Source organism: Panthera tigris, chromosome D2 (assembly GCF_018350195.1).
Source record: "Panthera tigris isolate Pti1 chromosome D2, P.tigris_Pti1_mat1.1, whole genome shotgun sequence".
NCBI classification, from domain to species: domain Eukaryota; kingdom Metazoa; phylum Chordata; class Mammalia; order Carnivora; family Felidae; genus Panthera; species Panthera tigris.
Genome location: NC_056670.1, coordinates 57,676,161 through 57,820,339, shown reverse-complemented (window position 1 = coordinate 57,820,339; position 144,179 = coordinate 57,676,161). Strand labels below are relative to the sequence as shown.

At 39.6% G+C, this 144,179-nt stretch overlaps 4 protein-coding genes and 1 pseudogene across 9 annotated transcripts in view; 1 reads left to right on the top strand and 4 right to left on the bottom strand.

Moving 5' to 3' along the window:
• The window catches only part of ABCC2 (ATP binding cassette subfamily C member 2), a 64,829-nt gene extending 30,109 nt beyond the window's left edge, over positions 1-34,720 (bottom strand). Inside the window, exons 1-15 of the mRNA XM_015536686.2 lie at positions 34,311-34,720; positions 32,020-32,193; positions 18,750-18,875; positions 16,404-16,538; positions 16,086-16,193; positions 15,571-15,626; positions 14,181-14,415; positions 11,921-12,081; positions 10,938-11,115; positions 6,786-7,040; positions 5,636-5,701; positions 3,179-3,316; positions 2,511-2,657; positions 773-857; positions 1-59 (exon numbers count right to left, since the gene is read on the bottom strand). The exon at positions 1-59 is cut by the window's left edge and continues 8 nt beyond it. Of these exons, the coding sequence (XP_015392172.1) occupies positions 1-59; positions 773-857; positions 2,511-2,657; positions 3,179-3,316; positions 5,636-5,701; positions 6,786-7,040; positions 10,938-11,115; positions 11,921-12,081; positions 14,181-14,415; positions 15,571-15,626; positions 16,086-16,193; positions 16,404-16,538; positions 18,750-18,875; positions 32,020-32,193; positions 34,311-34,343 (1,956 nt within the window). The 5' untranslated portion in view covers positions 34,344-34,720. The remainder of the gene's footprint in view (positions 60-772; positions 858-2,510; positions 2,658-3,178; positions 3,317-5,635; positions 5,702-6,785; positions 7,041-10,937; positions 11,116-11,920; positions 12,082-14,180; positions 14,416-15,570; positions 15,627-16,085; positions 16,194-16,403; positions 16,539-18,749; positions 18,876-32,019; positions 32,194-34,310) is intronic.
• On the bottom strand, positions 17,075-18,816 carry LOC102970600 (annotated as a pseudogene).
• Positions 34,721-50,776: 16,056 nt separating the features above from the next.
• Positions 50,777-76,469, bottom strand: CUTC (cutC copper transporter). Of its 4 annotated transcripts, none has more exons than XM_042961244.1 (9): positions 75,508-75,963; positions 73,475-73,546; positions 70,574-70,633; positions 66,630-66,839; positions 65,884-65,919; positions 63,090-63,223; positions 54,430-54,457; positions 52,697-52,802; positions 50,777-51,706 (listed from the first exon to the last, which is right to left on the bottom strand). In XM_042961244.1, the coding sequence occupies exons 1-9, from the start codon at positions 75,512-75,514 to the stop codon at positions 51,592-51,594; spliced, it is 768 nt and encodes a 255-aa protein (XP_042817178.1). In that variant the 5' UTR covers positions 75,515-75,963; the 3' UTR covers positions 50,777-51,591. The 4 variants fall into 4 exon arrangements, with proteins under 4 accessions (XP_042817178.1, XP_042817177.1, XP_042817179.1 ...); XM_042961243.1 differs by lacking the exon at positions 75,508-75,963 and adding an exon at positions 76,392-76,469 and having other exon boundaries at positions 50,778-51,706; XM_042961245.1 differs by lacking the exon at positions 75,508-75,963 and adding an exon at positions 76,166-76,350 and having other exon boundaries at positions 50,779-51,706.
• A 105-nt stretch (positions 76,470-76,574) lies between these two features.
• LOC102972456 (cytochrome c oxidase assembly protein COX15 homolog) lies at positions 76,575-88,744 on the top strand. Of its 2 annotated transcripts, XM_007080161.2 has the most exons (9): positions 76,575-76,842; positions 78,084-78,274; positions 79,978-80,100; positions 80,388-80,574; positions 82,370-82,537; positions 84,044-84,125; positions 85,457-85,611; positions 87,341-87,454; positions 88,424-88,744. In XM_007080161.2, exons 1-9 carry the CDS (start codon positions 76,753-76,755, stop codon positions 88,553-88,555), a joined length of 1,242 nt encoding a protein of 413 aa, XP_007080223.1. In that variant the 5' UTR covers positions 76,575-76,752; the 3' UTR covers positions 88,556-88,744. The 2 variants fall into 2 exon arrangements, with proteins under 2 accessions (XP_007080223.1, XP_042817176.1); XM_042961242.1 differs by lacking the exon at positions 78,084-78,274 and having other exon boundaries at positions 76,758-76,842.
• A 6,880-nt stretch (positions 88,745-95,624) lies between these two features.
• Positions 95,625-142,558, bottom strand: ENTPD7 (ectonucleoside triphosphate diphosphohydrolase 7). Of its 2 annotated transcripts, XM_042960752.1 has the most exons (13): positions 142,337-142,558; positions 141,977-142,079; positions 140,667-140,849; positions 122,063-122,268; positions 121,661-121,811; positions 116,830-116,933; positions 113,937-113,993; positions 109,921-110,054; positions 106,518-106,684; positions 103,904-104,228; positions 101,983-102,068; positions 101,003-101,164; positions 95,625-99,557 (listed from the first exon to the last, which is right to left on the bottom strand). In XM_042960752.1, exons 2-13 carry the CDS (start codon positions 141,982-141,984, stop codon positions 99,326-99,328), a joined length of 1,815 nt encoding a protein of 604 aa, XP_042816686.1. In that variant the 5' UTR covers positions 141,985-142,079; positions 142,337-142,558; the 3' UTR covers positions 95,625-99,325. The 2 variants fall into 2 exon arrangements, with proteins under 2 accessions (XP_042816686.1, XP_042816687.1); XM_042960753.1 differs by lacking the exon at positions 141,977-142,079 and having other exon boundaries at positions 142,337-142,557.
• Between the last annotated feature and the right edge of the window lie 1,621 nt (positions 142,559-144,179).

The following is a 144,179-nucleotide window of genomic DNA, read 5'->3' as shown; positions in this document are numbered from 1 at the left end:
TGTAGCTTCCAGATCCCGGTCCCAGGTAAAGGAGGCCTCTGAAAACTGCACAGCTTTGTCTGTTGAGAAAAAGGCCCTCTCTTTTAGTCAGATGTAGGTCCTCATGTGTCTGTCTGCCCCTTCTCAGCCCTCCTGCGTCCCTCCTTCAGCAGATCCCAAGATCACCTATCAGGTGCTGGCTCCTACATTAACAGGAGGCAGAGGAAAGTTCCCCTGGTGAGACCAAAAGTGGCCTGCAAACAAAAGCGGTTCTGGTTGAATTCCCAAGCCTGTTAGCCAGATTCCTGACCTGCAGACACCTCTGCAATGTCTGCCTCTGGGCACATTCTCATGCCCTCTGTTGCCTCATGCCCTGGTAAAAATTCTACCTCTATATACAAACTTGGTCACTCCCTGGATTCCAGGTCCACAGGTCCCTCTGGCTGTGTCTGCCCCCCAATCCTTAGATCTTCAGACCTTGCAAATGTTCTTTCACTCCAGCCTACTTTCCCCAAGTTCCCATGCTTGGCTCCATCTTGACTTCTCTTTTCTAGATCTTTTGCAGGATTCCCTGCTTATCCTCAGACTATGGTTTAGCCATCTGGCTAAGCAACCTATTCTAAATGAAAACGTCACTTAAGTAAAAATAGTAAGCTTGTTATGCAAATGTAGGTTCAAAGTAAATCCCTTAGCTCTCCCTTTCAATCAGTTTGCTGCCCCTAAGCCCTCCTATGTCAAAGTTCTGGTGCCAGCACTGTGAATAAGTTGGGGAAGCAACTTCCAAATTCATTACCAAAATTGTACTCATGTCGAATGGCGGATGTGTCCAAGTCATCCCCTCCCAAGTACTTTTCTAGCCGTTCTGTAGAAACGCTGGCCTAGAGGGGGACACAAAGGATCTCAAGAATAAAAAAATCCAACGACAAGCACGAGCAGGGAGAGGATTTTGACTTTGTCATCAGCCCCAGATGTGGAAGCAGAGAGTCAACCTGCCAGGCCTCTTGTCGGTGGTTTACCATTTGCTACATCTGGAACCTCTGGACACCCCCATAGACTCAGCCACATTTCAGCCCTGGAAGACATCCCTCTCTGCACAGAGGGAAATTAAGATGCTGTTTCAGCCCCTTAGAAAACTTGTGGTGCTGGGGTCAACTCAATTGCCATCTCTTCAATCTTTGGACCCAGTTCCAGAAACTGTCTTCTGCCTTCTTCTAAGACAAAATCCTAATTTCTATCTGCTTTTGGTAACTGGGCCCCTGGTGTGCTCTTCTTTAATGGAGTCTATGCCTTGGTCCTGCCCAGTGTCCTAACTGAGCCACTACTGGGACCCTTTATACAGGAATTGGCCATGGCACCACAGTGACCTTAGAAAACTCCACACAGGCCAAGTTTAAACTGCAGCTGACCTAAGCATTGGCAGAACACCCTGTGGTCTCCTGAAACATGAGAACTGGGGAGAGATCCTAGGAGCTTTTACAAGGACGTTTCTCACTTGCCTGTTTTCAGGAAGCCTGTCAGAGAGATCGTTTCTCATTACCACCTGGGTTCTGATGAAAGAGTGGACTTTCTGTCTTGCCTTTCCTTTGAGTGCAGTTGCAGGCTACAAAACCACTCAGCTGTTGCATGGATCCACCCCTCAGAAACAGAGTGCCTCACTGCCCATGTTACATTATCATCTGGCCCCTTTTGTTTCACAGTCACCCCGCGAGATAGGGAAGGGAGGGAGCAGATACCTTTGCTGATCTTGCTCTTGCAATTTATGTACTAAGCTATTAGAGTCTAGAAAGAGCATACTGTTTCTTTATCAGCCAAATCTGTCAGTCTTTCTTAACCCCCTCCAGGGTAGTGAGGTCTGAAACCCATCCTTCCTATGGCCTGAGCGGTCTAAAGCATGCCACTCTTAGTGTAAGTGCACATCACCATACTCTATCTTTCTGATTACCTCACTAGCCTACCACCTGCCCTGTGAATATCCTGAGGTCTGGTACCTAGTCCATCTCAGTGACTGTGCTCACTTTTCAGGAACCAGACACTCCCTCTGGCCCATCCGAATCCTCTTGAACTCCAAACTCACTTTCTGACAGCTTGAAGCTTGAGAGCTGTATTCAGTTCCACCACCACATGGCTTCATGCAGAGAGGGTCTTCTCTTTCCACGTATGCTGCATTTCCCTAATGCTATATAAATACCCCAAGAGCCTTGGTAAAATGTGGGGGAAATTGGGCTGGGAAAAGGGCTTAGAAATGGTCCAGGTATCAGCTAATCATCATAATCTCACTAAATGCTTTCACAGGCACTGTCTCCCTGTGAGGTAGAGAAGATTGGTATGATTATCCTCATTTTAGAGTCAGATAAACTAGGGCTCAGAGAGCTTGTGATTTTATTAAGATCAAACTTGGTCTCCAGAGACCAAACAAATCTAATTGAAAGTTCACCAGCAGAAGCGAGAAGTAAGATATGATAGGGCAGTCATTTTGGGATGTAAGCCTTTTAACCAGAGATAATCAGTTAGCAGTGAGGGCTTCTACCCACCTGTAACATGGAGGTGATTACCATCGGAAACATACCCAGGGGGAAACGCAGGATATTGAAGAGGGTGATGGAGGTGAAGGCCTTTTCTGCATCCAAAACATTATTGCTATTCACCAGAACGTAAACTGAAAATGTGATCACAGACACCTGGAAAAGCAAGGTCATGAGCAATTCATTTCTAAAAAGGGTTCAAACACTTATGCTAAGTTTCAGGAACACAGTATATCAGAGTTGAAGGAGCCTTAGGGATCATTATTTCAACCTTCTTGTGTTACACAGGAAATATTTTGCCCGAGGTCACAGTCAATTAATTGTATTACTGGGACCAGAGTTCGGGTCTCCGGGCTCCTATATTGGTGTTCCTCCCCTCTCTAGACCCACACAGCCTCCTCAAGAAGACAAGAAGCTCTCCTATGCAAACCATTCCTGATTACCACATTCATGCTGACTATCCTGGAAACTTACTCTGGGCTGCCGGATGACCAAATTGTACACAAGGGTGAAATTAGAGTTGGGGGCACCAGGTAGGAATAGCAACTTTGGGAAGTTGAGGAGGGGGATAGATTTTCCAGGATTTCGGGGTTAGGCCTAGAGGCACTGGGCAGTCTGCTGAGAACAGACCTTCCTCTTCAGGAAGCTGACCCAGTCCATTGACTCCTGTCACTCACCAGGACTGGACTTAATTGTAAGAGAAATATCATTATAGTCTGCATCTGACCGAAGATCAGCAGGTTCTTGAGCTCTTTCTTCCGAAGTTCACGGACTTGCTTTTTGAATGAAGGTTCCCAGGCAAAATACTTCAGGATCTAATAGGGTAGAAAACAGCACAGCTCACACTGTTGCCCCCAAAGGACACCAGACAGATCTCATCTACCCAGGTTTTAGGATAGGTTCTCCAAAATAGGGGAGTGGGGGGGGGGGTAGAAATCCAGATTATAAAATATGATTATAGAAAGGTAGGTTACATTTGTCAGAAACCTACTATGTACAGAACATTTTAATTTTTTTAATCTTTATTTCTGAGACAGAGAACATGAATGGGGGAGGGGCAGAGAGGAGAGACACAGAATCCAAAGCAGGCTCCAGGCTCTGTCAGCACAGAGATCTTGTCAACCACAAGATCATGACCTGAGCCAACATCGGACGCTCAACCAACTGAGCCACCCAGGCGTCCCTGTACAGAACGTTTTAAACACATGATCTTACTTAATCCTTATAACAACCTTTGTGTGATCAATGGTCCCAGTTTGCCTGGAACTAAGAGGTTGCCCAGGACATGGGGCTTTCAATGCTAAGCCCAGAAAGTTCTGGGAAAACCAAGGAGAGTCCCCTACTTTTGCAGAATTATTGTGTCAGTTTTAGTGAAGAGGAAAGAGGCAGAAGATACCAGGTAGCTTACCCAAAGTTACCAAGCTAGCAAGCATTAGAAAGGAGACTCAGGGCCAGGGCTACCTTTTCATTTTGCCACATTTAGCAAAAAGGCATATCAGAATTCTGCGTAGAGAAATATCAGAGAGTTAAAAGAGGCCTCTGCTTCATTTTCAAAAAGTTTAGGGTGATGTTTAAATCCTTGAATTCAAAACAACACATATATTAAAAATTAACTTTCTGGTAAGCTTTGCAGGAAGAAATGCGTTATTTTGAAAGCTGGCCAAAAGAGGGGAAAAAAACCAGCATTTTTCCTGCCTGTCCTGCACAAACTTTATTTTAGTGTAACCAACTAGCTAATCGATGCTAAAGGAATAATAGAATTCAAATTTCACTCTTTTGCAACTCCTAATGATATAATAGATCAAGGCAATGATCAGCAGCTGCAAGAACTTCTAGGACAGTTTTCAAACTTGGCTGCATATTAGAATCACTTGGGGGAGATTTTAAAACCTATGTATGCCTAGGCCTCAACCCCAGAGAGTCTAATTTAAATGGTTTGAATTAGGGCCCAGGCCTCACTGAGAGTCAAACTTCCTGGGGGTCAAACTTCCTGGGGGTCAAAATGTGCTGCCAGAGCCACAAATCACTGCTCTGGGGGAAAGAGTGGCAGGAAACCTAATAAGGGGTGAATCAACTGGACCCCCGAACACTCACCATTGCTGGTGTTTGGAAGCACATGGTACTGCCTGAAAGTATCTGTCCTCCCTACCTCCACCAAAAATCAAAACAAAAATATCCCCTATCTAATCAAGCCTCTAGATCTGATTACTAATTTATAAGAAATATAGGAAATAAGACAACGCAGTTTCTCCAACATGACAAAGATAAAAAGAAAAGGGGGGGGGGAAGAGTCAATTATAGATTAAAAGCAGTAGCAACTAAATGCCACGTGTGGATTTTTTGGATCCTTATTCCAACTAATTAACAGCAAACAAATGACATCTGAGGCAACTGGGGAAATTTAATGGTACCAAAAATGACTAATTTTTTTTTAAGGTGGGATAATAGTATTGTGGTTATGTTAAAAAAAAAAAGTCTTTTAGAAACACAAAGTATTTATGTGAAATACAAGATACTACATCTGGGATTTGCTTTAAAAATAATCTAGCAGAGGGGTGCCTAGGTGGCTCAGTCGGTTAAGCATCCAACTCTTGATTCCGGCTCAGGTCATGATCTTGTAGTTCATGAGTTGGAACCCCACATCAGGCTCCTTGCTGACAATGCAGAGCCTGCTTGGGATTCTCTCTCTCTCACTCTCTGCCCCTCCCCTGCTCTCTCGTGCTCACTCTCTCTCAAAATAAATAAATAAACTTAAAAAAAAATCTAGCAGAGCATGAAGTGTGTACATAGATGAAACTAGATCATGCTGATAATTGCTAGACCTAGGTGAGAAGTCCATGGGGGTTCATCACATCATTTACTCCACTTCTGTGCACGTTTGACAATTTCGACAGTAAAACATGAGAAGAAAAGCAACCATTTAGGGTAAATAAAGAGAAATGAAGTTTTGAAGGAGGGCCTGAGACCACTGGGAGGAGAAGCAGGAGACCTGCTAACAGGGGTTGGGAGTCCTGGGACACACCACAGGCCCAGAAGTGGGGGGGGACCCGCAAGCCCTGCCAGGCCTTTTGAAGGCCAAGAACCCTCTGCTGCTGGCATTTTACACCCGGGGCCACCTGTACTCAGCTTCTCACCTTGATCCCACTGAGAATTTCATTCATGATCTTTAAACGTTTGTCTTTATTCTTCATATTTTTTACCTGCCAGGAAAAAGTCAAACAAAACACACTTCCTCGTAAGAGGGTCCAGAGTTGCTGCAGATGCTAGGTCCTAGTGATGGCACTTGTGGCTGTCACATGGGTGCCTGGTGATGGGATGCATCCCTCCCTGCTCTGCTCAGGCTGCTCCCGCCACACCCATCTGCTTTCTGATCCTTAACTACACCCAGTTCACTTCTGCCCCCACTTCTGCAGGCTTTGCCTGCCTGCGCCTCTTCCCAGGCTGTTCTTCCCAAGGCTTCCTCCTGCACAGTCAGGCTCATGCTATTCAGAGCCCAGTTCACATGTACCCTCCTCACAGAGGCTTTTCCTGACCCCATAATCTAAAACCACCACCCATTCACTTGCTCTCATATCACCCTGTTTAATTTTCTTCATAGTACTATCATGACCTGATAGTTTTCTTCTTCACTTCTGTTTATGGCCTGATTCTCCACTGCAAATAGAATGTAAGTAAGCTCCATAAGAGCAAGAGCTTTGTCTAATTTGCTGCCATATTCCCAGAATAGTATGTACAGAAAATCTTTTAAAAGTAATTATTTGGGACTAAAGGAATGCAAAGTGAATGCATGAATAGATCATGTACACCATTGAGTCCCCCCACCCAACCTATGACTTGCGGCAGAGCAAAGGACTATCGGCATGGAGCCCCGCCACCTGGTAGGAGCAGGGATGACTGCCAGGATTTAGGCGTAATGTCTGGGTCACTCATGTGTCTGCTCTGCATGATTAGTTTGTATTGCTATGACAGAGAAGCAGGGCCAATAATCACTACTTGAAGAACAGTCCAGCAGAGCAGGGTGGGAGAGTTATGTGCTGGGTCCCTGGGAAGCTCTCCCCTCTCCAATCAGGCTCTGCCATCTAACATGAACGAAGATGGAGTATATAAACCTTAACAGTGCTCAAAAGATGAGAAGGGAATCCAGAGAAAGCCACAGTCATTTGGGATGGTGGAAAGTCTTCCATTAGCATTGCCTGCCCAAATGCTCAAGAGTTAGAGTAAGCAAAAGACTTTAGACTTTGAAGAGGGTGTAGAGATCTCCCCAGGGCGACTCGGTTTCTTTACCTGAACAGCTCTACTCTTGGCGGCAAGTATCCCATTAATTGGGATTAGAAGTACCATCACCCCAACACCTGCTAAGACTGAGGGTCCCAGCTCTGCCCATAGGAAGGAGATAGATAAAGTAATCTGTAGAATATTTGACCACAGCAAATGGATGAAGCTGGTCACATCCATGAGCTTCTGGGCATCCACAGACATCAGGTTCACAGTTTCTCCAATGGTGTATTTCTTTCTGCTCTGGTTGGATAGGGTCAGCGCCTAAAGATAAAGATTGGAATTGGGATCTATGGATAAGTCCAAGAACAATGGGGAGTAAAAGGGAAACTCAGGAAGTAAGAACACACTAGAAGGATGGGCTCCATATGGACACAACTTTTCCAAGAGGCTAGGCCTTCTTGCCTCCAAATCTTACAGTGTTCTCTCATTTTTGACTACCCTTTCAGGCTATTCCCACCTCCCTGAACCCCCTACCACTTCCACCCCAACACACACACTTCTTTGCCCAGAAAATTCCTAATTATTCTTTAGTGTCAGTTTAGATGGAATTTATTCTGAGAAGACTTCCCTGGACTCCAGAGTTTGGGGTAGATACCCCTCCTGTGTACTCCCATAACACTCTGGACTAACCTCTGTCATTATGGTAGTGACACTGAACTGTAATTGTTTTTCTATTTCTCCACCAGATGCGAACCCGGGAGGACAAGGGCTACATCTGTTCATTTCACTCCTGTATCACATGGCACACAGTAGGGAATCAGATAGTGAAGGATAAAAGGAAGGCAAGAATCATGAGTGGATTCTGGCTGTGCAGACTTCTGACGTGGCAGTTTTATTGGAAGTCATATTCTTATGAAGAAGTTGCAACCGTTTCCAAGGACAGAGATCTGAGAATGAAGAGGAAAGCTGTAGGGTTCACGCATTTGAAGCAAAACCATTTGTTTATGGTCAGGAATTTGTAGGCAATATCTAGATGCTGACTCATACAGCATGGGCCCCCATTCTCATGTCAGAGAGACCAAAAGACTACTGTCCGTCCACAGGTCTGTCACTTATACCAATGCCTTGCACAAATGCACCTTGCCAAGGGATTGGGGTGGGGGCACTGAAACCAATTCACACCATGCCCACCAAACCACCTCCTGAACATTCTTCATACCACTACATCTTCCTGGAGGAAGGAGAGCCTTCTAAGCCCCCCAAAGATAGAGTATGGGCTAAGGTTAGTTCCAGGGATCCACCTCCAGCCACTTCCTAGAAGCTGTACTGTCATCATATCCACAAGACATATTTCTTTGGAACATAACACGATTCTTGTTTATACAGTAAAATGAGGACGTTCCCCAAAACGTTAGGCCACCAACATTCTAGAGAAATCAGTTCACTGCTATGCCTCCCCTTTAGTATGGAAAAGCAAAAATATGCCCTCCCCCACAAAAGCCAAACCAAAAAACCAAACAAATTGCCCTTCAAGGTCATCACTTTTCTATTCTCAATAAATCTCAATACAGTAGAAAAGACATTGGCTTAGTCCCAACAGCCCTTATCTGAGGGCAAGTCCTGGCTGTGTGATTATAGGCACTGAAATTATCTAATCCTTACTTCTCTGTAAATAATGCTGTTCCTTCACAGGGCCATGGATTTATAATGGATATGAAAAAAATGTTTTATAACCTTTCATAAATGAAGCACTGCCTAAACATATAAAGTCAATTTTGAATTCTATTTTAGTAGCAATATTAATTTGAATGAAAGTCTTATTAAAATCACCATTTAAAAAATTCTTTGTGGATTGTAACAGTTGTAAACTTGGAATATACTAAGAATCAAAAATAGTGGGAATGTGGGGCGCCTGGGTGGCACAGTCGGTTAAGCGTCCGACTTCAGCCAGGTCACGATCTTGCGGTCCGTGAGTTCGAGCCCCACGTCGGGCTCTGGGCTGATGGCTCGGAGCCTGGAGCCTGTTTCCGATTCTGTGTCTCCCTCTCTCTCTGCCCCTCCCCCGTTCATGCTCTGTCTTTCTCTGTCCCAAAAATAAATTAAAAACGTTGAAAAAAAAATTAAAAAATAGTGGGAATGAGTCAACACAATTGTAAAAGTGTACATTCATAAAAATGGCTGAGACAGCTTGGTTATTGACCTCATATCCTGCAAACAGAAATCCAGTATCTCCAGAAGAAATAAGGGGATTAAAAATTGAGGCAAGACATGGGGCGCCTGGGTGGCTCAGTTGGTTAGGCATCCAACTTCAGCTCAGGTTATGATCTCACAGCTCATGAGTTCGAGCCCCACATTGGGCTCTGTGCTGACAGCTCTGAGCCCAGAGCCTGCTTCAGATTCTGTGTCTCCCTCTCTCTCTTTGCCTCTCCCCTGCTCACATTCTCTCTCTCTCTCTCTCTCTCTCTCTCTCTGTCTCAAAAAAGAATTAAAAACATAAAAAAAAAAAAAAATTGGGGGAAGACCAATCCCAGTGTGAGGGTATTCAGGAATTCAAAAGACTTGACCAGACTTCTGGGTTAAAGACATTTGGACTACCTGTCTGGGTTTCTCTCTCTCTTTTTTTCCCCTTTTTTTCCTCTTTTTTTTTTTTTTTTTTACTTAAAGAAAATTTTTTTAATGTTTATTTATTTTTGAGAGAGAAAGAGACAGAGTGCAAGTGGGGGTGGGGCAGATTGAGAGAGGGAGACACAGAATCTGAAGCAGGCTCTAGGCTCCAAGATGTCAGCACAGAACTCGACGCGGGGCTCGAATTCGCAAGCTGTGAGATCATGACCCGAGCCAAAGTCGAATGCTCAACAGACTGAGCTACCCAGGCGCCCCTCCTTTTTATTTTTTTTTTAAAACGTTTATTTAGTTTTGAGAGACAGAGACAGAGCATGAGCAGGGAAGGGGCAGAGAGAGAGGGAAACACAGAATCCAAAGCAGGCTCCAGGCTCTGAGCTGTCAGCACAGAGCCCAACACAGGGCTCAAACTCACGAACTGTAAGATCATGACCTGAGCTGAAATTGGATGTTTAACCAACTGAGCCACCCAGGCACCTCACCTGTCTGGGCCTCTTGGTGAGTCAACATCTGCTTGGGGAAGACAGTGACACATGGGTTTTAAGAGACAAATGCAAAGGAGAAAACCAAGAACTATAAAAGAGAAATCACTATGATGGAACTCTCTAGTGGTACAAGAAGGAGGGGAAGAAAAGGCAGTTGATGTTTAATGTTCTGTTCTATAAAAAGTCCTATCTCCTTATGTCTGAATTTTCTCCTCAGGCTTGTAGTCACTGACTGTAACTACTCTATTTTCAATCCTTTTTATTTATTTATTTTTTATTTTTTTATTGAGATATGATTGATTCTATTTTCAGGGATGAAATGAGATTTCACCTTGGTATCTAGGACACAAGGAAAATACGGTTGCCCTGAGAAAGCAAAATGTTAAAAGCAACGTGTTAGAAGATTAGCAAAATCATCATAAGGAAATGGAAAATTTCAAGTCTGCAGAACTCAGTAACCAAAGTGACTGTATTTATAAAATGAGAGAAGGAGTCGGGCAGAGATGGGGTGGTCAGATGCTAAAGGTTAGAAAAATCAGTCTCTAGGCAAAAGTGGGTCTAGGGAGACAGAGTCCTGGCCCATAGAGAATTCTAGTCTATAGCAACATTATAATCTGAGATGGATGCACCAAGTCTTGTCAACCCAGCTTCATGTAATACCCAGTTTAAATGTTGGTGGTTTTAAGAGTTTGCCCTTGGCCAACTTCTTTTCTGATCTTACATTCTTTCTGATTTTAGTATATGTGCTGCCATATACAAGCACCCTGATCTTACATTCTTTTCCAAGGTGTTCTCACTTTGTCAGGAGAGGCAGGAAGAGAGGGACAGGCATGCAAGCCTTCAAGGGTGAAAGGCAGATCCTGGGCAGGGGACAGCTTGCCAGCTCTCCTCTGGAGAGTATCTCCCTATGTCCCCAAAACACACACACCCTTTGTCTGTGAATCTGCTTTTCACAGTTTTCAAAGGAACAATTAAAGGAAGCTATCTAGTTAGTCAGAACCAAGTGTTAAGGGTCAGCTAGCATTTCCATCAAATTTTTTTTAATCTTGGGATAAGTGCTCACACCTACTAAGGGGATTTTCTGCGGTGAGGTCTGACACAATCCACTTACCTTCTTATATATGGAAGCCATGATGGTTGCCCGCACACTTGTCCCCAGCATGAAGCACAGTTGAAAGTAATTCTGAAGGCAGAGAGACTGGATGAGGACCACAACAAAGAAGAGGACTGAATAGAGATATCCAGCCCACACATACGCGTCTCGGTTATTTGCAAAGGAGATCAGCAATCTGCCAAAACAAAAACCATGTAAGTGATGCTCATGAGGTCTCCAAGGACCCTTCACATTGCTCAGCCAGAGCCAGCTACCCTACCCCTGCCCTGCAGTTAACAGAAGTGACCAGCATTTTCCAATGCCTTTGGAAGACCTGAACTCCACAGTTATGCCAGTGTTCTCACTTTTGCTTGGAGGAATAGCAGCGACAGCTTAGAGTTGATGAGCCATGGCTGTGAACAGGGTTAATGAGAGAAACTCTACTTACAGCTGCCACTGCTATGCTTTGGCCCATTCTTCCCCCAGCCCCTGGTAAAAGACGTCATGTGGGATAAATGGATTCGTTCTTGGACAATGCAAGCCCAAAAAGTATCCAGCATGAGTTAGAACTTGTCCCAGAGGTCAGCTCATCCCATAGATTCTGGCAGACCGTGAAGTCTTGTCATGATTCACCTGACCCTCCCACCGAAGGCAGTGGCCGGAGAGATGGAGTTACAGACACTAGGTACAAGGCTGTATTTGATTTGCTGCCCACTTCTTGGGCACGGCTCTTCCTCTATCAGTTCTGTTTACAAGAGCCCCTAACTAGTATCTGGCTTCCTAGGAGGAGAGAGATGTGGAAAAGAGGAAGGCCAAAAGATATAGCATTTTAGAGCTTGAAAATGGCCTTGCGTTTTTCATGAACATAGCACTGCAAGGTGGAAGGCTATCAGGAGCATTTTAAAAAATGGGAATTTAATATTAAGCCCCTGCGTGCATATACAAGGGGCAAGCAAAAGGCAGAGGAGGTCCTGAAAGGATAAGGAAGGCCCAGGACTCACTTCAGCAGCTGAGGATTCAGAAACATGAGGAGGTCATGCATCAGCTTCAGTAGGAAGGACTTCAAGAGTAGGACGTAGAAGGTTTTGAAGAGACTCTTGACCAACCAGGCCTTGGGAAAGTTTTCTGTGGTGCCAGACTTTTCTTTCTTTTTAACGTCTTCCTAGGTACAAAACCAAACAACAGTGCCCACAGGGCTATGTAGTGTAAAACTTTGTCTTGCACTGCACAGCTCCAGACTGTTAAGCCTCTGAGTCCTGTCACCTTCTTTGTACAGATTTTGCTCTTCTCACTGCTTGGTTACCATCCACCCTTTCAGCCGCCATCACTGGTTCCCCTTTCCCCATCCTAACTGATACTTGTAATATATTTTGGGTGAGAAAACCAGGCAACTAAGCTGGTGAGAATACCACATAAAAACAAAGAATAGACTCCAAGTGGCAGCCTGGAGGGTAATCCTGAGAGTGAAGGGTGACAGTATATTTTTTTGATGTTCAGAAGTCTTTTTGGTTTTTTCTCATTTATGGTTGTTGTGGGTTCAATTATGTCCCCCCAAAAGATACGTTGAAACCCTAATCCCCAGTACCTCAGAATGTGTCTTTATTTGGAAATAGGGCCTTTGCAGATGTAATCAAGTGAAGATGAAGTCAAGAGGGGGTGGGCCCTACTTCAATATGACTGGTGTCTTCATAAGAGAAGAGACTCAGATACAGAGAGGAGATGGTCATGTGATGACAGAGGCAGAAATCGGGGTGATGCATCCACAAGCCAAGGGACAGCAAAACCGGAAGGTAAAAGAAGCAAGGAAGGTTTCTCCCTTACAGGTTTTGGAAAAAACATGGCCCTGCTGACACTTTGATTTTAGACTTCTAGATTTCTACCTGTGACACAAAAAGATTGTGTTAATTTTGTGTTTTGTTAGGGCAGCCCCGGGAATCTAATACATGGGGCATTACCACTCACTTGCCAGTGTCTTCCTTTTCCTATGATTTGACCTCTTTATTACGTTCTTCAGGGTCCCATCAGGCCCCAAACCCCAGCTTCTCAGCCTCAGTTTCCAGGTTTTTCTACCAGTGACATCCTCTTGTAATTTTGTCACTGAGATCCCATCTGATCAGTCTCTTTTGCCCCCGCCTGCCTCCCAGCTTCCACCCTTGCCCCCCAACCATCCATTCTCCCAGCAACAGCCCAAATGGGCTTTTAAGAGTGTAAATCTGGTCACATTACTCCTCTGCTCAAAGCCTTCCCCTAGCTGTCCATCTTTGTAAAATAAAACCCAGATTCCTAACCATGGTCCCTAAAGGTCTACACAGCTCAGTCCCTGTCCACTTCCCTGAGCTCATCTCACCACCTGCTCAGCCTCTCCCTCCATGCCCCAGAACTTTCTTGAAGCTCTCTGAATAAATAAAGTGTGTTTCCCTCAGCCTCACATTCCTGTTCCTTTGGACTGGATTACACTTCTTTCTGATGGTCCCCCAGGTGGATTCATCTCAGACTTTGGGTCTCTGCTCAAGTGCCAGCTCCTCTGAGAAGTCTCTCCTAGGACCGTAAAGTCACTTCACACCAAATACATTAACATGTTTTGTTTTTCTTCTCTTTTTTTTTTTTTTTTTTTTTAGAGAGAGAGAGAGCATGGAAGCAGGGGAAGGGCAGAGGAAGAGAGATAGAATCTTAAGCAGGCTCTACACTCAGCATGAAGCCCAACATGGGGCTTGATCCTACAACCCTGGGATCATGACCTCAGCCAAAGTCAAGAGTCGGATGCTCCCCTGACTGAGCCACCCAGGCACCCCAATGTATTTTCTTAATAGCATTTATTACTCTCAAGGAGTAATATGTATTGGTTTATTATTTATTTTCCAGCTCTCTAAAGAGGACTCTTTCAAGCCATTCCTTATGCCCAGTGCCCAAAATAGTCTCTATTACTTGGTACATGATAAATACTGTTGAGTAAATAAATAAATGAATAAATTACCTAATGCTAAAACCCACCAAGGTGCAAATTCTAGTAATGCTAAGATATTATTTTTCTATTTTTAAAGACATAATAGAAAATTTCAAACATACCCAAAAGGAGAGAGAATAGCACATTATATTCAAATGTTTCCATCACTAAGGTATTATTATTATGAATACTACAGATAATATAAAATGCACTGTATAAAGTGATATCAAAATGTAAGGAGAGAATCACTATGCCACTGATGTCCTTCTGCTTGAAGACATAAAGCACACTCACACAGACACTCATGGGAAAGTTACCAGGACAAGGATATCTTGGCTTTGACTCTGATTCTTGTTCAAGCCATGCAGCCTGTCCCCGGAGTTCCCCTGTGCTCTCCCCCGCTGTCGTCTCTGGACTGCCTTCCTGGCCTTCTGCAGCTCTCGTGCCATACATTTTTCAAACTTGCTGACCAGTGTCTTCGTTTTAATCTTTTCATCAAGATCCCAGACATCTTCGAGTGTCAGAGGTTGCTTGTAGCCTTTCAGAACAATGCTGGAACCAGAGTGACCCATAGGCTGAGACCATACATGTGGAGTTGGCGGGGTGGGGGGAGGGGTCCCTTGTTGCTTCTTTCAAAACCTGCTCCCTGGTTCAGAGATGGAGGGGCAGAGGATGGGAAGAGGTCCACTGCCCCATCTCCTGGCCCTATGAACTTGGCAGAGGAGCGGGGAGTGCGGAAAACATATATGAGAGGTGGTGGAACATGGAAGATGAGAAGGGAAAGAGGGGCGGCACTACTGAATTAAAAGCCAAAAGAGCATCACTTCCTCCCCATCCTTCCTCCTCAAACACTGGCTGCCTCTCTGCCACTCTGGAATCTCCTTGAGGGGCTTTCATGCTGCCCTTAAGGAACTGAGCAGCCCTGGAGGCCTCCTCTCTACGGTCTCCCTAGATCAGGGCCCATCAGCCTGGTATTTGAGGACATGGATACAAAATAAATTATATCTTTATCTTTACTAGCTTCTAACTGAATTTTAGCCTTTCCTTAGGACATGAACGTAGGCTACCAAACAGTTGTAAAAAGGACTGCCTGTTCCTTGGACACCAAGAGACATCACAGTGTTTTCATGGCTCATTTACATCATCATTACTTTGAAGTTGTGATCGTGATTAGCCCCATCACTAGATCTTGTTATTTAATGAATTCTTAAAGAAGCACTTGGGTTACTACATCACAAATTTGTGTTTTTTAATATTTAAGTGATTATATTTCAATACATTCGGTTTCCTTTGTAACTCTATATCTTTTACATTATACATTTAAAACATGATTTGAGAAAGGATTCATAGACCTCACGAGCCTGCCAAGAAGGTTCCAGATCTTTTGGTAGCCCAGCTATTTCACCCCTTACCCTCCAAATCATGCCACACTGCCTGCACCCAAATTCTCCTTTTCTTGTCCTTCTGCCTCTTTTTCCTAATGTCCTTTGTTTTTCCCTGTGGAACCCCCAGACCACCAAAAGAAAATCCCCCTCCACCCTCTCCTCCACATCCTCTGAAATAAATAGATCCATTACATTAACATTCTTGGACTCTAAGAGGAGAAATGGAGGCCTCAGGAAGCATTTTTAAAATTAAGATTTCCATCACTTTCAGAAGAATGAAGGGGTAGGGATACAGATAGCCCATACTCCAGGCATTTCCTACCTGTCATACCAACTAAAGGTAATGCTACTCAGAAATGAAGCCGTGAATGATGGATTCTGTAAGACACACACACAAAAAAAGAAAAAAAAAAAAAAAAGAAAGAAAAAATTAAAAAGTAATTCAATTTGAAACAGGAACTTTGTGGGACTCTATAATCAGAAACTGATTTTTATAGATATAATGTTATGCTAAAAAGTAGATATAATACTGAAGTAGACTGGACAACATAGATTTATCTGGAAACCCTAAAGTCATTAGTAAAAATCAGATTTTCTGGCATAGATATATGATGAATTGTCTATGCTAAAGATTGGCGGGTCAATGTCAAAGTATTTCCACGCACATAAAAGAGTATTTCCACATGCTAGTCACTCTATTTCCTTAAGCCATAAATGGTCCACACTGCTATATTGTGGGCTCATGTGTCTCCATGAGCCCTGGGCATCTCAAAGTTATAGGTGTCAAGATACCATCCAGTTAAATACTACATGAGGTAGGCATATTTAGTGTCTCACATTTGAGGAGTCATCTTTTTCTGAAAATGCTGAAAGTATCAGGATCAGGACGTTCAGTGCATAGCAGATGAAGAACAGGCAGGAATAAGCCAGATTAGAATTGTTGCCCTATGGGGGAAAACAAACAAACAAACAAACAAACCAGAAATAAATGGGCCTTTTTCCAAATTAAGTCTAAATGTCCCATATGTCAATGTTCGTGATTAAAACCTATCATCAAATTCCCCTATTCTATCCCAGAGTTCAACTGACTGTATGCCATTTACTCTTAGAAGGTGCTCACCTCTACCTCCTCGTGTCACCCTCTTTCCTCCTTACCTTTAAGAGTGTCCGGATCAGAGTCTGAAACTGGAAGACGCCACAGAGTACTGAGAGAATCCAGAATAGGGACAGGAACCAAGAGTCCTTCCGCACACACCATAGTCTGCTGTGTTGGAACAGCAAAACCAGGAGCTAGAGAGAAGTTCACATCAGGTTCTGAAAAATACAGTCACTAACTGAGGACAAGAGGCAAGAAAGAGGCCAGAGAACAAGGGAGCAGTGGGTCAAAGGAGGAGATTGTTATAACTAATCTGGCCAAGCAGAAAATACACAATGCCAAATTGTAGACTTCCTCCCTGATACCACCCATCTTCCTCTTTCAGGGCCTCAGCCTCAGGGCTGTCCTTGAGACCCCCTTCCCCACCCCTATGTCTGTTCTCCACACTTGGGTGGGGAGTTAGCCAAGAATACAGAGGGTCCTCTACTGGACTCAATGGAGTTACTTTGGGAGCCAGAGAAGTCTTTTCAAGACCCAAGGAAGTTAATGTCAGGCACTACAGTAGTCCATCTGGGGAAGCAGATTCTGCTGGACAAGTGCAAGCTGTCTATAGGATTTTCTAATAATATCAAACTAAGTAATAATAATAATAATAATAAAAAAAACCACTTGCCTTGTAACAGCTCACTTAAATATAATTAAATGTTTGTTTCCTAGATTCTGTGCCGAACGTGTAAACTAGCATTCTGAAAACAAAGCCACGATTAGTAGCATTTGCTAATTTTTGTGGTGTAGCGATTACTACCATGGTAGAGGTCAAGCCCCAACATACAGTCACTAAACAGCGTCGGGAAGAGATGCACACGGCCCTGTGAGCGGGCTCCAGCACACCATGCCGACACCCTTCTTGTTTTATAACAATGGTAGCAAACAATAATGCCTGCAGGGGCCAGGCCATGTTCATTCCCGAGTGAAGTAAAGGTGGAAGACTAGGCTGAGCAGATGTGTAATCTATCAGGGATGACTGCCACTCAGTGCCAGCTGACCATTGCCCTATGGGGACACACGCCCATAAGTGCCAGGCATGCTGATTTTCCAAGGAAGTTTAGAAATCCACAGAGTTATGTGGCATCTTCCTCTTTTAAAAAATGGTGGCAACTAATTCAGTTGTTGTTCAGACACTGCACAGGCCTCCCCGCAAAAACAGCCTGTTGGAGAAATAGCCGTTTCTGTTATCAAGTTTATACAAACAACCCTGGACTCAATGATCCATTGATAAGACTACTGGTCAATTTAAGAATAACATTTACATAATTGGTTTTTTGTTTGTTTGTTTAACTTCTGAAACACTGTTTATTTCACTGAAACCTGGAGGCAGGGGAATGGGTATGTGAATGTCTGGGACACCAAGCCTAGGAGTGCATGTTGACAACAGGAACATACAGGGCCAGGGTGCGAGGGCCAGCAGTGCTGTCCAGCTGTCCAGGGAACAGAGGTGGACAAAGATCTCTACGACAAAGGTCTTGTAGCACTAAAGAACACCAGTAGAAGTACTGCTGGCTGAAAAGTGTGGTACGGGTCATAGCGTGCAATCATCTAGACCCGGGCGGATGCATCGATGTAATGGACCAGACTAATGTTGGAGTCCATGCTCTTCTGGATGTACTTCCAGTCAAATTCAGTGCCCTGGGCTCCCACTCAGAGGGGGATGTGGCGGGACATAACGAGCATGGTGGTGGCCCAGCCCCGGGAAGCACCCATGACCTGTCCTCCCCCTTGCCTGCATTCTGGGACATGACAAGGTTTAGGCCTATCAGGTCTACCACATCCACGCTGGCCTTCATGAACTCCCCAGTGAACTCATACATGCCGCCTTCCCAGGTGAGGAAAAAAAAAAAGTGGCCAGAAACAGCATCTTGCACAGCTGCACGAAGAGGTGGGTGACCCTGGCCTGCACACATTTCCAGAAGGCATTGTACTAAGGCCACTGCACTTGTAGGTGATGAAGTAGGGGAAGTAGCCCAGGGCAAAGCCATTCCTGAAGTAGAACAGGGTCATGGTGCTGACCTCCTGCACCCACCAGAGTGTGGGTCTCTGCCTTGGCCAGACCGACATTCTCTCATGTATAATTATTAGATGGAAAGATAGGAGGGCATAAGATACGTACCTTTGTCATCAGAGCTAGTATTTACACTAGGGAAAAGGATCTAGAAGTTAGTGTTCAAAAGAATATGAAAAGCTAAAATTTGATTCAACTCCATTACAAACAAGTTTTGCCTCATCATAGGCCCCTCAAAAAAAGGTAGAGGAAACTGGACTTAGTTTTATTCCAAAAGAGTACATTTCAACCAGATGACTATGAATAGGGAGAGGATAAACAGGGCAGGAGTGGGGATACGCCTTACCCATGTGCCCAGGTAAAGGCTTGGATTGGTATATCTAATGGCAGGGACCGTGGCTTGTCCAGAGTCTTCTGTGAGTACAAGGGCCAGTTCTATGGCTGCTAGAATAAGAAGGAGCCCAACAAGCACCTGAGAAGGAAAAAGACCACTGTTAAGAAGATATCATTCTTTAGAATAGAATGAATTATCCTGATAAAGATAATAAAGATGGTATGCAGTGATTCAGAGAACGTGTAAGTAATACTGGCATCAACGAATATATGTAGTTCAAGTAATGGAATAAAGATCAATGTATGTTAGGACAGGTTTTCAAGGAATGTTGAGTATGGTGATTTTAAACTCTGTTCATAAATTCTGATATCTTCCTTCAAAAAGATCTGGGTACCCCTTTTGTTGACTGTGAGCTTAGTCACTCATTTCTGAAGAGTAGAATATGCTAGAAGGTCATAAAACACAATACGGCTTCCTCGTTCTCTTTCTCAGATCACTTACTTCAGGGAAAGCTACCAACATCATCATGAGGACATTCAAGTAGCTCTATGGAGAGATCCATTGGGTAAGTAACTGAGACCTTTTGCCAACAGCCATGTGAGTGAGTCATCTTAGAATTAGATGCTCTAGCCCCACTCAAACCTTCAGATGACCTTGGTCTCTTCTAGCATGTCAGCTGCAACCTCATGAGAGACCCTAAAGCAGAACCCAGGTAAGCTGCTCCCAAATTTCTGACCCACGGAAAAACTGAGAGAAGAAATGTGTTTTTAATAGCTAAGTTTTGGAGTAATATGTTACACAATAGGTAATAAAAATAGATTTGAAAAGGGAATCCCCCTACCCCAACTGGGATTTCTAGTTTCCTTGGTCATATTCTCTTTCCTTGGTTATTTATTATTCCCCACCTCTTCCCCATATAACCTTTGAAGTTAACATTGCAAACGAGTGTGACTATGTCACCCTAGGAAGACTCCAAGCCAATCAATATTTGTCCTATGAGTTCATAGGACATCATACACGTTGCATTGTTCTAAAGAATCACCCCCAGCCATCAGAATGAAAAAAGTACTACTGCCACTGAGGAAGTAGCAATTCTCATTCTCAGAATGAAGATCTTTAGTACCCTCTTCTACCCGCATCCCTTCCCATCCATCTCTCCCTACTCATTCCCATGTCTCATTCATCCAGAATAGTTCAGGCAGAGATACTGGGCTGCTTGTAATGAAAACCAACCAAGGAGGGAGGTGAATCCATCTGTAGTAGGACCAGTGTTGTTATTTAGCAAGGCATAAAGTCAAAGACATGTTGATAAAGAGAATGTATTTCTCAAGTAGATTAATACATGATGTTGTGCTTTCCTCACCTGAGGCTGTGGGTTTTTTTCTGGAAAAACACAACAGCTTTTGAAGCATTTATGTTTACCTTTAGGTGAACTGGAGTAAAATAGAGCAAAAGGTGGAGCTACAGCCCCCAGTCAAGGATGACTTTAGGTCAGGTGAAGGGAATACTAACCAGCTCCTCAGGCCAAGGAAAAAGAGCAGACCCTGCCACAGGCTCACATACATTAAATGCTCGCAAACTGATTAGAAATATACTGAGCAATCCACATCAAAAAGGACAATTTACATTATAAAGAACTCCCACAAAGCAATTTAAAACAAAAACAAACAGTCTAGTGCAAAGGGCATAGAATGGAAAATTTGAAGAAAAAAAAAGCCACACATGGCTTTTAAGCACAGGAACAGATGTTTAACCTCACTGATAATTAGTGCAATTTCAAATGATAACAATATGCATTTTTTCATGTAACTGATTAGCAAATATCAAAAAGTTTGATAAAAATTTGGTGAGACTGAGGAAAAACCTCTATGGAGGTTAATTTTCACCATATATAAAAACTTTGAGCCCATATACTCTTCATCCAGTAACTTCACTTCTAGGAATTCATGCTACAGACACACTCATAGGTACAAAGTTATTTACTGCAGCACTGCTTATGACAGCAGGTTAAAAACCACCTAGATTTCTATCACATGGGGCACATAAGTTATGGGACACCCAAGTAACAGCATTGTTAGTAGTCACTGAAAAGCAAACAGATTCTGGGGTATCTGGGTGGCTCAGCCGGTTAAGCATCCAACTTGATTTTGGCTCAGGTCATGATCTCAGTGTTCATGGGTTTGAGCCCGCATTGGGCTCTGTGCCTAGCATCTTATTCTACGTTTCATAACAAGGTCAATTAGGTCAGTTCAGTTAAACAGTGAGTGGTCTTATTTCAGGAGGTGGTCCTGCAGGTGGGCTTTCAAAGTCAGGCCCACAGTGTGTAAACAACCAGGTAGATAATTAACCAGATATACAAGAAAACCAGAAGAATTCATGATCCAGGCTAGTTTTATAGGTAAACAATAAATATTCAAGGACAATTAATCAGAACTAGAATCTAATACCATAAAGGTAATACCATAAAGGAATCTAACCATAAAGGTTTGTTACTGAAACATTTTTTTTCCTTTCCGAAATCACCGTCAAATGTAGCCAATTAAGACTAACTTGTTTATAGAACAAGTCCGGTTTTAACAAACTTGGCCTGTTTACATAAGTGCAGCAAGAATAGTGGCTGGCCATTTAAGTTCTTTTAAATCTGGTTTGCTGGAACTTTTCATAAGGAATTTCAGGTTGAGCCGTTAACAGCCTTTTAAGGCTAAGATACTTGCTATTAGACTCCCCTGCAATACCTATGGATTTGGGTTACTTCCTCTTCTTGAGGCCCCCAAAATATCATGAACCTGCTAGGAAGTGACCTTTCTTCCTTACCTGGTAAGGCTCCCAGGAACCCTGTAAACAAGGTACCAGGCCAATTTTTTCCCAACAGGCATTCATTGGCTCCATAAAATCAACCTTAGTTCCTTAAAGCTGTCTGGTCATATTGGAGTCTATGCATGTCTCTCTCAAATAGGACATTCCAGTCAAGGCCTTGATAATACAACTAAATGTTTCCAATGGTGCCATGTTACAAGGAAAAAAGATTTTCTTTTTGGGGGGAGGAGAGAGAGAGAATGAATGAATGAATGAATGAATCCCAAGCAGGTTCTGTGCTCTTAGCATGGAGCCCCACTTGGGGCTCAATACCACAAACCAAGAGATCACCACATGAGCCAAAATCAAGAGTCGGATGCTTAACTGACTGAGCCACCCAGGTGCCCCAGAAAACAGATTCTTATTGAACTTCTACAAATAACTAACTGATTTCCCTTATGACAGATTCTTCTAGCTTCACTTAAGCCAGCCACCATAGCAGCTACTATAGCACTGGGTTGATTAATCATAGGGGCAGATACTAAAGTCCTGTACCATGCTCCCAGGGGTCTCTTGTCCCCCAATATCTCACAGTCGCAACATGCCCACTTTTGCTTAAAGCAGATCATTAGCTACACTAATTCACTTGCAGAATATGCCCTAATAGCCACTCTCTGACTAGTAGGAATTCCTTCTCCATCATCCCCAGGCTCAAGAGTGGCCTAGGTCTTTGTTTGAATCAGAGGGCTTGCCCGTAAATCCTTTTCCTTTTCCATGATAACATCTTCCTTGCCAGAGAAGTCATCACCCCAGGGATCCCATGCTTTGGGGGCACAAGTCTCTTGAGACAGAGTAGCTCTCACTTGGGTACACCGTGGTCTGTGCCCATGCATCTTTGCCATCTTATTTCTAACCCTTACTCCTAACCCTGAAATCTTGCAGACCTAATGGCTGCATTAGAGGAAAACGCGGCTCATTCATCCTTTTCCAAAGCCAACGCTTCTCTGGTCTGTTCCAATTCTCTTCCTTATTCCTAATTCCCAGTCTGTGACCTATCACAAAGCACAGATCAACTACCAAGCTACCACCAAAATAGCTCGTTCACTGTCTCTGTTTCCTTTCCCCACCATTGCAAACAGGATATCTGACAATCCCTGGGGCGTTTTCAGGACAGCCCCATACTCACATGCTGATCCAAAATGCTCAAAAAACCTGGCCAAGGCTCTTCACATGGAGGTAGCTGACCAACCTGGGGTTCCCCTGAGGACAGGCTTTCCCCTGGCACAGCCCCTTTACCCACGCTGGGGTCATTTCCGGTATCCTGCAAACCACACCAATCGTCAGCGGGTGGAAGAGGGTCAGTAGTGCATCCTTCAGCCTGAAAAGCACTTTAATACCGAAAAGCAAAGGAAGCCACTCTATACCATTCACACAGAATTTCGTTCAGGGTAATCACTTACAGACAGGGACTAGCAGGCGGGCGCCAGCTGATGACCCAGGGCGGTACGCAGCTCTTCTCTACCACCTCCCTCCCCGTTCTCTGCAACTACCTGGACCTTAATCCCCAGCTCTTATGGAGCAAGGGGCATGATGGTGAGGTCACAGGGTAGTTATCTAAAGTGGTGCCACCTGTGCACCAGAGACGAGCCCAAGGTGAAGGACCAAAGATGGAGTCAGTGTTGTAAGCATTCCTACAGTAGTCACCAAAATTAAGAATAACGTTAACAACAATGGGAAATTCTTTTTATATCATCTTAAGCAAAAAGCATAGATTATGAAATTGCATATGCAATGAGCTTAATTATGTTTTAAAAATATGCATAATATGTAATCAAGTTTGGGATCTTGAGATGAGATCATCCTGAATTAGAGTAGGCCTTAAGTCCAATGACAAATGTCGGTCTTACAAGAGAATGGGAGAAGACACATAGGCATGGAAGACACAGGCAGAGAATGGAGTCATGAAGCTATAAGTCAAAGAATGCCAGGGATTTCTGGCAGTCCCCAGAAGTTAGGGGAGAGGCATGGGATAGACTTCCTCAGAGCTTCCAGAAGGAACCAACATTATCAACACCTTGATTTCAGACTTTTACCCTCTAGAATGTGAAAAAATAAATATGTATTGTTTAAAAAAATAATACACACACACACGACAGGAATTTCCAGTTCAAGATACCAGATTTAGTATATTTATCTCCCATCCTTCTCCATTCCATTGATCTGCTTTATTACCACGTAATAAATCCGTAACAGCACTGAGAATATGAATGGAGAAGGGTAAGCTCAGTAGACCAGAAAAGTTCTAGAAGACAAAAAGCAAACATGTCAATAGTGACAAGAAAAAGAGCAGAGAAAACCATGGCCCAAAACATATAAGAAAAGGCAGCAGTGAAAGAGGAGCCTGATGCAGACATTACTGGTTGCTGTGTTTGTACCTTCTGTCTGTCCGGGATTCACCCCCTGTTCTTGCCCCTACAAGCCTAGAGTGGTAACAGTTGGCCACTAAGCTCCAGGTCCCCTTTTAGATACAATCTTCTCACGTGATCCTTTTTTCCCTCAGCCACCTGTTTCCCATTTGGGCCTGACTGGTAAATTGCCTACTCAAACAATTGGAAGCTCTGTTGGAAGCTGGACCCATTTCCAACCTATGAGATGAGTTAAAACCAATCATGTTGGTCCCATTCTCCTGGCCTGTAATTGCTTTGGCCGTGGGCTTGCAACACAATTCTGGCCAAAGAGAACTGGGGAACAGCTTGTGGGGGCTAGTTTGTGGGGGCTCTGGGGAAGTTTTTTTCCCTCAGTGATAAATGTGATACATAGATCCAGAATATATAAAGAACTCTTTACAACTCAACAACAACAACAGCAACAAAACATACAGAACTCAATTAAAAAATAGGCAAAGGATTTAAAGAATTTTTTATTTCCTAAGAAGGTATACAAATGGCCAAAAAGCATATGAAAAGATGCTCAACATTATGAATCATTAGGGAAATGCAAATCAAAACCACAGTAAAATACCACTTCACACCTACTCTGATATCTATCACTGAAAAGATGAACAGTAACAATTATTGGTGAGGATGAGTATTAGAACCCTCGCACATTGCTGGCAGGAATGTTTAAGGATGCAGCCACTTTGGAAGACAGTTTGTCATTTCCTCAAAATATCAAACATAGGGCTACCATATGTTAGCGGTTCGACTCTTAAGTATATACCTAAGAAAATTGAAGACCTATGTCCGCCCCAAATAAACACAATATAGGAAATCTATCCAATGGTATATTATTTGGCCATACAAAGGAATGAAGTATTGATAGGTGTATAACATGGATGAACCTTGAAAACATAATGCTAAATGAAAAAAGCCAGACACAAAATGCTATATATTGTATGACTGCATTTATATAGGAAATATCCAGACTAGGCATAAATAGAGACAGAAAGCAACTTTGCAGTTTCCAGGGGATAAGGGGAGTAGGACAGAGTGGGGTGACTGTTTAATGGTACAAAGTTTCCACTTGGGGTGATGGAAAGTCCTGGAACTGAAGAGTGGTGATAGTTGCACAACACTGTGAATGTATTTAATGCTACTGTATCTTACACTTTAAATTGGTTGAAATGGTCAACTTCACGTTCTATGTATTTTCCTATAATAATAACAATAAAAAAGGAGTGAATTACTGACTCATGCTATAGCATGTATAAATTTTGAAAACATTTTGCAAGTTAAATAGGTCAGGTGCTAAAGGCTACATATTGTATAATTCCATGTCTATAAAATGTTCTGAATAGGCAACTTCATAGAAAATTGATTAGTAGTTGCCAGGGGAGAGGGGACAGGGGAGGGAGGGGAAGGGAATGGATTGTTACTGCTTCATATGTCCTGGATCTCTTGGAGTGATGAAGCTATTCTGGAACTAGACGGTAGTGATGGGCACACAATTTTGTGAGTCTTCTAAAAACCACTGAAGTGTATACTTGAAACAGGTGTGTTTTATGGTATGTAGACTATATGTTAATAAAGCTAATTTTTTTAAGTGACACACAGGGGCATCTGATCTCTTTATTTGCCTCTGGACACTGACTGGAGGGTGTGATACCTGGAGCTGCTGCAGCCATCCTGTAATCACATGCTAGCTTGATAATTGGTTCGACAAGCTGAGGCAATCAGAAAAAAGATGAAAATAATCAGCCATCTGCTGAGGTTGCTGAGTCTCTAAAGTAATAAATCCTGGAGCTGCACTACCTCTGGTCTTCCTGTTCTGTAAGATAATAAATTCCTTATTTTTTAAGCTAACAGGTGCAACTCACAGATGAGTCTCCCACTGATAGAAATCTATTCTCTATAGTCAGCCTCCGCCTAGAGTAAGACTGGGAAAAAGGACAGAAATGACAGTCCTAATTGAAGTTCTGTGTACAGAACTGGTACAGTTACGCCAGGCATGTCCTTCTTTCCCCCACTTGCAAATCATCACAAATCCACTGACAACTGTATTTGCCACTGTTGCAGGCTGAGTCTGGAGTTCTTTCTTGTCCAGCGAGAGAGCAGACGCAGAACTGAATACGAGAGGGGTTGGGGGGGAGGGGGGAGGAGACAAGAATCCCGAACAGGGGTTTCATCTCTGTATTAATTGAGCTCACAAGATATTACCCACATGGTGAACGTGAAGAAAACAAGATCTTACACACGTGAAAGTGGAGAGAACAATCAGACAGTAATCGTTAACTTGTGTGTGTAAGAAGCAAAGGGTCAGGGGGCAGGCGGCAAGTGGTTTGTGATCAAAGTACAATAGTATATTGGTGTTCAATGGAAAGTAACTTCCTGCAGGTGTTATAACAAGTTACTCATGCTTCCATTACAACATCTCACTAGCTAACCTGGGATGCTTTTACCAGGTGGTAGCAGCTTTCTGTCCTAAGCTTTTTTTCTAACCCATTTATATAAGCAGAACCTATTTCCCCACATGCCACCACTACTCCTAAGCAAGCTAAAACAGATGTACTCTCCAAAGAAATGGAATGCTTAAAAACAAAAATGAAAAAGAAGTGGGGGGGGGGGGCGGCGCCTGGGTGGCTCAGTTGGTTAAGCATTGGACTTTGGCTCAGGGCATGATCTCTGGTGCATGACTTCGAGTCCCAAGTCGGGCTCTGTGCCAACAGCTCAGAGCCTGGAGTCTTCTTTGGATTCTGTGTTGCCCTCTCTCTCTGCCTCTCCCCAACTTGTGTGCTGGTGCGCACATGCTCTCTCTCTCTCTCTAAAACTGAATAAACATTAAAAAACAAAACAAAAAAAACGGAATGCTTTTCCTGAGGAGGGGTAGCAAGATAGTATGTGTCTTGGTGCCCCAGAGTAAAACAGTCTTCATTTGGTACAGCACAGGCTACTGCTCTTGGGAGAAGCCAGTAGGTCCACACAGTTGTCCAGCTGACTCAGACTCAGAGGCAGTCCTGCCCTCAAGAAGGGACAGCTGGGGAAGCTGACTTACATAACGGCAGAGGGACCTACTCCAGCCACATATATTCATTAACTTAGTCCCTCACTTATAATTGCAACAAAGAATGCTAATAGCCATAAGAAAGTTGAGAAAAGCCAATACCAGCAAAGAAGATAGCCAAGATAATTAAACAGAACAACTGATTCTGGGATAAAACAAATTATTAAGTGAAGAGAAAATGATTTTAAATTATTTTGAAATTAATGTACTAAGAGAGATTTGAGAATACAGTGCATCCATTAATAGGTTGATGTTTAAAAAAAAAAAAAAGGTAGGGGTGCCTGGGTGGCTCAGTTGGTTGGGCATCTGACTTTGGCTCAGGTCATGAGCTCACAGCTCATGAATTCAAGGCCCGCGTCGGGCTCTGTGCTGATAGCTCAGAGCCTAGATCCTGCTTCAGATTCTGTGTCTCTGTCTCTCTCTGCCCCTCCCCTGCTCTCTCTCTCTCTCTCTCAAAAAAAAAAAAAAATTAAAAAAAAGTATATTCAGAAATTAAGAATAATTCTTAGAAACCAAACCTATGATTGTGAAAATAAAGGCTCGTTACGATGACTGGAAGAAAAAATTGGGGAATATCTTAGAACTTAGGTGAAGCGGGGCGCCTGGGTGGCTCAGTCGGTTAAGCGGCCAACTTCGGCTCAGGTCATGATCTCGCGGTCCGTGAGTTCAAGCCCCACATCGGGCTCTGTGCTGACAGCTCAGAGCCTGGAGCCTGTTTCAGATTCTGTGTCTCCCTCTCTCTAACCCTCCCCCATTCATGCTCTGTCTCTCTCTGTCTCAAAAGTAAATAAATGTTAAAAAAACAATAAAAAAAATAAACATTTAAAAAGAACTTAGGTGAAGCAAGAAAAAGAAATTTAAAAAGAGAGAGAGAAGTTGAGAAGGAAAATCAATGCAGTGTTCAAAATCCACCTAAAAATAGTTCTGAAAAGATGGAATTTCAAAATTGGAGGAAAGGAAATGAAAGAAGTAATGTATGAAAATTTCTCTGAGATAAGAAAGACACGAGTCTTTAGATTGAAAGTGTAGAACCCACTGAATGAAAAAAGACCCATGTAAACAGACTCATGAAATTTCAGGACATAAAGAATAAAGAGGATAAAAGCTTCTAGAGAGGATAATAAGAAATGAGAAGAATTCTATCTCAGTAGCACAGGATGTTGGGGAAAATATAGCAACATCTTCAGAGTTTTTTTTTTTTTTTAAATTGTTTTGAAGCTAGCATTCCATATCCAGAAGAACAATGTCAGAAAGCAAGGAGAGTTGCTCTCTGAAAATTTCATTTGAGGATGTTTTCCATATCCAAGAAATTTCTAATTTCTAATTTCTAATTCTCTCATTTTACACAAAAGGGGCATCAAGATGTAGAATCTAAAATTGATGGCAGATTATTTTTAGGAATGAAGGTAGCCAACAGAAAAACTGAAAACAGTCATACGAAATGAGAAGACTGAGAGAAAGGGAAGAAGAAGAAAAAGGAAGCTGAAGGTAGGGTCAGTTAACCAAATTCCTTGTCTTTCACAGAGGACAGAAATGGATCTTTTTTGAAGGTGATAAATCAAGAAATACAGGTATAAACACATAATTTGCGATATGGAGATAACCATCGAAATATGGCCTTTAAATGAAGGCCTCTAGAGAATGATACTGGAGGGTAGAGGGGTGAGAAAGAGACTTCTGCTTTTCATTTTTTTTTTTTAAGAGAGTGGCAGGAAACATACCAAATGTTAATAGGAGTATAATAGGAGTTAATAGGAGTGATAACAATTATAAATAGATTTAATTTTCTTCCTATTTCTCTCAAACCTTCTACAATAACCATGCATTGTTTTTATAATCAGAAGTACACGCACACTTTTACTAAATAGGATCAGGGAAATATTATCATTGTTTATAATGATTACCATGTCCTTAAGTGGTCTTTGTCCCTGATCTCTGATTTATTGGAGGAGCTTCAAGCACACATGGAGTTTACTAAACTTTAAAGAGACACAATCTCACTAGTATTAAAAACAAAGAAAGAAAGAAAAGGAGAGTAGTCTGGCCATATTTAATATCTCTCCATCTTTGCAAGGTCCTCCTTTTCCCAGAGCTTTACGAATGACAAGCACTCTGGTTTAATCTTCTATTCATTATACATGTCTATTTCTACCACTTCCCTGGAAGATAAGTGTCTAACTTCAGTGTCAGTATTTTCAGGGAATATAACTCCCAGCAGTCTATTCTATTTTCAGAAAGTTAGTATTATTAGAAAGTCCTTTAATATATTTAGCCAAAGTGGGCTTCCCTGGAATAACCTCCACCCACTTAGTCTTGATCCTGCTCTCTGAAACTTTTCAGAACAAGCCTGGCAATCTTCTATGCTATATTATGCAATCACTTAAAGATGATTTCCATGTTTCACTGGGTCAACACCAAGTTTATTTTTGCTGTTGCTGCACATCTTGCTTTGACCTCCGAATTTCCACAAACTCCAGAACCAAATTCCTCTTTTGTTTCCCTGGGTCTGAATATGAGCTCATTCACTCATTGATTTTGTAATTCAGTTCATTCAATTACCTACTGTGCATCAGATCCTTTCAGTAAGAATGCACATTTAAGCAAGCAAATAAATGTGTAGAATCTCTCACCCTGGTCAAGCAATCTGACTTATTTCAGACAAGTGCAGACAGTTCAGGAAAGTCAGAAAGAAATAGCCCAAAAGCAGGTGGAAGAGGAAATGGAGAAATAAAATCAAGTTGAGGAATGAGCCAAGAAGAAGGTTCTCATAGAAGAAGTAAAGTTTTACTGTGTGAGGAATTATACTTCGACTGTTCAGAGAAGAGACCAGTTATTTTGAAATTTTCAAGAGGAATCTAATTTGTGCTTGTCACTCTCAGGGTAGAGGACAAAAAAGGAAAGTATAAATTGTGAATGGAACTCCTGAGACTATGAGCAAGGGTAAGTGAATTATTACCTACAGAAAAAAAAAAAAAAGTAATACATTGATTTTCTTTTCCTCTATAGGGATTTATATTTATAAAAGTTAGCAAAATGTGATATACCTGTATACCCATATACCCGTATAATGGAATATTATTCAGTCATATAAAGGGATGATGCACTCATACATGCTACAATATGAGTGAACCGTGAAAACCTTGTGCTAACTGAAAGAAGCCATCATAGAAGACCACATATTATTTTAAGATTCCATTTATATGAAATGTCTAAAATAGGGAAAATATAGAGACAGCAAATGGTTAGTGGTTGCTTGGGCTAAGGAGGATGAGGAGATAGGGGTTTCTTTCTGTTCTAAAATTGATTGTGGTGATGGTTACACATATAAATATGCTTAAAAAATAGCATTTAAGTGGGTAAATTGTATGGTTGTGAATTACATTTCAATAAAGCTGTTTTTAAACATTAACTAACAAATATAACTAGGATAGTGTACTGATTTACTCATTACCCAGCCTTATCTTGGAAGCCCAACAAAAAGACAGTTGACTGATTTTCTAACAAAAAGCTCTGACTTATTTTCAAGGTTATTAAAGCGTATTATTCAATGTTCAGAATCTAACACATTCTTGATTTGATCCCTACTTCTAGACTGCATTTAATATTAACATTCAACAAATTCATACTGAGTGCTAAGCTGTGCTTGGCACTTGAGTCAGCAAAGAGGACAGCAACCTTGCCCCCACTCTTGGGGACTGTTCATTCCTATCCAGAGTCCAACAAAACTCACCACCAGCCCCTGCCTTGGAGAGTCAAAAAAAATCCCATTTCGGTTGGCCAAGTTCCTTTCTTCCTCGTAGATTCCAGGTAATCTGATGTCATTGGTATGTGTGCTCATAGAACATTAAATCTAATTGGCATTTAAAAAACCTTGTTTAAGGATCAGGACAGATAGGGAAAAACAAACAAACAAACAATAACAAACTAGTGAAAAAAGCAGATGGTGGATTTTATGAGGTGGCTTTTTTTCTTCTTTTTTTAAAATCGTTTAAAAAATTTTAAAATTTACATCCAAGTTAGTATATAGTGCAATAATGATTTCAGGAGTAGAATCCAGTGATTCATCACCTAGGTACAACACCCAGTGCTCATTCCAGCAAGTGTCCTCCTTAATGCCTCTTGCCCATTTAGCCCATCCCCTTACCCACAGCCCCTCCAGCAATCCTCAGTTTGTTCTCTGCATTTAAGAGTCTGTTATGTTTTGTCCCCCTCCCTGTTTTTGTATTATTTTTGCTTTCCTTCTCCTATGTTCATCTGTTTTGTATCTTAAATTCCACATATGAGTGAAGTCATATGATCTTTGTCTTTCTCTGACTAATTTCATTTAGCATAATACCCTGTGAGTTGACTTTGCAACCTCAGTTGAATGTCTCGGTTCCCACAAGACCCTTTCTGCATTAATCAGTGCCATTGGCTGAGGGGCTTCTCCCCTAGTTCTTGCTGGATTCTCTCCCGCAGCTCCTGTTCCTTCCATATTTCCCTACTCGGGTATATGCCTGGGAGCACTCACCCTACCTCACTCTACTGTCAGTGACTGTCCAGACTCATGGAAGACTTTGGGAAAATGGAAGCCTTATTTCAGACCCAAGTTATGGGAGATGAGTGATGGTTGGATTGCCTGAACTGTGCAGAGGACACGTTTTATTTCCACTTCATTGTAGGTGCCAACTGAATTGTAGTCTCCTGATTTATTAGAATAGCCTCAAGACAGGTCATCCAGTATTTGTTTCTCAAATATTAAAAATAACTATTAGACTGATCGATTACTCATCATTGGTGTTTAAAGAGTCTGATATCAATAAGATTTAAGAGTCACTATCATTGCGTAAAAATTAAAGTCACCTTAACTAAGAAATATGGCAAGGGGCCAGTGAGCACCTGTCTCAAGAAAGCTGGCTAAAAATAGGGAAGAAGACACTTTAACCACCAACAAAATGTCTCTATTGTGCACCAAGTAATTAGTTCGAAAATAGTGGAGTTCCCATACCTGCTTAGCAAGATAGAGTTTGGTGATAGATGATCTGTTGATCTTGGTTCTGTATACATGAAGAAGCTGCCAAGGGGCCAGGAGCCAAAGGAAACCCAAGGGAATCCACACCAGAACAGTTTGCTCAAAACAAAGTGGCAGGTCTGCTTCTGGGCTATCCAGGAATGAAGAATTCTGGGGGACCAAAAACGGAAGGATTGTGGAATATACTCATGTTTTGAAGAAGAAAATCAGTGCGAGACCACCCTCCCCTCCGACCCGTTTCCAAACAATTTTAACTCAGTTCTACATCCGTATCTGGCCTGACCCTTTAACTAGCTGCATTTTCCTATTTATTTCCATTGATATAGCTTCAACATTTAATGACAGTGACTTTTCTGGCCAACCCAACCTTAAAAAGCCTTTCTTTCTAGGCGAATTTCTCCACCAGCTCTTCTAAGGAAACTTCACTAGTGCATTTGCCAGGTTGCAGGAAGAAGAGGAATGGACAGTTCCTCAATTCAAACAGTTCCCTGGGATATAGAAACTTCTTCTTCTACTTTTTAGCACTGATTAAGCTCCCTGACAGATGTTCCAACATGCAGCCAGCAGGATGCTTTAGTCACACTATGACATTTAGCCTCCTTTGAGCCAGAGGGGCTTATAGTGATCGGAACCTGAGGGGATTGTTGGCACAGGAGCTGCAAAGGCACTATCGGATGGGAGGCTCGTTCCCAGCAGGTCTGTAGTCTCTACTTTCTGTAATAGGTAGAAGTGTCTTGGGAAGTGAGGGTGGGAACACCAGTTCTTATTTCTCAGTCTTGTAGGGGTAATTTTTCTCTCCTTATAAATATTTTCAAATTGTTTTTGTATAGTTGTTTGCACAGACTCTTTAAAGAAAACATTGAGGTGCCCTGACCAAGAGCTCTGTCAGATATTCTCAGAATTCTCCAAAGATGCCCTGCTGAGGGGCACCTGGTGGTTCAGTCGGTTGAGTACCTGACTTGGGCTCAGGTCATGATCTCACAGTTCATGAGTTCAAACCCGACATCAGCCTCACCACTGTCAGCGTGTAGCCTGCTTTGGATCCTCTGTCTCCCTCTCTCTCTGCCCATCCCCCTCTCGCGCTCTCTCTCTCTGTCTCTCAAAAAGAAATAAATATTAAAAAAAAAAAAAAAAGATGGCCTGCTGAGATCCTGGGGCCTATTAAGCCCCACCTGCCTGTGGCATGGAGGTCCTAGCCTGAGGCCCTTGGGGCCCAGGTTCTTTCTAAGATGGGAATGCTAACTCTGCTATCTCATTCTTACTCTTCTTATCTCTCCACCAAGAGATTCTAACTTTAGAATTCAGAAGAATAACCTAAGATATTTAAACTATTTTAACAAGCCCTCCATGTGATTCTGGTCCTGTGCTAGGCATTTGAAGACCACACTTTCACAGAATCATTAAATCCTAGGTTCCTTCTCATTTTCTATTCCACTAAGCCATTTAGTAACTATTGCTCACCCTGTCTGCCTTGAAATTCTCTGCTCTAATGGTTCCAAAATGGTCTTGGTGCTCGTGACACCCAAATCTGCATCCCTGGCCTCAACTTCCACTCCACACCCCTAACTGCCAGGTCCTCTAGAACATATAGCTATCACTTCAACCTCAGCATGCCTCGACAAAACTCAACCAGGGTCTCCTCTTCTTCCTCTCACCCCACAAACCCCACAACAACTTTCCCTCCTAATATTGTTGAGATTGGAAGTCTTTTCCCTATTTCTCTTTAGAGAAGATGATTTTGCAGCTAGCTAGTTTGAGAAAAGAGTCTAGGAGGGGCACCTGGGTAGCTCAGCCGGTTAAGCGTCTGACTTCGGCTGAGGCCATGATCTCATGGTTTGTGAGTTCGAGCCCCACATCAGCCTTTGTGCTGACAGCTTGGAGCCTGGAGCCTGCTTCAGATTCTGTGTTTCCCTCTCTCTCTTTGCCCCTCCCCTGCTCATGTTCTGTCTCTCTCTCTGCCAAAAATAAAATAAAGATTAAGAAAAATTTCAAAATAAAAAAAAGAGTCTAGGATATAATAAACTTATGTTAGAGAATATGTTACCTCTCCCACATAGAATGTCCTCTGGAGGTAGTATGACTTATCTTCTCTTAAAAAAACAAACAAACAAACAAACAAACCCTAGAAGAAACAAAACCAAATCCTGAGGTTTAGACCACCTGCACATCTAACTTTTCTGGTTCTTATTGGTAGCCACTTGAGGTTCATCTACTATTTGTTCTGAGTCTGAGAAGAGTCAACAGTGAAGAGAAGTAGTATTTCTTACCCAAAATGTAGAGTTGCAGAACTTCTCCAGCATGATTCCTGGAGCACTTCTGGAATGAAGGCTCTTTTGTGACTCTGTTGTTTCTTATTAAGTCTTCCTCAGAGAAGGTGGACTCAAGTTGCAGTTTGGGATGTTATCTCCCATTCTGACATTCCAGATAAAATCATGTTTCCTGACCTTTCATCCTAACAGCTTACTCATTAACTTGCTCAGATATTTATTTGCATTATCTCAGTAGCTAGACATGTGACTGAGGGGCCCCAGGGGCAGGTAGACTCACCATCCCCCGAAGAACCAGAAGCCTCTGTAGGTATGGTCTTATGTAAAAGGAATCACTGGAAAATGTCAGCAGAGGCATGCCTGGGTGGCTCAGTTGGTTGAGTGTCCAACTTCGGCTCAGATCATGATCTCCCTGCTTGTGAATTTGAGCCCTGTGTCTGGCTCTGTGCTGATAGCCCAGAGCCTGGAGCCTGCTGCAGATACTGTCTCCATCTCTCTCTGCCCCTCCCCTGCTCACACTCTCTCTCTCTCTCTCTCAAGTATAAATAAAAAATAAACATTAAAAATTTTTGAAAAAAAAGAAAAACAAGAAAAATGTCAGCAGAGCTGGCAGACAACTCAGGAGAGAAGGAGCCTTTCCTTCTCTTGAAGACATATGACCTAAAAAGAGAAGTGTCCATGGAGGGGCAAGTATCTTTAAACATGCAGTTTTACTTCTGTTTTAAGGCCTTAGAATTTATAGGAATGAGAAATGTCCTACTCTTCTGGATTTTAAATTAAAAGTTTAAAAATAGTATAAACTTTATTTGAAAAACTCAGGTTATAAAATAGTATATCCAGTGTGAACCTATACGTAAATATACGTTATGCAACCAAATGTTAACCTTAGCTGTTAGAGTTGTGCGTGATTTTCCTTTTTGCTTGTCTGTATTTTCTGATTTTTTTCCCCATAATTATCAGGTATTATGCAATAATATTTTAAAGCAATCTTTTTGTATTGTGGTAAAAAACATGACAGAAATTTTACCATCCAACCATTTCTAAGCGTATACAGTTCAGGAGTGTTAAGTATATTCACATTGTTGTGCAACCACTCTCCAGAACTTTTCCTAACTGAAATTGGGAAATTTTGCCCAACTGAAACTCTATACCCAGTAGACAACAACTCCCCATTAGCCCCTCCCCTAGAAAAGCAAATGCTCTTTTAAAATCAGCGTACCTGATGGAAACCAATTTGACAATAAATTTCATATATTGAAAAAAAAAAAAGAATAATAATACAGTAAAATCAGGGTACCCGAAATTAACAGCAGCCATACATGCTTGCCAACATATTAAAGTACAGATGCCATTATTTGGGGGATCATGTGAAACCATTTTGGTCACTAACACAAAAAAAACACTTCTTTGTTCTGTGAGTATATACAGACCATCTACAGAGAGTAATTAACAAACGAGTATTTATACTTTAATGTATACATACATACATACACATATATATTAATTTTTTTAACGTTTATTTATTCTTTGAGAGAGAGAGACAGAGTGTGAGAGGGTGTGGGCAGAGAGAGAGGGAGACACAGAATCCAAAGCTGAGCTGTCAGCACAGAGCCCGACTAGAGACTCGAACCCATGACCTGAGCTGAAGTCGGATGCTTAACTGACTGAGCCGCCATCCAGGTGCCCCCATACCTATATATTTAATGTAGACTTTAATGCCTGGCCTAAGGTTAACTATCCATTTGGTTACCTTAAACTCACAAATGATAATAACATTTACCACTAGTACCAGTGGGTATGTTGTGAATTATTAGCATCTGAAAGATGTGTAACTTTTATTAGGACAGTCATTCAGTTCTGTGAATGACTTAGAACTTGGGGTGTTCAAATACATGTGGACAGAAATTTTCTATGTTTACCATAAACATTTTCTAGTTCCTCAATATACACATACTAAACTATTCTTATGTAATTAGATGGTATTGCCATACTTGCCACATAAATGTATAAATCCATAAATAAAACCTGGATAAAAACATGGTGCCAAGTGTTTCTAATGGATTTGTTTTGGGGGGTTTTTTTAGACTTAAAAAAATGTTTTTTCTTATTTATTTATTTATTTATTTATGTGAGTAATCTCTATACTCAGCATGGGGCTTGAACTCACAACTCCAAGATCAAGAGTCACATGCTCTACCAACTGAGTCAGCTAGCCACTCCTTATTCCTTATGGATTTGTGATTGTCCTCAGATTTGTTGTCTTGTTTCCACTGTTAAATATCAGAATGATTACATGACATGTGTCCATTATTCCCAGTCGACATCCAACTGAAAATATTGTGTCAAAAAAAGAATGAAATCCTCATGACTGAATCCATTCCTTTGGGAGCTACTTTGACCAAAGAGGTGAAATGAGAAATTCTGATGAGAGAAACAAATAACACGAACCTGGCTCACCTAAAGTGGTGATGCTAAGGACACACTGGCAGACACTAGACAACTTGTCACACATGCTCCACGGCCAAACTCTAAGGGCTTTTCAGAAAAGTCATCGATGCCTGCAGCTGTGTTCCCTGATGACAGCCTGCTCAACACTAGACTTCCCATACTGGCCTCTTTGATGCCCTCCAACTAATTAGTTTAATCAGGAATAAACTCTCACTCTCCCTAAACTGTGTGTTTGCCTCTTTTCCTGTCTCTCTTTTTTATAAATCCTGGCTTTTGCCTTTGTTGACAATAGTGTAATGACAATCTCTCTCAAGTACGAAAAAACTAGCATACAGACATCCAATTAAATGTCTGAGTTAGTCTTTGACAATGATGTCAATCCTCTTCTTTCTAGCAGATGGATATTGACTGAACATGTCTAGCAAGTAGTTATGAAAGCAAATTGGCTATGCTTGGAAATGTTCATTGAGACTGAAGAGAGGGCCTAATGAGAGGTATGGTGTGAGTGGAATTATTTTCTACTTATAAAATGTAAACTCCCTGTGGTGTCTACTGCAAATAAGAGGAACAAAAAGTGACTGATAAAAATTGTAATCATGTTTTAAAACAAGCAGAATTTGTACTCATTTGTGCTTAAAACATTTTGAGTAGCCAAAAAAAAGGGAGGGTGGAGGATCTAAATATTCACCAAAACAAATGCTTAGGTTTTAGGATATTTACTGACACAGATAGGGTAAACATATGATGTATTATCAAATGAAAGAAGAAGTGGGTGGGTCTGGCATGTAAAGAGTTTGGCAGTTACCATTCCATCCTAACAAGTAAAATGTTGGACAGACTGAAAAATCAACAATTCTTCTTAGATCAGTAAGAGAAGTAAGGTCACAGAGCAAACTGCTGTCCCCCAAATTGAAGAGACAGACAGGCAGACAGGCAAATGCAGAGAATCACAATTTACTGGGGTGGGGAATGCTGAACTGTAATTTACCAACTGATAGAGAGTCTTAGTGTCTGAGTCACAGAGTCACTGAGTTTTTCTTTTCTTTCTTTCCTTTTTTTTTTTTTTTTTTGGTTTGTTTTTTAATTTAAATCCAAGTTAGTTAACATAGAGTGTAATAACAATTTTAGGAATAGAATTTAGTGATTCATCACTTACATATAACACCCAGTGCTCATCCCAACAAGTGCCCTCCTTAATGCCCATCACCCATTTAGCTCATCCCCCCACCCAAAACCACACCAGCAACCCTCGGTTTGTTCTCTGTATCTAAGTCTCTTATGGTTTGTCTTCCTCTCTGTTTTTATCTTATTTTGAGAACTTTTCTTTTTTAAGTAAGTAAACAATTTATTAAGGGCTTTTTTTTTTCAATATATGAAATTTATTGTCAAATTGGTTTCCATACAACACCCAGTGCTCATCCCAAAAGGTGCCCTCCTCAATACCCATCACCCACCCTCCCCTCCTTCCCACCCCCCATCAACAAAGCACCACATAGACAAAGTCTTTCTGAAATGTCATTACTGTAGACATCACCCAGTTGATAACTTAGAGTAGAAAATGCAGGAAAGTGACCTAGGGCTGACTTCCCACATCTGCACTTGGGCAAGTGCATGGAGGGGAAGACTGTTCTAGGAGTCACATTGTGAAACTGTTGTGAAACTGTTATTCTGCCATTGTCTCTGCAAAGTCTGTTAGCCACTGAATGACAGGATGGTTTGGGCATTAGCCGTTCCTGTAAGTAGAATGTTGTCTCTCAATCATTCATGTCCATACCGCCAAGGTAGCACATTAGCAACTCCAGCTCATTTTTATCAAATATTTTAATCAAATCAATAGAAAGCAGTTCTGTGAATCCCTCCAGGAAGTTGTTCATTTACTTGTGGACCCTGTTCACAAATCTGCACTGGATGACTCAGTTTCTGCCTGAAATCCAACTGAAGTCTCCATCAAGTCTGAGAGGTTCAAAAAAAAAAAAAAATCCAGGGGGACTCTGTGATAGGGGAGCTCCCCCCTATAAACATTTTTATGAGTTTTACCTTCAGGAGCTTGAGGAGGTTCTCACAGTGAATATTGGAGAAAAATCTCATCTTGCTTCTGGCAGGCAGAGAAGAAAAGTAGCCATTTGAAATATACCAGAGCATTCTGTTTTTAACAAGATCTGCTCTCAGAAGAACTGTTTAACCAGAACTTAACCCATTGGAGTTTTCTCAGAGCCTAACCAACCTGCAGAGAGAGAAATGCCCAAATCCAGCCTACTCTAGCCTTCTTGTTCCACCTAAGAGAGGAGGCTGAGAGGTACTTGCAAAGTTCACAGTCTGGAGGCACCAGATCACTAAAAGACTGAGACCTAATCATAGGACCAGAGAACACTTCCTCTCCTCCAACATGTCACCACATCACTAAAGGCCAATTTCAGCAGTTCCTTTTACCCAGTACATCAAGTCCAGCTACCAAGAAAAAAATTGCAAGGCATACTCAAAGGCAAAAAACACAGTTTGGAGAGATAAAGCAAACATCAGAACCAGACTCAGATATGGCAGGGAGGTGGGAATGATCAGACTAGGAACTTAAAACCACTATGATTAATATGCTAAAGGCTCTAATGGATGAACTAGACAACATACAAGAACAGATGGGCAATGTAAGCAAAGAGATAGAAATTCTAAGAAAGAATCAAAATGCTGGAGATAAAAAAACATTGTAATGGAAAGGAAGATGGCCTTTAATGGGCTTGTTGGTAGACTGGACACAGCACAGGAAAGAATCTCTGAGCTTGAGGAGATCTCTGTAGAGAATGCTACAACTGGAAGGCAATGAGAAATTAATCTGAAAAACAACAAGAGTATCTAAGAACTGTGGGACAACCACAAAAGGTGTAGTTCAAACAAGAACAGAAGTATGTAACCCAAGGGTGATCTTTCCTGGCATGCCAGAGGGGTCTGCAATCATTCCAGCACCTGAATATTTGTATCAGTGACTTACAAGCACTGACATAACTCATGCTTAATGGATATCTATTATATGTCAACCTCATGTAGGTTTCTTAAATAATGAATACATTTCTATGTTAAACACTAACAGTTTTGTCTCTTTTAGTCCTTATAATAATATTAAAAACATTCTTTTAATGTTTATTTTATTTTTTGAGAGAGAGAGAGAGAGAGAGAGAGAGAGCAAGAGCGTGAGCGGGGGAGGGGCAGAGAAAGAGGGAGACAGAATCCAAACAGGCTCCAGGCTATCAAACAGAGTCTGACACAGGGCTTGAACTCACGAACCGTGAGATCATGACCTGAGCCAAAGTCGGACACTCAACCAACTGAGCCACCCAGGTGCCCCTGTCCTTATAATAATCTTATGAAGTAGGTATTTTTTATTACAATTTCACCAACTGAGGTTCAGAAAGGTTAAGAAAATAATTCTACATCCCATAATTTATGAAGAACAATGTTTCATATCTGTATAGTAAGAATGTCAGATGTCCTTCTACCCTTTTATGAGGTAGTGAACACTGGAGAAAAGATACGTGCTCTGGGGAGAAGGTCTGACTAGAAGATTTCCAAGATTTTATGATTTAATGTATATGCAATTTACATAAAAAACAAAAATACTGTGATGATTCCCTTTACCTGAGGATGCACTGTAGGATTTCTTTAAATCAAGCTGTCCTAGTGCCCTGAAGATGTGATCTGAATATGTCAAATACGTGCAAGTTTGCAGGATGTTCCTATTCTATCAGAAGAGGTGTTCTGCGAACTCTCTCCTTTAGTGTTATCATTGATATTTAAAGACTGTACTGAAGGGGCACCTGGGTGGCTCAGTCAGTTGAGTGTCTGACTCTTGATTTCAGCTCAGGTAATGATCTCACCGGGCTCTGTGCTGAAGGTATGGAGCCTGCTTAGGATTCTCTCTCTCCCTCTCTCAATGCCCTTCTTTCTATCTCCCTCTCACTGCCCCTCCCTCTCTCTTTCCTTCTCTCTCAAAATAAATAAATAAACATTAAAAAAAACACAAAGACTGTACTAAAAAAGACATCTTGCAAGATGTGAAGGAGTCAGGAAACCTGGATTCTGGCCTTGCCTCTGCTGGTCTTATGTAAAATGATCTCTCCCAAATCTCTTCCTAACGGTCTCCAAAAATCTCAATGTATGTATACTAAATTCATTGCATAGAGATAATTCGGTCGGAGAGACTGTTTGATCAGAATGACTTGGCAAAGAATATGCTGTATCATTTCAACTTAGTAAGCAAATGTTGACTAATACATGTCTGCATTAAGTAACTGAAAACTCTACAAAAGTTCAATGTTCAAGATAACCAAAGAGTTGTATACTTTTAGTTAATGATTACAGATAAACTTAAGAAAAGTTTTCTTTCTGGTGTAATATCTTAATATAGATTTTGAGATTTAAGTGGTAACAGAAAAAAGACTGTTTTTCCCTTCATATTTTAAAATTTCGCCTATTAGTTCATGCTCCTATAGCAAAAACTAAAAACTATAATTATAAAGTAATAAGATAATTACTACCCAATTCTCCCACCAAAGATAATCTGTACATTTTTGTATTGCTAAAACCAAAAATATTTTTAGAATAACCAGAGACCAAACAGGATGTACAGATGAGTAAATTAACATTGATTTAAAAATATTTTTCATTTATTATAAACCTACACTCCTTTTAATTAAAACCTGAAATGTAGTGAAACTCTTCTGAAAGAATTAACAAATTGCAAAAAAATAATTTAAATAATTAATGAACTCTTTGAATTAGACTTAAAGCTTCCCCCAGAAAGAGACAACTACTAAAAAGTTTCATATAGTTTTAAAAAAAGTATATACAAAGGATAATCTTTAACTTTTGACAAACTAGAGGGAATAGGATGAATTGTATAATGTTTTTTGGACAGCAGCATACTAATATAGAAAAAAAGTAATTAATTTAGGTCTTTAATTTATATCATCCCATAAAGTATATTCTTGATAGGTCATAAAACAACAGAACTAAATGGGCTAGAAGCAAAATGTATATAGTGGAGAGAAAAATACTCTTCTGAGCCTCGAAAACAAACAAACAAACAAACAAACAAAAAGAAAGTGATCAGAACACAGAGAAATGCGCACATTTTTCTTTAATTTTTAAGAGAATTTTATAAAACAAATATTAGTATGAAAGCAACCAAACGGGAAGTACATCTTCCCGTTTACCAGCAATTAAATACAAGTAAATTATTAAAATTTCTGGAAGTATACACAAGAAATTGTTAATAGCATCCAACTCTTGATATTGGCTCAGGTCATGATCTCACTGTTCCTGAGATTGAGCCCTGCATCCGGCTCTGCACTGAGTGTGGATCCTGCTTGGGATTCTCTCTCTCCCTCTCTCCTTACCATTCCCTGCTTGAATGCACTCTCTCTCTCTCTCAAAATAAGTAAATAAACTTTAAATACATACATACATACATACATACATACATACATACATACATACATACATTCTATGAGGGATCAGAGCAATGCAATCCAAAGATAAAATTTTTGTGCTTTTATCGAAGGATGAAACTTAGCATCTATACAGGAATAGATAGAATGTGTATTCCTTAGGTTTCTTAAACACAACTCTTGGTGGCAGGGTACAGAAATCCATCCAAACTAGTGTAGCTAGTTTGTCAAAAGATGCAAACTAAACAGAAAACAAGAAACAATATTTTGCTTCTACCTATTGTCTTCAGCCATGCTATATATAGCCTTCCCTGCCCTTGACCACATGTCAGGTAGATCCTATAGCATTTTGGTTTCTTTCAGGTACTAAAAGTTCAGGCTAATCTAATTTAAATCTCACATGCATTTTTTAAAAAAACAGCTTTATTGAGTTATAAATTTTTATATAATTCACCCACTTAACGTGTACAGTTCAATTATTTTTGGCGTATTCACAGTTGTGCAATCATTACTACAATAAATTTTGGAATATTACTATCACCCACAAAACAATCTCACTTTCATTTTAAAGCCCCTCCCATTTTCTTAGCTCAGAGACCTCAGCCACTGCTAGAAAGAAGTGTCATTCCTTTTATCTTTTTTCCTTGTTATTCAATTCCTTGTCATCTAATTTCCAGGATGTGAGGGGCAGGGATGGGAGCACTGAAGAAAAGATGCAAAGGTAATTTCACTGAGCTGGTAAAATGACTGGCACTGAGGAGTTTCCCAGGCTATGGGACCTTTCAAGGGAAAATTGGAAAAATTCCAAGCAAACTGGGATAATGGGCCACCCTATGAGTTACTGCTATTTGTAGTTCACTCTTGCTTGATCAATGGCTATTACACTTTGTTACAGCTGCCTTCCAGGTGGTCCAACTCTTAGCTCTTCCTTGAGGCACACTGGAGACCTCCAAACTGAAATTCCTAACACAAGTTGTGGACTCTGAATGACCTCTTCCCCTCTCAAATCCTGTCTTTCAGTATAGTACACTCTTGCACTTCTTGTGGTATTGTTTGTTCACTGGATTAAGTTGGGAACAACCAGATAGCTCCATTATAATGTTAACTTCCTACTTTTATCACTGGCAAACAACCTATAGAGTGATACTTTGGCGATATGTGGATATTCAGCTCCTACTCAACCTTTTACCTAATGGTTTCAGTATTGGTGGTCTTTAACTGATTTATGTCATTAAGGGTTGCAAAAATGGTTATTCTCTAATTCTAGAAGATCATTGATGGTGCTAATGAACATTTGGATACAACTTTTTGTGTGAACATGTTTTCAATTCTCTTGGGTATATACAGAGGAATTGCTGTGACATATGGCAACTCTATGTTTAACATTTCAAGAACCCCCAGACCATTTTACCAAGCAGCTTCACCATTTTACATTTCCACCAGCAGTAGATGAAACTTCTAGTTGCTCCACATACTTGCAAATGCTTGGTATGGTCAGTCTTATCGGTTATAGTCATTCTAGTGGGTGTAAAGTGGTATCTCATTGGGGTTTTGATTTGCATTTCCCTAATGACTAATAATGCTGAACATCTTGTCACGTTTTTGTTGGTCAACTACATACCTTCTTTGGTGAAATCGATGTACAAATCCTTTGCCCATTTTAAAATTGGATTGTCTTATCAACTGATGAGTGGATAGAGAAGATGTGGTACACACACACACACTGGAATATTACTCAGCCATCAAAAAGAACGAAATCCTGCCATTTGCAATGACATGGATGGAGTTAGAGTGTATTATGCTAAGCAAAATAAGTCAGAGAAAGACACATACCATATGATTTCATTCATATGTGGAATTTAGGAAACAACAGATGAACATATAAAAAGGGGGAAAAAAGAGAGAGAAGGAAGCAAACCATGAGACTCTTTTTAAGTTTATGTGTTTTGAGGGGAGGGGGAGGGGCAGAGAGAGAGGGAAAGAGAATCCCAAGCAGGCTCTGTGCTGTCAGTGTGTAGCCTGATGGGGGCTAGATCCCATGAACTGTGAGATCATAACCTGAGCCAAAACCAAGAGTTGGATGCCTAACCGACTAAGCCACCTAGGCACCCCAAGAGACTTTTAATGATAGAGAACAAACTGAGGGTTTATAGAGGGAGGTGGGTGGGGGTGGGCTAAATGGATGATGGGTATTGAGGGCACATGTTATGATGAGTACTGGGTGTTATACGTAAGTAATAAAGCACCAAATTCTACTCCTGAAACCAATATTACACTATGTTAGCTACAGTTTAAATAAAAATTTAGAATAGGATTGTCTTTTTTTTTTAATATTTATTATTTTTTAAAATATGAAATTATCAAATTGGTTTCCAGACAACACCCAGTGCTCATCCCAACAGGTGCCCTCCTCAATACCCATCACCCACCCTTCCCTCCCTCCCACCCTCCATCAGCCCTCAGTTTATTCTCAGTTTTTGAGAGTCTCTTATGGTTTGGCTCTCTCCCTTTCTAACTTTTTTTTCCCCCTTTCCCTCCCCCATGGTCTTCTGTTAAGTTTCTCAGGATCTACATAAGAGTGAAAACATATGGTATCTGTCTTTCCCTGTATGACTTATTTCACTTAGCATAACACTCTCCAGTTCCATCCACGTTGCTACAAAAGGCCATATTTCATTCTTTCTCATTGCCTAGTAGTATTCTATTGTGTATATAAACCACAATTTCATTTTTTTAATCCATTCATCAGTTGATGGACATTTAGGCTCTTTCCATAATTTGGCTATTGTTGAAAGTGCTGCTATAAACATTGGGGTACAAGTGCTCCTATGCATCAGCACTCCTGTATCCCTTGGGTAAATTCCTAGCAGTGCTGTTGTTAGGTCATAGGATAGATCTATTTTTAATTTTTTTAAATGTTTATTTATTTTTGAGAGAGAGAGAGAGAGAGAGACAGAGTGTGAGCAGGAGAAGGTCATAGAGAGAGAGAGGGAGACACAGAATCTGAAGCGGATTCCAGGCTCTGAGCTATCAGCACAGAGCCCAATGTGGGGCTCGAACTCACGAACAGTGAGATCAGACCTGAGCTGAAGTCGAATGCTTAACCAACTGAGCCACCCAGGCGCCCCTATTTTTAATTTTTTGAGGAAACTCCACAGTTTTCCAGAGTGGCTGCACCAGTTTGCATTCCCGCCAACAGTGCAAGAGGGTTCCCATTTCTCCACATCCTTGCCAGCATCTATAGTTTCCTGATTTGCTCATTTTAGCCACTCTGACTGGTGTGAGATGGTATCTGAGTGTTGTTTTGATTTGTATTTCCCTGATGAGGAGTGACGTCGAGCATCTTTTCATGTGCCTGTTGACCATCTGGATGTCTTCTTTAGAGAAGTGTCTATTCATGTTTTCTGCTCATTTCTTCACTGGATTATTTTTTTCGGGTGTGGAGTTTGGTGAGCTCTTTATAGATTTTGGATACTAGCCCTTTGTCCGATATGTCATTTGCAAATATCTTTTCCCATTCTGTTGGTTGCCTTTTAGTTTTGTTGATTGTTTCCTTTGCAGTGCAGAAGCTTTTTATCTTCATGAGGTCCCAATAGTTCTTTGTTGCTTTTAATTCCCTTGCCTTTGGAGATGTGTCACGTAAGAAATTGCTGTGGCTGAGGTCAGAGAGGTTTTTTCCTGCTTTCTCCTCTAGGGTTTTGATGGTTTCCTGTCTCATATTCAGGTTCTTCATCCATTTTGAGTTTATTTTTGTGGATGGTATAAAAAAGTGGTCTACTTTCATTCTTCTGCATGTTGCTGTCCAGTTCTCCCAGCACCATTTGTTAAAGAGACTGTCTTTTTTCCATCGGATATTCTTTCCTGCTTTGTCAAAGATTAGGTTGGCCATACTTTTGTGGGTCCAATTCTGGAGTCTCTATTCTATTCCATTGGTCTATGTGTCTGTTTTTGTGCCAATACCATGCTGTCTTGATGATTACAGCTTTGTAGTAGAAGCTAAAGTCTGGGATTGTGATGCCTCCCACTTTGGTCTTCTTCAATACTACTTTGGTTATTCAAGATCTTTTGTGGTTCCATACAAATCTTAGGATTGTTTGTTCTAGCTTCGAGAAGAATGCTGGTGCAATTTTGATTGGGATTGCATTGAATGTGTAGATAGCTTTGGGTAGTATTGACATTCTGACAATATTTATTCTTCCAATCCATGAACATGGAATGTTTTTTCATTTCTTTTTATCTTCTTCAGTTTCCTTCATAAGCTTTCTATAGTTTTCAGCATACAGATCTTTTACATCTTTGGTTAGGTTTATTACTAGGTATTTTATGATTCTTGGTGCAGTTGTGAATGGGATCAGTTTGTCTTTCTGTTGCTTCATTATTAGTGTATAAGAATGCAGCTGATTTCTGTACATTAATTTTGTATCCTGCGTCTTTGCTGAATTCATGTATCAGTTCTAGCAGACTTTTGGTGGAGTCTATCAAGTTTTCCATGTATAATATCATGTCATCTGCAAAAAGTGAAAGCTTGATTTCATGTTTGCCAATTTTGATGCCCTTGATTCCCTTTTGTTGTCTGATTGCTGATGCTACAACTTCCAACACTATGTTAAACAACAGCAGTGAGAGTGGACATCCCTGTCGTGTTCCTGATCTCAGGGGGAAAGCTCTCAGTTTTTCCCCATTGACGATATTAGCTGTGGGCTTTTCATAAATGGCTTTTATAATGTTTAAGTATGTTCCTTCTATCCCGACTTTCTCGAGAGTTTTTATTAAGACAGGATGCTGAATTTTGTCAAATGCTTTTTCTGCATTGATTGACAGGATCATATGGTTCTTTTAAATGTTTATTTATTTTTGAGAGAGAGAGAGAGAGAGTGAGAAAGAGAGAGAGACAGACAGACACAAAACGTGAGCAGGGGAGGGGCAGAGAGAAAGGGAGACACAGAATCTGAAGCAGGGTCCAGGCTCTGAGCTGTCAGCACAGAGCTCGACATGGGGCTCAAACTCAGGAGCTGTGAGATCATGACCTGAGCCGAAGTCGGCCACCCAACTGACTGAGCCACCTAGATTGTCTTTTTATTGTGAAGTATTCTTTCATAGTCTGGATTTTAGCCCTCTATCACGTATGATTTACAAACATTTTCTCCCATTCTGTGGGTTGTTTTTTCACTTTCTTGATGTTATTCTTTGACACTTAAGTTTCCAATTTTGATTAAGTCCAAATTACCCATTTTTTTCCTTATGTAATTTGTGCTTTTGATGTCATATCTAAAGCTTTGCCTTTAGATAACCTGAGGTCACAGATTTACTCCTGTTTCTTTCTCAGAGTTTTAGGTCTTAGCTCTTTTATTTAGGTCTATGATCCATTTGAGTTAATTTTGGTATATCACGTAAAGTAAGGTCTTTACTTCTTTTCTAACTTACTTCTTTTTTGGACATGGATATCCAGTTGTCCTAGCACTGTTTATTATAAAGACCATTCTTTCCCCAGTGAATTGTCTTGTCAATTCATCCTTGTCAAGAATCAGCGGACAACATGAGTTCACTTCTGGACTCTCAATTCTATTGCACTGAGTTTTGTATTCAACTTTATGCCTGTACCACATTATCTTAATTACTGTAGCTTTGTAGTAAGTTTTAAAATATAAGTCCTTGGGGCGCCCGGGTGGTTCAGTCAGTTGGGCATCCAACTTTGGCTCAGGTCATGATATCGCAGTTCATGAGTTCGAGTCCCATGTTGGGCTCTGCGCTGCCAGCTCAGAGCCTGGACCCTGCTTCAGATTCTGTCTCCCTCTCTCTCTGCCCCTCTCCCATTCACACTCTCTCTCTCTCTCTCTCTCTCTCTCTCTCTCTCTCTCAAAAATAAATAAAACATTAAAATAAATAAATGAATAAATAAATAAATAAATAAATAAATAAATAAATAAATAAAATGTAAGTCCTCCAACATTGTTCTTCTTGTACAAGATTGACTATTCTGGGTCTCTTGTATTTCCAAATAAATTTTAGGATCAGCTTGTCAATTTCTGCAAAAAACACAGTTGGGATTCTGAAAGATATTGCATTGAATTTGGAGACCAATTGGAGAGTACTGCTATCTTAATATTGTCTTCCAATATATAAATGTGGGATTTCTTTTATTTATGCTAGGTCTGTTTAAATTTCTTTCAACAATGCTTTGTAGTTTTTAATGTGAAGTCTAGCACTTCTTTGGTTAAATTTATTCCTAAGCATTTTCTTTTTTGATGCTATTATAGATGAAATTGTTTTATTTATTTATTTATTTATTTAGGGCCAGAGACAGCACATGTGGGGGAGGGGCAGAGAAAGAGGGAGAGAGAGAATCCCAAGCAGGCTCCACACTGTTAGCATGGAGCCCAGTGTGGGGTTCGAACTGACAAACCAGGAGATCATGACCTGAACTGAAACCAAGAGTCAGACACTTAACCAACTGAGCCACCCAGGCACTCTAAAATTATATTCTTAACTGCATTTTAAGACTGTTAATTAACAATGTATACTGTAGTATTGCTATGCTAGTGTATAGCAATACAATTGATTTTGTATATTGATATTGTACCCTATGACCTTGCTAAACTCATTTAACTTTTTGTGTTTGTATTCCTTAGAATTTTCTACATACAAGATCATGTTGCCTAAAAACAGAAAGTGTTTTACCTTTTCTTGTCCAATCTGGATGCTTTTTATTTCTTTTTCTTGCCTAAAGCCCTCACTAGAAACTTTAGTATAATGTTGAGTAGGAATGGTGAAAGTGGACATCTTGTCTTATTTCTGATTTTAGGTATTAAGTATGATGTTAGCTGTGTGTTTATTTTGTGTGTAGATACTCTATCAGATTAAGGAAGTTCCCTCTATCCCAAGTTTGTTGAGTGTTTTTATTATGAGAGGATATGGGATTTTGTCAAATATTTTTTCTGTGTTGAGAAGATTGTGTGATTTTTGTAGTTTATTCTATTAATATGGTGTTTGACTTCTGGATGTTAAACCAGCATTGCATTCCTGGTATAAATCCTACTTGGTCATAGTGTGTAACTGCTTTTATGTTGCTAGATTCAGTTTACAGGACAAAGTGAAGAGTGGATCTGGAGGGGCAAACAAAAGATCTCCAACACAGTTACCAAAGACAGTAATATAGTCAGGACCGCCAATCCAGTGCTCTTTTTCCACTAGCAAACTAATTCATGAGCATATAATTTGATGAGTACAGCGAGAAATATATAAAATATAAAGACGTGGTCTCTTAGCCTCAAAATACTTATAGAATTGTTCAGAAGAAACTTATACCTACGAGAATAATCAGTAAATATTTAAAAACAGGACTAAAGTGGTGAAAAATAAAATCAAGGTAGGAATTACCTTATGCTTCTTTTATATTCACATAGTGGAAGGCTAAAGTATTAGCTTTAAAACTCAATGCCTGGCTTCCTGGGAGGGATTTTAAACTATCAAAGACTGACACTAGAAAGCTAGGCTATAAGAAAAGAACGAACACTTAACAGGTACTCACTACGTATTTGGTGTTTTAATATATTACTTAACCAGGATCCATGGTCATTATTCTTGACTTACAAACGAGGTAATTAAAGTTCAAGAAATTAACTTTCTCATGCTTAAACTGGGAACTAGGATATCCCAGGTATGTCTGGTTTGCCTAGGAGTATTGCTGTCTGTACTACAACCATATACCAGAAGCATCTTAAAGTAGAAGACCTGACAGTTAGTAGGCTAGCATTCAAGTCTCATAAACATTAATTTGTTATTAAAGTTTGAGCAACTCACACTATCTCTCACATCCCTAGTTAATCTGTATTAAAAAGAAAATAGAGGTGATAACATGGCCTGCTATTGTCTCTGGAAGATCATACAGAGAAGTCCACACATGGGGGAGGGTTGGCCCAAAACACTAAATATGATTATATGTACATGTATATGTGATACTTACATATTTGTATCTATATTCAAAGCCAAGAATGAAAACTATTTTTTGAAATAATTATTGTCTTTGCTAGTCATCTGAACAAGCAAGAAAAGAAAAACAGGTTACTGTTGATTTTTAAATAGTGTGCCTCTCATTTTTAATAAATTATTCAGCAAATATTCTACATTGAAATTATACCTGAAGAAGTGCCTTTAAATAAAGGCAAAGCTATTGCTACACACATTCATTAGTACCCAAATCTATGCACACTTTTCATAGAGGTTATGCTAACTAGCTTTCTGACAAAGGGCAAGCTCTTTATATTATGCTTCAGTTACTCTCCTAAAGTAGAAATAACAGCTCTATTACTAGTTTGTTATTGATATAAAATGAGGTTATTTATTTTTTTTAATGTTTATTTAGTTTTGAGAGAGGCAGAGTGGGGGAGGAGCAGAGAGAGAGGGAGACACACAATCCGAAGCAAGGCTCCAGGCTCTGAGCTGTCAGCACAGAGCCCGACATGGGACTTGAACTCATGAACTGTGAGATCATGACCTGAGCTGAAGTCAGATGCTCAACCAGCTAAGCCACACAGGCGCCCCTAAAATGAGATTATTTATGAAAGTGACAGATAAAGCTAGTGATGAACTTCACCATTTGGGGCCTGCTTACAGGCGAAGCATCTTTCATCACTAGAATCCATTCTCCCTATCTGTGGCCTCAGTTGAAAGAAATAGCTATTTTGCTAACTTCTGTAACCTCCCAATTTTTACTATAGGTCTTTGTAAATTGTTAGATGAACCTTACGGTTAAGTCCTTTCTCTATCTGGGAGCAGAGGCACCCAGTAAACATTAGAGATCACTTCTGCCTTTATAAGTCTGGAAACTTTCATATCCTGCTTCCCATGTCTGGAGATTTTCATGTTGTATCATTTTATCCTGTGTCTTTAGTGTCTTGCCCATCTAATGAGTACATAATAAGGAAAAAAAAAATGAAAGAAAAAATATTCCCTTTTATATTTGGCTACAGACTGTATTTAGGATAAGAATAAAAGACTCTACCATTACAGAATGAAAATTTTTATTTTACAAATGAAAAAGCAAAATACTGCTATTAAATTGACCCTGAAGTCACACTCTGAATTCCTATCTTACAGTTCAATTTTCCTAGTTCATCAATTAATTCCACAAAATAGACTAATTAAACCTTTGTCTGTGGAAGAAGCATAGACCACATTTAACCATGATAATGGAGATGGCTGGCAAGATTAAGCAAAGGAATTGATTGTAGCTCTGTTTGAATTCTTTGTCTTCTTGGAAACAGTCTCTATAGCCACGTGAGATTTAAAGACTGTGACTGTCCTGGCCAGAGAAGAAGGTCAAAGCTGTGTCAGAGAATTAAAAACCACTCTTCTACCTTTATCTTGTGATATCCATGTCTCTCAGAGAGGTCTGGCTAAACCAGAATATTCTTTGCAATAGCATTCAAAGTCCTTACTTGTGCCACATCTGTTACCTTTAGAGAATATTCTGAGCTAGAAAGAGAGGCTCCCATGGCAACAGAGGAATTTCTGCAACAGAAATAATAAAAGGACAGATAATTATATAACTTGTTAAATGAGCCCTCCTACTGGCACTTCATTTTATAGGCTACTTAATGGCAAGAAGACAGGAGGTCAAGGGCTTGGATTCTCATATTTCATAATTTTTACGAATTACTTACTTAAAAGATCTAGTAGCCAAATCTACCTGACAGTATACTTGATTTTATATCTAGTAATGTAGTTTTGTTTTGTTTTGATTTTTGAGAGAGAAAGCACGAGCAGGGGAGGGGCAGAGAGAGAGAATCCCCAGCAGGACCTGTGCTGTTAGTGTAGAGTCCAAGCTCATGAATCATGAGATCATGACCTGAGCTGAAATCAAGAGTTGGATGCTTAACTAACTGAGTCACCTAGGCGCCCCTCTAGAAATGTAGTTCTAAGGCTCTTGCTTCTTTTATATCTCATTTTTCCCAATTCTAAACAGAAATAATCAACTACTTAACAATTCAGTTATGTGAATCTTCCAAAGTGTAATAAAAAACTCGCAATAGTTTCAATTTAATAGTGGCATAATTTCAAAATAACTAAAAATAGGGAACAAAGGTGAGGGATGATTGACTAAGAATTAAAGGTAGGAGGGATAAAAATGACTATGACTCCTCCATCCTTATACCATAGTTATTAACTTCACTAAAGGAAATCACAGTTGAATGCACATACATACATATCTGACTCATTTGAAGCTTAGCTGCTGAATTAGAGTTTATTATTAACTGGTCTAAGTTTAGCAATGACTTAAATATATAAAGATTCACCTAAGTTCAGAAAAGCCTGCTTATATGAGGCAGGATAAAACCATTTGCAGTTGAAAAACTGCAAGAACAAGGTAATACTTATGTATTAATCACAACATTCCATTCATTAATCATACCACCAATAAGGTCTTCCTTACTGGAAGGAAATCAGGAAATTCAAGATTAATCCATCCCTTCTTACATGAATCAAAGAATATATTCTTACCGAAACTTCATTCCTGAATCTCTAGCAGACCGAGCAGAACAGTGAAATTCTGTAGCACCCGAACCCTCAAGGATCCTTTGTAGATTTCTGTCTGTTATGCCACCCCCTGTTGGAAAAATAAGTAATACATTAAGAAGAATAAAATTTTGTATAAAACTTAATGACTAGCAATGGCTGCTTACTCTACCTGAAATTCCCATGCCAAAATTTCTCATTGACTTAAGAGTTACTCTCTCCCTACTATGCTAGAATGAGATAAGAAAGGAATGATAAAAGACAGACTATAGACTCTGGAGAACAGTTAACTAATAAGGTCACAGAACCTGTATGGTGGAATCTTATACATCTATTGGTTCATATAATGATGCTATATATTACTGACTTTAAAAAGATTGTTCTAGGGCAAGGAAAAATCTCTATCCCCACTCCCTCTCAATTAAAGCAAAATCAAAACAAAAAGTAAGGATAGGTTTGAGGAAGAAGCTACAAAAGCACAGCTTCAGAGATGTATCTGAAAGACACAAATTCTCTAACTAGTATTCAAAGAGCACATGACTTGGAAATGGGGAAAAATGCAAGGTGTTGCAGTTTATTCAATATAATATCAACTTTGTTTTTCACAGAAGCATCTGATTCTACTTTATTAAAACTGTACAATTAAGAACTTGGTAAAGACTCATTTGTTTTGTTGAACAATCTCTTAAATATTTGTATACAGATAATCATATTCTGAACTAATACCAGATTAAAAATATAACATTACTGATCTTTTTATTCTTCTTTCCTAGTATATAGTATGTATTTAATAAAGATTTTTTAATGACTGATAAATTATGTACTTGGTAACTCAAGCTATTCAAGTCGTTGAAGTAACTTGACTTTACACACTCTTTTGGACTCATCAACTTGTTTTCTCTTAGTGGTACAGTAATATCACTGAGCCCTAAGAAGTTGAAAGAACATAGGCTTATTTTAGACACGTGTAAAGATAAAATGCCATGATGCTTTTAACTTTAAAATACCTAAGGATAAAAAAAGATAACAAATGTGGCAAAATGTTAAATGTAGGAAATGAGTAAATGAGTATTCTTTATGCTATTTTCTACTTTTTTACATGTTTGAGAAAATTAATATGAAGAAATTAAGATTATCTTTATATCTCTTTCACTCTGATTCTAGATCCCCTTATTAATTCTTTAAAAATTGTTCACCTCTAATGAGCCAGAATGTACCTAGCTGATTTCATGGTTATCATCAGGAACATATGTCCCAATTGTTCTAGTAAAAGGAAGAATTCAGTGATCAGAGATTTTCAAGAACCAAGAGAGTATTATATTTGTCCAGAGATACCACCTAAATGTTTGCTTACACCTTGTTAACAACTAGGACGTTTGGCCCTAACTCAACATAGCAGCATCGAACTTGGTGTGCCTCACCAGAGATGAACATCCATCCACATTCACAAAATTCTATACTACGGAAGATGGAGAAACCCCAATCCCAATCTACTTCCTTATTTGCTACTCTCTGAGCTAATCCCTGCTAGAATGTTCTCCTTATCTGAAGTTTTAAATTCCAGCACACATTTCTCAATCTTAAATTTTTAATCAAATTACTTATTCTTCTCTCTGAATACCATGTATTAATACTTTCTCTCATATCATCCTGCCTCCTTTGTTCTTTCTTCACTGCACTTCAGTGTTATACTAACAAATGGATAGATAATTAAATACCTGGCATTACCACAATCCTGCCTTTTGCCTGAAAAAAGAAAAAAAACACAAATTTTAATATCTTTCTCTCAAATGAGATATAAGGCAGTGAGAACAGAAACATGAGTGAAAGTATATTAAATTTTAAAAACTATTACTAGTGCCTAACTTTCAATAGGTCATCTCTAATTCTTTGGGATCTTGGGTAAGTAAGATGTTTAGCATAGTAACTCTTTCTATTCAGAAAGGTTATTTTATTGTATTGCTTTGAAGACTTGGTACTGTGATGAACACAAAGGAGACTATGCTATAAACACTGAATAATCACATCACCTTAAGAAAAGTCATTACTGAAAAATAACATTAATTCTGAGTTTTTGCTATGCAGCGGAATGGAAGTAGTTGAATTTAAACAAGATTTTAGCAGAAAACAAAGCACAGCATAATAGTAAATTACTGGGGGGAAAAAAAAAAAACCCTATTCAAGTCTTGTATCCTCAACTAAATTCCCTAGCTTCTTATATCAGCTAAAAAAAAAAAACCCATGAGTCCATTTAACTGGGTTTTAAGTAATAAAATCAGACTATATGGATTAATTTCTGATAATTCTGGAAGACAGGTATTGAAGTTTCTTTACCTTTATCCAAACTTTCATTACATTTCCTAAATAAGCTTTAGGGATATACTCAGTATCACTGAAAGTCAAAAGGATATCACCCCAAATGCAAATTTAGCAGAACTACTAGTAGCAGGTAGGTAGTGATGACAGAATAAAAATTACACATTATGTCAAGCTCACTAATTTTCTGAATAAAACCATTTAAATTGTATGGAAAATGAATTTTTTCACATATGTTTCCTGAGAGGAGTCTTTAATACCAAACCAGCCAATTCTGCCACTCAAAACAATTCCAAGTCATTTGCCTCAACTGTGCAGCTTATTATATGCACACAAAGTTGGGTATATAATCTTTCTTCTATTGGGTACTACTGAACTATTAAAAAATTCAATTAAGAACCATAAATAGGGGCGCGTGGGTGGCTTAGTCGGTTAAGCATCCAACTCTTGATTTCAGCTCAGGTGTTGACCTCACAGTTCCTGAGGTGGAGCCCTATGTTGAGTCCCCCTACTCCCTGGACTGCAAGCGAGGAGCCTGCTTGGGATTCTCCTTCCTCTCTCTCTGCCCCTCCCTCCATCCCCCTCTCTCAAAATAAATAAATAAACTTAAAAAAAAAAAAGAACCACAGATAGCTTAGTTTCTTTTTCCACAGAAAAAATGAAACAATTGATTAATACAGTCAATAAATACAATTAATGTTGAGAATACTTAACTTCCATATCATGTCCAGTTAGGACAAATAAGAAAACAAAACGATTGGCTTAGTGTGGGGAGGGGAAAATGGGGACTGGAGAAAAAGGGGTAGTGCCATCCAATGTGGGAAGGACAGAAAAGGAAAAAGAGGATATGAGAGAACAGAAAAGAGAAACCAAAAGAATGGAATAAAGTAAAAATTAGCTAACTTCTGTAATAACAAATGTGAAGAAGGGAAGATAAGCAGAAAGTCTCAAAAGGAATAAAGCATAAAAACAGTAAAAAGGGAAGGTAATAACAGTAGGGAAGATGATAGAGATAATCATGAGCAGAGGGAGAAACAGCCTTCCCTTTACTTTTAAGACAAGTTATACTTTAATGAGCTCTAAGTAACCAGCAGTGTAGAGTTAAGATAAGCGTTCAGTACGATTGGTGAGGGTCTTTATGTAATAGCCACAAACTCTAAAACAGCTCCAAAGAGCTAGATATAAGAGTTATCTTGTGAAAAACATTCCAAAAATTTTTTTTGAGAGGGCACAAGTGAGCGAGGGGCAGAGAGAGACACAGAGAGAGAGCGAGAGAGAGAGAGAGAGAGAGAGACAAAGAGAAAATCCCAGGAGTGGCAGAGAGAGACAGCGAGGGAGAGGGTGACAGAGAGAGAGAGGAGCGGGGCTCACCTGAAGCAGGGCTCGTGCTCACCCAAGTGGTGGACTCACCAACCATGAGATCGTGACCTGAGCTGAAGTCAGATGCTTAATTGACTGAGCAACCCAGGCACCCAAAGCATTCCAAATTCTTTTAGTTAAAAACTGATATGCTTGATCTGCACATTGAATGCAATCCCAATCAAAATTGCACCAGCATTCTTCTCAAAGCTAGAACAAACAATCCTAAAATTTGTATGGAACCACAAAAGACCCCAAAGAGCCAAAGTAATGTTGAAAAAGAAAACCAAAGTGGGAGGCATAACAATCCCCAATTTTAGCCTCTACTACAAAGCTGTAATCACCAAGACAGTATGGTATTGGCACAAAAACAGACACATAGACCAATGGAATAGAATAGAGAACCCAGAATTGGACCCACAAATGTATGGTGAACTAATCTTTGACAAAGCAGGAAAGAGTATCCAATGGAAAAAAGACAGTCTCTTTAAGTAAATGGTGCTGGGAGAACTGGACAGCAACACGCAGAAGAATGAAACTAGATCACTTTCTTACACCATACACAAAAATAAACCCAAAATGGATGAAAGACTTAAATGTGAGACAGGAAACCATCAAAACCCTGGAGGAGAAAACAGGCAGCAATTTTCTTTGGCCTCAACCACAGCAATTTCTTACTCAACACGTCTCCAGAGGCAAGGGAATTAAAAGCAAAAATGACCTATTGGGACCTCATCAAGATAAAAAGTTTCTGCACTGCAAAGGAAACAACAAAACTAAAAGGCAACCGATGGAATGGGAAAAGATATTTGCAAATGACATATCAGATAAAGGGTTACTATCCAAAATTTATAAAGAATTTACCAAACTCAACACCCGAAAAACAACCCAGTGAAGAAATGGGCAAAAGACATGAATAGACACTTTTCCAAAGAAGACATCCAGATGACCAACAGACACATGAAAAGATGTTCAACATCACTCATCATCCAGGAAATACAAATCAAAACCACACTGAGATACCACCTCACACCAGTCAGAGTGGCTAATATTAACAACTCAGGAAACAATAGACGCTGGTGCGGATGTGGAGAAACGGGGAACCCTCTTGCACTGTTGGTGGGAATGCAAACTAGTGCAGCCACTCTGGAAAAGTGTGGAGGTTCCTCAAAAAATTAAAAATAGAACTACCCTATGACCCAGCAATAGCACTACTAGGAATTTATCCAAAGGATACAGGAGTGCTGATTCATAGGGGCACATGTACCCCAATGTTTATAGCAGCACTTTGAACAAGAGCCAACTTTTGGAAATAGCCTAAATGTCCATCAACTGATGAATGGATAAAGAAGATGTGGTTCATATATACAATGGAATACTACTTGGCAATGAGAAAGAATGAAATCCCATCATTTGCATCAACATGGATGGAACTGGAGGGTATTATGTTAAATGAAATAAGTCAGTCAGAGAAAGACAGATATCATATGTTTTTCCTCACATGTGGAACTTGAGAAACTTAACAGAAGACCATGCGGGAAGGGCAGGGGAAAAAAATTGTTACCAACAGAGAGGGAGGGAGGCAAACCAGAAGAGACTCTTAAATACAGAGAACAAACTGAGGGTTGATGCTGGGCTGGGGTGGGGGAGAGGGGAAAATGGGTGATGGCCATTGAGGAGGGCACTTGTTGGGATGAGTACTGGATGCTGTATGTAAGCAATGAATCATGGGAATCTACCCCCCAAACCAAGAGCACACTGTACACACTGCATGGTAGCCAATTTGTCAATAAATTATATATTTTTAAAAATATTAAAAAGAAAAAAAAATGATATGCTAGAGGTGTCTGGGCGGCTCAGCCAGTTAAGTGTCTGACTCTTGATTTTGGCTCAGGTCATGATCTCATGGTTCATGAGATTGAGCCCCGCCTCAGGCTCCGTGTGGTCAGTGGAGCCTGCTTGGGATCCTCTTTCCCTCTCTCTCTGCCCCTCCCCTGCTCGCACTGTCTCTCTCTCTCTGTTTCTCAAAATAAATAAGTAAACTTAAAAAATTATATGCTGGTGCAGAAGGGGAAACAGAGACTGTTAAATTAGTTAATGACAATACGATAAGGTGCAAAAAAAAAAAATCTCTTTTGCAGATATGAGTCAACAACAACTTGTGCTCTATAATGAGGAAATTAGAACCCCCCAGACTAGTATTTAAGTATCAGGGCCTCAGTAAAATAATCAAAAGTGACCTCCAAGTCCAGCTTCTGGCATATATGTCACTGAAAAAGCATATAATTTTTCATGACATCTGAATTATATGTCATTTTGGAAAGACAGCTCCAAAGTTACCAAAAAAGCTTATATGTATACATACTGTGAAATCTGTAGACTGACATTTTGTAGATTTTTCAGAGAACCTCCTTCTGATCAACTTTTTTTTTTTTTAATTTTTGATTTTAGAGAGAAAGAGCACGTGAGCAGAGGAGAGGGGCAGAAGGAGAGAGAGAAAATCCCTAGCAGGCTCCATGCTCAGCATAGAGCTCAACCTGGGGCTGGATCCCATGGCCCTGGGATCATGACCTGAACCAAAATCAAGAGTTGGATGCTAAAATGATTGAGCCACCCAGGTGCCCCCTCTTCTGATAAATTTTTTAAACCCTGATCAAATTGATCTATCATGAAAGTGTTTATCAACGTCACTTTACTAACTCATCCATCTATCCAACAAATATTTATTAAGTGCCTACCATGTTATCAGGCACTGTTCTGGATATAGAGAATATTATGGTTGAAATGACCCAGCATATGCCACTGTGGCATAAAAATAATTTTGAGTTGAAAGCATTTGAGTTCCTGAAATTCCTTATCTGCCCTAAAAGCAGAGCCTCCCAAAAGAATTCAAAAAGAACTCAATGGTCAAAATTCCCCTCTGGGAGCAATTCATCAGCACCATACCTAAACAAGACATTGTCATTAAACTTTCGTATCTTCAATCTATTCTCATTAGGGTGCACCTATTTATCTTTCCAAAAAGTCTTTCCTCCCACCCCACAAATGCTTTTCCTCCTTCCACTTCTAAATTCCTAAGTGCCCCTCCCTCTACCTCCTCTTCACCTATTAAGATGGTATGTAAGACCCAAATTCTAAGCACCTCCTTTAGTCACATTTCTTTGTGAACTCCAATATATATACATAAGTGATTAAAATCTTTTTTCCTCCTGCTAATCTGTGTTTTGTCAGTTTAATTCACAGGCCCTCAAACATAAAACCTAAGAAGGCAGAGAAATAGTTTTTCCTCCCTGACACAGTAAACAAGATAATGTTCCTACTCTTGTGCAGCTTTCATGTTCAAGGAAGAGAGACAACATATAGGTATATTTATGTAATAAAATTTCAGGTAGCTGTAAGTACAATGAAAAAACCATAAAGCAAGGTAATGAAACAGAGCGTAAAAGGGGGATGGGGCTATCGCACAGAATTTAATAATTGTTAAGAGAAATAAGTAGAACAAGGCCATTTAGTATTCTCAAATGTGCAAAAGAAAAGCATCCATAAACAAAATGTTTACTATCTAGAAAGCTGAAACGATTCTAGGAAAAAAAGTCATTTAAAAAAATGTTTATTTTTGAGAGAGAAAGAGAGAGCTGGAGTGGGGCAGAGAGAGAGAGGGAGACAGTGGATCTAAAGCAGGCTCTGCACTGATAGCAGACAGCCTGATGCAGGGCTTGAACTTACAAACCATGAGATCAGGACCCCAGCTGAAGTCAGATGTTTAACCCACTGTGTCACCCAGTCACCCCCCCCCCAAAAGTCACGTTTAACTGTTTCTTCCAAGTGAAAGCTTTTCAACACATGGACAAATTAAATGAATTCTGACACTTTGGGGAGGGGGGTTTCCATAAGATTACTGAGAACTGTATGCTTACCTAAAGCTATCAAAGTGATTTAACAACATAAAGCACTTACTAAGTATCAGACTTTGTGCTATTATCTGAAGTAATCCACAACTATTCTAGGAGGTAGGAGGTAGGTGCTATTAAAATGCTAATGTTGTAGATGAAGAAACTGAAGTTTAGAATGGTTAGGTAGTTTGCCCAGGCTTACTGTTAATAAATGGCAAAACTAGGATTTAAACACAGACTTTCTAATCCCCAAACCTAGGCTTTAACCAGTATATTATACTGCTAGATAACTGCTTCAAAAAGTAAAGTTAGCGTTATCTCACTTATATGTGAAATCTAAAAAAAAAAGTCCAATACATAGAAACAGAGAGTAGAACATTGCTATCTAGTGAGGAGGTGGGGAAAACAGGGAGATGCTGGTCAAAGGGTACAAAGTTGCAATTATGCAGGATGAGCAAATCTACAGATCTAATGCACAATGAGACTATAGTGAATACTTCATTGAATTCTAAAAATTTGCTAAGAGAGTAATATTTCAGATGCTCTCACCACACACACACACACACACAATGTAACTAGATGAGATGCATATGTTAATTAGCTTGACTGTAACTATTTCATTATATATATTAACATTGAAATATCATGTATACCCTAAATACATGGAATTTTTCTTTTATAAAAAAGAAGTAAAGTTAGCGTATGAGAATATTTAACTTAATGCTTCCTGCCAACCAATGATTAAACTACAAATTACATTCGCAACACAGTGATAATGAAATGCAAGACATGACTATGGCAATTATATCTACATTATTCTCTACTCCACAGTGAGAAAAAATTTAAAAATGAATTCAATTCTTCTATTTTAAAACCCTTCAGACTTTCCCACTGCCCCAACGATAAAATACACACTCCTCAACAGTTTTCAAGGCTGTGGACAGCATTCTTCTCTTTACATCCAATATTCTGGTTTCTTCAATATCTTAGTAAGTTACTCTTTCCTGGTCTTTGTATACAGTATTTCTTCTGCATGAAGCATTCACCTATTCCCCTTACCTGCTTTTACACAGATAACTTGTAATCATTGCTCAAATGAATGTGTGTGTGACTCTTCTCCTGGGAGCTAACTACTGCCAACTCCATGCCCAAAACTGGGGTTAATTCCTCTCAAATGTGCCCCTTTGTACCTTTAAAAGTTAAAAAAAAAAAAAAAAAAAAGAGTGGGTGGGCACCTGGGTGACTCAGTCAGTCAAATGTCTGCCTCTTAAATTTTTTTTTTAATATTTATTTTAGAGAGAGAGAGAGAGAGTCAGAGACAGAGACAGAGTGCAAGCAGGGGAGGGGCAGACAGAGAGGGAGACACAGAATCCGAAGCAGGCTCCAGGCTCCGAGCTGTCAAAACAGAGCCTGATGTGGGGCTCAAACCCACCACCTGTGAGATCATGACTTGGGCCAAAGTCAGAAGCTTACTTGACTGAGCCACCCAGGCACCCCCAAATGTCTGACTCTTGGTTTCAGCTTAGGTCATGATCTCACAGTTGCGAGACTGAAGTTGGGCATGGAGCCTGCTTAAGATTCTCTCTCACCCTCTCCCTCTGCCCACTCCTTGCTCTGCGCATGCTCTTTCCCTCTCTCAAAAAAAATATTATTTTTTTAAGTAAACTCTACCCCCAACGTGGGGCTTGAACTCACTATCTCGAATGAGTGGCATGCTCTACCGAGCCAGCCAGGTGCCACTTAGTACCTTTTTTTATAGCACTCTATTACAATTGCTTGTTCTATTAAAAGTGCCTGTTGTACAACAAACTCCAAGGGCAGTGACTACACACACATACACACAGGTCACCACCACAGTACAAATGCCCTGCAGTTAATATATACTTAATAAATACTTGTAAAATCAGTAAGTTCCAGACTAGCAAAGTCACATCAGATCCTTAGATGAAATTTCTGAAAATTATTTTCATGGCTATAAGAAAGTGAACATAATTAGATTTCTATACAGAACACCAAAAAAATATTAGTAACAGGAGAAGTAATAATAATAAACTAACATGTAGTAAGATCTATTATATGTCAAGCACTATGCTAAGGCTCTTACATATCTTCTCTCTACCAATCATCAGAACAACCCTATAAAGGAAGTATTAAACTTTTCTCAATTGCACACATAAAGGAACAGAGGATGAATAATCTACTCAACATTACAAATCAAATAAGTATCTGAGTCTTAAATCCAGAACTCTCTTGTCTCAAAGTCCATACTCACTAACTCAAAATGGCTCTGGACTGGTGTCAGAAAAACAGACAAACCACAATTACAAATTTGCCTGCTCTACAAATGATGCTAACTCATCATGGAAATTCATACAAGGGTAAAACATATTTCCTCCTATCCTGATAGATAGGGAGAGGTGAAAGAAGAATATAATTTTAGGTTTAGAATTCATTTCCACGTGATAATTATTTCAAAATTTTTATGGGATCCCCTGAGTATACATAGGCTGACGGTGAGATGATGTGGCTTAAAACAATGTAATGCTAATGGCAGAGAAAAGATAAAATTGGCTGTGGTTATCCAAGTTAGATCAAAACCTTAAGCACTGGTTACAATTTGACTTCAAGAGTCTTAAACACTAAAATGCTCATGTGAAAGAAATAAGAATTATATAAATATATTTCTGCCTGCTTGCTTTTCTGTATAGGGTAATCATTAAGTCAGTATTAGCTTCATAACCTCGCTGAACAACAGAATATCAGGAGCAAGCACAACAGAGTTAGGAAGAAAGGAAACAAACTGTGTGTACCTGATCTATGAGTCGCTTTATTAGGGGTAGCCCTTCTAGTGCCGAACTGTCACATCCACTGGTCAATACTCGTTCAAATCCCAGGGTTAAGAGGGTCTCTAGAGCTGCCACTGGATCATGAACCATGTCAAAGGCTGAAATAAATAAAACTGATTTGAATTTTGAACACACATCCTCTAATACAGTGCTTTCCAAAATGTAGTATACACACAGAGGTGTGCTGGACCTAGCCTGTATTGGCAAGCCAGAGCCAACTGTTAAATATTCAGGAGTTCTGCAAGCATGATTATTATCCACTGACAGCCTGAAATCAGTCAAGGTGGGAGAATTTAAACCACAGAACTCAACAAATACTATGTACCAGGTCTCTCTTCGTCCAAGAACTAGTTTACCAGCACACCACAGTCTACATACCATCATGGTACGTGTGAACATTTTAGATGGTACCCACCTGAACAGATTTATTTACTTAAACGCAGATTAAGAGTGAAACATTTCCATTTTTCATGAGGTATAAAAGTTTCTCTTTAAATTCACTTAAGGGGCGCCTGGGTGGCTCAGTTGGTTAAGCATCTGACTTCAGCTCAGGTCATGATCTCACCATTTTGAGTTTGAGCCCTGCTTCGGGCTCTGTGCTGACAGCTTAGAGCCTGGAGCCTGCTTCAGATTCTGTGTCTCCCTCTCTCTCTGCCACCCCCCGCATTTGCACTCTGTCTCAAAAATAAATAAACATTAAAAAAATTTTTTTAATTCACTTAAGATTTTATTTAATGAAAATTATTACATACATTTGCACAGGTAGCACTCAAATCACTCTAAATGTGATAGGCAAGTGACTCAAATTTGGAAAACTGCTCTAAGGCTTCAGACAAACTGGACAAACCTCACTTGAGACAAATATTACACTATTTCCTAAAAAGGCCTTGGTTCACATTCTCATTATTGATTAATATTTTGTACTATTCCATTTACTCCAAATACTTATGGCTCACAGTACAACAATTGTTCACAACAGACTATATAAACTCGTAATTCCCTTCTACTTTCTAAGAGACTTCTCTCCTCCTCAGGGAGGAAAGTGGCACTAGGAACCTCAAAAATAAAAACTGCTTTGGTTCTCAGCACTGTTACATGATTTGGAAGTTCTAATCCATGGCAGATTAAGGTTAGACCCCTCTACATTACCCGTTAGCGTATGCAGGCAGCTAAATGTACCACAGAGATTTTTCCTTTTTTTGTAGCAGCGCCTCACCAGTGATTATATTATCATACTATCTCATTAAATGCATGAGTGAAAACAATGTAGAACTTACAACAATGCAAAATTTTGAAAATACAAAAATATTTTTGTTAAATGTATTGAAGGAAAAGAAATTTGAAATGATTTTCTTAGTTTAAGAAGAGAAAAATACATTCTATATGACACATGTACTTTTTAAATTATTTAGCATGTCAAATTTTAAACTATATACTTTTCAGATAAGTGTTTACTGATTAAAATTACTTTTCATATTTACAAACTTTTTTTTGGCTACTCTCAAGGTGCTGGATTTTAAACATTCTAACATCTTTTAGTTATTGCTAGTTTATGAGAAGCATTGCTAAACAGCAAGTCAAGAAAACAGTTTTCTGGTGGTATAATCCATTTCAAAAAGCAACAAGAATAACAAATGCTTTATCTCTAATTTCTGTAAATAGATGCAAATGACAGAGCCCACTCTTATCCTAATCTTTGAATGCTTACTCGAAACGGCAGAAAAACATTCAACAATTTCTCATGCATATATCAAGTAAAAAAAAAGTTTTGACTGAAGACTTCTTTCTTTTCACATATAACGGAGCGCCCTCTGCAGGCAAAATTGACTTGTTCAGTTTTACTAAGGTTTAACAAAAGTGTACGGAAATTAGGACTACCTGATTTATAGATAAGAAGTATTTTTTATATGAAACTATCAGATAATTTTAGAAACCATTCTGATGTAGACAAGCTATCAATAACGCACTTTTGTACACAATAGTGAGCATCTGTTCATTGACTATCCAGCATCTATTTCTTCTTTCCTCCTTCCTAATAGTAACCAACTCTTATGCAGATATCCACCCCTTTCCCCACCTCTGCCCATGAATCTTATATTCATCTGGGAAAGCTGGTCACATCACTAGTTCCTAGAATGGTCTTGTCTGGCTTAAGCCAGGCAATACATTTCATTTCACTGGCCACAGCACTTTATTCTTTTTTTTTTTTAATTTTTTTTTTTAACATTTATTCATTTTTGAGACAGAGAGAGACAGAGCATGAACGGGGGAGGGGCAGAGAGAGAGGGAGACACAGAATCGGAAGCAGGCTCCAGGCTCCGAGCCATCAGCCCAGAGCCCAACGCGGAGGTCGAACTCACGGACTGCGAGATCATGACCTGAGCTGAAGTTGGACGCTTAACTGACTGGACCACCCAGGTGCCCCACAGCACTTTATTCTTTTGGGGGTTGCACATGATCTAAGGCGTCTAATAAAAAATGAATCTCAGGATTCTTGCTTGGAATGCTGTGACAAGTACATACACTTGTAGACAATTCCCACTCTCTCCCTCTATTATATCCCACCACACCAGCATTTACTTTTAACAACTTTTCATAACTAAGTTTCAAATTGTGCATCTCTAAATTTATAACAGTTATAAAGAAACCAACTGGTAACACTGTAACACTTTATGTGTTCCATAAAAAAGTTATGGCATTTGGTAAAATTAGAAAACTGACACCGTTCAAAAGAACTTCTAAAATGGAAATGACTCACCTCGGTGGAAAGTGACTGGCAGAGGACGGCATATAGCTACAAAAATAAAGTCAAATAACAATATAAATGAAGAGATCGTCACTGGTTGGTGTATATAGAATTTTCCATGTTAGATGGGACTTTTTTATTTTATACTGTCCTCTCCTAAGAAGCAAAGACAGTGAACTAAGATAATAAAATGGCAGCCTTCCAAATTCAGAATTCTTATGTTTCCATTAATCTCTGATTTTCATTAAAAGAAAAAATGGTCATCCATTCTTTAGCCAGACTAAATAAAAATTATGTGATCTGGTTATTTATAAAGGCAGCATTACATCTATTACTTTTACCCCTCTGAGAATCTTCAAGAAATACTTTGGCTTAGAATTATAAGTAGTATGCTTCTGTCCTCTACACATCTCCCCATCTTCAACAACTGCAATAGCCTTTGAAGTGTTTGGTGCAGTGATTAAAGGAATCGAGGCAAACTTCCCTTAAACCTTCCAGGAACAGCAGCAGAACTTGATCCATAACAACTGAGGAGTCAGTAGGACTAGAACGTATACCTAGATCTGCCCCAGACATCTAGATAACTGTTTAAAATAAGTCAGTATAAGTGCCTGCAGGTGTGACTGAATTCAGTTTGGCAATTGCATTGTTTTTTTTTTTTACTTGCAGTGACACACAATGTTATGTTAGTTTCAATATCAGAAGTATTCAATGCAATCATCATTAGAGGCTTTTTGGTCTCAGATACAAATTCTTACCCACAAGGGACATGCACAACTCTTTGTCAATGTGTCCATCTTCAGTCAATGCTCCAAATACCAAACCATCAGCACCATAAAGCTTGGCAAGACGAATGTCAGCCTTCATCACCTCAACTTCACGATCTGAATATAAAAAGTCACCTCCACGCGGCCGAATCATCACAAAAACTGGAATCTGGACACACTGCTTCACTACTTGAAGGACACCTAAAAGAATATAGAGAGCAGACTAATTAAAATTCAAATGTGAACTAACATCTCTAGGAAGTCAATAAAATTTATTAGCTCTTGTGTATCACTTCTATAAGAAAAGGAAGCAATGACTGAGGCAACCAGAGATAGATCTAAAGAGAATGACAACCCTAAATTTAAAAATGTGCATATAATAGAAGTTAAATAAGAAAACCAAGGGTAAAAAAGAGCAATTTAGAAAACAGAAAAAATTTACTGAATTTTTAAAAGCACTTGTCAGTTGACTAAAGAAAAATCATTTTGCTGGTATGTAACATTGGAAAGTGAATTAACAGGCTCAATATTCTGCCAGTGTATTCCATAAAATCCAATGTTTCCTTTCTAATTGATTACAGCTCTGTTTAGAACCTACTATAGAGACGTTTACATAGTTCTAAAGTTTATGATCCTTTAGGAACAAAGAAATTAATCAAAGCCTTTTTTTAAAAGAGTTATGTAAAAGGAAGCAAAGTTCTACTTATTTGTGATTTTATATAGAGATCTATGAACAAAAATATCTAAATATGACAAAATTCATGACTAATTCAGAAACCTCAATAGTATATATCTTCCATGACTGGTGTTAGTTATATCTTGATAAACCCATCTTAAGCTGAAAAGATCTTAAATCCAAATGCCTTCATTACACCTAACCTACTGAACATCATAGCTTAGCCTAGCCTACCATAAACACGCTCACAACACTTATATTAGCCTACTGTTGGGCAAAATCATCCAATGGAAACCTATTTTATAATACAGTGTTGAATATCTCATGTAATTTATTGAATACAGTACTGAAAGTGAAAAACAGAATGGTTACATAGATACAGAATGGTTTAAGTGTATTGGTTGTTTACCCTCGTGATCGCATGGCTGACTGGGAGCTGTGGCTGCCCAGCATCATATGAGAGTACCATACCACAAATGGCTAGCCTAGGAAAAGTTTAGAATTCAAAGTACAGTTTCTACTGAATGCATATTACTTTCACACCATTGCAAACTCAAAAAATCATAAGCCAAACCATCATCTGTTGGGAACCGTTTGTATAATTTCTGTGACAAGTGCCATTGTGTTTATGAACTTACTTCTTTTTCCTTGCTAAAAGATCCCCAATTTTGCATGGAATAGCAATATGCCCAGCACCAAGCAATGAATCATGATTACGACTGCAAAGAACAGATTGCATTCAAATTTAGAGATGGTCTGGGGATTTCACAGAATGGCCAGGGAATGCCCTCCCTTAGTGAGAAGATTCCAAAGGTCTACAGCACATATAAACCTTTATACTAAATAATGCTATCATCAACCTCACAGTAACATAGAAGAGTCAAAAATTCATACAGGGACTTCTGCTTTTGACCAAGACAGAGTAACAGGAACTGGATTTATCCTCCTACCTATAATAACCAAAAAACACATATGAATATGAAAAATATATGAAACAATGGTTTGAAAGACATTGTATGTCAAGCAACAAAGAACAATGATGCCTGAAAGATGGGAAACAAACGAGATAAGCTCTTTATTTAATCCAAATTACTACCTTGAGGGTTTTCTAGGCTGCAGTATAGAAAGGGGGAACCCAGGTGGAGGTCAGAGAATTCTCTGAGTTGAAGAGACAAAACTGAGAGTCCAGGGAGACCAAATGACTAGAGTTCACAGGAGAAAGTACCAGTGGGAAGAGAAAGAGAAATCTGGAGATTTGAAGAGAATCCCCTTCTAATATTCAGCTCAGTAGTGATGAGTGCATATATGCAAGGAAACCATACAAGGGCCAGGGGAAAAAAATCCACTGAAAAGAATTAGAAAGAAATAGTGCCTGTCATTCACACCTGGTGCACCAAAAATAACACCTATTCCCAACAGGCATATAGGAAAAGTTGAAGATTCATGGGGCACTGGATAGAGAACACAGAAGGTTCTTGCTTTTGGTAGTGGGGAATAATTAACTCTAGACTGACCACTGCTCCAGACCTGCTTAACAAACTTTAAAGCCAGGACCCAAAAAGAACAAATTGTTTCCAAATAACGTAACTGCTTGAGAATGTTTATAGGAATGCAAACATATCCAGGACCCAACAAAATAAAATTAATGTCTGGAAGCCAATAAAAAATTATCAGGCAGGAACACAAGATGCATCATGAGATGATAAACCAATCAAATGAAACCAACCTAGAACTCATACAGATGTTAGAATTAGCAGCCAAGTCATTAAAACAGCCACCATAACTTTACTCCAAATGTTCAAGAGTTCAGAAACAACACGCTTGATATAATAGCCTCAAATTAAACTTCTAGAAACGAAAACTATAATGTGTGAGATGAAAAACACACAGTGTGGGATTAATGTCAGATTAGACATTGCAGGGAAAAGATTAGTAAACTTGAAAACAAACCAATAGGATCTATGCAAAATGAAACACAGAGAAAAAGGAGATTAAAAAGAAAAAAAGAGAGGGGCGCCTGGGTGGCTCAATTGGCTAAGCGCCTGACTTTGGCTCAGGTCATGATCTCACGGTTCAGGAGTTCAAGCCCCATGTCAGGCTCTTTGCTGACAGCCTGCTTCTGATTCTGTGTCTCCCTCTCTCTCTGCTCCTCTCCCACTCACGCTTTCTCTCTGTCTCAACAAAACAAAACAAAACAAAACAAACCCAACATAGTTCATCAGTGAGTTGTGGGACAACTTCAAGCAGCCTAAAACAAGTATGTGACATCTTTGAAGGAGGGGGTAGAGTATATTGAATGCTGAAAGTTTTCTAAATGTGATGAAAACTATAAATGCACAGGTCCAAGAAACATGAAGAAAACTATAGTCAGGTACATTGTTATCACATTGCTGAAAGCCAGAAATAAAAAAATTTTAAAGCAACCACAAAAAAGAGACATACATAAAACCAAAAGCAAAAGCAAAACCAAAAACAAACAAACAAAAAACCACCACCAAAAATCCACAAGGTATGGATGATAGCAGATTTCATACGAAAGACAACACCAGCAAGAAGACAGTGGAGAAATATCTTTAAAGTACTGAAAGAAAAAAAAAAAAAAACCGTCAACCTAGAATTCTACACCCAGCAAAAATATCTTTCAAAAATGGAGAAAGATGTTTTGAGACATACAAAAGCTGAAAGAATTCATCACCAGCATACTTGTAATACAAAAAATTGTTAAAAGAATTACTTCAGACCGAAAGAGAATGAAATCAGATGGAAACACAGACCTACACAAAGGAATGAAGAACACCAGAAATAGTAACTACACTGATTCTCTTTTACTCTAAGAGATAATTGACTTTTTAAACAAAAAGTAATGTGGAGTGTATGTATTTTTAACATAGATAGAAGATAGCAGTAAGATAGATGTATGACAACAGCAAAAAGACCAGGAGGGAAGAAATGAAGACAAAAGTCAATATGCTAAGGATGCCAGGATGGAAAGAGAAAAGAAAAAAAACCCTGGCCCTTGATATTACTGCAGAGCAACTAAACCAATAGTAACTACCTATCTCTCAACTTTTTGATGTACTGTATGAGGATCACATCTTTGATAGATTTATTCATAAGCATAAGCATTTCTAACTGATACAATATCCACAGCATAGTTAACACATTAGTAACATTAGTAAAAGATCTCAATAAAACATATTACCCATTGTCTCTGGGCTCTATAAACTCCTCCTAGAAAATATGAAAACCAGACACTTACCCATGCTAGGTGTGGTTCCTCCTTCCAGTAAGCCAGAACATAATTCAATCCGACCAGCACCTATGATAATAATAATAAAAAAAGCATTGCTCAATACAATAAACTTTTAAAAATTAAAAATTAAGAACAGTTTTAAGAAGCATTGCTCAAAAATTATCGTTCAAAATAAACATTTATGAAACAGTAAACTTAACACTTTTTTCTAAAATATAGCAAAGATTCTTAGAAACTGAGAGAAATCAAATTATAAAACCAGAATAACACTCTATTTTTAATCCCAACTATATTCTGCAACCCATATTGTGTTACTGATAGCCAAATTTAAGAGTTAATTCAAGTTAAGCTAGATCTCCTGAAAATTTGTATTAGAAGGTTGCTTCTCCATGAATAGGGATGTAACTTACAATAAATAAGTTTCTGGACTGATCACAGTGGAACACTGACTCTTCATTGATATTAACAATCTTTTCAAAGAGTGTCTAAGCTTTAAAAAAGTATAAGATAATTTTAAGTAGCTTAAATCAAGATAATTTCAAGAATAAAAGAATGCTGAAAGCAAATCAACTATCGGACTACAGCATCATGTCAAAAGAGTCTCAGGATCCAGCTTGAAAAGGCTCATACCAGCCAAACAGAGGACACTCTGAGCATCAGTAAGAATAACCATAATGGAGTAAAACACATCAAATATGTCTAAATCTAGATTCATATTGATAAAACAATTCACTGGGGGATAGAAAATAAACTCATTACCCAAAAATCAGTAAACAGCAGAAAAAGAGCAAGCATTAATCCTGCCTTTCTTATAGAAACTGAACCCCAATATAACCAAACAGTTGATGAAGGAAAGTTCTTTATAGAAGCATACTTCTAATAAGTGAAAAGTAAATAAATGTTAGAATTACTATAGTACCATTTTTCAAACCCTACTAAAATAGGCACTGCTAAAATCATTAGGTGAAAAGCTGAAAGAAAACCTTATAAAGGATGGATCAGGCTAACAATATCTGAATCCACTGCAGGCAAAAAGCCCATAGCTTGTTTTTGTTATGGCCTAGAAGTTAAAAATGTTTGTGTATGTGTTTTTCAAAAAATAAAAATCTTTACTGACACACAATTCACATACCATACAATTCACCCATTTAAAGTGTGCAATATATGGGGCGCCTGGGTGGCTCAGTTGGTTAAGGGTCCGACTTCAGCTCAGGTCATGATCTCGCGGTCCATGAGTTCGAGCCCTGCATTGGGCTCTGTGCTGACAGCTCAGAGCCTGGAGCTTGTTTCTGATTCTGTGTCTCCCTCTCTGTCTGACCCTCCCCCGTTCATGCTCTATCTCTCTCTGTCTCAAAAATAAATAAATGTTAAAAAAATTAAAAAATAAAATAAAATAAAGTGTGCAATATAATATTTTTTAGTATACTTATAGAGTTTGGCAGCCATCAACACAATTTTGGAACATGTTCATTACCCCAAAAAGAAACCTCATACCCTTTAGCAGTTACCTCCCCTTCTCCCATGCCCCCAAACCTTAGGCAACCACTAATCTACTTTCTTTCTCCAAAATTTGACCAATGTGGAAAATGCATATAGGTGGAATCATACAGCATGTGGTATTTTGTGACTTTTTTCCACTTAATGTTTCTCCACTTGCAATGTTAGAATAATTTCAAGATTCATCTATGTTGTAGCATGTATCAGCATTTCACTCTTCATTATTGCCAAATTAAGAATGGTTTTTACATTTTCAGAGGATTATATATATATAAAAAAAAAAAAAAGAATATTCAACCAAGACCAAATGCGGCCAGCAAAGCTGAAAATATATACTATGCTGCTCTTTACAAAAAGTATCCTGATTCCCATATAGATGAAAGATTGGGCACTTGCTGGAAATAGTAGATGCTGAGTGATGGGTATGTGGGGATTCATTATACTGTTCTACTTTTGTATATGTTTAAAATTTTCCATAATAAAATGTTTTTAAAAATTTCTGATCCTAAGATGATGGGAATTTCTTTTTTTTTTTTTTTTTTTTTTGCATTTATTTATTTTGAGAGAGAGAGAGAGAACACGCGCACACATACGCATGAGTGGAGGACAGGGAGAAAGAGGGAGAGAGACAGTCCCAAGCAGGCTCCATGCTGCCAGTGCGGAGCCCCACGTGGGGCTAGATCTCACTACCACAAGATCACGACCTGAACAGATATCAAGAGCTGGATGCTTAAACAATTGAGCCATCCAGGCACCCCCCAGGGATTATGGGAATTTCTATGCTTCCCATTAAAGCAGGTTCAGAACACAAAAGAAACTTTGAGGTAAAAATAATGTTAAAAAAAGATAACGATAGGGGCGCCTGGGTGGCTCAGTCGGTTAAGCTTCCGACTTCGGCTCAGGTCATGATCTCTTGGTTCATGAGTTTGAGCCTCACATCTGGCTCTGTGCTGACAGTTCAGACCCTGGAGCCTGCTTCAGATTCAGATTCAGCTCCTCCCCTGCTTGTGCTCTGTCTCTGTCTCTCTCTCAAAAATAAATAAATATTTTTAAAAATTTTTAAAAAGAGATAATGATTAAAGTCTCGATGATGAAAATGGAAGCAAATCTCTTAAATCATCTTTAAATCAATAGTTTGAAAAAAAATGAAGTCTTTGCTAAGTTCAATTAAAAAAAAAATGAAGTTGGTGAGTAAGCACTACTGTAGACACTTGACTCAAAATGTGATCTACTGGAGGAGTAAGATTAGAAGATGATAATTTTCCAGTATGTTTTCCAGTCGGTTGGCTGTTTTCACAAAGATTACTAGGATCCTTAGTAATCACAATGGCTCCCAAGATCAGTTCAACAGGATTCATTTTCAGATTCTTACAGGGACTGCCAACTGTCATTCATTCTCTTTTGTCTTACCTCCTCTTTCTGCATTCACAGCTGACTCTACTGAATCAACACACACTTCCATGAGAAATCCATTTGCTGCTCCTAAAATACATGGAGAACAATGTAATTTCATGATGGTACTATCCATCCAGACCAATCTACCACCGTTATTTTATATTTTGCTGCCAAAATACAATGTCCAATGTCCAAATCCAATAATCCAAGTAGGTAAGTATACTAGAGACCATGAGTACAATAAAATAGCATACTGATTATTTTTTTTAAATTTTTTAAACATTTATTTATATTTGAGAGAGGGGAGGGGGCAGACACAGAATCCGAAGCAGGTTCCAGGCTTTGAGCTGTCAGCACAGAGCCTGACACGGGGCTCAAACCCACAAACCGTGAGATCATGAGCTGAGCCAAAGTGGGTCGCTCAACTGATTGAGCCACCCAGGTGCCCCAACAGCATACTGATTATTAAACTGATGTCTCCAAACTATGAAATAAGTATACAAACATATGTATAAGAAATTACACTGAGGAAAATACACACTGAATGCCAAATTAATTTTCCTAAAGCACAGACCTCATCATCACATTCTAAGTTAGATTGTTTTTGATGTTTCTCAGCATTTTCAGAATATGTTTAAACGTTTTTATAAAGATCATGTTTAAGAAAAAGGATGGACTTCAAATTTTGGCCCTACTACTCATCTGTGTGACCCTAGACAAGTTACTTAGCCTAAGTTTTCTATGAAGCAAAATAGGCTTTAGTACCTACCTCAGAGTAGTGAGCACTAAATAATTCATGTAAACTGGAGAGTACTCACTGTGTGTTCAAAAACAGTTATCATTAATAAACTACATACTCTTTCTTCTATATACCTCCAGTTCCCCCCAATTCCCATCCTTGCTCTTGATTATGGCCATCTTTTCAATCCACAAAGCCGTGCCAGCTCCACTGCTGAATGGTAAAATCTTCCAAGACTCACATTACATCACATTTCCATATTTCCCCTCTCTCAAAGTAGGAAATTGTATCTCCCTCTTTTGAACTCATATAACTCTTCACAGATTATGTGCTCCTTTTTAAAAACTAACTGTACCTTTTTAAAACACTAATTACTTTCTACCTCTTATTATTATGTATATAGATAAGTGTCTGTTCACTCTTAGTTGACTTAAAGTTCCTAAATAAAGTCTTTATGTGAGAAATCTTTATCATCACCCATAGCAAGCACAGTGTCCACCCTGGTATACAACAGTCATGCAAAGATTTACCAGAGGCTGAATAATTATAAATTCAAAAATTTCAATCATGTATTTACACTACAAGTGTGATGAAAATAAAGTTTTGAGTTTTTCTGTAAGTGAAGCACATTGTTTTTGTTTACAATTCAGAATATTAAATGTACACTTCATGCAATAAGACCTGAAAGAATGTGCACCACATACTAATAATGGTTACTACTAGGTAGCAGATCTGGAATTACTTTTACTTTCCTCTTTTTTACTTTTCTATGTTGCTTTTTTTCCTACCCAATATTGCTTTTATCGTTTTAAAACAGGCTATTTAATTTGAAAAACCAAAATCTATCATCTGCTTACATCAAATTGCAAAGGTCTCACGTATGTAAAAGAAGACGATCAGTCTCAAACCGTGAAAGAGTTAAGTGCCACACTATGTTCTCAACCAATAGCACTGCATTCATTCCAAGAGTTTGCGGATAGCCACCCAGACCAGCTGTCACATCAATCTGACTGGACAATGCAGCTGGGGTACCATTTGCCTCCCAGGAGAAAGGATGTTGGCCAGGAGATGGTGGAGGCGCACACACAAGGCTATGACAGCTGTCCAGGAACAAAGTTATTTGTGGGAATCAAAGACATTTGTTTGGAGCAGCAGTTCTCAAAGTGTGGTAGTCCAGTTACCTCTGGGGGCCTTCAAGACCCTCTCAGAGTCTGTGCAGTGAAAAGTATTTTCATAATAATGCTAAGACTTTATTTGCCTTGTTCACTCTCATTCTCTCACAAGTGGAGTGGAATTTTCAAGAGGCTACCTGACATGTCAGACTGAAAGCAGAAGCAGGTACAGCAATTCCATTAATCCAGATCTTCAAGAGATTTGCAAAAATATAAAATACTGGCATTCTCTTTGTTAGGAAGATATTTTTCACACACGCACACAGATGTTAGTGGTGTTAACATGTAATGGGTTTCCAGTTAATTAGCATTTTAAAATGTTTCCATTTCGAATACGGTCCATACAGATAGATTTAACCTATATAAATGAGAGGTCTCTAAGGTTCTCGATAACTTTCAGGAGGGGAAAGGGGTCCTGAGATCAAAAAGCTTGAGAACCGCTGGTCTGGAAGAACCGAGAGTTCACGAGGCGGAGGATCTGCCAAATTCCCCAGCACCTGCTACGCCACCCTGCCTGGCGCAGCAGCAAGAACTCGGGACGTGGGGCAGCCACAAGCTCGGGCACTTGGCAGCGGTGCGGCTTTGGGGACAGTCCTCACCCCCGCCGCAGCAGCTACAGGTTACTAAGAGGTCACCACGGTGAGGCGCCGTGTTCAGCGCTCGACAGCTAACAGTCCCAGCGCTGCCACGGGTTGGGGACTCGCAGCCTCGCGTGGCGACGGGAAACGTGGGGCTGAAAGAAGTTAACCAACTTGAACACGGTCGCACACTAGACGCGGCGGGATGCAAACCCACACATCTGGTTCCGGAGCCGCTTCACTCTCGCTACAAGCCCCTTCTCAGGCCCTCAGCTTCTACATGTTTAAAGCCAGAACTTGCCGCGCTGAGGGATGTGAGAAGCCGGGGAAAGGACTCCGAGAGAAATCGCTACTACTCCACTGGCCAGAACTCCCGTAGGCCCGCCCCTGACAGCGAAAGCGGCCGACCGCCCCCTCCCCCCCCTCCCCGCCCCCTTCTGTACCGGACTTCCCGGACGGTATGCGCGCCCGTTTCCGCTCCGAGGAGGTCCCCTGCCTCTTCATGCTCGACGCGTCCCTCCCTCGTGCGTCTTCGCTTTCTACTCAGGGTCTGGGTTCCGGCGCGCGCGCCCAACGAAGCGCGGCCTGATGGCTGCGCGCACCCCGGCGCGTCTCCGACACCCAGACCCAGCGGCCCCCGCGAAAGACGAGTGTCTGGCGCAGTCGCAGTCACTGCTCGCCCCTGTCTTCTGAGAAGGAGGGGCTCGCGCTGCATGACCCGGAAATGTTTCTCCATTCGGCGGCGGTGAAAGGAGACCACAGAGTGCGGGGTTGTGGAGGTGGCTTCCTTACACTGTCTTCAGTATGCAGCGATTACTCTTTCCGCGCCTGAAGGCCTTGATGGGGAGCCCGTGCCTCTGGCTCCTGGGTCCTAGGGCGGCGCCTAGAACGCAGGTACCGCACCGCAGCCGACTCAATCGCGGAATCGGACATGGGGCGAAAGAGTCAGGAGAAAAATAATAGATAATTCGACATCACATTGACGTAGTTCCGTAGAATTCACAACGCATTTCTTTGTGCCCAAAGTCCCTGAGTTAAAGATCTGGACTTGCCACTTACTGGCTGTGTGATATCAGCCAAGTTAGGTAACCTTTCTGTCCCTTAGTTTCTTCGGCTGTAAAATGGGAATTGCAATACCTACTTCATAAGTTTCTGGGGAGGATTGAATGATTTCCTATACAGCAAGCGCTTAGCACATAGTAAAAGCCCAGTAATTTTTACCTGTATATTTGAGGTTTGCTAAAAGCCCTCAGGTAGTCAGGTGTGGAACTATAATCCCATTCTACAGAGAAGGAAATTGAGGCTTAATTTAAATTGTCTAAAGTTAGGAAACAGAACACGAACCTTTGAACTCAGGGACAGAATCAGAAGAGGGTGTGTATTTGCTCAACAAATAATTATTGAGTGATTATTATGTGTTAGGAAAGATAAATACCAAAAGTCTCCCACTCTAGAGGAAGGCACAGTTAATTCGCTTGTAATTCATTTGTCAAATCTTTATTAAGATCTTGTTATGTAAGGGAATGTGTTAGAAATGAAATTTGCAGGAGGGAAAGCACCAGACGGACCAGATACTGCTGTCCCACACTCCTAGCTTAGTGGTTGGTAGAGACAAATGAACCTGAAGTACATTGCAATGTGTTAAGGGCTGAGATAGGGGAGGTACAGTGTAGTGTGAGAACGACTTGTTGCAGACCTGGCAGAGTCTAGGAACACTTCCCAGAGGAGGTGACAACTAAACTAAGATCTATAGTCGATGTTACCAATCAGACAACAAGGAGCATCCCAGTCAGAGAAGTCATGTTTAAATTCCCACAGGAGAAAGAAAATCCATACTTAGGTGTGGAGTTAAGTCTGGGGGAAGCATGCTGAGACTAGAAGGTTCATGTGGTATGGGGATGGATTGGAGTGAGGCAAGACTAGAGGCAGGAAAACCAGGTGCGGGGTGGCGGGGGGTGAAGGGGGATGTGGATGCAGTGACTTGGATAGGAGATGATGATTTACTAGGGCAGAAGCGGTGGAGATGTGACTGTACAGGGTACTCCACTCTAGACAGAGTGGGATTGTGTATGAGAGTGGTGGACTGAGGCCTTTCCCTCTGTCTCCAGTTGTAATTTGTCTGTCTTGATCCTTAGTGTGGTTGCAGCTGTGGGATCAGGCACCTCTTAAGGCCAGGGCAATACAGCACCATCTCTGAAGTAGCTTTGCAGTCTGGAAGGGGTACAGTGTCCCTTCCCTCAAAAGCTGCTGAGCGGGTGGTGGGCCGATGGCTCCTGGTCTGCAGTGGAACAGTGGCTGGAGCAGTTATTCTTGGTGGAATGACTAGGTGAGTAATTTGCTCATAGCGAGAGTCAGCTATTTGGGTCATCAGTAGAAACATGGAATGACTAAGGGGGAAGAGTCCTTAGGAATCATCTAGTCTAGCTCCCTCATTTTATATATGCAGAGGGACATGTCGGATGACTTGCCCTGCTATAGAACAATCTAGAGTTTTATTATTAGGAGCCCTTCATAAAGACTTGTTTAGATCTTAGCTGTTCGATATGCATTGTTTTTATGTATTTTCCCTCTACACACAGTTTTCAAATTTGTCTCAAAATTTTTTTGTATAGTTTGTTTGAATTAAATCCACGTAAGTTCCATATATCACAATTGGTTCATATGCCTCTTAGGTCTCTTTAAATCTATAAAGAGATTTTATAGATTTAGATTCTTCTCCCTTCCTCCCCCATTCTTTGTAGTTTTGTTTTTTTTTTGTTTGTTTGTTTGTTTTTTTGCTATTAAAGAAACCCAACTGATTTGTCATACGGAGTTTCCCACAGTCTGGATTTTGCTGATTGCATACTTGTGGTGGTGTTTAACATGTTCCCTTATCCCCTGTATTTCCTGTAAATGGGTTGTTGCTTGATCAGATTCAGGATGGGAGCAGGGGGCAAAATCCTTCATAGGTGATTACAACATTCATAAATATCTGGTGTCCATTAGAGATACCAACAGCCATTGATTATCATTGCCTAGATCCATGATTTCATTACAGTTGCAAAATTCTAATTATTAGCTCAACTCTAAAGAGGAACTTTCATCAACAGTTTGGTTATCCTAAGGTACTGTTTGTACAGTTTGTATAGGAAAGGCAGGATAAATAATTTCCCTTTATTTACCAATTCTGAAAATAATAAATTGGCTCCCAAGCATCCTCCAAAGGTGATCAATAAAGTTTTTAGTTTTTTACATATTATGAGCTCATCAGTTTAAATGTGTTTGATGTTTCAATCCATTGCTTTGATGGTGTGCTCAGATTGTTCCATCTTTAGTCAATGGGAGCCTCTTCAAATTGTCTCCAGGGTTGTTTTTTTTTGTTTGTTTGTTTGTTTTTTGACAGGGTACTAGTAACCTTTAATTCTTTGCTTTCTGGATATGATGTTCCAGGTTCATCTTCTACATTTCTTGCCTCTGACCTAAAATCAGCCTTTTACCTTAGGAATCCTTGCTCCTTTTGGTGAAAATACCTTCTGGTGTTAATACAGTATGTGTTGCTCAGATTTCCTCCGCATTCCCTGTACCCTTATTTCAAAATATCATATGTTGTATAGGCCGTTATGGGAAACTGCAACACATTTGAATTTTATTAGCTTTAAATTCACTCAAGAATCTAAACTGTTTTATATCTAACAAATCTCTTTTCCCTGTGTAAATAATGTCTCATATCCATGTAGGGCACATTTCTTGGGTGTAAGGGTTGATATTACCTGTTAAGGAATGTTAGTGAAAGAAAGAGGTAAAGAGAGTTGAATGAAAGGATTGAGAGAACAAGGAGTCAAGAAATGTGTACCTGATGGCAGCTGTTTCTGGTGAAATTTTAAGCAGTAAGAAGAAAGCAAGGTTTCAAAAAAGGATATAGTGAAATGTTGTGTTTAACTTTAGAGGGGTTAAGTTCAGATCCCCGTTTCTGTTAACTGTTCATGAGAAATCCAGCATTGCATGGGCACCCGTGCATGTGTGCACACACCATTTCTTTCCTATCTTAAGGTTGACAGAGTCTGGCCTCTCAATGGTAGACTGGAATTTAATAAAGGAGATGAAGCCACCTACACACCAAGAGGAATGGGAAGCAGAATTCCAAAAATATCAGCAATTTCCAGAATTTAAAATGTAAGTATTATAGAAAATCAGGTAAACGCCCCACTAGGCCTTCTCAATCTTTTGCGTATTTCAGCATTTCAGAATGGTTAGATTCCATTATTGATATTTGCTCCAGTTATATTTAGTGAGCTTTCTACTCTAAACCTCCAGTTCCAGAGTGATCCTGGGGTCACGGATGAGGAAGAAGGCAGACCTTTCATTTCAAGCTTCAAAACTGAGAATGCTTCTGCATTCTCTCGGTAAATAACAATCAGATGGATGTTTCCTCTTTCTTTTTTGACTTCCCTTCCTCCCAGCTTGAATCATGATATGACACTGGCCGAATTCAAGTTCATCTGGTACATGGAGTACTCACATCGAATGTGGGGTCGCCTTGTGGGCCTCACATACATCCTGCCTGCTGCCTATTTTTGGAGAAAGGGCTGGCTCAGCCGTGGCATGAAAGGACGTGTTCTTGCCCTGTGTGGGTTAGTCTGCTTCCAGGTGAGATTTATTCAAGTTTGGGAAACCAGAGATGCTTCCAGGAGCTTCCTGGTTGGTATTGTTTTTAAGGAAAGAATCTGAGTCTGTATTACAGAGTGGGTAAGAGGATGAATTTTAGTGTTACAAGCGTGGCCCAGCTCTGCCACTTAGTAGGGCAAGTTGTCTATCTTCGGTAGGCTATGCTTTCCTTACCTGTAAATAGGGATAATAATAGTGCCTACTGGTTAACTTGTGTGACTATTAAATGAGATAGATCATGCATATACAATACTTAGTTCCTGGAATTAGTAAGCACTCAGTAAATATATTTTTGTGTCACAAGAGTTTCTTTCCTGTCATGGCTCTCTTCCTGGGTTCTTTTCTCCTCCCCTTTTCTCACTTGTCTGCTCTATGGCTTTTCTGTGCTAGAATGGCTAAAGAAGCAAATTTGAAAGCTCCCACAGTTAAGGGTTTGGTGAGACTGAGACTGAGAGCCAAGAAAAGGAATATGAGAGAAGGTACTTATGAGTATTTGGGTCATGATTCTACACCCTCAGAGAGAGTCTTAGAGCTCAAAGGAACATCAGAATTTGATCAGGAAGAAGCTAATTGGTTAATTTGACTCTGAAGTAGTAAGAATATGAACCAATTAGAAGGAATTAAAGAGGGAGATGGAAGAGACAAAATAGAGGCAATAGAAACAGGTAAAGAGACATTAGTAAATGTCCCTAAGACCTAGGGAAGGGTTGGTAAAACAAAATGAAAGTTTATTTTAGAATGAAAAAAAAAAAAAAACCCACTAAAGATCAACTCCAAGGGCGGTAGAAATTTGAAGATGGCACATGGGGTTATGGGAAGAAGAAAGTGGGGCTGGCAAATCACACTTTACACTCCTTTGTCTTCCAATGTCCTATGCAGATGAAATCAAGATAATTAGACCATCCAGGGTCATCACTAAGGATAAAGACATGCCCCAGAAGATTTCCTGAGGAGAGCTATGTAGAAGAGGTGGGAGAATCCCACCTCTTGACATGCTTCTATTGACTTGGGAGAGTGGGGGTGAAAGGGCTATATCTTAACTGATAGAAATGAAACTGACAGTTGTTTGGTTAATTGAAAAAGTTAAGCAGAGAATCAGAATAATACATACCTTGCATTTTTAAGCTTAAGCCTGTACTTTGATTACTTTTTTTTTTTTTTTTAAATGAAGAGCTAAGACCTGTTCTTTAAAGTCCTCTGATTGGAATTTAACTTCAGATCTCTTGCATCCTCATAAACTATTATTTCATTTCATTTTCCTTAAAGAAGAGTGGGAACTTAGACATTTGCAAAGCAATCTGCTGGCAAAGCCTTACAAATTTTTTACTCCCCTCTACCCAAAACTTTTATAATTGTCTATTCCTACTAACTTGACAATGATTGTTATTAAGCAGTTATCTTTATCAAAGCTTTTCCAAAGCATATGATCTCGTTTGTATAGAAAAAACTCTCTTTTTATTCTTATATTTCACTGGTTTAAATAATATTAAATTATAGCAAGTATTTCTAAGGTTTTGCCCATAGATACACTTTTGTGTACTTTTCTGTATTTGGCTTATACTTGAATAAAATGTTAATCTAAGCAGTGGTTAAGTATTTGTGGTGCTATGTGTGAAAATGTGGATAGGTTACGACTCCTGGGATACTGGAGATATGGGAAGATATGGAAAGGAGAGGTCAGGGAGTACTGATAATTGATAACTCGCTTTCTCAGATAGTAAAGTTGAATAGACAGATCCAGCTGTGTGTTATTTGCCCCTTCTGTTTTTGGTTCTAGGGTCTGTTGGGATGGTATATGGTGAAAAGTGGATTAGAAGAAAAACCAGACTCCCATGACATCCCTCGGGTCAGTCAGTACCGCCTTGCTGCCCACCTGGGATCAGCCCTTGTTCTTTATTGTGCCAGCTTGTGGACTTCACTCTCACTGCTGCTCCCTCAGCACAAGGTAAAAGTCAGTCTATGCTGTTAGTACATCTACACAGATGCTGACAGGGTCACAGGAACAGAAATTCTGCTTCTTATGGGAAGTTATAAATCAAAATGCACACATTCCCTTAGTAACATCTACCGATTTACCAGAAATTAGATATAATCAAAGATGACAGAAGCATTGAACTTTGAGATTATAGAAAGCTTTGGAACTGCAAAGGAAAATGTGTCATTACTCTTTTGAGCTGGAACAACTCATTCAAAGGAAAATTAGTACAGGAGCCGAATATTCTGTTTGCACTGCCTGTTGGGAACAGTGAAAACATGAATTTTAGAAAAGGTAGGAAGGGGTTGCAACAAGAGCCTTACTTGTGACTCCCAGAGGGTTGGAGGAAGGCCAGAATGGAAGCTGTTTCTGAACCTTTGATGGTGTACAGGAGCCATGGGGGCTGTTTATTCTTTAGTTGGGGACCTATCATTCATCAAATCTGACAATATAGTGATCTTGTCTGAAATATTTTCTTTGTATGCTGATCAAAAGAAAATACTAGTTTTTCTAAAAATGACTATTATTTTTGGTATTAAAGTCATGGTTGGCCTGGATAACCTGTCCATGTAATGAAGTTTGAGATGACAAAGGACTTTTAGGTAGAATTATCCAGTAGGTACTTGGAAAAAGTAGCCTCAATCCCAACAAGGAGAGGAGTTGTGGACTTGGCAGTCATCCCCACAGGGAAGCCAGATGGGGTCAAAACATTGGTGCAGTAGACAATCCATGTGCTTAGATTATAGAACATTTCCATCATCACAGAAAGTTCCATTGGACAGTACTGATAGATTGTCCTACGTTATCTTTCTAATGATATCTCACTCTTCATGTACTAGATTATAGACCATTTAAGGACAGTAGTCTGACTTAACTCCTTAACTCCTTTGTATCTTTATGGTAACCTGTTTATAAAGTTCTTAATAAATATTTGTTGCTTCACTGATTAGTATCAGAAGTTGGCTACAGTAAAAATAAAATCAAATTTTTATATTAACAAAACACTAAATGGAAGAGTCTCTACTTTAGGCATTTTGATTCTGACTATATTTGCAAAGCACTAAATATCATACATAAACAACATGAAAATCTAGTCCTCTGTCTTAAGCCACATCATTTCAAACATGGTGAAGCATTTTTCCCTTGCAATGGGAAATGCAATGCAAATCATTATTGAACAGATATGTAATGAGTATTTACACACTGAGCACTGGGCTAGGATTACTTCACCAAGCAAGACAGATGTCAGTTCCTGCCTTCACAAAACTTACAGGATAGCAAGGAAGACATAGTAAATGTATAAACATCATAAAATATGATGCATATTTGAACAGAATATCTGCTGGGAATGCTCAACCTATTTAGGGAGTCAGAGAAAATGAGGCTTCAGACTGTCACTTGACTTTGGCCTTGGAGATCTTTGCTGCCTCCCGTGGTTCTTGCAGTACAGTTTATCTGAATGCTTTTCTTCTTTAGTTGCCTGAAACTCGTCAGCTTCTGTGGTTGAGGCGATGTGCTCATGGAACAGCAGGCCTAGTGTTCCTTACAGCTCTCTCAGGTAGGACTCTTCTCATCCAACGGGCTCTAGACAAACTCCAGGGGGGAGTTTGTCCTTTCCTCTTGCACCTTCCTATTTCCCTTTCACACCTGCCTCTCTCATACCCACCATCTTCACCCTCTGTTTTCTGTTCCTTCCTCCCTTCCAAAAACCCTGCTTTCCGGTCAGTTGAACAAAAATATTGAGCATTTATCTGGATCCAGACTGCCTAGGTTTGAATCCTGGCTTTACCACCTATGAACTCTGTGACCTTGGGCAAGCTGTATAACCTCTCTGGGCCTTAGTGACCTCATTTGTAAAATGAAGATGATGGTGTACTATAAGTAATAGATGTGAAGTGCTTAGAACAGTACCTGTCATGTAGCAACTATTTAAACTTAAATAATTAAAATTAAATAAAATCTAAAATTTAGTTCCTTAGTCACACTAGCCACATTTCAAGTGCTCAATAGCCACATGTGTCTAGCAACTATTTTGGATGGCAGATAGAGACTATTTCCATCATCACAGAAAGTTCTGTTGAGTAGCACTGCTGTAAATAAAACCATCAAACCAGTTCTTTGTGCCCCCTCTCCTTTTTAGTGGAAGAACATGAATTCTGACTTCATAAATGCTATTTATAAAAAAACAAAGTCTCTTTGATCATAAATAATGGATCAGTCATCTATTAATTCATGGATATTTTACATGTTTATCCAGGATTTAGTTTGTAAATTTTTTTTCACTTCTGTGTTCACTCAACCAACATTTTTTTGAGCACTTGGGGAAGACAGGCAATAAACAGTGAAAATATATGGCAGATGGTGTTCAGTGCTATGAAGAAAAAAATAAAGCAGGATAAGGGGATAGAGGTGAGGTTGGGGAAGTGCTGTCTTATATAGGATCATTGAGGGGATCTCTTTGATAAGGTGATATTGAGTGGAGACCTGACGAAATGAAGGAGTATATTACGCAGGTATCTGGGGGAAAAGCATTTCCCGAATAGATCTGGTTCGTAGTAGGATAAGGAGGGCATCAAAATCACTAACAGGATGTTTCTATCGAATATGCCTTGTTCCAGAGCTTCTAGTTCTCTCCTTTAAGGGAGGCATGCCAGAATCTTGGGGTGGGAGCAGGTGAGGATGCAGTTTTGTGGGTTTTTTTTTTTTTTTTTAATTCCCGTGGTGATTAGGATGTATATTCTCTGTTTAGAAACCCTTCTGTAGATCTTTTTGTTCTCTGATTATTCCTTTTTGTCTGTCTCTGGGATAATAAACTTTTTCTATGCCAAAACTAGTATTTGATCTCCTCTGTATCTCATTTTAATAAATACTATTTGCCTTGGAATATAGGGGCCTTTGTGGCAGGGCTGGATGCTGGGCTTGTTTACAATTCCTTCCCAAAGATGGGAGAATCTTGGATCCCAGAGGATCTCTTTACCTTCTCCCCCATCCTGAGGAATGTTTTTGAGAATCCCACCATGGTGCAGTTTGATCACCGGATTCTGGTAAGTCTGGCTGCTAGTTACTGGCTACTGAGCACAGGGAGCCTCTCACAGCCTTTGGGGTGTCTGAGGCACTGATGGCAGCACTAAGAGAGGGTAGAACAGACTGGGCACTAGATTTCCTTTTCTTTTTGGGAGAAATTTAGCACCAGGTCTCTGATGTGATGTTTTTGTCCTAATTACCCACACCCTTTCCAGCCAAATTCTGGCTTTTGGGATACTGCCATCTTCTTAAAGTTGGAATATGCCTTTTGCCATCTGGCAAAGGATAACTTCCCTCAATCCTGCACACACATAGGAGAGTCATTTTAGTGGAAATGAGGCCAAGTAGAGAAGAGAGGGCAAAGATAGGCTGCTGAACATATAACTATCAGAGCTGAACCAAAACTCCAGGGAGCTAAAATGTTTGTCATCTTATTTAAGCTGATATTTATTAAGGGCCTGCTATGAGTCATGTTAAGATTGGCTTGGTAGCTGGGCGTGATACGTTGGAGCCAGGAAAGACTGGCAGCAAGGAGGCCAGCAAGAAGCAGAGGTGCCATTGCAGTATTGCAGGTGAGAGTGGTGGGGCTCTAGGCTGTGTGGGGGAGCAGAACTTGAAGAGAACAGTGGATCACAAACAGGCTCTAAGGAGAAGATTGGCTGTAGTAATGATGGTAAAGAAGATCCCAAAGTTGATTCTGTGGCATGCTTAAAACACACCCAGAAATAGGACTACTGGAATGAGTGTTGGGCTGGAGATGAAGGATGTCATCAGACTGAGGTGTGCTGGGTATGAGGTGATTGGAGCACACCCAAAGACAGAGGTCCAGAGGACTCAGACCCCCAAGGGCAACACTGGCACTTGGGCCAGTTACCTTGTGTGGGCTCAGGCCTCTTTGCCAACATTTTGTAATAAGTAGAGTCTAGTTGAAATTGTCATCCTGGACAGCTCTGAAAAGGAAAAGTGAAATAGATGTAAAAAATGATAGACGAACATTCTCCTTGACATCATGGAGTGGGAAAGGAGACCCTATTGCCAATCCTTTACTGAAGTGCGGCGGGAAGGAAAATGATACTTTCACTTGTTTTTAGCACTAGCTGCCAGCACCACTATCTTCTCTACTCACAGCCCAGGAGAATAACCCTCATGTGCTGGGGTCAGACCCACTTTAAAAATACAGGATTAGTGGGGCACCTGGTTGGCCCAGTCGGTTGAGCATCCGACTGCGGCTCAGGTCATGATCTCATGGTTGATGGGTTTGAGCCCTGCATCAGGCTCTGTGCTGACAACTTGGAGCTGGGAGCCTGCTTTGGGTTCTGTGTCTCCCTTTCTCTCTGATCCTCCCCTGCTGATGCTCTCTCTCTCAAAAATAAACATTAAAAAAAAAAAAAAGAAAAAAAACCCAGGATTCGAGAGGAGATAAAATTAGGCATAAGAATGCAAAGAATGACTTAAAAAGTGAGGGCTACCCCTGAGGGGCGCACCCGTGTTAGAATTTGGAAAGGATCACTGAGAAGAGAGAGTAAGAGTGTCTAGAGTGATAGGTGCCTTGGGGAACATGAACATTTAAGTGGCAAGCAGAACATGGAGGAGACTGAGGAGTAATCACAGGTGGAGCCACAGGTCGTTCTCTGCCTGGTATAAGAAAGTGACTCACTGGTTCTAGAGAAGATACATGTAAGATGAGCAGAAATCAGGAGGGTGGGACATTTCTTCCTGGCACTTGGTGAGATCCCTTCCTTTCTGCAGGGAATCACTTCAGTTACAGCCGTGACAGTGCTCTACTTCCTTTCCCGGAGAATTCCCCTTCCTCGAAGGACCAAAATGGCAGCAGTGACTCTGCTAGCTTTGGCATATACACAGGTATAAACCACTTCTTCTTGGTCTGAGGGATCTCCAAAACTAAGTTAAAAAAGGAAGGTGACAGGCTAGGAGAAAATGATTTCAATATTTGTAATAGACTAAAAGATTAATAACCGGGAAATAAAATGAGGATATGAGTATACATAGTTCTCATAAGAGGAACAATGAATGACCAATAAATATGAAAAGCTGTTTAGCCTCATTCATGATCCGAGAGAAGCATCATGGATCTGAGAGGAGCAAATTAAAACAATGCATGCCACTTTGTGCCTGTTAGATTGGAGAAAAAAAATTTTTTTAAGATTATCAGGTATTGGCATGGGCATAGGAAAATGGATACCTTCATATATTCTTGGTGAGAGCATGAGTTGGTATAGTTTTTTCCAGAGGGCAGTTTGGCATTATCTTTTAAAATGTTAAATGTATAATCTTTTGGTCCAGAAAAGTGACTTCTTAGTTCCTGCCCTAGAAATATTCCAGTGCACAAAGAGCTGTGTACAAAGAAACTCATGGTAAAGTTGCTGCGATAGTAAAAAGCTGGAAACAACCTAAATATACAAGTATGGCACACCCATACTGTGGAATACTGTGTAGCAGTTTAAAATAGTAAGATCTCAAGACTCATGTTGTTAAGTGGAAAAAAGCAAGTAGCAGAACAATCCAATTTTTAAAAGTACAGGATTATGTTTTTTCTGTAAACATCTATGAAAAAGTGTAAGTGTGTAGAAACTGATAAACTACCTTGGTGGGGGGGAACTGGGCTAGGGTGAAGGATAATTAAAGAGAATATTAGGTTTATTTTGTTTGAATTTCCTTTGTTGTGAGTATATTTACTTGTGAAAATTCTTAAATATATATTTTTAGTGTTCTGATGGGAGAATGTGGAAATTTATGTATCTGGTTGTCTATGCCCAGTCATTTGAAGTTGTGGCTCCTGCTTTTCTTACTGCATTCTTTCCTCTGTAACAGGTGGGCTTGGGCATTAGCACTCTGCTAATGTACGTTCCAACTCCTTTGGCTGCCACTCACCAGTCAGGCTCCCTGGCTCTGCTTAGTGTTGCCCTTTGGCTCATGAATGAACTCCGAAGAGTCCCAAAATAATTCCGAGGATCAGCTTCCTATGACTGAAAGTGCATTTGAGAGCTCATCAGAGAGCACAAGAACTTGGGAGTTTTCTAAAAGGATGTCCTTGGCATACCAAGTGGTTTCCAAACTGGTCAAGTTATTTAAAATTCTTTGCCTGTTTTGGGGTGTCTGGGTGACTTAGTAAAGCTCCTGACTTCAGCTTGAGTCATGATCTCACGGTTTGTGGGTTCAAGCTCTGCACTGGGGTCTCTGCTGTCAGCGCAGAGCCCACTTTGGATCCTCTGTCTCCCTCTCTCTGCCCCTCCTCTGCTCACATGCATGTGTGCTCTCTCTCAAAAATAAACATTAAAAAAGTAAAATTCTTTGCCTGTTTTTAACAAAGTCACTGGATCAAGAGTGTCATTAAGTATATTTAACTAAATATTCCTTTTTAAAATCTTTATAAATTTAGGGGCACCTGAGTGGCTGAGTTGGTTAAGCGTCCAACTTTGGCTAAGGTCATGATCTCTAGATTCGTGGGATCAACCCCTGTATCGGGCTCTGTGCTGACATCTTAGAGCCTGGAGCCTGCTTCAGATTCTATCTCCCTCTCTCTCTGCCTCTCCTGTGCTCGCACCCGGTCTCTTTCTCAAAAATAAACATTAAAAAAAAACTTTGTAAATTTAGTTTTTTTGTTGAAAACCAAATTTAACGTAGAGAAATGTCTGCCTTTGTTCCTTTTTAGTAGGCTGTCTAGGTTTCTTAATGTTAGCAAGCTCTTGATTCGACATGCATGAGCTCTTGTCTCCTTGACCCCGAGTCCTGAATTATGCCTAAGGAGAAATCCTTATGATCTCCACTTCCATCAGGTGAAGATTCAAAGGGAAGGACTTGGCATACCTTAAGTAGCCAGACAGCCTTCAGCGAGAAATAAGTGTCTTCTAGTATCCTGATTTTCAAAATGGGGAAAGGGTAGATTTTGACAAGTTTAATGTCTATATGTAACAAAATGGCTTAGAAGTACTTAGAAAAGGAAATAATCACTAGTAACCCACTTGGATTCGTCAAGCACTAACCTAGTTCTTTTGATGGCTATTAACATTGCTAGGTCACATGGAATAGATAGTATGAATCAGTTCCTGAGAGAGGTTCATAACAGCCTCATGGATAAGAAAAGTATGGCCTTGATGGTGTACGTAGTACTTGGACATCTATTAAGATATGTGAACAAATTTTTGATTAACAAATTATAATTCTGGTCTATCTTGACATGTCATAGGGCTCTTATTCAGTTTTATTTTTTAAATCGGTGATTTGGATGAAGGCATCAGAAAGATCAGACCTGAGGATGGAACAACCCAACATTGCTAATATAATAGATGAACGTCACAACTCAAAACAATTCCAGAGTGGCACCATCAAGATACAATTAAATATCATAAATGTAACATCCTCATTTAAATTAAATAGGTTGTGTAAGTTTGGGATAGAGAAACCTGGCGTCCTATCATTTCATATAAAGAAGACAGGGATTTCAGTTGGCCATCGGCTCAACTTGCACCAAAAGTGTAATGACCCTGATAAAAACTAGTGGTGTTTCAGATTTCATCAATGGAAGTGTCACAGCTGCACTCAGAATACTTCAGTTGCAAGTGCTGTGTTTTGCTATCGGTACCCCATTTAAGGAGGGCACTGATTACTAAGTATGTCTCCAGAGGAAGGGACCAGGATGGTGAGTCGTCCAGAACTCACACCACACAGGGAATACTTGAAGGAAGTAGGGGCATTGAACTGTAGAACATTCAGACAGCAGAGCTGGGAACAATGGCTAGAAGGTGCAGAAAGCTAGTTTTTAGTTTTGTAGAAGACAAGAGTCGGATCAAAACAAAAGCCCACTAGGGTGCAGCTGGTGAGGAAAAGTGGAAAGTGGAAAAGTGGAAAAGCAGGTGTCCCAACTATTCGACTAAACCACTGCTGAGCTCTGGCCTGTTGCTGCTCTATAGGTCTAGAGTTGTCAGATCTGATTATTTAAAGAAACAAAACATTTAGATTTTTATGTGAAAGCTCTCAAGGGTTGGCAACTAATTTCAGGTTTTTTTTAGTACATGACACAGGCTGAACACATCTGGGAGCCATAAATGGACTAAGGTTTGCCCATTTACAGTCTCAAGGAGATGATCTCCATTCCTTTTCAACTCCAGTATTCTGTGAGTTTCACTGTGACTTAACAGCTACCATCCTCAAGTGGTTCTTAGCAAAACAAAAGTAATAGTTTGTCTTTGATTAAAAAAAAAAATTCTGGATGACCCCGGGGCTTATGCTATTGCTAGAGGTAGTTTCTAATTTTTTTCAAATTAGAATTTTTGAAAATCCTGAAGCCCAAGCTCCCCCTAAGACCAATTAAATCATTATCTCTGGAAGCAGTAATAGACATAATTTTAAGTTTCCTAGGTCATTCCAACATGCAGACAAGTTTAGACACCGTGGCCTAGCCCCTAATAAACCAGTTACCTTAGAAAGTTTTGACCACTGAGGGTTGATGGGGGGTGGGAGGGAGGGGAGGGTGGGTGATGGGTATTGAGGAGGGCACCTTTTGGGATGAGCACTGGGTGTTGTATGGAAACCAATCTGACAATAAATTTCATATTAAAAAGAAAAAAAATGATATTCTAAAAAAAAAAAAGGAAGTTTTGACCAGCTTATTTCCATCCCCTCCAAATTTGCCCAACCCTATCTCATTTAATCTGATCCTATTAGTGTGTTAATGGGATGTCACCTCTGCTAGATAGAATTCTTAAAGGGAACTGCGGTCAGAGGTGCAGGTTCCCATCCATCATCTCATGACTCCCAAACCCAACCCAAAAAGCCAAATGCTGGTGTTTCTAAAGTTCCCTCCAACAATGTAGCAATGAATGAATAAGTTCAAGTTCTAGATGTTTTTCTTCATTTTTCTTTTATTAAGTATGAGTAAGTTTGGAAAAACCGATTCTGGTTGCATTTAGCTGTATAACTGTATTGTGGCTATCTATGAGCTCTTGGTAAATGGAGATTATCTGAATTATTTTTATGTTTGCATTATTCCCAGTACCAAACACATACCAAATATTGCATGAATGAATGGAAAATGGATAATTACCGATTGAGGTCCAAGACACCTCTTTCAAAGTAAGTCATCATATACCTGAAGATTAAATGAATTTCCCTTAAAATCTGTCAATAATTCTGTCAGTTGTTTTTAAAACATCAAGAGAAATGAAAACACCTGGCTTTCTTATCAATCTAGAATTTTCTTGTTTTTAACTTACACTGACAAATGCTGTCCCATTGTAGAGGAGGTAACAATTAGCTACTGCCTAAAGTGATGATCACGACGTTAGGATAACCAGTTGATGTGTAGCAATTCTTCCAGTTCTGGTACGTATGGTGGGTTATATATAGGCATATGAAACACATATACCTATGTCCCTGCAGAAGAGACAATACATCTCTAATATGCATTGCACTTTTTGTTCAACACTGATGTAACGGTATTTAACAGAATTTTAAGAACTGTTGAGCAAAATTATTTAATGTGAAGCATTCGAAAACCATACAATCTTAGCAACCCCCAAAAGTGATGCAACATAAGCAGCCTTCAGTTTTTGAAAGCGAGAAGGGAGTGTCTAGCTGTGGGTCATAATAAAAAGATGCCTTTCAACACTGCAAAGTTCATTGTTCAAGGCAGAAATAACAGAGATCAGGCATATACTTCAGGGCTCCAACAAAAGAGGAATTGTGGAATGAGAATTTCAAACACAACATAATGACAGCAATACCAGAAATCAAAGTATTCGTCTAGGATCCTTACTTGCAGAGAAAGCATTATGAAGCTAATAAGGCGCAGAGCCTTCACCACGAGCAGTTATAACAGGCCAAACTCTGGCAAGTCCTCTGCAGGAAGGGCTTCTTTGAAAGCATCAGGGCTACCTTAATACTGGAGAACCAGAGTGGTAGGCTGCCAGAGGGTCTACAAGTGGCTGCACTACTTAAAAAGGAGAGGCTCAGGAGTAGACACGTCCTCAGCTTGCCTGAAGTCATACATGCATGGCTATAAACATCCTGTGATTCAGAAGTTTTTTTCAACTTTGGTTTTTATAAAAATGGCAGGCCGTGATTGCATACACTTTAAAAGTAAAAAACCCTTATGAGTAATAACTCAATTTTACAAATAAAAGGAACTTCTTAGTGCTCAGACTTCCAGAGAAACACAGGGTCAACAGATGTTGACCTCCTCTGTCCCTCTAATAATGGTAGGTACTGACAAACTGGAAATAATGAATTATAGCAAAAGAAAAACACTTCTGTAATAATACAAGGGAAGTCTATTAGTATATTAGTATATATACTAATTAGTATATTAGTATATAATAAAAGAGCTCTTGTTTTTTAACTAATATTTTTTGTAACACCAACAAAATCCTCACAAGTTAGAGCATATGGCCCTACCGGCAGGACTCTCACACTAAGCATGACCTAAGAAGCTAATCTGGGAGAATCTGAAGTATCTGTTGCTACTTCTACCTTAATTCTTTATCCCAAATGAAGTCATATCATATACCACAGCACAAAGGGAAATTAGATACTAGTTATGAGTTAGCACAAAAAGAAGTTTAAAGACAGCAAAAAGAAACAGCATTTTGTTTCTGTAACGGAGTCTGAGAACTGCCCAAGAAATACAGCCAAGTTCATTAATGAGGTAGATCTGATAGGCATTTTATACTTTAAATAATTTTGATTATAACCATCAAATGAATTGATTAGACGCTGTGGTTAAGAAAATTGTACAAAATTAAGCAAATTGTTTAAAAGAAACATCTAAAATGTAAAAGGATTAAAAGAAATATAGAAGGTAGAATAAATGTGGTAACAACTGGGTGCCATTTCTAACAAAGTGTTTCTTTCATATTTTATTCCTAAATGTGAGCAAAGCCATCACAAATGAATGTCAGAAGCAGTTATAAAGATTGGGCATGGTTACTTGTAATCAGCTGTATTATAAAGAATAGATTCCTTTGAAATACACAATCTTGCAGGAAGATTCTGTCAATGAGAACTTCATTGGAGCTGTCAAAGGTGTGTGTCTGTGGTACAGAAACCAGAGAAAACTGGATCCAGGAGACCATTCACTCAGACTTTGCACATATTACTACTGCTCTGGGCTTCAATTTTATCATTCATAAAACCCAAGGGGTTAACAAAAGACAGAACTCTAAAATCCCAGCTGTAAAAATCTCATCCTCTGAAATTTATGTATAATGATTGCTGTTGGAAACTCCATTCCCATCAACCTTAATGTCAGTGATAAAGTAGGAGGGGACCACCAGCTCTCTTGGTCATCCTGTCCTTTTAAACCAAAGGCCAAAATCCTGTTCCTGAAACTCTTACCATTTTCCTACATTTTCTCCTGCCTTTAGTTCCTTAGGCCAACAGTTCTTCCTTTGGAACTAGCCTCAGAGCATCTTGTCTAGCCACCTTGTTTTATAGATGAAAAAAGAACCAGAGAGGGCAAGTGACTTGCCTAGAGAGTACCAGAGCTAGTCAGTGACAAAGCCAGGACTAAGAATCCAAACCGGCTATTTGTAAAGTCCAGTCTTCTTTTCCTTAAATCATACCACCCACTTGTCTTTCACTCCTGACAAAAATCAAAACAAAAGCATGTTAATAGGGGTAGGGAGAGCATCTATTTAGATAATACCGATAAGTAGAAGTTATTTTATTTCAAAAATGAAAATATGGATGTGAAGGCATCATGCCCCTTGATTTCAGACTGTATCACAAAGCTATAGTAAACAAAACAATATGGTATTGGCATAAAAATGGACGCTCGATCAATACAACAGAATAGAGAGCCCAGAAATAAATCTTTGAATGTATGGTCAATTAATTTCCAACAAAGGAGGCAAGAATACACAGTGGGGAAACGAAAGTCTCTTCAATAAATGGTGTTGGAAAAACTGGACAGCCACATGGAAAAGAATGAAACTGGACCACTATTTTACACCATACACAACAACTGACTTAAAATGGATTAAAGATCTGGATATAAGACCAGAAACCATAAGACTCCTAGAAGAAAACAGGCAGTGAGCTCCTTGACATCATTCTTGGTGAGAATTTTTTGGATCTAACTCCAAAGGCAATGACTATAAAAACCAAAATAAACAAATGGGATTGTATCAAACTAAAAAGCTTTCTGCACAGCAAAGGAAACCATCACCAAAATAAAAAGGCAAGATACTAAACGGCAGAAGATATTTGCAAATCATAAATCTGATAAGGGGTTAATATCCAAATTACAAAAAGAACTTCTACAACTTAGTAACAAAACACAATCTGATTTAAAAATGGACAGAGGACCTGAACAGAAATTTTCCAAAGAAGACATGCAGATGGTCAACAGGTACATGAAAGATGCTCAATAATCATCAGAGAAATGCAAATCAAAACCATGAGATATATCCTCTCACGCCTATCAGAATGGCTATTATCACAAAGATAAGAAATGACAAGTGTCGGTGAGGATGTAGAGAAAAGGGAACTATTGTGCACTTTTGGTGGGAATGTAAATTGGTACAGCCACAATGGCAAACAGTAGAGAGGTTCTTCAAAAAACTAAAAATGGAACTACCATGTTCCATTTCTGGTTATTTCTGGCAAGTTCATTTCTGGCTATTTATCTGAAGAAAATTAAAGCAGAGAGAGGGAGGGAGGCAAACCATAAGAGACTCTCAAATACTGAGAACAAACCAAGGGTTGATGGGGGGTGGGGGAGAGGGGAAAGTGGGTGATGGGCATTGAGGAGGGCACCTGTTGGGATGAGCACTGGATGTTGTGTGGAAACCAATTTGACAATAAATTATATTTAATATGAAAAATTTTTTAAAATGGTGAGAAGACAAAAAAAAAAACAAAACAAAAGCAGTAATTCAAAAAGACATGTGCACTCCTATGTTCACTGCAGCATTATGCACAATAGCCAAGATAAGGAAACAACCAAAGTGTCCACTGATGGATGAGTGGATAAAGATGTGTACACACACACACACACACACACACACACACACACACACACACAGAGGGATACTATTCAGCCATAAAAAAGAATGAAATCTTGCCATTTGTGACATAGATGGACCTTGTGGGTGTTACATTAAATGAAATACGTCAGAGAAAGACAAACACCACATGGTTTCATTTATATGTGGAACCAAAAAAACAACAAAACTCATAAATGCAGAGAACAGATTGGAGGTTGCCAGAGTCAGGGGAGAAGGAGGACTGGCAAAATGGAAGAAGGGAGTCAAGAGGTACAAACCCCAGTCATAAAATAAATAAGTCATGTCATGGGATGTAATGTTCAGCATGGTGACTACAGTCAATAACACTGTGTTTCATGTCATATAACTTTATATGGTGATGGGGGAAACTAGATTCATTGTGGTGATCATGTTGCAGTGTATACAAATAGAGTCATTATGTTCCACACTTGAAACAAGTATATGTCAACTATACTTCAACAACACAAATGTGGATGTGATAATAAATGTTAATAACTAAAAAGATGAGCTTAACAGATGCACGGCAGACTCAATCAACCACATTTTAATAATCACAGCCTAAGGCCCTGGAAGTTAAAGAAAGCTGTCAGGCTGAGGAGAGGGAGGCAGAATCCTTTGGATGACATTAAAGGATAAACACAAGGTTGTTGGAAAGTGACTAAATTCCCTATACCAAGGAAAGTCAATTCAAGGAGTTAAGGTACAGAGACAAAGATGGTAAAATCTGGCTTAGAGTTAACTGCAACTTAAGTCAATGTAATGCTATATAACTGAGTATTATACCTATTTTCATTATGTTCTAGTAATAAGAAGTCAGAGAAAAGTGATGGGTTGTGCCATTGTAAGGCTAATAAAGCATCACAACTCCTATCAGCACGGACTCTGATTTTGACATCTGTGACCTGTCTCACTAATGATAAAAGTACTAAAGCAATTCAGATTCATTTTTCTGGTATCAAGAAGACTGGCTGGTAAGATTCAAAGGAATGAGTGGGATGTGAATTTAATGAAACTGTAATTATCTTCACAAGGAGACTACTGAAAAGTGCAGAAATGCAATAGAGATCTTAAAAAATCTTTAACAACCGAGGGCAAAAAGAGGTGTAGAGGCAAGGTAGACTGGTTCTACAAGGGAGACAGACTCTTAGGAGACAGCAATATGTAGAAGTAATTGGCTCTTGGAGAACAAATGGCTTATGTTTCTCGCTAATGAGATTTCATGCAAAATTATTAATTGGGAACAAATGACAGAAGCACAGGAACCAATATCAACAACAAATATTAGTTTTTCTGAGGGATATGGTAAAAATCTGTGCTCCTTACATTTCTACCATGGGTTTCTGGGAAGTCATACTCATGGTAACAAGGACAAGCCCAGATCCCATAAGATCAAAGTAATAAACAGGATATAATACACTAAACGAAAACTCAAAAACTATTTAGAATAAATTAAGAGTAAGAAATACATTTACATTGAAAAAATGATAAGCATAGGGTATCCTGAGTTTCTCAATTATAAAAAGAACACAAAAAGTAGTATCAATCTGAAAGGCTGTCATAATGATTAAATAATATACACAAATTCTTAAGAGTATGTGATACACACTAAATGCTTAACAAATGTTATAACCAGGAGGAAGAATAACTTCATTAATAAGAGCTTTCAAACTGGACTCATCACCACCTCCTCCCTGCTTCAGCTAAATTTTGAGCACACGAATGTGATCACTATTAGCCAATTAGGTAGCTTTTGACAAGATCATTGACCAGATCTTACAAGAAAACCAAAAAATAGTATTTGGAAACCAAGATGAGGGAAAAAGAAAGAGTACCTCAGGAGGCACTGGCTAGCAAAAAACACATTCGGACATTATTTATAAGCAGCCATCACAAGGCGAGGGCTCACTTGGCAGTGACACAAAGATAAGAAGTCAAAGAAGATCAAGGAAATTTAGAAGTCTTAAAAATTAAAGGAAATTGCTGTGACATGAACCCTAATGAAAAGTAAAAAATATTTCCACAGGGAACTATAAGACTCTTTTGCTAGATCCATTTTTATTTAATTTGAAAACAATTTAAGACTCATCATCTCTTCACCTACCAACTAACAGCATACTTATTTTCATCTCAATTTATTTCTAGGAGGATCTCGGCTTATTTTTCTCTGTTTTATGAGGCATTTAATTCCTTCCGGTTCCCAGTGTGGAAATTTATGTTTTAATATTTCCAACTTTTTCCCCATTAAAGGCAGAGATGATTCCCTCTACTCATCTAATCGTAAAAATAAAGTGACAGAAAAGAAAGCTCTTTCAAGTCTGGGAGCATATTCTTGGGCAGGACATTCAAGGCTGCATACAGGGAAGGATGAAGTATGAAGAAGATCCCATAGGGGAAGATGCGAGTTGATGAAAAAGAAATCCTCATGCGATTTAAAGGCTACATGTAGAGGAGGAACAAAGCTCCTGCAGGGTAGTGGATTAAAATGTAATCGTATGGCTTTCTTCTCTCCTCATTAATGGAAATGTGGTCTGTGACTGAGCAAACTCTACAAATGTTCTGAAAGACGCCACGTGGCTCACTAACAGATATATCTATGTTTTTCAAAGTTTAGAATTTGCTTCTTTTCAGACATTCCAAGAGTCAAATTGGGAAAATTTCTATTTCTCAGAAAACATTAATAAATTAAGACCTTGGATTTTATTGCCTTTGCCCATTCTCCTGATACTGTTGTTCTTTCCTTCTTTAAAAACAACAAATACACCCCCCTTCCCAAACTACATATTGACCGTAGTGAAATAAAAGAACTCTTTTTTTTGTTTGTTTTCCTGTAAAGGGGCTCATAAAAATAGGCCTAGAGACAGTGACTTAAAACCAGACAAATCCAGATCTCCAACCCTATCAGTTTCTCCATCTTACAAGCACACTTAAGGCTCAAAAAGAAAAATTAATGCCCAAACAGCCGGTGAGGCATATAGTCATAGAAACGTTTTCTATCCTGGTCATACCAGGTATCACATAAGATACTGTCAAAATCTTTGATTGACCATTCATTTAGAAGGGGTTCTAAACCCTTTTAAAATCATATAATAATCAACATCAGCAACACTACGTCAGGGATCTTGGACCACACTCATAACGGCTTCTTTGTCAAGTAAGCAAAGAAACTATATTATTTTGGTTGCCTGGAAGTTCATATCTGTTTCAGCGAAATGCAAATATCTTGGATCCCTATGAAAGGGTGTGGATCTCCACATAAATGATATCTCTGTTACAGAGAAAGAAGGGGCTGCTGCACTTGCTGGAATGTCCTCGGCTTTGTATCAGATGCTCCAAATTTGGTTTCAACCAGGCTTCCAGTTTGCCGAATGTCAAACTTCATGCTTTAGCAAGGGGGGAAAGTCTAGATGCCAGGAACACACTAGACCTCTCAGATAAAGGAGTAGAAGCATGCTTCAGTTGGACTAAGGTTGGTCCTCTTTGTTAGCACCAAACTCTCATTATTTAGTTCTTCACAGACTAAATTCCGGTTTCTCTTAGAGAAGAGGACCTGGATACTGAGAAGGAATTAAAGTAGATATTAAGGTAGAAATTCCAAGGCCAAATATCCCAAGGTCAGGCAAAGCAGCATCTGAGGCCGGTACAAGAAAGTGGTGGAAGTCAATGGGCAGCAACCCTGGGGTACTCGAGCTTTCTATGTCCTTGTCCGGCCTCATGGCCCTACCTGTACCCCAATCATGGGCACCACCTCCTCAATCCACAGCAAGTCCAATGGAGCTGAGGTTCTAGTTTGTCGGTGGTGAATCCGGCGTAGCCGCAGAAGGTACAGGATGATGGCCAGTAGCACCACCAGGATACAGGCGAAGAAGAGATAGTGGTTGTAGACAAAGGAGAGACGGAACCAGCTACCATGGGCCTGCCGGACACCTTCTTGCCGTAGATCCCTAGGCAAGAGTTTGAAGGTAACAAGTAACGTTAATTTCGAAGAAAAACATTCATGCGGATTTAAAAGGCCAGTGGTGTTATGCCATTTATTCTATCCATGCAAATATGCTGATACCAGTTCCACAGAGCAAGCAAAGCTGAAGAACGTCTCTAGCCCTAGGACTGCTATGTGATTCCTCCTGTACTTTCTTTTCCTCACAGGCCTATGTGATTCCTCCTGTACTTTCTTTCTCCTCACAGGCCTACGTCCTCCAGAATGGGGACAAAATTAGAAGACAAAAAAGTGAACAGTGAGATAAGACTGATCACCTATAATACTGATTGTCTTAACAGTGGTCCCATGCCATTCTGTAAATACATACATACAGTTTGTAACTATGGTTCTAACAAGAATAGGGTGGTCCCTAAATCCAATCAAGAAATCAGAGTGTATTGAAATCCTTAAAAAAATTGGCTGTGCTTCCTGTGCTTTCTTTAGGATATACCTAAAGAAAGTGGTTGCCTGATCAACTGTTTTATAATCTGGAAAAAAAAGAGGAGACATGTAAACCAAAGTGCAGGAGCCTGCCTGCTTAGAACAGAAGCTGCAGTTTGGAGGTCCAGATACTGGATCCGTTTTTGTTTGGTTCGACCTGAAGTGTTTTCTCTAAATGTGAATCTCCAAACTGAAACGCTGCTTATAAAATATGGATTTCTGGCTTGTCCTGACAAATGACAACTGGCAGATGCTGGGACAGCACTTCCGCATGATAGGAGTCAGCCCTTCATCTAGAGCACGTACTCTCCAGCTCCCCACTTCTCTCACATCTATCAGCTACCTGGTTTCTGACAATATTGGGTTTAAAGAAACAGGCAGCAAAGATTAAAAATTCATTTTAGTTTATCCGAAATAATACAGGGGAGAGAGTACCTAAACATTATCCCAAATATCTTATATACATAGAGCAAGACATCAGGCTATCATAGCTTAATGACAATACCCCCCTAAAAGCATCTTGTGTGCTTTGTTCTAAATTCTGGCCCACCAAAAGCCTTCCAAGTCAATGACATGATGTCTAGAGTGACTCCACCCATTACGAAAGACTGCTCTATACAGCCAGCATTCCCTAGCTCTCTAGTCAGATGTTTTCTACAATAACCTAAGAATGAATTTTGGTTTATCAGTAAGAATCTTAGAACTGGTTAGTAAGTGCTCAATCCTAAAGAATGATTTATTATGCATAAACAAAACTGCATTCCTGAAATTGCGAAGCTAAAGAACAGACTCCTAATTAAATTCTCAACCTTCTTTCTGTTTCAACATAACTGGTTAGTAATAATAGTTCATGGGACAGTAATAAAGGGAGTTAATTTGGATGCATTTTTGAGGGAGAGCGGTCACTTAAGAAACCTATTCTGAGACAGCAATACTCTAAGTTCAAGACGCCAGTTCAGTCCACTTTACCTGAGGGGTAAGAATCGTGTTTTATACAGAATGGCTCCCAGTGTCCACTGAACTTCTCGGTCATATACCAGCTGGGCTGTCTGCAGGTGTGGGTAGTCATAGGGAAAGTGGAATCCTTCATGAAGAACTTGGTACATCCAAGCCGATTTAAAACACTGATATCTGTGTGACAAAACAATAAATATTTTTTTTTAAGAAGAAGAAGAAGAAAAAAGAATACTTTCCACATACTCCCATTGGATATCAAAAAGGATCTCTCTCCCCAGTTCACCTTCCTCGCCTCTAGGTGGAGCCAAATCTGAGCCTACTTTATCTTGATGTTTACCACAAAAGTGCAGGAACACCTTTATGCCATAATGATATTGCTGTGTTTTTTTCTTTCTTTTTATAAGAGTCCTTATTTTTAAGGAGCCTGCTGTAATTACATGATGTCTGGGATTTGTTTCAAAAGAACCCAATTGTGGTAAGAGGGTGGGAAAAGAGATGAAATAAGATTTGCCAGAAGTTGGTAGCTGTTAGCAGAGAAGCAGGGTGATAGGTACACAGAAATTCATTATACCATTCTATTTTTGTTTATGGTTAAAATGTATTAACTAAAATGTTTACAAAGTGGGAGGACTGATGAACCAAACTGGCAAAATATTGGTATTTGTTGAAGCTGGGTGAGGATTTATGTTACTGTTCTTTCCACTTTTCTGCATGTTCAATATTTTAATTAAAAGCTTTAAAAAAACACCACTTTTGATTTCAAACAATTTGGAATGAGCCTTTTGGTAACCCTGGTTTTCCCTGGCTTCACTAAAATAGGCTCACTATTTTGGCCCTTATCACTCAGAAAATCAAAATCTAAAAATCAAATTCTCGATTCTCCTTCAACAGAAAATTCCATCTGTATTCTTGCTTGTTCTCTCTCTCTCTCTCATTATAATCTGCCATCTGCGTTTTCAGGCCAATCTTAGGGAAAAAAGGAAGCTACTCACTTGAGTCGATGCTCATCTGCATGTGATGAAAAGAGACCATTCTTGAATCTCTGAGTTAGGACTGACCAAGCCATGCCACAGTAATCCTGGAACAACCAAAGAGAAACAGAGGAACATGAAATTAAAGCACACCTAATTTCCCTACAGTCTCAGCTGTTCCATGTCTAAAGTTACTTGTGGGCGACTAGTTGACAAAGGAAAACAGAAATGCCACATTCATTCCCTGGACACTGTGCAAAGCAAGTGCCAGAACACAGGTTCCTGAGGGTCTCCTTTTTATTCCCATCACCTCAAGTCCAGTACAAAGCCAGCCCAACACGGCTCCTGAGCCTCTGTGGCTTCAGAGAGGGGTAAGGTTAGGACCAGAAATAGCAACATCAAAGCCAAAGGGAGCCTCATTCTACACTATGTAAGATGAGGAAGTAAAGCAGATGGAACAGAATGGTCAAATTCTACCACTGGCCTGTTCCCCTGCTATAGTTCTCCCCAAAGAACCATTCCTTTCCTCTGAATGTCTACTTTGTGCCAGGTGCTTTTCTAGGTGCCAGGGAGATCTAGCAGTGAACAAAACAGACAAAACTTTCTGTCCTCATGAAGCTCACATTCTAGTGATAAAAAACAGACAATAACCATATACATGCATGCATACATAAGACATGTACACACGTACACATTTACATATAGAGTGTGTTACATGACATAAATGATCATGGAAAAATAAAGCAGGAAAGGGAAATAGGTGAAATTGGGGAGGGCTGCAGTTTTGGATATGGTTGCTAGGGAAGGTATCACTGGGAAAATAACAGTTGAGTCAAAGTAAAAAAAAAAAAAGTAAGGGAACAAAATTATCTCTTTCACCTGGGAAAAAGAACATATGAAGCCACTAGCAATTTGAGTAAGCAGTAACTTGAGCCCTTTGGTGTTCAAGGGAACAGAATTTGAAGAAGTTTTAAAATGAGAGAAAGACGTAGGCCATGAACAGTTAGGCAGCCCTAGATGCTAGAAAGGAAAAGGAATATAAGTGTATTCCTGGAGGCTGGAGAGGAAAGAACAAATACAAACCAGGTTTTCCTCAGTATTTCTTAGGGACTGCCTTTAGGGAACAGAATAATACACATAGTACAGACATTATTAAATTGGAAGTCTTCTATCCAGAGAACCCTAGAGAACTGTAACAAAGCAGAAAGAAAAGAATAAAATATAAGGTCAAATTCTTCCCATAAGTTTCTCTTCTACAAGATCAGAAAGACAGGCAAACCTTCAGAGATGAATCTAAATTAAAGGAGCTATAGAAAGCTAGAGAAACTTTTACCTGTTCAGGTAACTAATGATTTAAGCCTATAAGCTGCTAATGTCCTATATATGCTCTAAATGAAATTTTATTTCTTCTGCATTTTAGTTTTAAATAGTACTTCCCCTGACATTGCTTTTCCCAATATCTTTTTAATATTCCAAGTGACCCTATATACCACTCTGGCCTCCTGACAAACCAAGAAAATCAAAGTGGACTTGCCCACCTGTGTGACCTCATTTCTAAAAGCACATTACAACTGAGAATACCAAGTGAGGGGAAAGATATCTGGGGATGACACTTTTGACCACAAACATTAAACAAGATTACTGGAAAGCTAGAGGAAAAACCATTAGCCACCACAAAGATTTTGGAGCTGGGTGATAATTTGGGTGATCAGGACATACATGGAAACCTAAGTTTAATGAACTAGAAGATAGTACAGCACAGTGTGCTCCTTAACTTCTGAGTCCACTTTCTCATCTGTAAAATGAAGGTTCACAGAGCTCCTCCTGTGAAGAAATCAGTGAAATCAGGCATACAAAGCCCTTTGCACAGCATCTGGCACAAAGTTAGGCGTAGAGAAATGGCTGCTCCTGGTATGAATCATCTTTACTATAAATAATTTACCTGAGCAGCCTTGGCAAACGTTGGCCCATGGTAACGGCCACCAATGCGTAACACATCCTCTGTACAGTAAAAAAACTCAGAGAAACCATAGAACTCGCTGTTATTGAAGTCAATTGGCGACTGGTAGATTCCATTCAGCGAGGCCTGGCTGGTGTTGGGGCGAGCCAGCAGGGGGCTCAGCATTGCCCCGCAAGAAGACCAGTCTCCTCTTCCTCGGATATGCAGCACCTGGCTGTTCCTCTCCACCACATCTGTGAGTCCCACGGGCAGGCAGGGATCCAGAAATGGATTGTCAGGACTCAGACCTGTCTTCTGGCCCAGCAACCTGCCACAATGACAATAACAAACAAAACACATCACTAATGTATTCAACCTCTTTAAAAAATGCCTATAAGAAACTTGGTCAAAGAATGTGCTTCACAGATATCTTGTTTTATATGGCATCCCTAGAAACAAGCATGGAGTATCAACCATGCAGTCACAACACATGAACATTTAACTTAAGCAAATTCAATTTAGCAGAAACAAAGGAAAGAAGGAAGGAAGGATGGATGGATGGGTGGATGGATGGATGGATGGAAGGGATAGATGGATGGATGGATGGATGGATGGAAGGGATGGATGAATGGATGGAAGGAAGGAAGGAAGGAAGGAAGGGAGGGAGGAAGGAGGAAGATAAGGAGAGAAATATGGCAGTGATCAAATTTTGTTCAACCTTTTAATCAACATGTATATTTCCCAATGTATAGTGAAACTAGGGATATTAATCTGCTGGTCTCAATCTAGTCTTCATTCCACTGCTTCTTAGAAGTGCCAAGATCTCACCACACTGAGTGTGGTTCTAACGTTTAGCAAAACACCTGGGAGAAGGTAAAGAGAGAAGGTTGGAGGAGTTTCCTGAGGAGAAGGATGTGTCAGTGGTCAGTGACAACGGCTGGCCATAGGAAGGACCTGCCTGGCCCCACGTGGGGAGGGACAGGTTGGGGCAAGTTCTAATCCCCATCCTGGCCATTACATGGTTCTGGCTGTTTCAAGTCTGCATTTGCCCAGCAACAATATTCCTGTTCCTGAAGAGATTAAATCTGGCTGAGGACAGAAATTAGTGGAGACCAAATAACTTTGCCAACTGCAGTTAATTATTCATCAGTTCCTAAACAGACAGACGTTGAAGGGTAGACTTCCTGGGATGAAGAAGCCTCCATGATGTAAAGACTGAAGGAGGGATTGGGAACGTGGCAACACAACAAAATGTTCTGGAACAATTGGAACCTATTTTAAGGATGTGACACCAATTATTAAAAAAACTCAGAAAATCATATTAAGAAGAAAGAACCATTACATTTTGACATCCCAGGAAGCATGGGTTTCTCTAGTAGAGTAGCAGCTACACAAGATGAATGATCAGTCTTCTCAATTAGGAACCTGGCAAGAAATACCTATGCACATATTGATGCATGGTGGCAGCCATGATACAGCCTGGCAAGTTCTGAGGCAGGAAACAGCAGACAAAGAGAAAAGGGCAGCAGAACGACAAAGGAAGGAAATGGAAAAGGAAACACAGCAGCTAGCAAAGATGGAACAAAACAAAACTGGTGTAAAACTTTCATAATTGTTCTTTGGACTGCCAGCAGGAGCGATCTGAGCTCCACAGCCCAAGCAACATCTGTACAGACTGAAGAGTATTTTCAGAAAGCAAACACACTGCTTGGTTTTAAGGCATTCGTCCATCACCCGGTGTAACAGGAGTCTCCTAAAACACCTTGACCTCTTGGTAGTTGAGACTTACAAAAACAAAAAAGAATCAGGAGACAGTATTTTCTTTATTATGGTCCCAAAGAAGACAACTGCTGTGGAGCAATTATTACAAATCGCTGTATTCATAATTGTAATTAATACAATAGCGGTATTTCTTCAAGTTAGTATTTCTAGCAAAACAAATGGGGTAAGTAATTTTATGGTGAAAAAAACCTCTGCTGTCTTATACTTCCTTCAACGTACGTAGTGATACAATAATTTTAAATACTAAAGAAAAAAAACCCCACAACTATTTGTACATTATGGTCTAAATACTTCATGTGGTAGCCAAACGAATCAGTGATCTGTCCACGCTGCAGGAAAAACTGGCTATTCTGGACTTAATGAGAGAACAATGTGAAGATTATTTCTAACTTCACATGCTTTTTATCTTTTATGCGCACTATGGAACCTCACTCCCACGTAAGTTGCAACTCCACTGTAAGTGAACAAATATGTCTTCTACCGAGAGGGAACTGCTAAGAACTACATTATACTGCACATTGTAAATTAATAACTTAGCCTCACTTATCCTGTGATACCATTTCTGAAAAAGGACACAGCAAGAGATCAACATAGTAAGCTGCTATACTTTTCTGAGTCCTAAGAGCAAAGACCAGAATGCACCCTAACCTAGATCAAGTGGGAATACCAATGGAGGGTCTCTATTAGTAGTGACACTACCCCATTGATGAGAGTGGTCAGGAAGGAGGAGGAGGCAAGGACATACCTATCTTAGTAGAATATGAGTATTTCTTGCTAACATCTGCACCCTGACAACATTCTATTTCAGAGGCACAGATCCCCATGTCCAAAGTACCTATTTTTGGTAAGGGTTTCATTCAGCACAAGATCTTCATAGCGCTGCCGGGCAAAGTTGCCTCCAAAACCCAGGAAGGTTGTGACATAAACCCTGTACACATGTTCAGTGTGTTGCACATCACAGCCCAGGTTGAATTCAGCCAGCAGGATCTTTGCTTCTTCTTCCTATAATACAATGTAAAGAGAAAAAAAGGGAATTTTCATTTTGGTTGATTTACAGAGAGCTATGACGTTACCAATATACCAGTCTTCGTGTGCTGTAACTACCCTTTAAAATATCTTATAGCATTCTTTCATTCTCATAACATTATTTTCAACAAAGACACAAAATGACAAGCCTGAACAAAAAAGTACAGAGACTAAATACCAAATTAGAGACAACAGGATCTGTAGTTCTATACAAGGCAGAATCATTACAGATAATGTCATTTTCTTGCATGTACTTTTCAGATTTTCCAGCTTGCCAAAATGAGAATGCACTACTTTTATCATCAGGAAAGAAAAAATCTTTTGATAAAAATAAATTTCAGGAATTTGGAAGATCATCCTGAGACCTATTCCATGGGTTTTTACAATTCTATTCAAGAAGCTTTAATGTATCCTATGACAGGGACTAGGACTGGGAAAGTTCCATTTTACAGTACCTCTAATGAAAGGATGGTCTATTTTTTTTTTTTTTTTTTTTGACTTCAGTCCATGGTTTGAGTTAATCATACTCCTCAGTTCACGGCTCATTACCATGGCAAAGCCCCATTTCTGTTTTGTCTATTTACTTCCTTTTATCCTCATACTCACCCCCATCCCTACCCTCACATTCTAATGTGCTTAATGTAACATATATTTGTACATACTGTTGTAAAATTAAATTATTGTTTTGAATGTATTTATTTTTAATTAATGAAAATGCTATCATGCCCAGTAATTTCACTAAGTATATATATAAGAGGACTGAAAAGTATGACTAATCAAAAATGTATATGTGAATGTTCACAGCAGCATTATCCATAATAGTCAAAAACTGGAAACAAAAATCCAAAAGTCCATCATCTGATGAATGCATAAACAAAATATGGCATGGTCATATGGTTATTTAACCATGAAGAGAAATGAAGTTCTGATCCATGCTACAACAGAGATGAACCCTGAAAATATTTTGCTAAGTGAAAGGAGCCAGACACAAAACGTCACATATTGTATGATTCCATTTATGTGAAGTACTCAGAAGAGGCAAATCCACAGGAGACATAAAGCAGATTAGTGGTTGCTGGAGCTAGAGGGAGGAGAATGGCAAGTGACTGCTAATGAATGTGGGGTTTCTTTTCAGGGTAATGAAAATGTTCTAGAATTCGATAGTGGTGGTTGCATTACTTTTTGAGTGTGCACAGCTTTGTGAATTGTACCAAAAAAACCACTTTAGGCACTTAGGATTACTTATATTTTTTAAAGCACTATTGTACTTTGTCTCATTGTTCCTTTCGTTATTTACCAAGCCCTAAAATCCATCTGTAAGACCGTTATATTACCAGGCTACATCTAACTTGTTGCTTCCAAGTATACTTTCTATACTAGTGTTGCTTTCTAAATCTGCACAAACAAAAAAGTCTTTTATTTAAGACTTTAAGGATAAGTGCCACTTACCAGAACAATGCCTTCATTTTACCTGTTGACTACATATTAACAAATAAAGACTAAAATGTCTTACAACCTTGTTCCCCAAATTTCCAACCCTTGCACAGACCCCTTCTGATTGTTAAACCCACATTTCCAACAATCTTGCTGGATATTTAGGCATATATGCTCCTCAGAGATCTCAAATTCATCATACTTAAAACTGAATTCATTGGTTACAAGGACTTGGGCTAGAGACCAGAAAACTGTTCTCACCCGAATCTCCAGACCATACTCATTTGCTTAGCATCAACCCACCCTTTACCCTGGGGTCTCTCTCAGTGACTGAATTCCTTACCCTACCAGGTACCTAGGTGGGAACCTCAGCATCACTCAGTATCCCTCTCTGCCCTACCCACACCATTACATTACACTGTTTCGTTTTGTTTTTTTCCAAAATACCCCTGAGATCTGTGCCCTCCATTCCATTTCCACTTACATTGCCTAGTTCAGCCCTTATTACCTCTTACCCAAGGTTCCCTGACCTACATTTCTTTCTCATACAGACAACAAAATTATTTTCCTAAAAAAACAGATTGGATCTATTATTAGTCACATAATGGAGCTGAAAAGGACCTTCAGAATTTAATTATTTCATAGATGATGAAACTGAGGCCCATATGACTGCCCTACTCAAAAACCTTTGCTGATTCTCCTCCATCTATAGAAATAAAAGTGAAATTCCCTAGCATAGCACCCAAGACTCCTTACAATTTAACTTCATCTTACCTTCCTAGACTTACTATACTGGAAAATTCTATACTACAACAGGCTATTCAACGTTTCTTGGACATTCTGAGCTCTTTGCTGCTTTCTTTGTGCCCTTGTGCATACTATTTCCTCCATAAAGGTGGCCTTCCTCAACCTTCAAATGCAAAAGCCTACTTATCATCCAGGGCCCAGGTAAATACCTTACTTTCCACAAAGCCAGCATGACTCCCATTCATGTAGTAGACGAGTAGAGTGGGGACATTACTGATATCTGGTAGAGGCCAGGGATGCTGCTAAACATCATATTATGCACAGGACAGCTCTCGACAACAAAGATTTATCCAGCTCAAACTGTCAAAAGTGCCAATGATGAGAAACCCTGGTTTAGATCAAATTTTAGCACTTCCATAGTCTGCCTGTTATCACAGGCTGTCTTCACTGATAGATTATAATAAGTTTTTGGGGGCAGTACAATATATCTCATTCCTTGCACACAACAGGTGTTTAAAAACTGTCTGCAGCTCTTTTTCCTATGATAAAACTCTTCCCTCAAGATACATATATTCTTTACATTCTAGTCAGGTAAGGAATTTAGAAGCACAAGAATGGAATCACAAGTAAGGGAAAGAAAATAACATTTAATGAACAAGTATGTACCAAATACTGTACTCTGGGCTTTATATGAATTATCATGTTTAATCTTCCAGCAGTCCCAGGAGACAGGGAGTATAACTGCTAAAATACATTAAACATTTAGCACATGTTGGAAAGTTTGTCAAGTGCTTTACACACATGGTGTCATTTCATCTTCCCAACTTCATGAAGTGGATACTATTATTATTCTCTTTTCATATAGGAGGAGATTAAAGCTCAGAGAGGTAACCTAACCAAGATAATGTAAGCTAGCGAGTATCTGAACAAATATTTGGACCCATGCAAATTGGTCTAAGTCAAAAAACAGTGACCTTCTTTCCCAAATACTGGCATTTGTAGCAACCCAATATCCCTAAAAGGTAAAATACCTGTTTCGGAGAAAGGACAGAGGCTGAGGTAGGAACTTCATAAGCAATTTGGAGAGAGGCTCCGCCCATATCTAGTATCCCTACTGTCCTTCTGCGCCCTATTGCCAATTCCTGGGGACCCTCAGCATCTGATTCTGAAATAAATAAGGGAAAAGAAAAGGCCTAGTAATTAAAAAACAAATCAAAAATGAAAAAAAAAATCAAAATAGAAATCCCTTAAAAAATGAAGAGCAAACTGAAATTAATTAATCTCACTGTATCAACTATGTATTACAGAGAATTCTTTCAAGTAACATTTTTACTATATCCCTCATAGGATGTATCTTACTGACAACAGAAGCAAATAAATATCTTAAACTGCATTGTAGTAGTCTTATTGATAATAATTTTTTGAGCCATTAAACATGTTATGAAATAAAGCAAATAAATGTTTATATTAATATATTTAGGAACAAATACTCAGCATAAAAGAAAAAACCATACAGGTATAAACTCAACAATATTAAGCAACAACCTTATAATCTTTTTTTAATTAATTTATTTTTAATTTATATTCAAGTTAGTTAGCATATAGTGCAATAATGATTTTAGGAGATTATAGATTCATCCCCTATGTAAAACACCCAGTGCTCATCCCAACAAGTGTCTTCCCTAATGCCCCTTGCCCATTTAGCCCATCCCCTCACCCACAGCCCCTCCAGCAACCCTCAGTTTGTTCTCTGTATTTAAGAGTCTGTTTTGTCCCCCTCCCTGTTTTTATATTATTTTTGCTTCCCTTCCCTTATGTTCATCTGTTTTATATCTTAAATTCCACATGAGTGAAGTCATATATTTGTCTTTCTCTGACTAGTTTCGCTTAGCATAATGCCCTCTAGTTCTATCCATGTTGTTGCAAATGGCAAGATTTCATTTTTTTGATTGCTGAGTGATACTCCCATTGTGTGTGTGTGTGTGTGTATGTATGTATATATATATATATATATATATATATATATATATATATACACACCACATCTTTATTCATCTGTTGATGGACATTTGGGCTCTTTCCATACTTTGGCTACTGTCGATAGCACTGCTATAAACACTGGGGTGCATGTGCCCCTCCGAAACAGCACACTTGTATCCCCTGGATATATAACTAGTAGTGTGATTGCTGGGTCATACGGTAGTCCTATTTTTAACTTTTTGAGAAGCTTCCATATTGTTTTCCGGAGTGGCTGCACTAGTTTGCATTCCCACCAGCAGTGCAAAAGAGTTCCCCATTCTCTGCAGTCTTGCCCGAGTTGTTAATGTTAGCCATTCTGACTGGTGTGAGGTGGCATCTCATTGTGGTTTTGATTTGTATTTCCCTGATGATGAGTGATGTTGAGTATTTTTTCATGTGTCAGTTGGCCATCTGGATGTCTTCTTTGGAGAAGTGTCTATTCATGTCTTTTGCCCATTTCTTCACTGGATTATTTGTTTTTTGGGTGTTGAGTTTGCTAAGTTCTTTATAGATTTTGGATACTAACCCTTTATCTGATATGTCGTTTGAAAATATCTTTTCCCATTCTGTCGGTTGCCTTTTAGTTTTGCTGATTGTTTCCTTTGCTGTGCAGAAGCTTTTTAGTTTGATGAGGTCCCAATAGTTCATTTTTGCTTTTGTGTTGCTTGCCGCTGGAGACATGTTGAGTAAGAACTTGCTGGGGCTGAGGTCAAAGAGGTTTTTGCCTGCTTTCTCCTCTAGGATTTTGATGGCTTCCTGTCTTACGTTTAGGTCTTTCATCCATTTTGAGTTTATTTTTTGTGTATGGTGTAAGAAAGTGGTCCAGGATCATTCTTCTGCATGTTACTGTCCAGTTTTCCCAGCACCATTTGCTCAAGAGACTGTATTCCATTGGATATTCTTTGCTGCTTTGTCAAAGATTAATTGGCCATATGTTTGTGGATCCATTTCTGGGTTCTCTATTCTGTTCCATTCATCTGAGGGTCTGTTTTTGTGCCAGTACCATACTGTCTTGATGATTACAGCTTTATAATACGTCTTGAAGTCCAGGAGTGTGATGCCTCCAGCTTTGGTTTTCTTTATCAGGATTGCTTTGGCTATTCAGGGTCTTTTCTGGTTCCATACAAATTTTAGGATGGTTTGTTCTAGCTCTGTGAAGAATGCTGGTGTTATTTTGATAGGGATAGCATTGAATATTTAGATTGCTTTGGGTAGTATGGACATTTTAACAATATTTGTTCTTCCAATCCAGGAGCATGGAATATTTTTCGATTTTTTTGTGTGCCTTCTTCAATTTCTTTCATAAGTTTTCTACAGTTTTCAGTGTATGGATTTTTCACCTCTTTGTATAACCTTATAATCTTAAATATGAATTGGAACTATCATGATTTCTTTTTCTCTTTCTAAAAATACATATTTTCTAGTTCTGTACGGAAAGGGCCTAGAAGTAAGTATAATCTAGGAGCAATAAGCACTCCTGGCATCCATGGTCTCTAAATATCATTTTCCAATAAAAGAAACCAGGGCTCCTTAAAAAATGTCTGATGCTAGGTCTAAGGTAGAAAAAATACAAGACAAGCATGGAATGTACCTTAGTGTGCCAAAAAGCAAGGGAAATATAAAAGACTATTGGGATGTTAAAAGGTACAGAAGCCAACCTATAGGTGCTCCAACTGGCCAATGATGGTGTAATTTGAGCACTGAAAAGAATGATGATGCAATGGACTACGATGCATCAAGCACATTAAAATCTACAAACTCATAATGATACTGAAAAAAAACTTCACTAGTTACCTTTGGAAGTTGCTAGGACATCAACTCATTAATCAAAAATTTGATAAATGGAAGAATGAAAGATCTATCCTGTCTTTCCATTTAGAACTGTATTCCAGGATAATCAAATAGTTAATGAAGAAAATTTTGTTATATAAAAACCCCAACTGTTAAATGCAGAAGAAATGAAGGAATTACAAAAATAACTATTTTGCAACCTCTAATGAAAAAACGAATCTAAACAACAATCACAATTGGCTACTATAACCATTAAGTGAAAAGTGGCTGGAGAATTTTCATAATAGATTAGATCAGGCTGACAATACCTGAACCCTGAAACCTGATCAGTCTTAACGTGACTGAAGTGGGACAAGCAGACCTTATAAAACTTCTGATGTGATGTAGTAGGAAACACTTACTGCCAATCTTTATTTATTATTTATTCTTGCCAAAGGAATTGAATCGGTGTCTAATCAAGCTTCTGTATCTAATCTCCAATTTATAAGACATAAGGAGGGATGAGAAGCATGTTTAAGACCCCACAAAAATTCAGTCAATCAAATTAAGAATGTGGTAATTTCATTCTATCAAGTGAGCCAGTTTTGTTTTTGTGTTTTTAATGAATGATTTGAGGAAAAGAGGTGGGAGGGGGAAAGCTGTTATAAAGAAACTTATCAATCCAATGTAATTATGATCCTTGTTCAGATTCTGATTTTAACAAGACAATTACAAATAAATATTCTTGATACAATAAAGGAAGTCTCTACCTGGGTATTAGATAGATGTTACACAATACTAGAAATTGTTAACTTTTTTAAATTTAAGAATGGCATTGTGGATGTTTCAGTTGTTTTGAAGCTCCTCATTGGTGAGAGATAAACGCTGAAGTACAAGAAGATAAAACGATATGTCTGGGGTTTGCTTTTTAAAATCCAAAAGGAAAAAAACCTGTGTTGTATGGAGGGAGGGTGGAGCCAAAAAACTGACCAACCACTAATTAGTGTTGAGTCTGAGTAATGGGCTCATGGAAATTCATTTTATTATTGTTTACTTCTGTAAATGTTTCTAACTTTCCATATTAAAAATTTAAAAAGAAATAAAAGAAGGGGAAGTAGGACTGGAAAATGAAGCATCTTTACTTTTAAAAAAAAGAAAGAAAAATCACTCAAATGTGGCACTTATATTACACTGACAGGTTACAACATAAACCTTCGTTCAGTCCTTAGAACTGTCTTAAGATGACAACATTACTCACCATCCTCATGGTCGAATCTTCCCAAAACAAAGTTGATTCCAATCCATGCATAAACTCCTAGGTAAGAAACATAAAAGCCCATGCTTAATTCTCTATTGCTATGCCATGTATACACCTCTCCCAGGGCTGTTCTTTTCCTCCTTTTCTTAGGAAAAAAGTGATGATACTATTTTATTCCATACTCTTAGTGTATGAATTCAAAATCTCTTATCTTGTGATGCTTTCCCCTTTTAAAATGATTTGCATTCTGGGGCGCCTGGGTGGCTCAGTCGGTTAAGCGTCCGACTTCAGCTCGGGTCATGATCTCGCGGTCTGTGAGTTCCAGCCCCGCATCAGGCTCTGTGCTGACAGCTCGGAGCCTGGAGCTTGTTTCGGATTCTGTGTCTCCCTCTCTCTGACCCTCCCCCGTTCATGCTCTGTCTCTCTCTGTCTCAAAAATAAATAAACGTTAAAAAAAAAATTAAAAAATTAGAAAATAAAATGATTTGCATTTTCTAAATTAATGTGTACATTTGCATTTTCTAAATTAATGTGCAAAAACAAACGTAAAAAATGTGCATCTTGGATTCTGGCTCTGGGCAAGAGGAGGTAAGCACACTCCATCCTGTCATCCCACCGAACACAGTGTAAACTGCATGGAATATATGGAGCAGATTTGTGAGAACTCTGGAAGGAAATAATAAGAGGCACACTGAGTCAGAGATCAGAAGTTAAAGTACCACCAAACCTGTAGTGAGTGTCTCATATTTTCCCCTCAGATATTGCCTGGCCTGGACTCAAAAGCAGCTTGAAACACAAAAGGACATCCAGGTATGGAGGGAAAGAACTTCAAGACCTTGCTTTCTGGTCCAAGGAGCATTAAAAGAGACCCCAAAGGCTCCGAAAGAATGGAGGAAAATCCCTTGGGTTTTTTTCCCTTCATTTTGTTCTCTGCTACCCCAGGCAATCCTGCAACAGCAGAGGTAGAAGTTGGGCAGGTGCCTAAAACTGTGAAGGATATGAATCTTCTCTGACTAGAGGAGCTACAGCCTTAAGAACTGAAGAAAATCCCTATTGCTGATTTTTCTCCATGTCCTCCACCATTTAGCCCTGGATGCAGATGCAATCATGGGAAATGTATGGCAGAGTAGGGAAATTAAAGCCCTGGCTTTCTAACTGGAGGACCATGAAAGTGAGCCCCAGGGAGCCAGAAAGTGTTGGGGAGATCACAGAGAGTAAGGAATAAAGTGATGTATGAACTCCTGGGCTCACAGCCAAGCAACACATGCATGGATCTCATAACCAATATACCAAAGGTTCTGAGAACCGTACTGGCTAGGCACTCCATTTGTATGGACTATGCCCAGATTTTAGACTGACCACTGGGTGACACACAAATGGTACAAACCCAAATAGCAGTGACAAGGCTTTGAAAAATGAATCACTACAATCACAGAAGGCAGGTCAGAACTTGAGGCATGAACCTAACCAGGTCAACTCCCTGCTAACACAAACAAAAGTCAGTATTTTCCTTACGATTGAAACAAGACCCAGTTTCATAGTATAACTTTCAAAATGTCCAGGACACAATATAAAATTACTTAGCATGAAAAGAACTAGGAAAATCTCAACTCCTAAGGGAAAAGATGCCAACCCCAAGATGACACAGATGTCAGAATTACCAGACAGAGATACTAAAGCAGCTATATAACTCAGCAATAAGAGCAGTCTTACAATGAACGGAAAGATAGAAAGTCTCAGCAAAGGAAGAGAACATAAAAAAGAATCAAATGAAAATTTTAGAACTGGAGAATGCAATACTGAAATTGAAAAGGTAAATCTTTTCCTTTATGTGAACCGCAACTAGAATGTACAGAAGAGGGGCGCCTGGGTGGCTCAGTTGATAATCAGCGTCTGACTTCAGCTCAGGTCATGATCTCATGGTTCGTGAGTTCAAGCCCCGCATCAGGCTCTGTGCTGACAGCTCAGAGCCTGGAGCCTGCTTCGGATTCTGTGTCTCCCTCTCTCTCTGCTCCTACCCCACTCACACTCTGTCTCTCTTATTCAAAAATAAATAAACATTTAAAAAAATTCAGAATGCACAGAAGATTTTCTCTTTTTCAAGAAATGGAAACATAATTTGTCATGTAGGCCACATTTGGGCCACATGAGAACACATATTCAATTCTACCTCAAAACTACAAACCCAGCAGTGCAAGCTTTTAGGGAAGTATCAGTACTTCATAATAAATACAATAAAGGGGGGGGGTGCTTGCGTGATGCAGTTTGTTAAGCTTCTGACTCTTGGATTCAGTTCAGGTCATGGTCTCATGGTGGTGAGATGGATCCCTGAGTTGGGCTCTGCACTGAGCATGGAGCCTGCTTGGGATTCTCTCTCCCCCTCTCTCTCTGCTCCTCCCCTGCTTGCTCCCTCTCCTTCAAAATAAATAAATCAACATTTAAAAAATAAACGCAATAAAAGGAGAGCCCATAACAAAAGAAAATAATGATCATCCCCTATTAACGTTTCCCCTTACTTTAATAATTTGCTTTACATTAGAATTTGGCAAACTCAGTACAACTCCCAGAAGTACTTATGTTTTGAAAACTACAATTAGCTAACCAAATACTCACTTGGAATCATCACTAAATACTAACATGTTCTTATAAACACAGTACTTAGCACAAAGTTAAAAATAAATATATGACTTCCAGAAGCAGCAATCTATAACAGACACCAATGCAGAATATGCAAATAATAATTAAAAAAAAAAAACATATGACAGAATCAAGAAAATTACTCGAAGAAAAATAAAAATCAAATATATAAAGTAATCCTAACCCCACCCCTAGCAGAGAGACTATGCCATGATTGGCTAGGAGCTGAAGGAGTGCACCCCTCAAGGCCCAGTACCTTCCTGCTTCCCAGAGATCACTTCTGCCTGAGACTGTGAAAAGAGGAAGTCAAACTCCAGAGGTAAATCTCTCACCAGATCAGCCAAGATAGCCAGCTGCTTTCTGCAAGAAAGAACAAAAATGTAAAAGTTAATCGTTAGACACTCTTCTCACAATTAGCTTCAACTTGCACTTCTACCTCATTGCTCACATAGTCCATCCACTAGTTGAGCCATGCTTCTTTTTGGCACTTCACTTGATTTTAAAGGTTTAAACTGCCTCCAAAGTATATCCTTCCACTTAAAAGGCAATATGATACTAGTAATACTTTTTCTTTGTGTAATTTTATAATTCAAATAGTATTAAAAGATGAGACTACAGTTCTGTGCCTCTCACAACGCTGAGTATATATAAGTGGCAGGAAGCACAGTTTCATAATTGCATGATTCCTAACTACTATGAAGGGAAGCTGTCAGACTAAGGAACACAATCTTATCCTCAGATTACCTCATATTACCACACAACAAGCACTGTTAGATCCACAAATTAATATCCTTTACAAAACTGACAATGAACTTTTTAATCTCCTTTTACATATTTCAAGGGCTGGGGTTTCGTTTCTTTATAAAAATCTTATCATTTGAAAAACCCAAATCAGGATCAAAATCCAAAGGTTATAACAGTTTGGGGACAAAGTCTGAATCTTAGTATCTAGGGTTATTTTCTCCTCTCAAGTTTTATGCTATCAGTATTATTAAAGAAAAGCAAAGAAACAAAGCTAGAAGTAATAATATGAATCTAGAGAAAGGGGTTAAAAACAAAAGCAACTATCCTGGATCTTTAAAATAACTCATTAGAAAAATATTCTATTGGCTCAGCATGACTTAGTGAAGAATGATAACACTTAAAAGTAAAGAATATATTTAAAGTAATAATTTTCTTTAAGCTCAGGTCATGATATTATGGTTGTGAGATCGAGCCCTGCATCAGGCTCTGCACTGAGCATAGAGCCTGCTTGGGATTCTCTCTCCTGCTCTCTCTACCCCTCCCAGCTCGTGCATGCTCACTTTCTCTGTCTCTCTCTCTCTCAAAATAAATAAATAAACATTTTGTAAAAAAAAAAAAAAAAAAAAAAAAAGGAAAAACAAAGTAATAATTTTACAATATACTGTCAAATACAATTTCTAAAATAGCTCGCTGTTATACATATTAAATTCTTACAATAAGAATTTTACGTGGGGAACAAGAGGGATTATTTTGCTCTCCCTATTGGATATGTTTCCAATTGGCTATTTGCTTAAAATAAACAAAAAGAGGGCTTGCTGATTTGGGGGACAATATGGAAAAATGGGCACCCACATACACTGGTGTTTGGAATGTAAATTACTGGTATGATTTTTTTTTGGTTTTTTTAAGTAGGCTCCATGCCTAGCCTGCTTCGGATTCTGTGTCTCCCTCTCTCTCTGCCCCTAACCCACTTGAATTCTGTCTTTGTCTGTCTCAAAAATAAATAAACATTAAAAAAAATTTTTTTTTAATTAAGTAGGCTCCATGCCTAATGTGGGGCTTGAACTTCTGATACTGAGATCGAGAGTCAATGCTCTACCAACTGAGCCAGCTAGGTGCCCCACTGGTATGATCTTTTTGAGAGCAATCCAGGACTTTGTATCCAAATTTTTAACGTGCTTAACTTTTGACCAGCTATTACGTTTTTAGAAATTTATTGCAAGGGAATCATCAGATAAGAATACAAACAGGAAGCGAATACTGCAGCTTTATAAAAATGAAAAAGTGACAACCTGTTAAATAATCTATGTCATATCCATATAATGTAACACTAGACAGATGTTAAAAGAAATGAGGTCGACTTATACTCTATATGTATTGACATGAAAAGATGTCCAACGTATTTTGAGTTCTAAAAGGTTATGAAACAGTACATACAATATGATCCCAACTTATATTAAACAATAAACAAAAAACTTTTTCACGTACTGCACAGAATAGAACTTTTGTTCCTAAAATTCAATATTGTTTCTTTATTTAAAAAAAAAAAAAACAAACAAAAACTTTCAGTGGCATCCGGGTGGCTCAGTCAGTTAAGCATCTGACTCCTGGTTTTGGCTCAGGTCATGATCTCACGTTTCGTGAGTTGGAGCCATGCATCGGGCTGTGTGCTTACGGTGCAGAGCCTGCTTGGAATTTTCTCTCTCTCTCTCTCTCTCTCTCTCTCTCTCTCTCTGCCCCTCCCCTACTCGCACTTCTCTCTCAAAATAAATAAATAAGCTTTAAAACAAAACAAAAAAAACCCCACAAAAACAAAAAACTTTCAGTGGCAAAATGCTGATAACTGTTGAAGCTGGGGGCTGAGAAAATAAGGATTCATTATGCTGTTCTATTTTTATTTATGTTTGAAATTTTCCAGAACAAAAGTTTTTTCCCCCTTAAATGTCACCTTGTAATACCTTTGTAATTTCTTTTTAAAGGCATTTTCATTACAAAACAAAAAAGAGGTTAGTCTAACAAATTGTTAGTCTAGGCCTTTGACAAAGAAATAAAACCTAGTGATAACACATTTCAAAATATAGTCCAGGTGATTTAAACCCATTTTGAATATTGCTCACAAATGCTAATATATTAGTGGAGCATTAATTATACAAAACAGGTTCTTACAGTGATGGCTATATTTATGTCAACAACTACAGCTGCCTCAAGAGGTAGCAATGATTTCATAAGCCCAGGATAGATATAGGCATTATTTAGAAGAGGTGATCAGAAAACGAATTAAAAGACAAGCTCTTCACAAATTCTTAAGATAAAAAAAAAAATACAAATATTCGGAGCCTCCATGCTGACAGTGAACATCTTAGACAAATGGAATGGAGTTACATAGTGGGTTTTGTCTGCATAGAAACTTCTTTGACAAACAATGTCAATGCTGAGTGACATCGGGAGACGAGGCAATCCTTTCTTTTGCTCCAGACCCACAAAAGGGGGCCAAACCATCACCCTCCTGGTCGGCTCTGCCTTTTTGACTCCCTCATCAACTTCTTCTGTGGCCTTCATCCCCCTTCCTTGGTGTTGACCTCAGACCACTCACAAGCCTGTGATGTGGCACCCACTGTGTCACCTATACTCTTCCCAGGGTTTCTAAATTCTGAACTATATGATTATTACTTATGTCAGAATCAAAAATTCTAACTTACGTGTGTAGTATGGTTAACAACTTTGTAGAAATTACAGAGAGATGTACAGAGAGAAGGGAATATGACAAAATGAAACACTTTCGATAGGGCAATAGGGATATAAGTTTATTGTTTATTTTTCCTTTACTACAGCTATAATATTTTAAAATTTGGTTTTAAAAATTAAAAAACACAAATGTTGTTTTGTTTTGTTAAGAGAAAGCACGCATGAGAGAGGGAGAAAGACGGAGGGAAAGAGAGAGAGAAAATCCCAAGCAGGCCCCACGCTGAGCACAGAGCCTGATGTTGGGCCCAATCCCATGACCCCAGGATCATGACGTGAGCTGAAATCAAAAGTCGGACACTCAACTGACTGAACCATCTAGCCACCCCAAAAACAAAAACAAAACAATTTTCTTAAGTTTATGTATTTAGAGAGAGAGTGCAAGCAGCGGAGGAACAGAAAGAGAGGGAGAGAGAGAATCCCAAGCAGGATCCATGCTGTCAGCACAGAGCCCAACACGGGCTGAATTGCAAGAACCATGAGATCACGACCTGAGCCAAAATCAAGAGTCAGACGCTCAACTGACTGGACCACCCAGGCACCCCAAAACAAAAATGTTTTAAAGGCCAAGATATACGGGAAAATGAGGGGTTAAAATAGGTCTCTCATTTCAACAAATGGTTATATAAAATAATCTGCTTCTCAACAGCAGACAAGATAGTAAACCAGTAATTGTGTATCTAAAGAGAAGGAAAGAAGCCCATTGAAAGAACTGTGGACGTATGTTACATTGTCCTGCACGTCTGGCATAAGCAGCACAAAGCCCTACCTGCATAGCCAAGGTTTTTGTTGCTGGCCAAGAATACAAAATAAAACTTTCTGGAAAAGGGAACTGTTATTTACCAAGAAAAAAAAAATCTAAGCTAACAAAAAATACCTGCTGCCTATGAGACTTTGAACATTCCAGAAGAATGAATTCTAAAGTGAAGGGAGCTCACTCCCACCCCATGACCATAAGTGTGAAGGGGCCAGGGAAGTGTCAAAGGGGAGAAATTACAAACAAGAATGTGTCTGACCTAAGTACAGCCACTGCCTCTTCCTCCTCTTCTTCCAAAGAAGAAAGAGGGATTGGGTGGCAAGATACTGGGCTAACTTGCCAAGGTCAAGTGGAAAAGACTTGACTGGATGAAGCTGAAAAAAACTGTTCTAAAACAATGGAGACTGAGCTTTGTAAAGCAGCACCATGACCAGGCAGTTAAGGAGAGAGCAGCATTCCTTTCTACCGACCCCCAGGTACCCAGTTGCTCGGGGCAACCTCCTACAACCCTTCTGTTAACTGTGCTCCCCTTCTAGTGATCTAAATTTATCACCATCACCACTGCCCCTCAGTAAAAACTAAGAATCATTACAGCCATCACAGATAGATATTGATCCCAAAGAAGCAAATGACATGAAGCTCTGAACAGACTGTGAAATAACTGCGTGCAGGGGTGGCTTTGCTCTATTTTGAGCCAGGAGTCTTCCAGTGCCACCTGTGAACTCTGCATGGTGCACCCATAGCCCACCTTCAGACCAGGGGACTGCAAAGAGTAACATGTGGAATCAGCCTGGCAACTCTCATGCCACCCATTCTCCTGTGTTCTTCAGACCCCCTATCTCACCTCTCAGGGAGAAGCCTCATGCCTGCTGTGCACAGGATGTAAAGAGGGGTCTCCTTGTGCTTCTTCACAGGCACGTGAGCAGCAGCAAAGCTCAGCAGAGGACGAAGGTAATCACTGGCATGTTCTGGAGTGTCGGCCATTGCAGAGATTCCTTAAGTAAGACAAAATACTTTAAAAAGCAGATCACATGGATTCAGAAGACTGATACTCCATAAAGTTCTGCATAAGGTCCTAAACACCTATTTATTTGAGAGGACGGGAACAGCAATGAATGAGATCTCTCCCATTATCCAGACTCGCAAGAAAAAAAGGGAATAGCTTTCTTTCTGCCTCTTCACTCTCTCCTCTTTCATGCCTGTAGCAGGTAAAGAGACTGACAACAAAATACATGCCAAATAGTACCTGGCTTGATTTTTTTAACCACTGGTTGGCTGTTGCGGTCTCTCATCTGCTTAATGTCCAGTAAATCATGAGGGTTGCCATTATGTCTTGGCCAGAAATAAACAAAAATCCGGGAGCCACTGCTGCCACAATCCACGACAAGTCCGTAATTTAGAGTTGGGTCTTCAGTGTTGGTTGCTTCAAGCTCCCCTACTCGAGCCAAATACCTGAGCCAGGCAAAAAGAGAAACTGGGATTAAAGAGTTTTCATGAAGTGTCCACCTGTGCCAGCCACATGGAACCACACATCCTGAGGAATGAAACAACACTGACCATAATTAGTGATGTACATAGATAATGCCTGGTTTTCTTCCCGAGAGCCATTGAAATGGCAGCGGGGGCAGTTCTGAAACTGGCTGGGATACCAAATGTTTTACCATCTTTAAAGAGCTTCTAGGTCTAAGCAAATAACTACTTTTTATTGTTATAAGCCACCGAGATATGGGGCAGTTTGTTATACACACTAGTTAACTAAAACAATCCTAATAATTTCTCTTCTATCTCTCTATCCTTTCTGTACATAAACATTAACACTACTTTGGAATGATTATCACTTAATATGTGTTTCTGGGTGGCCATATTTATGGGGCTTTTTGCTTTGTACTTTTTACTGCTAGAACTGCATTAATAAAAAATGTATTTCATAAACACAGTAGTTATTCTTTTCTATATCTTTTAAAGTATTTTACAGTCATAAAAAGAATGCTTATAAAATATGTATAAATAATAACAATAAAACAATGTACCCAACACCCAGTCTAAAAAAATAAAACATTACACTGTTAAAAAAAAAATAGCTTCTAGGCCCTAGGACATCAGAATTTTGTGTTGGAATTTCTTCAGATTCTCATTATAAGATATTTATGTGGTGGACAGCAGGAAGATGAAACAAGTAAAGATGCTACCATCAAGGGGCGCCTGGGTGGCTCAGTCGGTTAAGCGTCCGACTTCAGCTCAGGTCACGATCTCACAGTCCGTGAGTTCGAGCCCCGCGTCGGGCTCTGGGCTGACAGCTCGGAGCCTGGAGCCTGCTTTGGATTCTGTGTCTCGCTCTCTCTCTGCCCCTCCCCCGTTCATGCTCTGTCTGTCTCTGTCTCAAAAATAAATAAACGTTAAAAAAAAAAAATTAAAAAAAAAAAAAAGATGCTACCATCAAAACACCAAGGTTTGAGTCTCTCAGCTCTGGCACTTTCTATGCTGTGTGACCTACATCAAGTTACCTACCTTCTCTCAGACTGTTTTCTTATCTGTAAAATAAGGATACCAAGTCTCCGCCCTCATACAGACAATGTATGCTGAGTGGTTAGCACAGCGCTGTACCACTGCCACTGCTTTTACTGTTATGTGATAATAATTGGGAAAGCAAATAGCAGAAGACTCTCTGGAGAAAAGAGCTGAAAAGTCCAGAAGAAAAGAAGGCTAAGAGTAAGTGAAATGCTCCTGAGTCTTAGGCTTTAACAGACATTAAGGTTCACTTAGAACCTGAGAGTCTGAAAAGTACAAACATTGCTGAACTTCTCTTTGAAGAGAAGCCCAGTGAGAATGGCTTTTAACTTATTATATGGAAAAAGCTCTTTCTTGGTGCTGAGAATACATACTGCACGGTAAACAGATTAAAACGTTGTCCTGTAAATTCTTTTAAATTTGATTAAGTATTACTATAGGTTGAGCTAGTACTTGAATAAATGCTTTGAAAGCAATGCTGTGTATTTTTTCAAGTATCACCACTAAACTCCCTTCCTTATATCTGCCCTACTCATCCAACACTGTATTTAGAGCTAATTCCTAGATCCCCTAGACCCTTACACAGAACCCCTCAGAACTAGGTTTTGTGGGAGCACCTGGGTGGCTCAGTCAGTTGAGCAACCGACTTCAGCTCAGGTCATGATCTTACGGTTTTTGAGTTCGAGCCCCGCGTCAGGTTCTGTGCTGACAGCTCAGAGCCTGGAGCTTGCTTCTGATTCTGTGTCTCCCTCTCTCTCTGCCCCTCCCCCGCTCATGCTGTCTCTGTCTCAGAAATAAACATTAAAAAAAAAATTAAAAAAAAAAAAAGAACTAGGTTTTGTGAAGCCTGAAACTAATGCCATTGGATAGTTGTTTTTGTTGTTGTTGTTGTTGTTGTTGTTGTTGTTGTTGTTGTTGTTTTTAAGAAAGATTCAACATTACAAATACGAAAAGGGGCCTACACATGTAAGGGGCCCTGAAGTGTAGGTATCACTAGCTCTTCGGTAAATCTACCTCTGATCAGACAATTAGTCACATGTCCCACCCCTCACAATAATCTAGGCCATGTTTACTGGTGATTTGACACTGCTATGCAGACCACACAGTTCCCTGCTTTGGGGAGGGAAAAGCAAACCTTGATGAATGGATGAGCATATAGAATCAGTTCTGAAATAAAAAAGTAGAGTTAAGTACCTTTCCTACTCTGCAATACAAAATAAGGGAGGATCATATATTTGAGCTCCAGTATCATGCTGTAAATGATTACATAGAATAGGGTCAGGCAGAACTTTTTTCCGGATCCAATATGAGAGGGAGTTATGGGAAATGAAGCAGGTGGTAAAAATCTGTTACACTCTAGCAAGTTTATGTTCCCAAAGACTGTTTCACCACAAACTTTACCACTCTAATCATATTACTGGGCTGAACTGGGCTTATGATCCACAAATCAACTCATAACAGCTCACTTCTATCACATAAAAGCTGGGAAGATATCTGGGTTCAAGTTACAGAACTCTTGCAAATTCTGACCTCACGCAAGGTAAGCCATCTCTAGCCCAAAGTGACTTCATTTCCTACCCTAGCAATCTTTCTACTTCACATGCTTCACAGATCTTTCTCTGCTTTCCCTCTCTCAAAACCTTCCCCTCTACTTTTCTGACTAGATTTTAGACCCCATTCCCTCCTGCTTAATGAATAACTTTTCTCCAGTACACTGGTTCTCAAACATCTAGGCTCAGGACCCCTTTTGTATTCTTAAAATTTATTGGATGCAAAAGAGGTTTTGTATATGTGGGTTACATCTATTTATATTTACCATGTTAGAAAATAGAACAGAAAATTTTTAATATTTACTTAGATAAAATACTCTTTACATATTAATATACTTTATAAAAATAACTTTTTAATTTTTAAAAAAATTTTTTAATGTTTATTTTTGAGAGACAGAGAGAGCAAGCATGAGCAGGGGTGGGGCAGAGAGAGAGAGGAGACACAGAACCTGAAGCAGGCTCCAGGCTCTGAGCTGTCAGCACAGAGCCCAATGCGGGGCTCGAACCCACGAACTATGAGATCATGACCTGAGCCAAAGTCTGATGCCTAACCAACTGAGCCACCCAGGTGCCACCAAAATAACTACTTTTTTAAAACAAAAAAATAGAAGAGTGACATTGTTTTATGGTTTTGCAAATCTCTCTACTGTGTAGATTAACAGAACACAGCTAGATTCTCATACTTGCCTCTGTATTCAATCTGTTACAGTATGTTGTTTTGGTTGAAGTATATGAAAAAAAATCCAGCTTCACAGAGACATGTTGGAAAAAGGAATATTTTAATAACCCGTTTAGATTCTTCTTCGACGCTACGCTAAAGTTCAACAAGTGGGGTTTCTTAAAGGTTAGCTGCAATGTGAAATCTAAAACCCTATCTAAGAATGTTTTATACTCTGTAACATTAACCATTAGTCTATCTTGCACTTTGAATCTTGCACTTTGAATGTGCATTTACCCCGGCACAATTTTGTAACATCTTATACTGGGAAATATTGGTTCACTGAGCTATGCAAATCTCCCTAACGTTGACACATTTCATTTTACAACATTAAACACACACACACACACACACACACACACACACACACACACACACACACACATTAATATCACTACCAATATTATCAAGAAAAGTCTTTTTCGGTGGGGGGATGGGCTAAAAGGGTTAGAGGCATTAAGGAAGACACTTGCTGGGATGAGCACTGGGTGTTACACCCAGGGGATGAATCACTGGAATCTATTCCTGAATACATTATTGCATTATATGCTAACTAACTTGGATGTAAATTAAAAAAAAAAAAAAAGTCTTTTAAGTATTAAGAAGCTAGCAGACTCATGGTGGCAGATACAAATGTTCCAAACTGCTAATTTTCACTTGAAAGCTCAGATGTTATCACTGGCAATAAAAACTAACAGTTGGCTTCCTTAAAGTGACAGGATTTTACTTCATTCATTTTTCAAGAAGAGTGTTACAAAATATCCATGTCTGAAAACCATAGTTTTTCTGGCATTCTTTCAAGTAAGAATAATATTCTGTGATAAAAGCAGCTAGGTTTAACTCATAACCCAAACAATTGCCTAAGGGCTTTTCCTCAAGACAACTCAGTGTGCAAGAGAAGTGCATACTTCCAATTTTGTCACACAGAATATGAAAGAGATATTCTTTTTTTTAAAAACATTTTTATTATTTATTTTTGAGAGACAGAGACAGAGCATGAGTGGGGGAGGGGCAGAGAGCGAGGGAGACACAGGATCCGAAGCAGGCTCCAGGCTCCGAGCTGTCAGCACAAAGCCCAATGTGGGGCTCGGACTCGAGAACCTCAATATCATGACCTGAGCTGAAGTCAGACGCCTAACTGACTGAGCCACCCAGGTGTCCCATGAAAAAGATATTCTTAAATGGAACTGGAATTTTTTCCCATTACAACTGTGTGACAGTGACGACTACAATAACTAACAGTAGAATTTGGTGCCTCCATCTTGATTTGTGTCAAGGCACCTGCAGTTCTACCTACCTGTTGCTTTGCATCACTAGTATATATGTCAGCTCAGTGAAAAGGGCAAATAGCAACATACCAGCCAAGAGGGAGAAGCAAATAAAGTATCCAAGGACAGATGAATAAATGAACAAAATGCATTATATACATAAAATGGATATTCTTCAGCCTTAAAAGAGAAGGAAGCTTTGCCATATGCTACATATGGGTGAGCCTTGAGGATATCATGCTAAGTAAAACAAGCCAGTCACAAAAAGACAAATATTGTGAGTTCCACTTACGTGAGAGATGGGAAGCAGCCATATTCATCAAAACAGAAAATAGAATAGTGGTTACCAGGGGTTGGTGCAGGGAGGGAAAAAAGTGGAGTTGTTGTTTAATGGGTATAGAGTTCAGACTTGCAAAATGAAAAAGTTCTGGAGATTGGTCAAATAACAATGTGAATACACTTAACAGTACTGAACTGTATACTTAAAAGTTGTTAAAATGGTAAATCTTATGTGTTTTTTTCCAATTAAAAGAAGGGCAAGCAATCCCTATCAAAATAACACCAGCATTCTTCACAGAGCTAGAACAAACCATCCTAAAATTTGTATGGAACCAGAAAAGACCCCGAATAGCCAAAGCAATCCTGAAAAAGAAAACCAAAGCTGGAGGCGTCATACTCCCGGACTTCAAGACGTATTATAAAGCTGTAATCATCAAGACAGTATGGTACTGGCACAAAAACAGACCCTCAGATGAATGGAACAGAATAGAGAACCCAGAAATGGATCCACAAACATATGGCCAATTAATCTTTGACAAAGCAGCAAAGAATATCCAATGGAATACAGTCTCTTGAGCAAATGGTGCTGGGAAAACTGGACAGTAACATGCAGAAGAATGAACCTGGACCACTTTCTTACACCATACACAAAAAATAAACTCAAAGTGGATGAAAGACCTAAACATAAGACAGGAAGCCATCAAAATCCTAGAGGAGAAAGCAGGCAAAAACCTCTTTGACCTCGGCCCCAGCAACTTCTTACTCAACACGTCTCCAGAAGCAAGCGACACAAAAGCAAAAATGAACTATTGGGACCTCATCAAACTAAAAAGCTTCTGCTTTTATTTTTATGTATATACACATATACATATGTGTATATATATATATACATATGTATATACATACACACACACACACACACACACACACACACACAAATGGAATATTACTCGGCAATCAAAAAGAATGAAATCTTGCCATTTGCAACTACATGGATGGAGCTGGAGGGTATTATGCTAGGCGAAACTAGTCAGAGAAAGACAAATATCATATGACTTCACTCATACATGGAATTTAAGATACAAAACAGGTGAACATAAGGGAAGGGAAGCAAAAATAATATAAAAACAGGGAGGGGGACAAAACAGAAGAGACTCTTAAATATAGAGAACAAACAGAGGGTTGCTAGAGGGGTTGTGGGAAGGGGGATGGGCTAAATGGGTAAGGGGCATTAAGGAATCTACTCCTGAAATCATTGTTGCACTATATGCTAACTAACTTGGATGTAAATTAAACAATAAATAAATTTTTTTAAAAAGGGCAAATAACATCTTAGTATTATTATGAAAATAGCTTTGGCCTAATTTTGGCCTCACAAACTCCCTGAAAAGGTCTCAGGAACTCCCAAGTAAACACTTGACAACCACTGCTGTAATGTGACCTTCTTTTTCCCATCTGCTTCTCTACCTATTCCTCCCCCTTCCCTTCTTTGACATGACTTCCCAGGACCTGAATGTGAGACCGGAAACCATCAAAACCCTAGAGGAGAAAGCAGGAAAAAAACCTCTGACCTCAGCTGCAGCAATTTCTTACTTGACGCATCTCCAAAGGCAAGGGAATTAATAGCAAAAATGAACTATTGGGATCTCATCAAGATAAAAAGCTTATGCACTGCAAAGGAAACAATCAACAAAACTAAAAGGCAACCAATGGAATGGGGAAAGATATTTGCAAATGACATATCAGACAAAGGGCTAGTATCCAAAATCTATGCAGAACTCACCAAACTCCACACCTGAAAAACAAATAATCCAGTGAAGAAATGGGCAGAAAACATGAATAGACACTTCTCTAAAGAAGACATCCAGGTGGCCAACAGGCACATGAAAGATGCTCAACGTCACTCCTCATCAGGGAAATACAAATCAAAACCACACTCAGATATCACCTCACGCAGTCAGAGTGGCTATAATGAATAAATCAGGAGACTATATAGATGCTGGCGAGGATGTGGAGAAATGGGAACCCTCGTGCACTGTTGGTGGGAATGCAAACTGGTGCGGCCACTCTGGAAAACAGTGTGGAGGTTCCTCAAAAAATTAAAAATAGATCTACCCTATGACCCAGCAGTAGCACTGCTAGGAATTTACCCAAGGGATACAGGAGTGCTGATGCATAGGGGCACTTGTACCCCAATGTTTATAGCAGCACTTTCAACATAGCCAAATTATGGAAAGAGCCTAAATGTCCATCAACTGATGAATGGATATAGAAATTGTGGTTTATATACACAATGGAATACTACGTGGCAATGAGAAAGAATGAAATGTGGCCTTTTGTAGCAATGTGGATAGAACTGGAGAGTGTTATGCTAAGTGAAATAAGTCATACAGAGAAAGACAGATACCATATGTTTTCACTCTTATGTGGATCCTGAGAAACTTAACAGAAACCCATGGGGGAGGGGAAGAAAAAAAAAATTAGGGAGGGAGAGAGCCAAACCATAAGAGACTCTTAAAAACTGAGAATAAACTGAGGGTTGATGGGGGGTGGGAGGGAAGAGAGGGTGGGTGATGGGCATTGAGGAGGGTACCTGTTGGGATGAGCACTGGGTGTTGTATGGAAACCAATTTGACAATAAATTTCATATTTAAAAAAACACAAAAAACAAAAGTTATCCAAGCTTTGGCACTCAGGAAAAAAAAAAAAAAAAAAAAAAAAAGAAGCCTCCACTCAACAATGCTGACTCTTGTGATATTCACCATGATTTGAAAAGGCCTCCTTCTTCTGTTTTACAATGTGGAATGTCATTATTCCCTTTAAGCAGTTTGTTTATATTCTAGTATGCGCTCCAAAGACTTCTTTCCTATTTGTTTGTTCCACCTCTGCACTTAGCCTATTAAGTTTCCCAAGAGCAGACACCTTATTTGCAGTATCTCCAACTGTCACAATGCCCCTCACATGTCCCTGACACGTATCAACCAACACTGACTGGTTTGGTCCTAGAGCTCACTGTATGGAGCTGCAGGTTTGTCAACTCCTCTATGTCTTTATTAGCTGTCTAGCTATACATACTCCAAATCAATTGGTCTCCTTTTCAGAAACTTTCAATGGCTTTCCAAAGCATCCTGTCATCCTCCTGGGTTCCTGTCAAGATAAGCAACTTTACAACTCTAATCTGCATGCAACTCAACTTTGCTTTCCCTTCTCTTAAGAAGTCTCCATGTGTACATTGGCAGAAAAATGTCACCTGACATTTGAACATAAGGGAGTAAGAAAGGACCAGGCAGCAATTCTGCTACACTTCCCATTTGAATTTTTGCTCAATGGTTGCAGCCAGCAGGAAGTCTCCATTTTTCTCATCATGCATACAAATGAGTAACTGAAAAACAATTTTCCCCTCTTGGAAGTAATAGTATCACATCTTTCTGGAACTCTGACCTCTTCTGATCTAATCAGGCTTCTTACACTTTGCAAACACTGAAGGTCTTCCTCTGTCTAGGCACCTGACACGGATAGATCGATGGTCCTTTCTTGCATTTGTGACTTGCAGTCCCGGCCTTAGCCATCATTATCAATTACTTGCATTGCTGGACTCTTCTGCTTTGCTGATATTACACTAGGTTAATTCCTAAAGAGGACCTAAAGCCCAAAAGAAAAGTTCCAAAATCTTTGGAATCCCTCACATCCAGTTTCCCAGGAGAGATCTGATTCACTATCACACATATTTACCCCCCTACATACATACATGCATACACCCTTTCTATTTGAGAAACCTGATTTCCCTCTAATCACTGCTGAGTCAATGAAAGGAAAGTTACTCACATATACATCACCCAAAATAAAACTGAAGACAGTGGCTTTCACTACCACTATCCTGAAAACATTAACAGCATTAGGGCAGTAACTGACCAAACCATTACTTAGCTTACAAAATCAACACTAATTATGCCACTTCCAGAGTTCAAACAGAACTCAGCAATGCACCAAAAGTCCATTAAATGGCTCCCATCAGCATAGAGCCACCAGCTTTTTGCTGAATATCATCATAGTCTTTCAACCCCATTCAAGACTCAGAACCAAATATAACATTATAGAGAAAGCAGCTGTGTGCGACTGATGATAGTAATACATACCCAGGAAAGCATCTTGTAAGGTTATTGCTTATCTCCTGACAAGATTCACCAGAGCATTAAGGAGCATTTATAATTTAAAGCTCTGCTTATAAACACTATTAACACTGTTAAAGGACAAGTAAGTGAATAAAAGAATAAATGTCAATAAATGCCAAGTAAATGCCTTCAATTTCACCAGCAAAAGTCTCTGAATGATTCTATTGTACATAAGAAGCCTGAACTTCATCTGCATATCCTGAAGCTTATCATTTTTTTTTTAACATTTATTCATTTTTGAGAGATGGAGAGAGATAGAGCATGAATTGGGGAGGGGCAGAGAAAGAGGGAGACACAGAATCTGAAGCAGGTTCCAGGCTCTGAGCTATCAGCACAGAGCCCAACGTGGGGCTCGAACCCACAGACGGCAAGATCATGACCTGAGCTGAAGTCAGAACCTTAACTGACTGAGCCACCCAGGCGTTCCTGAAGCTTATCATTTTTATCCTAACCAAAAGCAATGTCTCTTTTCAACTTGCTTTAAACAGAATTGAAACTCCTAAGGAAAGTCAGTACTGAACCCACTGCTGATGCAGAACTTTTCACTCATAGTTATACCCCGATGACAAAGGAATATAAAGGCACCATCTTTCAATAGCTACCGAAGACATTCTCTGGAACAACAGTAAACCAGACAAATATTTCCCATCTAATGAAGACAGTAGTGGGGCTACAAAAAAGTGAATCATACTAAACATTAAGGTTAAGAAAAAATGTATTGTAGATACAGAACATTTACATAAGGATAGTTTACCATTTGTCTTGCACTATATATATGTATACATGCTAAAAGTGCCCCTCGTACTAAAAATTATTAATAAATTTTAACAATTTACCTAGCATCCAGGGCTAAAATTTTCCAGTGGAACTCTGTGATATGGAAATATTCCCTATCTCTCCAATGGGATACCCGCTAGCCACCATAGGATAGCTGTGGTCAGTGCACACCTGAAATGTGACTAGTGCAAGTGAAGAACTGAATTTATTGTCTTTTAATTAATTTAAATTTAAACAGCCATTGTGGCAAGTGGCTACCCTATTGGATACCACAGTGTAAACAATAATTTTTGTTGAATAAATGAACAATGAATAAATAAATGTAAAATATGTATTAAGTCTGATGAAGTTGTTAGAGCACATCTTATAATATATGGCACATGCCAGATAAACAGTTGATTAAAACATGTATCTAACAAAAATTATTCTTAAAAATAGCTTTGCTATGCATGTAGGGGTAGAGTGTATCTAGGAAACCTCTGTACTTTCGCTTAGTTTAGCTGTGAACTGAAAACTGCTCTAAAAAATAGTCTATTAAAAACAAAAACAGCTCTGGATTCTACCCTTACTGACACCCACCCCATCACTCTCTAAATGTATCTTTTCTTAAATTCTAGTTCTGATGCAAACTTCCTGTTTTCTCCTTCCAGAAGCAGTGTTGAGTAAATGTTCATAATAAACAAACAAAAAATACCACAACTCTTTAAAATTGAAACTACTGAGGGAAAACCCTCATAAAGGCTTCTAAAATCCTGGGTCATATTGCCTGGAGGTGATATGCTAGCTCCAACAATGGCTGAAAAAAATTCAAATTAAAATATTTTTTTTCCATTACAAACTACTGACCTAATTTCATCATGTGAATTGGAACAAGTTGAAAAGATATGACTTTGTATTACATGTAATATACAAATCACAACCATAAACATGTGTCCTAAAATTTTTGTAAGCTGTTGAACTAAAGTGTTTCCATCAATTCCTAATTATTTGCTTGATCATTTTATCATCAGCTTGTGCTCACCAGTACCTAATCAATAGCAGCAGCCAGAAAAAAAAATTCTGGGAGGAAAATTTTAATTGGAGATAATGCTGCCCATTACCTTCAGTGTATATCTGGAAGGCATAAGATGGAATTAGCGAACAGAAAAATCAAGTTTATTTCAAACAATAAGACAAACCCCCATGATGCAATAGGTAGTCCTAGATGCTTTTCTCTTTTAATCCAAATGACAAAACTATAAGGCAGGCATTTGTACCTCTACTTTACACATAAAGAAAATGAGATTCCAGAATACAAGATGTGCACAAGGTCACCCAACTATTAAACGATGGGTTGTTTAGCTCTAAAATTAATCCTCTTTCCCCTACACCTCAATACTTCCTCTCCAAATAAGTTTAACTGAAACTGAAAGCATGGTTCCCAACTTAGGCTGCACATTAGAATCACCTTTAGAAGGGGTTCAATTATTCGCATTTTTTTTTTAATTTTTTTAATGTTTATTTATTTTTGAGACAGAGAGAGACAGAGCATGAATGGGGGAGGGGCAGAGAGAGAGGGAGACACAGAATCGGAAGCAGGCTCCAGGCTCTGAGCCATCAGCCCAGAGCCTGACGCGGGGCTCGAACTCACGAACCATGAGATCGTGACCTGAGCCGAAGTTGGACGCTCAACCGACTGAGTCACCCAGGCGCCCCAATTATTCGCATTTTTTAAAGGTCCCCAATGATTTAGATATCTAAAATTTGAAAATCACTGATTTAACACAATTATTATATTTGTAATAGAGAAGTTTTAATAAGATGTGCAGAACTGCTTAACACTATAGAAATGGTCTGCAGAAATTCTGAATTATTCAGCCAACTTTTAATAAATTTCCTTTCTCCTGCCTCACTTGTTAGGGTATTATTGACTATTGTCATCAGTGTGCCCACATCTAATGACTAGCACACCCTTCCTACTACCACCATCTAATTTGCTGTTTATCTGCTGTGTTCTGAGACAGGAGAAAACCAAGCTAATTAAAATAGTGTGTAAAATAAAAGCAAACACAGTCTATGGGAAAGCCTACCTTATCAGTAAAGAACATGAGCTTGTAGTTCATGAACTTAGTGATAACAACTTTAGTTACTCAGGGCCTCTTCTGATTAACTTCTGATTCTTAACTTTGTTCCTGATTCTACTTAGTTATATATAAACTATTCTCTCATTGGGAAAGAATTATTCCTTCACATCTGCCTCCCTAACTAGATTATGAACCCGACGAGTTCAGGAGCCACGTTTTATTCATCTTTGTACCTTAGCATCTACAACAGTGTCATGCACACACCAAGCTCCCAACGAATGTTTGCTTCCAAATTCCAAAAGGGGCTGCCATGAGTGAAAGGTGATGATATATAGTAATTTGTGGCAATATGCATATAACCTTTCATTAAAGAATAGGAGCTCTAGGCTATATAGCTGCTGGTTGCTCAACCAGAGCATTATGGGTTATTAGGACTTTGGTAAAGTAACCACAGGCGTAGTCTGTGTGTCCCTTAGTTCTGCAGTTAATCTGTTGCTATTAATTCAACCTAAGTATTTATCAGATCTGGCCACTTGGGGCATAATAATAGACAGGAACTATCAGATCACTCTATCTCCCACATATCCCTCAAATGCATTTACTTCTCTCTGTTGTCGTTGCTTCCATCCAAGTTCAGGCGACCATCATCTCTGTACTGAGTATTCCTATCCATCTCCCTCCTTTCATGTTTATCCCACAATGCCACCAAAGTAAGCTTTCCTTATTTTTTAAAAATTTTTATTTATTTATTTATTTGGAGACAAAGAGTATAGCAGAGGAGGGTCAGAGAGAGAGGGAGGGAAAAGGGGGGAGAGAGAGAGAGACAGAGAACATCCTAAGCAGGCTCTGACACTGTCAGCATGAAACCCACATGGGGCTTGAACTCACTAACTGTGAGATCATGATCTGAGCCAAAATCAATAGCTGGATGCTTAACAGACTAAGCCACCCAGGTGCCCCAAAGTAAGTTTTCTTTAAAAAGCAATTCCAATCATACCACTCTTCAAAGCCTTTCAAAGCCTTCCCTCTGCCCTTAAGAAAATGTCTAAACCCCCTCAAATGACTTAATAAGCCCAGCGTGGTCTACCTCTCCAGCCATATAGCTCACCACTCACTCTCTAACAGTCTTTATTGTAGCCATGTTAACCTACACAGAATTCCATAATGATACCTCACTGTCTTCCTGTGGAAAACTGTGCTCAAGTGTGTCAAGAAAATCTCAATAAGCATTTAAAACCCTCAAATCATGGATTTAGTTCTCTGAAGCTAACAGGCTTCTTAAGGCCAATTGTTGACAACTATAGTCATCTAAACAAATGTTTCTCTTCAGAAAGAAAGAACAAAAAATATAAATAAATATAAATGAATAGTGCTACTAGGGAAGGAAAGGTTGAAAACATAAACATCTTGAGAAAAGGTACCAACATCTCCATGTCCTGGTACCTATTATCACCCAGCACATAGCAGCTGCTCAATAAATGCTTGCTGAACGAATGAATGACCAAAGTGAATTGGAAATGAGAAATTCTGGGGACAGAACAACATAGAAATATTAAGGGAGTGATCACAGGTCCCAATTCTGACCAGAAAAGATAGAAGGAAAGGGCTGCTGGAGGTTTCCAGGAAGGGTCCTCTTCATTCATATACAAGAGCACAGAAGGCCTGTTTCTCTCCTGTGGGACATGAGTGAGGATGCATGTAGCCCTAGTTGCTACTGGCTGCTGTTTCGCAACAATTCAGTAAGCGGATGCTGTAGAAAACAGAGACAGAGATTCTCATCCTGACAGCCAATGTTGAACTTATTATGGTCCTTTACACCTGGACTTCTAGTCATGTGAGCCAATAAACTATCTTATCATTTAAGTCAGTTTGACAGTCACTTATAATCCAAAGTCTCCTGATACTGTCTGAGAAGGAATACAGAGAAAATCAAGTTGATGATGAACACAACATGTCATCATTTCATTTTGTAGCCTAATCAGAAATTAACCTCAAAAAAAATAGCAAAATGAATCACTGTTATAAAGGAATATAGATCTTCAATGCAACTGGTAAGGCATTAAAACTATCAAATAATGGGGGGCCTGGGTGGCTCAGTCAGTTGGGCGTCCAACTTGAGCTCAAGTCATTATCTCACGGTTTGTGAGTTCAAGCCCCACATTGGGCTCACTGCTGTCAGTCTGTGAGCACAGAGCCCACTTTGGATCCTCTGTTCCCCTCTCTCTGCCTCTCCCTCACTGCGCTCTCCCAAAAATAAGTATTAAAAAAATATATATGTATATCAAATAATTCAGATGTATTTTCTGTAAAAAAATAAAGGTATTCATATCTCACTGGATGGAATTAACAGTAAGTTAGACTTGACAGAAGAAAATACTAATGAACTGGAAGGCACAGCAATATAAAATATCCAGAAAGAAACACAGAGAGAAAAAAGACTAAAAAAAAATAAATAAATGAGCTGTGAAAAAGCTTCACATGGTTCAATATATATGTGATTGGAGACACCAAAGGAGAAGTGGAAGAGGAAAGGAAAAAATATTTGAAGAAATAGTGGTCAAAATTCTTCTGATTTTGATTAAAAAACATAAATCCATAGATCCAATTATGAGCATATCATAAGCAAAAGAACCATAAAGAAAACTACATCAAGGTACATTACAGTCAACTTGTTTGAAACCAGTGATAAAATCTAAAAAGCAGCCTGAGGAAAGTCACTTGATGTACAGAGAACAAGATTTAAAAATTATAGCAGACTTCTCCTCAGAAAGAATGTAAGTCAGAAGACAGTGTAACATTGTTTTTAAAGTAATGAAAGGAAAAAAAAAAAAAAGATCAACCTAGAGTTCCATACCCAATGAATTTCTTTTAAGTTTATTTATTTATTTTGAGAGAGACCGAGAAAGAGTGCACAAATGGGAGAGGGGCAGAGAGCAAGGGAGACAGCAGATCCAAAGCAGGCTCCATGCTGACAGCAGAGATTCTGATGCAGGGCTTGAACCCACAAACTGTGAGATCATGACCTGAGCTGAAGTCAGACACTTAACCAACTGAGCCACCCAGACACCCCCCAACAAATATTTTTAAAGAGAAAGCAAAATGACTTTTTTAGTCACAGAAGGTGAAAGAATTCACCAACCACAAACTCATACTACCAGACTTGTTAAAGGAAATCTATTAGACAAAATGAATATCCCACCAGGTAGGATATGAACTACACAGAAGAATGAAAAGGCCCAGAAATGATAAATATACTAGCCTTTTTTTTCTTATTTTTGAAATCTCTTTAAAAGACAACTGAATGTTTAAAGCAAAAAATAACAATATATGGTGGAGTTCATAACATATGTAGAAGGAAGATGCATGACAATAATAGCACAAAGGCCTAGGGGAAAAGGTAAAGAGGTACACGGGAAGAGGAATTATATTACTTGAAGATAGACTATGGTAAATTAATGACGTACATTATAAACCATAAACCCTAAAGCAACCACTAAAATAAAAACAAAAATAAAAACAAAATCCCCAGAGTTATACCTACTAAGCCAACAAGAGATAAAATGGAATATTTAAAATGTATTCAATTTATCCTTTCTTAATAAAAGCCCTCGAGAAAGTTGGGATAGAAGGAACATACTTAAACCTCATAAAAGCCATTTATGAAAAGCCCACAGCTAATATCATCCTCAATGGGGAAAAACTGAGAGCTTTCCTCCTGAGATCAGGAACGCGACAGGGATGTCCACTCTCAACACTGTTGTTTAACATAGTGTTGGAAGTGCTAGCATCAGCAATCACAAAACAAAAGGAAATCAAAGGCATCAAAATTGGCAAAGATGAAGCCAAGCTTTCACTTTTTGCAGATGACATGATAATATACATGGAGAACCCAATAGACTCCACCAAAAGTCTGCTAGAACTGATACATGAATTCAGCAAAGTCTCAGCATACAAAATCAATGTACAGAAATCAGTTGCATTCTTATACACTAATAATGAAGCAACAGAAAGACAAATAAAGAAACTGATCCCATGCACAACTGCACCTAGAAGCATAAAATACCTAGGAATAAATCTAACCAAAGATGTAAAAGATCTGTATGCTGAAAACTATAGAAAGCTTATGAAGGAAATTGAAGAAGATATAAGGAAATGGAAAAACATCCCGTGCTCATGGGTTGGAAGAATAAATATTGTTAAAATGTCAATACCACCCAAAGCTATCTACACATTCAATGCAATCCCAATCAAAATTGCACCAGCATTCTTCTCAAAGCTAGAACAAGTGATCCTAAAATTCATATGGAACCACAAAAGGCCCCGAATAGCCAAAGTAGTATTGAACATCGAAGAAGACCAAAGCAGGAGGCATCACAATCCCAGACTTTAACCTCTACTACAAAGCTGTAACCATCAAGACAGCATGGTATTGGCACAAAAACAGACACATAGACCAATGGAATAGAATAGAAACCCCAGAACTAGACCCACAAAAGTATGGCCAACTCATCTTTGACAAAGCAGGAAAGAATATCCAATGGAAAAAAGACAGTCTCTTTAACAAATGGTGCTGGGAGAACTGGACAGCAACATGCAGAAGAATGAAACTAGACCACTTTCTTACACCATTCACAAAAATTAACTCAAAATGGATAAAGGACCTGAATGTGAGACAGGAAACCATCAAAACACTAGAGGAGAAAGCAGGAAAAGACCTCTCTGACCTCAGCCGCAGCAATTTCTTACTTGACACATCCCCAAAGGCAAGGGAATTAAAAGCAAAAATGAACTATTGGGACCTCATGAAGATAAAAATCTTCTGCACAGCAAAGGAAACAATTAACAAAACTAAAAGGCAACCAACGGAATAGGAAAAGATATTTGCAAATGACATATCGGACAAAGGACTAGTATCCAAAATCTATAAAGAGCTCACCAAAATCCACACCCGAAAAACAAATAACCCAGTGAAGAAATGGGCAGAAAACATGAATAGACACTTCTCTAAAGAAGACATCCAGATGGCCAACAGGCACATGAAAAGATGCTCAACGTCGCTCCTCACCAGGGAAATACAAATCAAAACCACACTCAGATATCACCTCACGCCAGTCAGAGTGGCCAAAATGAACAAATCAGGAGACTATAGATGCTGGAGAGGATGTGGAGAAACGGGAACCCTCTTGCACTGTTGGTGGGAATGCAAACTGGTGCGGCCACTCTGGAAAACAGTGTGGAGGTTCCTCAAAAAATTGAAAATAGACCTACCCTATGACCCAGCAGTAGCACTGCTAGGAATTTACCCAAGGGATACAGGAGTATTGATGCATAGGGGCACTTGTACCCCAATGTTTATAGCAGCACTCTCAACAATAGCCAAATTGTGGAAAAAGCCTAAATGTCCATCAACTGATGAATGGATAAAGAAATTGTGGTTTATATACACAATGGAATACTACAGGGCAATGAGAAAGAACGAAATATGGCCCTTTGTAGCAACATGGATGGAACTGGAGAGTGTGATGCTAAGTGAAATAAGCCATACAGAAAAAGACAGATACCATTTGTTTTCACTCTTATGTGGATCCTGAGAAACTTAACAGAAACCCATGGGGGAGGGGAAGGAAAAAAAAATGAGGTTAGAATGGAAGAGAGCCAAAGCATAAGAAACTCTTAAAAACTGAGAACTGAGGGTTGATGGGGGGGTGGGAGGGAGGGAAGGGTAGGTGATGGGCATTGAAGAGGGCATCTTTTGGGATGAGCACTGGGTGTTGTACGGAAACCAATTTGACAATAAATTTCATATATTAAAAAATAAATAAATAAATAAATAAATAAATAAAATAAAATGTACTCAATTTAAAAGAAGGGAGAGAAAAAGGGAGAGCAAAGAGCAAGATGTGACAAGCAGAAAACAAACAGCAAGGCAGATTTAAACCTAAGCATAATCAATAATCACATGAAATGCAAATGGCCTAAACACTTCAAATAAAAGGCAGACATTCAGACTGGATAAAAAGCAGTTATTTATAAAAAGACTGGATAGATATAAAATATAAAGACATAAAGGCTAAAACTATAAGGATGGAAAAACATCTATAATGCTAACACTACTCAAAAGAAAGCTGAAGTAATTATATTAGTACCAGACTAGTAGATTTCAGGCCAAAAAATATAATCAAGGATAAAAACAGTCATTTAATAATGATAAAGGGTCAGTTCATCAAGAATACGTAACAGTCCTAAACATTTATGCATCCGTTAAGTCAGTCCACCAAAACAAGAATATAGAAAGACGCCTTTCATGGTTAAAATGCAACATCAGCATTCCTGAATCAAAAGTGAACCCTGCCAAAATGGAGCTTAAGATCTTCTTTATGTAGTAAGTGGCATGCAATTTTACTAATCAAAGTGCAGTATTCCCCCAAAAGGGTCAAAGGTAGTACTGTGTGAAATGTCAAAATATTTATGACTTCAATGCCAAGTCTGATCAAAGTGATCTAAGGTTGACTCACCTTTCATATTGCCTATCTCGTGGCAATGAAGCACCCCAATGTCGAAAGTCCATGATTAACATAAGTAAAAGGAGGCAGGATATGAAGAAGAGTCCTAGGAATGCCACCCTCTGGCGGGGAAATGGGTTCACTGTGGGCACAGTGAAGTACCAGGAGGCTGGGCAGAGGTAGGAAAAACTGATCCTGAAATGAGACAAACATTAGTAAGAAAAGTCTCTACATGTGAGTGCCAAAAAAAAAAAAAAAAGGCTTTTAAACTGTATTAAAGCCCTTCCTGATAAAGGCAAAAATTTATGCCACCACCAGTCTATAGAAGTTCTTTTAGTCTCAAATTTTAGAAAAGGACCTATATGATTCATGGTGCTTCTACTATAAATCAGAAAAGCCTTATCTTCTCTTTTCCCAATGTCTGCACTTTTGGGTATAATTCAAAGAATTACAGTTCTCATGTTTATGAAAAGATCACTAGTCTCCCTGGTCAACTTCACAACATTGAAGAATCAGAGCAACTACAACATTCCCACCAAGAATGATGTCAAAAAACTGGATAATCTGTATATTTATTCAACTAATTAAAAAATATTTTAATAGGTAATATATGCACATGAAACAAGTTTAAAAGGATATATAGTGAAAAATGAGTCTTTTGCCTTAACCTAGCACTTCCTACTGAAAGGCAAGCACCGCTACCCTGTCTCTACGTATATTTCCAGGGGTATTCTATGTTTACACGAGCATAAATATATATCAGATATGACAATATGCATGTGTGTATCTCACTCCTCTGGTTTTACACCGTACCTACTGTTCTGCATCTTTCCCCACTTACTCTATTTGACAACTGTTCCATTTGGTACATGTAGATCCACATTAATCTTTTCTGGAAGTTCCAGAGTATCACACCATATGGATATACATATTCAACTATGAATCTCACTTCCTATATTGATTCAAAAGGACCTCGGTCCACTTTCAAACAAACAAACAAAATCTTTGTTTAACCTCCTCAAAAAGCACACAGCCTCACTCAAATGGAAATCTGAAAGAACATTACATTTTAGCACTTTCCGGAGCTGAGCAAGCACTCAGTCTACCACCCTGGGGTTATGGGCTAGAAACTACGGTAGCATTTGCCTAAAAAAAAAAAAAAAAAAAAGTAACTTTGATCTTCTCCCCATCCATCCGAGGAAGCTGCAAAGTCCAGATGCAGCAGTAGGGCAAACCTCACTTGTAAAAACCTCCCAGGGCCCCTCAACCTATCTGCCACCCCCAACTGAGCCCCTAGCTGAGGAGAAAATGTGCAGCCTTACCTAGCCATGGGATCCCTTCAGTGGTCTCAGTGCCTGTCACCTCCTTTTCTTTTTGCCCTGAGAAATGGGTCTCCTTGTCTCAGGCATCTCCTAAGTCTGCAGCCTGTTAAGAGTTCGTTGGGTTTCAGGCTTACCTCCAGCAGTGCCCACAGGACTAGACTTCCGAGGGAAGGCCAAGGCGCCCACCCACCTACTCCAGATGCGTCCGCTCTTGTTCCTGGGGCCCAGCTGACTCTAAGCCGGCTCCCGGGGAGCCGGGCATTCTCGAGGAACCGGCGCTCCCCCGGTGGCGGGGGTTGGAAGACCCACTTCCCCTCCCCGCCTCTCCCAGCCCCGCGGCCCTCCCGCGCTCGCACTCACGGGTCGAGAGTCCCGCAGTCTCCCCTGGCACCGTCCCGCTCGGTTCAGAGCGGTTCCCCAAGGCCTTTAGACCAGCCGGAAAAAACCTTGGGCGGGCGGCGGCGCCACGTCCCCAAGGAAACCGCAGGGAGCCAATGACTGACAGGAGAACCGCGGAGAAGAGCCCACCCTCCACCCAGCTGGAGCAGCCTGCGAACTTGCTCCGCCAGCCCCACGTCCTTTCGCCAGAGTGGCCAATCCCCAAGAACGTTCGGCCTCTAATCCCCGCCCCGGGATTTCGAGCGCGTCCAATCCGGGAGGGCGTCGTGCCGTAGCTCCGCCTCGATAGACTGGCGTTGGGCGCACAGGTGAGCTGTGTCGAGCGGTGGGTGGACCCTCTGCGCCAGCTGCGCTCTCGGCGGTGGTGCTGTTTCTTAGCTGGTTGCTTTCTACGTTGCCGCTTCCAGAATTGTGCAGCTCGGGTGGGTGGATCTTGGAGTGGCCGCGAGAGAAGTGCATCCCTTTCCCACAACCAGTTGGAGGTATTGTGTCCACCAGCCCTGATCTCCGGAATCAAACCTTCGCTATAGCCTCCTAGACTCGTGCCCTGGCCTCTTTGTCTTGTCCTGTTAGAGAAGCATAAACTGGAGACCACATCGTCTATACCGAATCGCTTATATCTATTCATTCAGCATTCATTGAATGTTTGTGTGCCATACATGAGCCGCTGTGCCCCTGCTCTCCCGGACCTTACAGTAATACAAACAAAGGTAATGTTTCCTTAATGTTTTTCCTCCTTGCTTACACCAGCCGTTTCTCTCATTTCCAGGAGGGAGCCGTTTGTACAGGATAAAGTCCAAGTCCTTACAAATGTGGCTTATACGTGGCAGTCCACGACCCTCCCATGCAGCTTCTGCTTTTCACCTCCCTTATTATACCTCAGAAACGCACATCTATCTGTGGCTTCTGCTCTCTTAAGCTTTGCTCATTCGACCTCCTCCACCCTTCCATCTGCCTCGAATATCCTTCCCCCAACTTAGCCAAGCCAACGCATACTCATCCCTTACTACTCTCAATTTAAGGGTCACCTCCCCTAAAAGTTTTACTTGACCTACAACCCCGTCATATATACCTGTTGTTTCTCTTGCCATATTGAATTACAATTTATGTGTCTGTCTGTTCCAATAGAATATGCTTGAAGGCAGAGACTGTCTGCTTCCACAGCAATGCTGGGCACTGCCTGGCACACAACACAGCTAATATATGACAAGTAAGTGAATGACTGGAAATAAATGAAGACCACCCAAATGAGATTAAAAAGAAAAAAAGAGGCTATTTATTCTACACCTGCTATAGAAGGCAGTTAACCACCATCACTCATGTCTGGCAGAGACCCAAAGGCTGTCAGGGGAATGGGAAAGCTTAAACTGAAGAAAAAAAAAAGAAGAAAGAAAGGTTTCATGCATGCTCTGACTTGAGAGTGTTAGCATGGGGAAGGCGGTGGTGGGCTTACTGGGAGCAGGGCTTCTTATGTGATTGTGGAGAACATATTTGGCTTTCTCATATTTGGTCCTGAGTTAGAAGGTAGGGAAGAGAATTGAACAGTAGTGAGAACTCTGGGATGATTGCTGTAGAGGTTATAGGTCACAATTCTAATCGTCATATATGGTCTGACATTGTCCAGTTTGTATGTTCAGGCTCTCCCCACTATTGTTTTTTTACCTCCTTTACTCTGCCAGCCTGGATGGGCTTCCTAACTTGCCTTTCTCCCTTCAATTCTTGGTTCTCTTTTCTTTGTCTTTCAATCCCTACTCTGCTTCAGGTGTTATATTTTATCGGGGCCCCCAGAAATCACATTGGGTAG

Bases quoted from the DNA above. Each gene is read 5' to 3' on its own strand.
- CUTC (XM_042961243.1), bottom strand. From the start codon at position 76,452: ATGAAGAGGCAGGGGACCTCCTCGGAGCGGAAACGGGCGCGCATACCG. The intron at 66,840-70,573 runs GTAAGTGTCTGG...ATATTCTTTTAG, and splicing joins AGGAACCACACCTAGCATGG to GTGTCCTTCAAGTAGTGAAG. The intron at 54,458-63,089 runs GTACACACAGTT...TTCTTTTTTCAG, and splicing joins TAAAGCGACTCATAGATCAG to GCAAAAGGCAGGATTGTGGT.
- LOC102972456 (XM_007080161.2), top strand. From the start codon at position 76,753: ATGCAGCGATTACTCTTTCCGCGCCTGAAGGCCTTGATGGGGAGCCCG. The intron at 80,101-80,387 runs GTAAGTATTATA...CCTTCCTCCCAG, and splicing joins CAATTTCCAGAATTTAAAAT to CTTGAATCATGATATGACAC. The intron at 85,612-87,340 runs GTAAGTCTGGCT...TCCTTTCTGCAG, and splicing joins AGTTTGATCACCGGATTCTG to GGAATCACTTCAGTTACAGC.
- ENTPD7 (XM_042960752.1), bottom strand. The intron at 121,812-122,062 runs GTACTATTTGGC...GTCTTACTTAAG, and splicing joins GGTTAAAAAAATCAAGCCAG to GAATCTCTGCAATGGCCGAC. The intron at 99,558-101,002 runs GTAAAGTGGACT...ACTCTTGCCTAG, and splicing joins ACACGATTCTTACCCCTCAG to GGATCTACGGCAAGAAGGTG.